This window comes from Salvia hispanica, chromosome 4 (assembly GCF_023119035.1).
Source record: "Salvia hispanica cultivar TCC Black 2014 chromosome 4, UniMelb_Shisp_WGS_1.0, whole genome shotgun sequence".
Taxonomy (NCBI): Eukaryota; Viridiplantae; Streptophyta; class Magnoliopsida; order Lamiales; family Lamiaceae; genus Salvia; species Salvia hispanica.
In genome coordinates, this window is record NC_062968.1 from 22,314,655 (window position 1) to 22,453,750 (window position 139,096).

At 34.0% G+C, this 139,096-nt stretch overlaps 21 protein-coding genes and 2 long non-coding RNA genes across 48 annotated transcripts; 9 read left to right on the forward strand and 14 right to left on the reverse strand.

Moving 5' to 3' along the window:
* Positions 1-7,784: 7,784 nt before the first annotated feature.
* LOC125220665 (MATH domain and coiled-coil domain-containing protein At3g58210-like) lies at positions 7,785-8,647 on the reverse strand. Its single transcript, XM_048122817.1, has 3 exons — positions 8,346-8,647; positions 8,098-8,258; positions 7,785-7,942 (listed from the first exon to the last, which is right to left on the reverse strand). Exons 1-3 carry the CDS (start codon positions 8,645-8,647, stop codon positions 7,785-7,787), a joined length of 621 nt encoding a protein of 206 aa, XP_047978774.1.
* A 4,815-nt stretch (positions 8,648-13,462) lies between these two features.
* LOC125220666 lies at positions 13,463-23,381 on the reverse strand. Its single transcript, XM_048122819.1, has 6 exons — positions 23,245-23,381; positions 14,487-14,575; positions 14,077-14,189; positions 13,947-14,020; positions 13,695-13,861; positions 13,463-13,611 (listed from the first exon to the last, which is right to left on the reverse strand). The coding sequence occupies exons 1-6, from the start codon at positions 23,379-23,381 to the stop codon at positions 13,463-13,465; spliced, it is 729 nt and encodes a 242-aa protein (XP_047978776.1).
* Positions 23,382-32,132: 8,751 nt separating this feature from the next.
* On the forward strand, positions 32,133-34,488 carry LOC125220667 (fatty acyl-CoA reductase 2, chloroplastic-like). Its single transcript, XM_048122820.1, has 7 exons — positions 32,133-32,347; positions 32,722-32,810; positions 32,889-33,088; positions 33,159-33,259; positions 33,370-33,520; positions 33,610-33,771; positions 34,395-34,488. Exons 1-7 carry the CDS (start codon positions 32,176-32,178, stop codon positions 34,486-34,488), a joined length of 969 nt encoding a protein of 322 aa, XP_047978777.1. The 5' UTR covers positions 32,133-32,175.
* Positions 34,489-38,562: 4,074 nt separating this feature from the next.
* On the reverse strand, positions 38,563-39,296 carry LOC125220668. Its single transcript, XM_048122821.1, has 2 exons — positions 39,059-39,296; positions 38,563-38,696 (listed from the first exon to the last, which is right to left on the reverse strand). The coding sequence occupies exons 1-2, from the start codon at positions 39,294-39,296 to the stop codon at positions 38,563-38,565; spliced, it is 372 nt and encodes a 123-aa protein (XP_047978778.1).
* Positions 39,297-42,324: 3,028 nt separating this feature from the next.
* On the forward strand, positions 42,325-44,660 carry LOC125185200 (peptidyl-prolyl cis-trans isomerase FKBP16-3, chloroplastic). The gene is made up of 7 exons (XM_048081697.1): positions 42,325-42,456; positions 42,831-43,075; positions 43,506-43,589; positions 43,782-43,831; positions 43,913-43,961; positions 44,078-44,152; positions 44,383-44,660. The coding sequence occupies exons 1-7, from the start codon at positions 42,339-42,341 to the stop codon at positions 44,497-44,499; spliced, it is 738 nt and encodes a 245-aa protein (XP_047937654.1). The 5' UTR covers positions 42,325-42,338; the 3' UTR covers positions 44,500-44,660.
* On the reverse strand, positions 44,177-45,873 carry LOC125185203 (F-box protein PP2-B11-like). Of its 2 annotated transcripts, XM_048081702.1 has the most exons (3): positions 45,856-45,873; positions 45,707-45,792; positions 44,177-45,310 (listed from the first exon to the last, which is right to left on the reverse strand). In XM_048081702.1, the coding sequence occupies exons 1-3, from the start codon at positions 45,856-45,858 to the stop codon at positions 44,902-44,904; spliced, it is 498 nt and encodes a 165-aa protein (XP_047937659.1). In that variant the 5' UTR covers positions 45,859-45,873; the 3' UTR covers positions 44,177-44,901. The 2 variants fall into 2 exon arrangements, with proteins under 2 accessions (XP_047937659.1, XP_047937658.1); XM_048081701.1 differs by lacking the exon at positions 45,856-45,873 and having other exon boundaries at positions 45,707-45,798.
* A 314-nt stretch (positions 45,874-46,187) lies between these two features.
* On the forward strand, positions 46,188-50,007 carry LOC125185197 (TBC1 domain family member 22B-like). Its single transcript, XM_048081693.1, has 10 exons — positions 46,188-46,428; positions 47,041-47,191; positions 47,285-47,468; positions 47,673-47,743; positions 48,376-48,513; positions 48,602-48,693; positions 48,861-49,132; positions 49,241-49,326; positions 49,414-49,515; positions 49,663-50,007. Exons 1-10 carry the CDS (start codon positions 46,319-46,321, stop codon positions 49,822-49,824), a joined length of 1,368 nt encoding a protein of 455 aa, XP_047937650.1. The 5' UTR covers positions 46,188-46,318; the 3' UTR covers positions 49,825-50,007.
* An 8-nt stretch (positions 50,008-50,015) lies between these two features.
* Positions 50,016-52,040, reverse strand: LOC125185199 (pentatricopeptide repeat-containing protein At1g62350-like). Of its 2 annotated transcripts, none has more exons than XM_048081696.1 (3): positions 51,685-52,039; positions 50,944-51,330; positions 50,016-50,264 (listed from the first exon to the last, which is right to left on the reverse strand). In XM_048081696.1, the coding sequence occupies exons 1-3, from the start codon at positions 51,988-51,990 to the stop codon at positions 50,235-50,237; spliced, it is 723 nt and encodes a 240-aa protein (XP_047937653.1). In that variant the 5' UTR covers positions 51,991-52,039; the 3' UTR covers positions 50,016-50,234. The 2 variants fall into 2 exon arrangements, with proteins under 2 accessions (XP_047937653.1, XP_047937652.1); XM_048081695.1 differs by lacking the exon at positions 50,016-50,264 and adding an exon at positions 50,308-50,729 and having other exon boundaries at positions 51,685-52,040.
* A 100-nt stretch (positions 52,041-52,140) lies between these two features.
* Positions 52,141-54,723, forward strand: LOC125185201 (mediator of RNA polymerase II transcription subunit 7a-like). 3 transcript variants are annotated; one of them, XM_048081699.1, is made up of 6 exons: positions 52,141-52,300; positions 52,395-52,461; positions 53,133-53,299; positions 53,397-53,470; positions 54,036-54,123; positions 54,309-54,723. In XM_048081699.1, the coding sequence occupies exons 1-5, from the start codon at positions 52,166-52,168 to the stop codon at positions 54,094-54,096; spliced, it is 504 nt and encodes a 167-aa protein (XP_047937656.1). In that variant the 5' UTR covers positions 52,141-52,165; the 3' UTR covers positions 54,097-54,123; positions 54,309-54,723. The 3 variants fall into 3 exon arrangements, with proteins under 3 accessions (XP_047937656.1, XP_047937657.1, XP_047937655.1); XM_048081700.1 differs by having other exon boundaries at positions 54,336-54,723; XM_048081698.1 differs by lacking the exon at positions 54,309-54,723 and having other exon boundaries at positions 54,036-54,213.
* Positions 54,125-55,467, reverse strand: LOC125185198 (probable peroxidase 26). Its single transcript, XM_048081694.1, has 2 exons — positions 55,150-55,467; positions 54,125-55,078 (listed from the first exon to the last, which is right to left on the reverse strand). Exons 1-2 carry the CDS (start codon positions 55,408-55,410, stop codon positions 54,284-54,286), a joined length of 1,056 nt encoding a protein of 351 aa, XP_047937651.1. The 5' UTR covers positions 55,411-55,467; the 3' UTR covers positions 54,125-54,283.
* A 7,497-nt stretch (positions 55,468-62,964) lies between these two features.
* Positions 62,965-66,347, forward strand: LOC125185585. Of its 2 annotated transcripts, XM_048082146.1 has the most exons (10): positions 62,965-63,102; positions 63,609-63,721; positions 63,807-63,907; positions 64,198-64,394; positions 64,474-64,755; positions 64,844-64,902; positions 64,990-65,026; positions 65,168-65,239; positions 65,319-65,469; positions 65,570-66,347. In XM_048082146.1, exons 2-10 carry the CDS (start codon positions 63,619-63,621, stop codon positions 66,107-66,109), a joined length of 1,542 nt encoding a protein of 513 aa, XP_047938103.1. In that variant the 5' UTR covers positions 62,965-63,102; positions 63,609-63,618; the 3' UTR covers positions 66,110-66,347. The 2 variants fall into 2 exon arrangements, with proteins under 2 accessions (XP_047938103.1, XP_047938102.1); XM_048082145.1 differs by lacking the exon at positions 62,965-63,102 and having other exon boundaries at positions 63,446-63,721.
* Positions 66,348-66,370: 23 nt separating this feature from the next.
* LOC125185586 (60S ribosomal protein L38-like) lies at positions 66,371-67,872 on the reverse strand. Its single transcript, XM_048082147.1, has 3 exons — positions 67,828-67,872; positions 66,876-67,059; positions 66,371-66,542 (listed from the first exon to the last, which is right to left on the reverse strand). The coding sequence occupies exons 1-3, from the start codon at positions 67,828-67,830 to the stop codon at positions 66,520-66,522; spliced, it is 210 nt and encodes a 69-aa protein (XP_047938104.1). The 5' UTR covers positions 67,831-67,872; the 3' UTR covers positions 66,371-66,519.
* A 6,197-nt stretch (positions 67,873-74,069) lies between these two features.
* LOC125218790 lies at positions 74,070-78,297 on the forward strand. The gene is made up of 4 exons (XM_048120557.1): positions 74,070-75,506; positions 75,779-76,078; positions 76,238-76,329; positions 77,138-78,297. Exons 1-4 carry the CDS (start codon positions 74,550-74,552, stop codon positions 78,006-78,008), a joined length of 2,220 nt encoding a protein of 739 aa, XP_047976514.1. The 5' UTR covers positions 74,070-74,549; the 3' UTR covers positions 78,009-78,297.
* Positions 78,298-78,364: 67 nt separating this feature from the next.
* On the reverse strand, positions 78,365-82,914 carry LOC125218791 (histone-lysine N-methyltransferase ASHH1). Of its 5 annotated transcripts, none has more exons than XM_048120562.1 (12): positions 82,737-82,863; positions 82,312-82,395; positions 82,097-82,191; positions 81,950-82,004; positions 81,523-81,679; positions 80,824-80,910; positions 80,546-80,630; positions 80,373-80,466; positions 80,063-80,261; positions 79,525-79,559; positions 78,942-79,380; positions 78,365-78,759 (listed from the first exon to the last, which is right to left on the reverse strand). In XM_048120562.1, coding segments are annotated over exons 4-12 (1,374 nt in total). In that variant the 5' UTR covers positions 81,952-82,004; positions 82,097-82,191; positions 82,312-82,395; positions 82,737-82,863; the 3' UTR covers positions 78,365-78,483. The 5 variants fall into 5 exon arrangements, with proteins under 5 accessions (XP_047976519.1, XP_047976518.1, XP_047976517.1 ...); XM_048120561.1 differs by having other exon boundaries at positions 82,312-82,376; positions 82,737-82,803; XM_048120560.1 differs by lacking the exons at positions 81,950-82,004; positions 82,097-82,191 and adding an exon at positions 82,895-82,914 and having other exon boundaries at positions 82,312-82,376; positions 82,737-82,802.
* A 366-nt stretch (positions 82,915-83,280) lies between these two features.
* LOC125219323 (SWI/SNF-related matrix-associated actin-dependent regulator of chromatin subfamily A-like protein 1) lies at positions 83,281-92,779 on the reverse strand. 2 transcript variants are annotated; one of them, XM_048121273.1, is made up of 24 exons: positions 92,364-92,779; positions 91,637-91,694; positions 91,492-91,526; positions 91,290-91,345; positions 91,039-91,114; positions 90,779-90,845; positions 90,576-90,642; positions 90,366-90,432; positions 89,310-89,393; positions 89,197-89,238; positions 88,285-88,440; positions 87,779-87,856; positions 87,363-87,431; positions 87,223-87,288; positions 87,005-87,133; positions 86,658-86,714; positions 86,282-86,371; positions 85,713-85,778; positions 84,992-85,060; positions 84,827-84,931; positions 84,628-84,753; positions 84,343-84,401; positions 84,158-84,194; positions 83,281-83,791 (listed from the first exon to the last, which is right to left on the reverse strand). In XM_048121273.1, exons 1-24 carry the CDS (start codon positions 92,577-92,579, stop codon positions 83,570-83,572), a joined length of 2,097 nt encoding a protein of 698 aa, XP_047977230.1. In that variant the 5' UTR covers positions 92,580-92,779; the 3' UTR covers positions 83,281-83,569. The 2 variants fall into 2 exon arrangements, with proteins under 2 accessions (XP_047977230.1, XP_047977229.1); XM_048121272.1 differs by having other exon boundaries at positions 91,429-91,526.
* Positions 92,780-93,652: 873 nt separating this feature from the next.
* LOC125223874 (probable transcription factor PosF21) lies at positions 93,653-96,421 on the forward strand. Its single transcript, XM_048127187.1, has 5 exons — positions 93,653-93,811; positions 94,313-94,947; positions 95,328-95,460; positions 95,626-95,710; positions 95,934-96,421. Exons 2-5 carry the CDS (start codon positions 94,322-94,324, stop codon positions 96,128-96,130), a joined length of 1,041 nt encoding a protein of 346 aa, XP_047983144.1. The 5' UTR covers positions 93,653-93,811; positions 94,313-94,321; the 3' UTR covers positions 96,131-96,421.
* Positions 96,422-96,689: 268 nt separating this feature from the next.
* LOC125185563 lies at positions 96,690-99,851 on the forward strand. Of its 13 annotated transcripts, none has more exons than XR_007170185.1 (11): positions 96,690-96,881; positions 96,990-97,035; positions 97,567-97,638; positions 97,762-97,865; positions 97,957-98,248; positions 98,334-98,432; positions 98,515-98,632; positions 98,716-98,901; positions 99,106-99,220; positions 99,308-99,382; positions 99,628-99,851. It is a non-coding gene; the product is annotated as an uncharacterized LOC125185563 (long non-coding RNA). The 13 variants fall into 13 exon arrangements; XR_007170184.1 differs by having other exon boundaries at positions 96,692-96,881; positions 98,716-98,809; XR_007170175.1 differs by having other exon boundaries at positions 96,693-96,881; positions 98,716-98,809; positions 99,096-99,220.
* A 2,450-nt stretch (positions 99,852-102,301) lies between these two features.
* LOC125223638 (protein ENHANCED DISEASE RESISTANCE 2-like) lies at positions 102,302-103,555 on the forward strand. 3 transcript variants are annotated; one of them, XM_048126875.1, is made up of 2 exons: positions 102,302-102,415; positions 102,490-103,555. In XM_048126875.1, the coding sequence occupies exon 2, from the start codon at positions 102,523-102,525 to the stop codon at positions 103,417-103,419; it is 897 nt and encodes a 298-aa protein (XP_047982832.1). In that variant the 5' UTR covers positions 102,302-102,415; positions 102,490-102,522; the 3' UTR covers positions 103,420-103,555. The 3 variants fall into 3 exon arrangements, with proteins under 3 accessions (XP_047982832.1, XP_047982833.1, XP_047982834.1); XM_048126876.1 differs by having other exon boundaries at positions 102,304-102,415; positions 102,522-103,555; XM_048126877.1 differs by having other exon boundaries at positions 102,332-102,415; positions 102,506-103,555.
* LOC125223640 lies at positions 103,507-105,737 on the reverse strand. The gene is made up of 2 exons (XR_007176753.1): positions 105,522-105,737; positions 103,507-103,875 (listed from the first exon to the last, which is right to left on the reverse strand). It is a non-coding gene; the product is annotated as an uncharacterized LOC125223640 (long non-coding RNA).
* LOC125223639 (RHOMBOID-like protein 13) lies at positions 104,252-105,525 on the reverse strand. Its single transcript, XM_048126878.1, has one exon. The coding sequence runs from the start codon at positions 105,337-105,339 to the stop codon at positions 104,527-104,529; it is 813 nt and encodes a 270-aa protein (XP_047982835.1). The 5' UTR covers positions 105,340-105,525; the 3' UTR covers positions 104,252-104,526.
* Positions 105,738-115,934: 10,197 nt separating the features above from the next.
* On the reverse strand, positions 115,935-117,223 carry LOC125220670 (galactolipase DONGLE, chloroplastic). Its single transcript, XM_048122822.1, has one exon. The coding sequence runs from the start codon at positions 117,221-117,223 to the stop codon at positions 115,961-115,963; it is 1,263 nt and encodes a 420-aa protein (XP_047978779.1). The 3' UTR covers positions 115,935-115,960.
* Positions 117,224-128,905: 11,682 nt separating this feature from the next.
* LOC125185113 lies at positions 128,906-130,407 on the reverse strand. Its single transcript, XM_048081597.1, has 2 exons — positions 130,145-130,407; positions 128,906-129,380 (listed from the first exon to the last, which is right to left on the reverse strand). Exons 1-2 carry the CDS (start codon positions 130,322-130,324, stop codon positions 129,087-129,089), a joined length of 474 nt encoding a protein of 157 aa, XP_047937554.1. The 5' UTR covers positions 130,325-130,407; the 3' UTR covers positions 128,906-129,086.
* Positions 130,408-131,660: 1,253 nt separating this feature from the next.
* Positions 131,661-136,560, reverse strand: LOC125218761 (vesicle transport protein GOT1). 2 transcript variants are annotated; one of them, XR_007176021.1, is made up of 8 exons: positions 136,329-136,560; positions 136,185-136,250; positions 134,692-134,783; positions 134,516-134,596; positions 134,027-134,124; positions 133,838-133,913; positions 132,905-132,987; positions 131,661-131,949 (listed from the first exon to the last, which is right to left on the reverse strand). XR_007176021.1 is itself a non-coding variant. In XM_048120511.1 (7 exons), exons 2-7 carry the CDS (start codon positions 136,210-136,212, stop codon positions 132,955-132,957), a joined length of 408 nt encoding a protein of 135 aa, XP_047976468.1. In that variant the 5' UTR covers positions 136,213-136,250; positions 136,329-136,559; the 3' UTR covers positions 132,737-132,954. The 2 variants fall into 2 exon arrangements, 1 of the variants encoding a protein (XP_047976468.1); XM_048120511.1 differs by lacking the exon at positions 131,661-131,949 and having other exon boundaries at positions 132,737-132,987; positions 136,329-136,559.
* Positions 136,561-139,096: the final 2,536 nt, after the last annotated feature.

Sequence of the window (139,096 nt, forward strand, 5' to 3'; positions counted from 1 at the left end):
GGAAGGAGATTGCAGAATCGTTTGATTTTGGAGAGAGAATCGTTTGATTTTGGAAAGGGAATCATTTGAATGAAAAACGAAATGTTTGAGAAGTTAAATTGATTGAAGGAGTGAATTGATTACAAAATGACATTACTACCCTTCCAGCATAAAAAAAATTAAAAATTAAATTTTACATAGTATTATTTGCCACCATTAGATGGCTGCATCTTAGGGTGTTTAATGAGTTGTAGTTAGCAATTAGATGTGGAGTTAGCAATTGATCACTCTCCTATAAACACTAATTTAATTATTCTCATTACCTGGTTGTTGCACTAAATATATTTCCCACAGTTTAATTCTACTAATATATAATCCGAAAAGGAAAATTGAGAAACCTTGACATAAGTTACTCCTATCAAGACAGAGTCTACATAAGAAAATGGTATTATTTATATGTTTTGTAAAAAGTAAATAGTAGTATTCGTTCATGGAGGCTTATTATCAAATGAAAAATAAGGTTATTTTAGGTTGAATCAAAGTGAGAGTAAATGTATTCAACAAGTCGAAGGAAAATACGTATATATATATTCGTATGTCAAACGAACCCAAATTCATGCAAGTATAAATGGACTTGTTCTATCTATTTCTTTAAAATTCGTCATAAATAGAGTGGCCTTGTAAAATATCCTGATTAGGAGTACTATATTTTAACAAGATAAAAATAGATATATTCACTAGTTTACTTGCACATAAAATTAACGGATTAATTAGTATTAAGTCTTATCGTGTTCGTATCCTTACCGGTTTGATCCGCTAAGACCGTGATAATTTTGGGTTGAGTTCGATTTAGGTTCAGGCCGATCAAGTTCAAACAGTCCGTTAAAATGTTAATATTATTTTTATTTCTTATTTTGTATTATTAGAGTTCAGATTATATTTTTATTTTAGCACTTTTCATATGTCGTCTTAATTTCGTTCCATGTCTTCAATTTTCATAAGTCGCGTAAATATAGCTTATTTTCATATGTCGTCTTGACCCACTATTTTAGTTTCTCATAATTTCAAATATTTATAAGCACTAATTTATTTAATCTTATTGCCTGGACGCTGTTGCACTATATACATCATATACATGTTTGTTATACTCGATGATCTCACGTTGTGTTTATTCAAAATAAAAAAAAGTTTCGGGTGGTATATTTAAATTTTCTAATAATATATATATTTAAGTATTATGTTGGTTTTATTTATAATTGGATATTATAGCCTATTTTCCAGGTCAATTAGAACTTAGAAGAATAAAAAATTGATCGATAGCGTCAAGCACTAAATTTATGTCTCTTTTGCGGTTGGGTTGGTGTGATTTTGTAGCTCTTTTTCGGTTGGGCTTGGGCTACGAACTTAAACAATTTATTTGGGCCCACCAACTACGACCACAGGAATTAATAAATTAAAAGCAAATCTAGTTATTTTATTTTCTTTTAATTTGCTATTCCCATTTTTATTGTTGATTAATACTCACAACACATAAGTTAATAAGTGAAATGCCAATCTGATTTTTTTTTTGTTCTTTTGAGCACAACAGCATTAAATTTATTTATAATTGCTCTTTTGATAAAATGATCAGCTCTAGATAGTGCATGCCTTTTTTGAGAATTATTCTAATGCATAAGATTTAAGGAAGAATGAAGATTCATGCCCAAAACAAAACCATCTTAACAAACATCACCCGTATCAACCTAAAAAAAACTAATCTTGTAATTCATCTTAAAATGGCTAATCACAACAAGGCTACCAAATAGGGGTTAAATAGCAAAGAGCATCGTTTCAAAATAAACCATCCAAATTTTGTTCTAAGAGAAAAACAACAACAATTAAAGTAGCTAGATTTCATGTGACTCACGCGCAAAAGCTTGCACCATGATTTCAATTTCCACAAAGCAACAATTGTTGGCAAGGAAGCCTTTAGCGTACATATCAGCAATAGATAAAAACTCACAAAATCTCCAATCCACACGTGAAGATGTAAACCAATCTGTAACTGCATGCAACGACAAAGGTAGAGTTGTAAAATCTCAATAGATGTAATTAATGAACCATATAACATGGGAACATTGGAATTTATTTGGAATAAAAGGCCATATATTAGGGATTTTAAACACTTGTTTAGTTTATCATCCTGTATTACGCAAAATTCAGAATCGAAACCACGAGGATAGGTGTGTTCAAATTGAAACGAACGATGAAAAAACTAACATTTTTTACAGATGTGGCGGCAACCATTGAGCCCGGTTTTGATGCTCATAAACACCTTGGCCTTCACCCTTTGATGAGGAGGTATGCCCTTTGGAACAAGTAACAATGACATGTAGCTGTTTTTCGACAATGAAGGAACTCCCCTTGGATAGAGCTCAACATTCCTAAGCAAACAAAATCAAAAAGTTTCAAATTAATCTCTTAAAAATTAGATAAACTCAAAACAAACAAGTGTAAATAGTTATAACCACCATTTGTAATTTCCAACATCGAACTCTTCAGAACGCCAAACATCCCCTAGCATAAAAAAGTCGGGAATCTTCCATGTGTGCTTAGTATGAGCCTCGTCTTCAACCAACCTCATACAACAATTAACACGTTCACTTTTGATAACAAAAACTTCAGCACCAAACACACAATTGTCGTCAACAACAAAACCATTACTAGGATCCATCAAAGTCTCCTTAGAGATTACATTCGAAAGTCCCCATCTTGGAATAACGGCATTGAAGCAACAAGTAGGTCCTGAGACATCATCATGTTACTAACAGCAAAAACTGTTTCTCCACTATTTATATACTTACTACTGTACATAAATGAGAACAAAACTTGTGAAAATTAACTACCTCGAAAGCAGACATAGTTGTCCTTTATTTGGTTGTGTATAAAAAAGGCAAAGATGGCATTAACCTCCCACCCGGCGGGGAGGGAATCAGTGTCAGCAACGGAGAAGGACACTGAAAAGGTGTCGTATTCATCTGTGTATCCATTAGGATGGATTACAAGTTTCCTGTCCGAATATAGAGTTCCTAGAAATCTCAGTAAAAACCAACTCAAAACAGAATGTCAAAATGAGAGATGTGACTACATGTCCTAAAATGGCAAAATGTTCCAACAAGTGTTAAGATAAGTAAACTAACCATTTATAGCCTCCGGATTCAAATGCCCTGGATTCATACTTGTGAATTTCATTCGTGGAGAATGAGGAAAAGTATTGGATCTTCATAAGCAAGTTCGAAGGCGAAGCATATCTAGTTTCATTCGTGGAGAATGAGGAAAAGTATTGGATCTTCATAAGCAAGTTCGAAGGCGAAGCATATCTAGTTTCCTTATGAAATCTGCCAAAATATCATTAACACATACTGATAAAATAATACTCTAAACTTAGAAAATAGGGTTTAGACACTAAAATTGAAAAGAAAACCAACTGTTGACATCTGGTTGAAGAATTGTCATCACTCATGGCTTGTTGGAAGAAAATGTTTTTAACTGAGAATTAATTGGAAAGATAATGGAGTCATTCAATTTACAACTCTAAACCCTAAATTTATACCCCCAATACAAAATACGTATATGAATCACTTTGACTTCTCGGCTTCCTAATTTTTTTTTAATATTATTTAAAACGATTGAACCACAAATTTTTCTTATGAGCACGAAGCGTCATTTGACTTCTCGGCTTTCTAAAAAGTACTTCCATTGCCCATAGATGATGACACCCTTGTTGAAGATCATGAGATTTTATTAGGAGATTTTATTTTATTTATTAAGTAACAGAGAAAATATAATTTTACAATAGGAGAGATAACATTTTTTTGAAATAGAAATACGATACCTTAATTTTATGGGACAAATTAAAAATAAAATGAAACATCTCTTATGTGACGGAAAGAGTACTAAAAAGTATGATAGTCACATTCAGAAATGCGACTGATAATTAGGGCGATTAAGAAAAAGTTGCCTTTATTTGGATTCATATTATCAGTATAAATCACAAAATTTATTCAAATTCTAATTACCCACTTTTTTTTTTAATTTATAATATTGCATCATGAAGGTTTAATTTTTTAAATTATCTCACCCATGTACAAAATATCATCTTTAGATGATTTCTAAAACTTGTTTCATTAAAATACATATTTTTATATTAATATTCTTTTATATTCTTATTTTATTCAAACTATGTCATTTATAACATCACCAAAAATAAAATAAAAATTAGAACTCCTTAATATAATATTTCAATTTTAAATATTACTAGACGGATTAGTATTTGACCAACTCTATATTAAAATGACCATTATCCCTTATCATTTGTAAATTTAATAGTCCAATAGATATTTTTAGAAATATAGTAGTATTATAAAAGCAGCATAAACAGAATGAATGTAGGAGTACTAATATTTTCCCAGTTTGAGAGATATAGATAGATCCATTCTACGAGTGAAGTATAAAAGAAGGAAATGAATCCCAATATTTCAAAATAAGCAATGCAAACAATACCACTAGCATCAAGAAACAAGAGCTTCAACGCAGACTTCTACTTGTAATGAACAACAATCTTCATTCAGATAGTTTTTCATCTCACTAATTGATATAAACTCATTATCTCCCCAATGATCCATTGATGACCTAAACCAATGACCAACTGCAACAAATAAAAAGGTAAATGTATACTACTATTATCTCAAAACAACACTGATCACATGGAAAAATTAAGACCAAAATTACTTACAGTTGATGTAGTGGAAAAGGTAATCATCTTGGTCGTAATCACGGATGCGAATCTCAACTTCTGCCTTAATCTTCTGGTGTTGAGCAAAGCTCTTTGCTGATACACATTCAAGATGCACGGACACGAATCGACCCTTGGCCTCCGAATCATTTCCTTTAGGATACACCTGCACCCTCCTAAAAACAAAGACATGGGAATATAGAGTATAACTTATAAGTATAAAAGAAGCTATCATACCATATGTTATCCGCAACCATAAACTCTTCCGAAACCCACATATCCACCAGTTTGGAGAAGCCATGGATCTTCCAATCCCGCGTGACCGTAGCTCTGTTTTGTACCCAGCTTAAGATTCAACGAGTGGCTGGGTTTTTACAACAAAAACTTCAGCCCCGAACACACATTTGTCGTCCACAATATACCCTTTTAAACGGTTGAGCGGCATCAGTTTTGAAAATCCCCATTTGTTGTTAACGGCATTGAAGCGCCGTGTCTTTCCTGATCACATATCAAGACATAAGTTCATTTTTGTTGGGAAATAAACAGTCAAGCCAGAAATTTCACTATATATATAATTTTCAGGATGATTTTACAATTAAGGGAACACCTCTATGTATAAACACAACACAAAACCCTAATTCTAATCAGGAAACATATTTCACAAAGAAATATACTACAATGAAACGGATATTTTAGGCTTCATAATTAACAATTCAACGAGCAGAGGTCAATATTTAACAAGGTTACCTCGAAAGGAGGAGTAATTGTCAGAGAAATGATTGTGGAGAAAGAAGGTGCAGATGGCATTAACCTCCCACCCCAATGCCAAGGAATCACAATCAGCAACAAAAAAGTATACAGATACATAATCTTTTCCATCTGTTTTCAACGTATCCTCAAAATTGATCATCAATTTCCTGCCCAAATATAAATTTATTGAGTATCTGGAATTTAAAATAATAGTAGTACTAATAATTATATCGGATAGGATCAACATACACACCATGTATAGCCTCCGGCCTCAAATGCCCTCGTTTCGTAACTCCCGACTACATGCTTTGATAATAACGAAAACCCGTCAATTTTCATTACAATATTGGATGGTGAAGCCTCTCTTGTCTCCTCATAAAATTCTGTATTTATACAAAAAATATTGAATATTACGTTAATTAATAGTAAAAAAACTATTCAAGACGATCGATGGGAAACCTTCAAGACTTACCTTTCATATTTGCAGGAAGCTGCGCCATTGTTGTCTGAAGATGCTATCAGAGATTAGTGTTACTGATTGATTATAAAGCTTTGGAAGTGTAAGAGTTGGAGAAAATTAAGAAGCATGCAAGGGATAATTGAGAAGTGCAAGAGTCGGAGCAAAAGTTGTACTACTATCAACATTCTTGCGATTAATTTAATTTGAATATAATGTGATTTTGGTGGTCTATAATGTATTGAATTGTGCATTGATATACGTATTTAATGTGATTTTTATCTTTGAAATTGCATTTGGTTTTTAGGATTTATTGTAGAATATACGTGCGCGATTTGTGGACACATATGCATAGACTAAATATAATATTTGAATACGAGTCAAATTGAGAATTCACCTAAATGCATAAGGTCATAGACATAGGTTATACAATTCACCTAAAGAATGGAATAGAGAAAAATAAAGAATAACCAAGTAAAATACTATACGCTAATTCTTAAACTCACAATGAATAATCTAGCTAGTGGCCTGGTCCTCTGGGGCTAGGTCCGGATGCTGGCCGTTGAAACTAAAACGACATTGTTTCCTTTATGTTCTCGTACATTAGTGGAAGGCTGAGTTGATTTGTTTGTGATGAATCTTCAGACAATATTCTTGCTGCATCCACCACTCGGACTTTACACATACACATAATAACAAAAATTAAGAATATGATTGAGAGAATGCTCATTTTCTGGGAATTCATTTTCACAACATTCTGAAAGAATATCGATTATATTTGGAGCCAAGTGGAGGACTATATGTTTTGTGTTGTGAGTTGAAGATGGAGAATTATGATTTGATTTTCTGAATTTATAAGTAACATATTTCTCAGTTTTGTGTTGACCAAGGGGTATATTAGAATATTAATATTATTTTAATTTCTTATTTTTAATACTTTATTATAAGAGTTAAGATTATGTTTTTATTTTTATCACTTTTCATATGTCGTCTTAATTTCATTCCATGTCTTCACTTTTTATAAGTCGCGTAAATATAAAAATTGAATATGCCAATGTCGATTCTGTGGTCTTGACCCACTATTTTAGCTTCTCATAATTTCAAATATTTATAAACACTAACTTAATTAATCTTATTGCCTAGACGTTGTCGCACACTATAGTCTATATATACATGTTTGTTCTACTCGATGATCACAAACGCGTTGTGTTTATTCAAAATAAAATAAGTTTCGCGGGGTATATTTAATTTTTCCCATAATATAAAAATTTAAGTATTATGTTAGTTTTAATTATATTGAATTTGATATTATAGCCTATTTTTCCAGGTCACTTAGAAGAAAAAAAAATTGGTCGATAGCTTCAAGCACTAAATTTATGTCTCTTTTGCGGTTGGGCTGGGGTAAATTTGTGGGTCTTTTTCGATTGGGCTTGGGCTTCGAATTTGAACAATTTATTTGGGTCTTCAACCACAGAAATTAATAAATGAAAAGCAAATCTAGTTATTTAATTCAGTTTCTTTTTCTATGCTATTTTGATTTTTATTGTCACAACACATTAAGTTAATAAATGATCGGCTCAAGATAGTGCATGTCTAGAGTAATATGCTTCAAAACATAAGTTCTAACAAGAAAGATCGAAGATTCTGCACAAAACAAAACCATCTTAATAAACATCACCCATATCAACTAAGACAAAAACTTATCTTGTAATTCATCTAAAAATGGCTAATCCCAACAAGGCTAGCAAATAGGGACTAAATAGCCTTTCAAAATACACCATCCAAATTATGTTCTCAGAGCAATACACCAACACTTAAAAGAAGCTAGATTTCAGGTGCTTCAAGCACAACACCTTGCACTGTGATTTCAATTTCCAGAAAACAACAGTCGTCAGCAAGGAAGCCCTTAGCGCTCATATCAGCAATCGATACAAACTCATGATATCCCCATTCAGGACAAGAAGATGTAAACCAATTTGTATCTGCAATGAAAAAGGTTGAGCTGTTATCAGCAAATCCCAATAGATAGAGAGGTAAAGAACCCTATAACATGGGAATATTGAGATTTATTTGGAAGAAACAGGCATATTTTAGAGATGTTAAACACGTGTTTAGTCTAAAAGATAAAACAACTAACATGTTTTAGATCGGTGGCAATCATCGAGCTTGGTTTTGAATCTCATTAAAACCTCAGCCTTCACCCTTTGATGAGGAGGTATGCCCTCTAGAGCAACAAACAAGGACATGTAGCTGTTTTTTGGCAGTGAAGAAACTCCGTTTGGATAGAGGTTAACTTTCCTAAGTATATAAAATAAAAAAAGTTTCAAATGAATAGAAAAAATGAAAACAAACAAGCGATAATAGTTATAGCATCACAAAAGATACCATTGGTAATTTCCAACATCGAACTCTTCAGAAACCCAAACTTCACCCTGCTTAGAAAAGTCAGAAATCTTCCATTCGCGCTTAACTGAAGCCCCGTTTTTTACCAACCTAAGACATTCGTTAACATGTTCACTTTTGATGACTAAAACTTCTGCACCAAACACACAATTGTCGTTGACAACATAACCATTACTAGGTTCCATGAGAGTCTCCTTGGAGATTAATTTGGAAAGTCCCCATCTTGGAATAACAGCATTGAAGCGACGAGTAGGTCCTGAGACATCACCATGTTTCAGTGACATAAACCTACTTACTAACTAACAGCAAAAACAGTTTCTCCAATATTTATATACTTCATAAATGAGAACAAAACTTGAGAAAAATAACTACCTCGAAAGCACACGTAGTTGTCCTTCATTTGGTTGTGTATAAAGAAGGCAAAGATAGCATTAACCTCCCAACCGGCGGGCAGGGAATCTGTGTCAGCAATGGAGAAGGACACTGAAAAGGTGCCTTCTTCATCGGTGTCTCCGTTAGGATAGATTGTAAGTTTCCTGTCCAAATATAGAGTTACCCTTTTCCGTCCATCATTAATTGTCTCACTTGAGATTAGCATGAGTTTGGTTTTAGAAAATGAGAAGGTTAAACATGAGTGGACCAAGTTAACAAAATGCGATACTACTCATAAAAAAATACGGTAACAAGTCAACAATGGACATCCCAAAATAGTAAAAAACCACAAAAAATTGCAAGATAAAGTAAACTAACCACTTATAGCCTCCAGATTCAAACACCCTAGATTCATACTCGTCAATTGCATAATTCGATAATAAGGAAAAGCATTGGATCTTCATCAGCAAGTTCGCAGGCGAAGCATATCTAGTTTCCTTAAGAAATCTGCCTAAATATCGTTAACACATAATACACCTTAAACATAAGTATACTAACGCTAAAGTTAGAAAATAGGGTTTAGATTAGACACTAGAGATTGAAAAGAAAACAAACTGTTGACATCCGGTTGAAGAATTGTCATTACTCATGGCTTGTTGGAAGAGAATGTTGAAACGAGTGTTTCTGTTTTTAACTGAGAATCAATTGAAAAGATAATGGAGTTACTTATAGTTATATGACAGGGTATTCTATTTTATTCCGGAAGGAAATTGATATTCTCTCTATATATTTATTTAGTTTATTTATACTTTAGTATTATTTATTTTTTATGATTTTATTTATTTTCTTTAGGATTTGATTTGCTGGATATCCTATAAACTCTAGTAAAACAAATCCAAAGCAAATTAAATCCTACATGTTGAATCTTTTATTATTATCAACTAGAATAAAAAATTAAATTATTAATCTATTTTCCTTCTTGTGTGCTCTCTTTTCATATAATATATTCAATAGGAATTGATATTAATTCCTATCATTATACTCCCAATACAAAATTCGTATATGAATAAAACTGACTTCTCGGCTTCCCAAAATTTGTTTGTGGAGTATATTTAACACTACACGAAATACTACTGTTATTTTAAACGATGGAACCACAAATTTGAATCGTCATTTTTCTTATGAATTAATACGAATCGTCATTTGACTTCTTGGCTCTCTAAAAAAGTATGATTGTCGCGCTCGGGCGTTTGATAATTACAGCCTAAGAGCATCCGCAATAGTCGGTAGGCCAGCCATAGGCCAGCCATTCTCTCCCCTGCCATGTCAGCAACACTAAAAAAACCACCTGCCACATCAGATTTAGGCCAGCCATAGGCTAGCCATAGGCCAGCCGCAATAAAAATAATTCAAAATATACTACATTTACGGAATTAAATTTACGACACATATACTGAAAAAATTCGTTAATTTTATTTAAATAAAAAAAGTACATTAACCAAAAATAAAAAAAATTACATAATAAAATAAAATCCGGGCTTCCACACACGAGCCACCGCCCCACTCTACTCCTCACTAATTTATTAAAAAATACATTAACAAATGTTAGTATGCTTTGAATCCATTATAGTTTGCCGCTAGCCGAACGGGGGTCAAGGGGGGCGACGCCCCCTTGCCATGGGGGTCCGGGGGCGCGGAGAGGCCCCCGGCCCGACGGTATGACATGTTTCTGTTTTAGGTCTTAAATTTGTATTGGGTCTAGCCCGTCGTCTGTGTGCCTATTTAAAAATTACATAATTAAAAAAAAATTCATAAAAAAACATTTAAAAAATACATTATATATTTTTTCAAAAAAAAAAATTAAAAAAATTAAAAAATAGCGCTGGCCGATCGGCACGCCACAATGGCGGCCAGCGCAACGCGATCGGCTAGCCCACGCCGAAATTTTGGCCGATTTCCCGCTAGCCTACTCCAATGGTTCGGCTAGCCGATCGGCTAGCCACGTCAATCGGCTAGCCGATGGCTAGCCTACCATTGCGGATGCTCTAAATTAAGGAGAACTTTATTATTTATTTGGATTAATATCAATATGCATAACTCATGAAATATATTCAAAATCCGACTAGTCACATTTTTGAATTGGTAATACTCATGAAGTTTCAATTTTTTAAATTGTCTCGTCCATGTAAAAAAGCCTTTTGATAATTTTTAAAACTTATTTCATTAAAAATAAGTATTTTTAATTTTAATATTTTTTTTTTATTTTATTGAAACTATGTTATTTTAATATCACCAAAAGCCATCAATTTATACACAGTATGAGACAGTAGGAAAAAGTTAAAAAGGTTCTTGATGTAATATTTCAATTTCAATTGTTACTAAACATAATATTAGTATTTGATCAACTTTATAATTGAAAGGACCCTTTTATTTGTGGATTTATTAGTCCAACAGATATTTTTTGAAATATATATAAAATCTATACATATATAAAAGGAGAGTTTTGGGGATATTATTGGAATTATCAAGGGGAGTTTTGGGGGTATTTATGGACTTGAAATTTTTGAGGCTAGAATGATTAGAATAAATTTAATTTTGATAATTAATTTGTATATATCTCAACCGGCAGTTACTAGGATATTCAAGTTTGTGGATTATTATCATCAAATAGGAGTAGATAAGGTGTACCATTTTGTTTCTCAATATATTTCATGCATGATTATATATTTATTATCAAAATTAAATTTATTCTAATCATTATTGTGAGTGTTAAATTCACACATCTTATCTAAATAAAATTAGAAAAATGAAAATATTTTATTTATTTATGTGATAATTAGAGAAATGAAAAGATTTAATTTATATAACTATCGCATATGACATCTAATAATATGCTAAGAAAAAATTGAATGGAAACTTTTATTGGAGTAATGACATGTGTAGTGGAGAATTTGTAACCTCTTTTGTCATCACTTTATGATTTATGGTACCTTAATTTCAAGACCTCTTAAGTTGTCTATTTTTCCTATAAAAGGCCTAGAATTGTAGATGAATTATATATCAACAAAAGCATTCTTCTTTCTATCTCAATTTTTCAATATTTTATTTTGCATTTCAGGAGCATTGTATTGCTACATTCTCATAGCTCCATCAAGTACGTCAATGACTAGCTGGTTTAAGATGCTTCTACACGTTAGGAGAATGTTGTTTTATTATATCAATCTGAGAGCACTAGCTGTGCCGTAATTTGTCTTGCTTTAAGAGGGATCTCCTCGACTTGACTTATAATTCGATTTATGTTATAATTTTCATCGTAATTTTCATTCCATTTATTATTATTCTTTATCTTAGATTGTAAAGAGTTAAAAGTAGGGAAAAATTGTAACACTTTACTTTTCTCCATCTTTACACAAATTATTATTTGTGTGTCTATACTATCACAGACATTATAATTATATTATATGGTAAATGATGATCACTTGTGATGAGTTAATACATTCAAGTATAGATAATATTTGTATGTATATTTGCGTGTACTAAAATGTCAAATGTATGTCTTTGTGACAGAAGACTTATCCAAATATAATGAAAAAATGTATGGGAGTTTTAGGAATATTTACAAAACTGCCATTTAAATTTAAAATTATAAACTATAATGATAAAATGTATGGGAGTATTTTTTAATTACATTTGTCTTAACTACGGCAGTTTCAAATGTGAGATTACGAATATTTATTTTCCTCTTTTAAATCATTAGAATCTTTATTTCCCTCTTTTATATCATTAGAATAATAAAATAAAATAAACTAGACAACAATAATAGAAAAAATATTATTTGATCGATCTATCGTCATTCTGCCGTTAATTTTATCTTTATATGAGCATAGAAACAGATTTACAACCAAGATTCGGGTAAAAAAAACATCTACTATCAGTAAGGATTATCAAGTAGGCCGACCCAGACTAAGATATCAAATACAGATCTAAAACCCCCAATATAGAATAAGTTATCAACAAAGTAAAATTGAGGGAGAAATTTGTTGATATTTGGCTCATTTTGTTGGTCATGATGAGTATATTTTTAAGATAAGGGTTTAGAATTTAGGTTTCAAGGTTTGGGTTTTTAGTGTATAGAGTCACTATATTGTAATCAAATGGAGTTCGACTAGGAAGTGTCTCACTAATGCAATCTTAAATTATAGCTTTTGATAAACAATATCTAAAATCTCATTAGGAGAAGTGGTAATTATACATTCTTTAGGTTTTTTTTTGTTTTGTATGATGTGAATTTGCTTTATTTTTTAGTCTCATGATATACAACATTTAATTTTTTATCATGAGTTTTTAGTTGTATTTTTTATTTATTGGTGATAGTGTTATATTATTGAATTATATATATATTTTTAATTATATGTTGTTGATGTGTGTTCGCAATTTTTATATTAGATGTGAAAATATTTTCATTAATATTTATGGATTAATTATGATAAATTATTTTTCATTTAATATTCATGCTACATAATTCTTTGGTATTATATAGATTCTGGAAGAAAATATAATGTGCCGTGCATACGGGAGAGATACTAGTGCAGAATAAAGTGGGAGTATGAAGGTAGAAGAGTAGTAGTAATATTTTTTTTTCCCAATTTGATTGTTAGAAATCCCTTCAATGAGTGAAGTACAAAACAGAGACTCAAAATAAACCACCGAAACAGAACCACTAGTTTTTAGGTGCAGCAAGAAACTCTAGCTTCAACATAGAGTCCTACTCGTAATGAAACAAAACCTTCATTCAGATTGTTTCTCATATCACGAATTGGTATAAACTCAGTATGTCCTCCCCAAAGATCCATATATGAGCTAAACCAACGATCAACTGCAACACAAAAAAAATTAGATTATACACTGATCTCTAAACAACACTAATTACATGGAAAAATTAAGACCAAAATTACTTACACTTGATGCGGTGGGAAAAGTGATCATCGCCGTGTTCACTGATGCTAATCTCAACTTCTGCCTTAATCTTCTGGTGTTGAGCAAAGCTCTGTGCTGATACACATTCAAGATAAAGGGACACGAATCGATCCTTGCCCTCCTTTCCTCTAGGATACACATGCACCCTCCTAAGTTTTACAAAAACAAAACAACTTAAACACAGATAGAAGGGAATGTATATTACTTATATAACTACAAAAGAAGATACAATACCATTTGTGATCTGCAACCACAAACTCTGTCGAAACCCACATATCCACCAGTTCGGAGAAGCCATATACGTAGCACTGTTTTGTACCAAACCCAAGCACTCAACGAATTGCTGGGTTTTTAGGACAAAAACTTCAGCCCCGAACACACATTTGTCGTCCACAACATAGCCTTTTAAACGGTTGAGCGGCATCAGTTTTGAAAATCCCCATTTGTTGTTAACAGCATTGAAGCGTCTTGTGATTCCTGATCACATATCAAGATATAAGTTCATTTTTGTTGGGAAATAAACACTGAATCCCCCACGCCAGAGATTTCACTATACAATTTTAAACTATATAATTTGAAGGATGGATTTAATTTACAATGAGGAAACATAAAATAGAATCCTAATTCTAATCAGGAAACATATTTAAGGATCAAAATATTGGGAAATAAACACTGAATCCCCAAGCTAGAGATTTTCACTTTATACTTTTAAGGATGGAGGAAACATAATATTAAATCCTAACTCTAATCAGGAAACATATTTAACAAGATTACCTCGAAAGGAGGAGTAGTTATCTGAGAAATGATTGTGGAGAAAGAAGGTGAAGTTGGCATTAACCTCCCACCCCAATGCCAAGGAATCACTGTCGAGTAATGATAAACAACCAAATTTTGTACAACCAAAATAAGGTAATATTAATATTTTATGTATTAATTATATATTTAAATCATAAATATAGTAAGTGGATAAGTTAAAAAGATTTTTAGCATTTCACCTCATTTTTATTTTTATATTTGAATTTTCTTTCTATTATTTTAAATTTTGAATTAAAGTATGCACTAAATAAAATTAATGGTTCTAAAAAATTAAAAAAAGTATACATAAATCATAAATATATAACCATAATATTATACACTTTCCATGTACTATATATGCATCCATATATTTTATCAAAATGCATAAATAAACTTATTTTTATACAAATAAACTAGTTTTTGGTTGTACAAAATTTGGTCACATAGATTTGTTGATCACTGTCAACTATGGAAAAGTATACAGATACATAATTGTTTTCATCAAATTTTTTCCACGTATCCTCAATATTGATCATCAATTTCCTGCCCAAATATAAATTGATTAAATATCTGGAATTTTGAAATAAATATGATAATGCGATTGAACAAGAGATATAATGTCACGTCTTTTATCTAACATAAAATAATACTACTAAAGCGTTTTTTTTCTTCAAACAATAGGTTACAGTTATTTCCTTTCAGGTGTGTAAATCTCAAACAAAAAATATCTGTCCAAACTTCTCAAATACGTAAGAGAATGAAAGAATGGAATAAAGAAAAATAAAGAATGCCTAAATGAAATACTAATGCTAATTCTTCATATCTAATTACACCACCACCACCACTAACGATGAATAATAAGCTAGTGGCCTTGTCATCTGGGGTTAGGTCCCGATGCTAGCTGTTGAAACCAAAACGACATCGTTTCCTTTGCGTTCTCGTACATTTTTGGAAGGTTGAGTTGATTTATTTGTGATGAATCTTCTGATAGTATTCTTGCTGCATCCACTACTCGTACTTGGACTCTTACACATAAACACAAAAACTAGGAATATGATTGAGAGAATGCTCATTTTCTGGGAATTCATCTTAATTATTGATTGTATTTAGAGCTAAGTGGAGAACTCCATGTTTGATGTTGTGAGTTGAGGATGGTGAATTATGTTTTGATTTTCTGAATTTTTAGAGTAACAAATCTCTCAATTTTCGTGTTGACCAAGGCATGGACGGAGATAGCATAGGCCAAGCCACCGCTCCAGCAGGGGCTTGGCCGTTGCTTTCCTCCCAGATTCGCCTATAGTGTATTTGGGGTTTTTTTTTACAGAGACAACGTATGGAGAAAGAAGATGCCGGAGAGAGAGAAGGGGTAGAGAGGAGTGAGGAATAGAAAATGACTTGTAATTACTCTCTGACATAGGGGACAGAGCCATCTTTATTTCCTTTCATTGATTTATTCGATTAGAAGCATTGGTAATTTTATTTCTAATTTAGTGTGATTATTAATTTAAGAATCAATTATTACTAATAAAAATAATTATCTGCCATTATTTGTCTATTTTTTTCGATAGTTATGCCAATAAGTGTTTATTAATGAGATGATGCATGTTTAAACGACACTATTTTAATTAGGCTTAAAAATTATAAAAATAAAAAACAAATTGTCTTTTTTACCTTTTTTATAAGAGTGAACTACACAAATGGTACCTGATTTTTCACTTTCGCACATAAATGTTTTGGTACCTATTAATCATACTTTTGGTACCTGATAAAATTTTCACCCCAAAATACCCTCTATACAAATACATTTTTCCATTTGTGTCATTAAGAGTATTTTAGGTATACACAAAATTAGTACCAAAAGTGATATTATAATATCTTCTTTCATTCTTCTCACTCTTTATACTAGTATTATTAATCAATATTAATATTATTATTTTGATGTTATACATTATTTTTTAATTTAATATCATTCAAATATACTTAATTATAATTATAATTATAATTTTATTTAATTATTGTAATAATATTATTGTTATAATACTAAAAAATAGTTGAAATTAATAAATAATTATAGTATAATTATTTAATTTATGGATCACACTATATTATATAATAATATTAATAATTTATTATTATTATCATTTTATATTAAATTAATAACTAATCAATATAGTTTTAATAAAATTTTAAAATTGTGAATTGTATTCATAATGATATTAAGAGTTGAATAATTTTAGTTAGGTGTTTTAACCCTAAAATGAGTATAAAATAATTAAATAAAAATATTTAATTGATTTAATTATTTTAAATAATTCATTTAATTAGGTGTTTTGTTCTTGATTTATATTATGAATGCAATTGGATGTATATATAAAACACTAAAAAGAAAGAGAAAAGAAAAAGAAGAGAAAAGAAAAAGAGGAAACATAAACTAAGGAGAAAAAGAAAGAAGAAAGAAAGATAAAATACTAAAGAGAAAGAAGAAAATGGAGAAAAAATTAAGAAAATGGAGAAAAAAGAACAGAAGAAAAAAATAATCACATGTTTGGTGCTATTTAATGAAAATTTTCAAAAATATCCTTTATAAAAAAAAAATTACATATTTGATACCTAAGATTATTTTTGTCATTGGATACCAAAAATAATATAAAATAAAAATCAGGTATCATTTGGCGTGAAAGTGAAAGATCAGTAGTTCACTCTTTTTATAATCACATTTCTCTAATCTACATGTAGTCTAGTCTATGTTGCTGATTGGCCACCACCTACGTACCCGCATGCTTTCCGTCTATGAACTTAGCTTTAATTAAATTTGGTCAAATGAGATATTTACGAATTTTAAAAAGTTCGCAAATTATTTGAAAAGAAATTATGATTAACCAAATAGCCTATTTTCTTTAATTAATAAACAATTAACATTTTACTCAATACTCAACAATTTTAACTACTCTCAATTAATCTATCTATCTATACATATATAAAATGCGAGTTTTGAACTATTTTTTGAAATATTTATAAATTTTGGATGCTATTATAATTAATATAAATTTGCATATTTATGTATGGGTTGCGTTAGTGTGCTAACTAATTTACGGTAATAACTAATAACTTTCAATATTGTGCATTAAAATTATCAACACAAAGACATAATTAAATCAATACAACATGTAAATTTAAAATGTCAACACAAAGACATAAGTTTATCAACACAAGAAAAATTGATAAATTTATGTCTTTGTGTTGATATTTTTAACATACAAAATTAATATTAATTATTAGTTATTACCATAACTTAGTTAGTATTTGATCACACACCTCATATGTATTATTAATACATGCGTTACTTCTTAGTAGTCCACAATGTAAAAAATTAATATTCCCAATCATGGTTTCACTCTTTATTAGTTCTTCTGTATGCGTTACTTCATACAATAGGCTAGACTATTCGAATTCCAATAAGTTATACTTAAAATATAATAAAAAATGATTAATGCACCCATGCATATTCAAAAGAACGGTAATTAATGTAATAATGTTAGCACATTTATACATATCTCTCTATAAATACTTATTCATCCAACAAAATTCTTCAATCTAAATTTCAGATATGTTTCAATGGGTGACAGTGGGGAGAGTGAGATATCCTCAGCCGAGTATAGCGACGTCAAAGATGGAAGATTTGACAAAAGTTGAGATAAAGAGTAAGGAGCGAAAGATTCAAGAAGAGTGGAGACTAGACTCTCAGGCATCCCTTGATTCCCTTTTATTGTTTGCAAATAATTCTAGAATTGGTGTAGATTCTTGAGCTATATTATGATTGTTAGTTATGATATACAACAATATTTGTTTTTTTGAGTTTCATTTTTCATCATTCCAATATGTATCATTTCTTCATAGTCCAGAATTAGTATGAATAAATATCTAATTATATATGTTTAACATTATTATAATGCAATAAATGTCTACCATTTTATGTTCCATTTTTAGCTGAGATGTGGAGTTCGATGAATAAGGAGTATGGGATTTCGGCTCAGACAATGACTTCACCTTCATACCTCCGTTTGGAGATCAAAGAACAGGCGAGCAGACGGGAGAGGAGCAACAAGAAAAAACAACTCCACCTGCATCTCCTTGTCAGAAGCTCGTCATCATCTTTCTTGAATGAAAGAGCAACACAACGCACACGAAGTTTGGGTGAATTGTATGGCGACACCGAAAGGTTAGAAGATCTCACCTTATTTTGCTTATGTGCTGATTGTGAACCAGTTAGCTTTGAAGAAGCTTCAAAAAATGAAAATTGCGAGTCGCGATGGATGAAGAGATCAAAGCCATAGAGAAGAATGACACGTTGGAGCTCGGGTGGCCACAAAAGGAGCGAACAACTATTTGTGTGGATAACAAGTCGGCGATTGCACTATCCAAGCCGAAGCAAACACATCGACACCCGCTACCACTAAATCAGAGAATACGTTGCAAACCAGGAGATTCAAGTCGAGTATGTCAAATCGCATGATCAAGTTGCCGATATTTTCACAAAGCCCCTCAAGTACGAAGACTTTATCAAGTTCAGGACGTTGCTCGGGATGACAAATCAAGTTTAAGGGGGGTGTTGGAATATTAAAATATAAACTTGATTTTGTAAAGGAAATATCTAGATATTGTCTAGAATTGTGACACCCCGGAAAAAATCGACCCTTTCTTTCAAGATAAATCAGATTTAGTATAATTAATTTCTTTTAGAGAACGTGTAATTGTAGAATTCTCATTGAAATTCCTACCTTAGATAATCTACATATTTTCGTTGGAAAGAAATTTAAGTGCAGGGAAATTACTATTTCGAGGATAAAAGTAAAGGAGATATTTTTATTAGAGAAATGTGGATGCACCATGAAGAAATAGAAATACAAGAATTATGGAAGTACAAGTCTTGGATTTACTTGAACATGCAATGCTACAAGTTGTGGAACTCATTTCCCTTGCATGAATTTAGAGAGTACAGTGAGCCTAAAAGGGAGGGACTCAAGGTCTAATACTTGACCATTAGCTAACTCTAGCAAACAAAGTAAGAAGATTTTAGTAGATTCTCTCTCTTCCTTCCTCCATCCCTCTCGTCCTTGCACCACAAGAGTCCAACTTTTGACAACTATGTACCTGCCATATTAAACACCAAAGAGGTTAGAAGAAATCCCCTCAAAATAAAGTGATGAAAATAGTGAGCAAAAAGGGAGAAGCAGCAGGCTAAAGGATCAGCCGAGATGCCCTCTAAAGAGCTGTAAAAATCAGCAAGATCATGCACCATTTCCAAACTTTCACCAATTAAGAAACCAATTCAAAAGCAACAACTATGTGAGCTCATAGTAAACCCCCAAAAGAGAAAGGCTCATGCAGGAGCATATACATACATATTAGAATGCCAAGAATTTCACCAAAGTAGGCATGGAAGCCTACTAGCAAACTGGAAAGAAATCCAACCTGCCAGCCAAATATAAGAGACTTTCTCCCCAATAGCACAAAATGCCAATATTTGAAGGCTATTTAAGCAGCCCAACCCCACCTCTTCTCCCCCACTCTTTGACACCACAAATTTCACAAAAGAATTCATAGAGGAGAGCAGCAAGGAGTGAGGGAGGGCAAGGATCAGTCCACAAAACAAGAGGAAATCACCAAAGCTGAGGTAATTCGCTCAACACCACCACACTACCCTTTGCATCATATAGAACAAATATGTAGCACAAGAACTTAGAATTTCCAATAGATCCTCACATCAAAATATAGAACAGTAGCGAACCCATCAAAGTCCTTCCACAGAAATCATGTATAAAACTCAGGCATCAAAACTAAACCCCAAATAACTATTGCCTTTGAAAAGAAATTCAAGGTCTAAACTTCTTAAAATATGGGGGAAGGAGTATATTGGGTCCTTATTCTTTTTATTTGGGCCAGAAGTATATTAAAAGGATGGCCCACTTTAAGGATTTGAGTTGGGCCTTAATAATGAAGTACTCCCTCTGTTTCTTCATAGCTGAGGCGAAATTTTTCGGCACGGAGTTTTAGAAATGAATGTGGGGTGTGTTAGATAAATAGATAAAAAAGTAAGAGAGGAAAAGGTAGAGAGAATAAAGTATAAAGTGAATAAAGTAGAGAATAGAGTAAGAGAGAGTAAAGTAAGAAAGAGAAAAAAAATCACCATATATGAAAATGACTCAACTAGGAAAAAACTTTCCGAAATAGAAAAATGACTCAACTATGAAGAAACGGAGGGAGTAATATGGAATAGGCTATGGAGATTAATTAGTAGATGGCCGATCTCTTTTAATAATTCAATGATATTTGATTTTGGGCCAAGGTATAAAATAATTGTTGGACTTGAGAAGTTATTTTGATTGGATGGATTAATTTAAGAATCGAGTTGCTTGATTAATTAATTCCCGGATAAAGTATTAAGTTTTCGAAGATGGAAAATATTGAAGAAGCGAGGGCCGACCGGCGTCACCATGGGCGGCCTTAAGAAAATTTCGAAGAAAAAGGATTTAAGAAGGGGATTTACCAAGAGTCCATATCTTATTAAATAAGTGCCCAAATATTAATTTTAGGGAAAATAGAATTTCTCCAAGTTAGTAAAGAGAATAAATAAATTCCGCAGAATTGTGAAGCCAAGGTAGGATTAGGAAAAATCCTATAAGCCGAGACTAAGATATAGGTGCTATCCAATAGGATGCATGCATTCTTCTCTCAAGAAAAATAGTTCAAGTATTAATTAGCGTGCTACGCTATTTATTTTCAAGGGATAAATTGCTCAAGGTCGAGTGAGGCCAAGACGAGTAATTGAGTCGAGAAATAAGCGTATCAGGTGGGCTTTCTTTTAATATCCAGCATTATAGTGTGGATATAAAGCAAATATTTGTGAAATTATGAAAAATCATCTTTACTCAAAATGGAGCAGTGATTATTTTAAAGTTGTTGTCATACCATAAAATGTTTGTTTTGAGGCCTATCTGTTGGGGTTGTAGCCCGTGGGTTTCGGCGATGCCAAACCTAGTTTAACGAATTCGGTTTCCAATAGGACCACAAATCCTATTCAAAATAATGTGCACGAGGGTCGTGAGCCATCAGATGTTGGCCGGCAATGTGTCCGCTGAAGGTGGCCACCTTCACGGTACACGATTCTCAGATAAGGCGAGAGTTTTGAAAGAACTTAGACCGCAGTCGGACTTTTAAGATCACAAAAGAATTTAGTATGCTCGGGTCTTTTAAGAAAAACCCCCGTGCGATACTGTGGATGGATGACAACTATATAATGTATGTTTTGATTTTCGACATGTGTCCACTCTAGATATTTAAGGAGAATAGTGTAAATATTATAGAATTATCTAGAATTAAGTAGGAGAATATCTAGATATTTTAGTAGAAATATCTAGATATTTTTAGTAGAATTCCCTAGAATATCTAGATTTTTATGGAGAAAAATCTAGATATAAAATATAAAATATCTAGTAGAGAATTCTAGAATATGGGATGAATGCCTATAAATATGGCATAGTTGTATCATTTTCTATAAGGGTAAGAAGTGGAGAATAAGTTGAGTAAGTTGAGAAAGTTAGAGATTAAAGTGTTCCTTTGTTTCCTCACATAACCAACCTCTCCTAAATCATTTCCCACATATTCCACCAATTCTCCTCTCAAATATTTCCTCCAAACTAAATTACTCCTCCAACATATATCCTATATATTCCAACAAAACGAATATACTTTGAAATCGAATCCGGTATGTAGTCCATGTTTCTTCCACTATACATATGAAACTTAAAAGTTTCGTATGGACAAGACGGTTTTTTAAAATCAATCCAGTACCATCTAATGTGACGTTTGTAAACTTTACACATCTGCAAAAATATAAACGTGACATTATTAATGTATTAAGATAATACTACAGTATAATTGTAAATATTTAGTGTACATATCACTTACATCAGCAGAGTTGTGATCAATGTCGAACCATTTTTAAAGATCGAACTAGAGACCAAATTAGGGCCCTTCATTTTTTTAATATTGTGGCTAGGATGAATTTACAATAAAATTAATATTTTATTCAATCAAAACTTGCTGAGGGGTATTTTAGGAAATCAATTATTAACATTCATAATGTTATTCTCTGTCTCAGTTCTCACATAATCTTCACACAATTCTTGCAATTCACAATCACGATCTTCTTCAATCTTCTTCAATCTGCCGTCAACGATCTGCGTCGATCTTCTTCAATTCACGTTCAATTCAATTTCAAAATATTCACGTTCAATTCACGATATGCCTTCATTTCACGATCGCGTTTTGTTGAACCTTGTTGATGAATATTTTTTTGATTTTTTCATGTCTGTACTATACACAGATCAATAATGAAGTAACAATTCATTTCAATGAAGTAATCAGCATGTCGAATGAAGTAACAAGAACTTAACTATGTTGTATGCATAAGTTTGCGTATAGCTGTATACCTAGTAGAATGAAGTAGCAACATGTTCGAATGAAGTAATAACATGTCGAATGAATTTAATACCGGTTAATAAGAAATGCTAATCTGAAGTGTATTGTATGCATAAGTGCGTGATGAATTGTACTTTTATGAACTAATCTTCTCAATCGCTGCCAAACACAGACACAACAAATATGTGCCCAAGCATAAATCCGTCGTGGTTGAATCTCCCAGAGGTCCTCTCCTTCACCAAGAAATTGATCACACCGTCGGAGCTGCCAAAGTTGAGGAAGCACGATGCGTTCTACAGCAACGCGCTCAGGAACAGCACGTTCGCCGACGACGATTGGAACTAAAGAGTCATCCTCATCGTGTGTGAGCTTTGGTCGTACATGCGCCGCCATAGCTTCATGGAGACGTCGGAGATATATTTCATCAAAGACGTCGGAGCCTAGTCGGAAATGTGGCAAATGTGGCGAGATTGGTCAGCATGATTCAAGGAATTGTGACAAGATACAAGAGTTAAAGAAGAAGAAAAAGAGGAAACAACAATGTTGAGGCTTGTTGTTCTGTTCTGTAACAGTAGTTCTGTTCCGTCGTTTATTACTTCAGTGGGATATGTTTTGTTCTTCATTTTTTTAAGTTCTGTACTTCAGACCGGTAGTTTCTTACTTCATTTACACTTTGAATTTGAATTAGTTTAAACTTTTTGCAATCTTAAAGAGTATAGACTGAATTGTTTTTATAATGGCTTATGTTATTCTTTATTATGATATATATATATATATATATATATATATATAGGGGTATGTTAGGGTCATAACAGCATCTCAGTGTAAAACACAGCACAAATCACAGCCCTTGGATCCTTAGATTGGATGGCTGTGATAAGCTACATTATTATACTAAAAATGTACATTATTCGCCGAGGTACATTATTAGAATGGAAATGTACATTATTAGACTAAAATGTTACATTATTATCATATGTACATTATTAGGCTAAAAATCTACATTATTAGATGACACGTGGCATTAATCTGACCGTTAGATCACACGATCCAATGGACTGCAAGTGTTTTAAGTTTTTACTCATACTTAGCGTTTTGATATGAATACATCCCTATATATATATATAGAGTCTCATTATCCACAAATCCACTCTTAAAGACCGAACCACCGAACCCTACCAAATTAGGGCTTTTAGATCTAGTTTTTTATGGATAAGATACAGAAATTTATAAATTATTTTCGCCTTCATCACGAGCCTATTTTAATTCATCTGAAGGTAAATAAGTCATACTAACATGTTACGAAGATTTAACTTCGTTCCAGAATATATTACTTCATTCTAGTAGGTTTTTACTTCATTCTAGTAGGTTTTTTGTAACAGCCCGGATTTCTAGGGTACAATAACTACGGGGGCTGCTACCAAAGCGGACTTAAAAGCACCAAGAATAAAGCCTAGGGTTTCAATTAAAGAGGTTTGACCAAGGTATTGAACGAACTACTAGGAATTTAGTCAACGATTAAATCGAGAGAAATAAATGAAGGATAAATATTATAACTGTGATAAAAAAAAACAAGGGTTCAATATGATTCCAATGAAAAACCACAACAAGTCTCAAACTCCGAATTCAAAAGGAATAAGCTCAAAGTAACCAAGTGATGCTAAAGTGTTCAAAGATTCAGCGGAAAAAGGTCAAGAGAAAGTGGAGCCATGTATGAAGACATAACTACACTCGATTGTTCAAAATAACCATCTTAATTAATTAATGTGCTCAACACCCGCCACCGCTCATCGCCATTCAACCTGCACATAAGGAAAACACATGCAGGGCTGAGTATTTTGAAATACTCAGTGAGCTCGTTGCCAAAACATTTTACAAGTTATGCCACCCTTACCATAGTGAACTCGAGGTTTTACACTTTTCAAAATAAATATTCAACGAGTATCACAAAAATATTTCCATAGATTGGCCAATCAAACAACCCCCCATTTTCTTATCAAATTCCACAATCACAATCATATCCATGGTGCGACGAAAGTGTGGCCACACTTTTCGCCCACGAGACCGGCCGACTAGCAAGGACGGCTCCCGATCCCCACGTGTACACAGCCTGGTAGGGTTTGCGGCCCGTACTCAGACCCGAATTCGTATAACATATCCGGAGCCCTAGCCCAATGGAGCGAACTCACAAACTAGGCATCGGGCGCACAATATCACAACAAAACAAACATAGGCATGACATAACAGTTAAACCACCCTTGTAACACCAATCAATATTTTTGCAAGAAGTAAAAGAGTTTAAGAATAAAGCCCACCTCGATTGCTTAGATTTCAAGTAGTTTTGCTTTTCCGTTATCCGGCTTCGCAACCAAAGTTTCACCTTTTAATCACATAGGCACATATCACGAATTAGGTTCAACACTACTCTTACTCATGCATGTCTCAATACTTTTCCCTTTTTCCAACGATTTATCTTATCATTACTAATCAATAAAAACCATGTTTATCACACAAGAATATTTAGCCATCAAACACACACTACACAAACACAACACACACACACATGACACAATACACACACACGCCACGCATACACACACACGCCACACACATACACGCCACACACATGTAACATATTCCCACATCCCTTTTATCCCACTTTCACTCAACCAAGATGCATGAGGGTTCAAGAAGACCGATTAATCGGTTAGAAAGAAGAGGAGTCGAGTAGAAACGAAGAAGATGAATATAAAATACCTTATGAGAAAAACGATCGGTAGGAATTAAGTATTAGCCTTGGTTCTTCAAGATTCTTGGATTGAACTTCAATTCTTCTTCAAAAGATGACAAAAATATTGGAGAATGGAAGAAAAATTGGAGAGAGTGGGAGAGAGGAGAGGGGCGAAATTTATTGGGGCTAGGGTTAGGGGTTCTCTTATTTATAGTGCTCAACAAGATCTTTAGGTAATAGAATATTTGGTAAGATTTTATTCTCGACAATTAAATAAATAAATATTGTGAAGTAGGGAAGAAGAATTAACAAAAATAGACTAGGGTATCAAGGCATGTAATTTTCGAATATATGGCTCCCAATTAGCCAAGATTTTGTTTTGGTATATTTTACGGAGTAGAATAAAATATCACGGAGCAAAATAAAATATTAAATCACCCACTTAGAGATTGGAAATAGGCGTGTAGTATGGTTAATATATAAGGAATGGATTTTTTTTTTTATATTAACTAAAATAAGATATGGCAAGATCTCTTGAGGTATGGAAAGATTTGGTAGAATATTTAAATTCTAGATATGGAAGGAAATCAATAAGGGATCAATTAAAAATGAAATAAATTCCTTCTTCTAGGTGATTTTCTAAAATCACCTTAATATTAATAGGGCTCGATTTTTCCCATTAAGAAATAGGGAAATAATTGGGTTTTGGATTTAATTCGGATAAATATCCCAAGAATTAAATTAAATCCGGAAAAAATAGAATTCCTTCTCCAAAAGTCCAAAGGTTCGTAAATCTCACTATTTAGGTGGCTAGTATGGAAAATTTTCCCAAATATTCTCACTCACCCTTAAACAAATAATTCACCTCATAATTTAATAAATCACATGCCATTTCACATAGTCAACAAGTTTGACTTTTCAAACTTCCCGGTCAAAGAAACTCATGCAATAAATTCATTTATCAAATAATTCACATCTCACATCTCCCACGTCATCAATAATAAATTTTAGGGCTCTAAAATTAGGGTTCGGAAATTCGGGATGTTACATTTTTACTTCATTCCAGTACGTAAATGTGGTTTCGCCGTCGCGTGCCGTTCTTTCTCTCTACAATATCTATCACCAACGCCATGGCGCTAATATGGTTTAATAAACACATGGAATAATGTACTAAATTATTGGAATGAAGTATGTGTAGAAGCATTTGAAGTCCTACGGGAATGAAGTAAAAATCTTATCCAATGAAGTAATGCAAGTGAGCAGTGTATTGCATTTGGCTCTTTAATTCATAGAGTAGTGGCGTGCATTTTTTTTTTACCTTATTCAAATCATCTACGGGCATGAATTGTACAGGCTCGAAGATCATTATATGCAATATAACATGAATTCATAAATTTGTGTGATAAGCTGAACATGAATCTATAACTACTTGTGACAACCTGATCTCTGCTTGTGATGTAGTAGTAGTAGTAAACTTTACAGATCAATGTAATTAAATTTTACAGATCAATGTATGTAATTTTACAGTAGTAGCCAACAATGTACCAACAAGTGTTTGTGTCATTGTATAGAAATTCTAAGCATTACCATCATCAGCCCTTAACCTCTATAGCAAGTTTCATACAAGAGCATTATAAAATCGAGTAAACTAAAGCAGATTAAGCATCTGACGAGATGAAGAAACCAAACAAACAAATAGTTTTTATATTAGGGCTTTAACTTCTTTTTATCAAATTACTACTTCATAACAAATATTTTTTATACCTTCTTCCTCAGGAATTTTTCTTCCCGTAGCTGTCTTCTTGCAGTGATATTTTAGTCCTAGATTTGTTTTGATTAAAATCGGAAACAAATTTAAGAACTAGATGAAGTAAATTAAGATTAAACATCTGGAAATCTTAAAAGTATATTACCTTCACCAGAAGTTCTGGTGGAACGCAATTGGCATCCACTATCGCCCGAGGACTTCCTTGTGTCAACCATTTCGATTTTTCCTGAGAAACAACTTTGAATTGTCTATTTGGAGCAGAAGATGAGCGTCGATTTAGAGAAATACATCAACGTCGATTTGGAGAGAGAAATCAGCGTCGATTTGGAGGAGAAATTCGTCGATTTGGAGAAGAAATAGAGAGAGAATTGAAAACGAACACTGCGTGAGTTGAATGAGAACCGCGTGAATTGAATCAGTTGATTCAAAAAATTTACCCTACATGTGTTTTGACCAAAATACCCCTAGATTGAAATAAATTAATTACTTAATGAAGGAGTGAAATTATTAAAGTATGGGCTAATCTCATCCATTAAAAACTAAATCTAAGGGTCCTAATTTGGTCTCTAATTCGGTCTTTAAGAGTGGATTTGTGGATAATAGGACTCTACATCAGCATACTCCTTCAAGCTCTTGTTTACCGCATCATTATAGTCTTGATCTTTACCAAACTAAACATAGTTTCTTATGTTCCAAATCCCGTAAGCATATAATCGGGGTTCAACTTTACTTACTTGAGCCCCTTTTCTGAATGGGGGAATAGAAATGAAAACTTCATTTTTACTACACGTTTTCCGACGCATTCCTTCTCGTATGGATCAGTGTCAATGCTGCCGGACACTTCAAGTGGATCACTATCGAAAGTGAAAGGTGTCCTCGAATGGATATCTATTAAATGGATCACTCGAGCTGCAACGTCGAACTTGACATATGAACTAAAACATATAAAAGTGAAAAAGTTAATATAAATAAATACGTATGCGTGCAAACTTTAAAATTATAGGAACTTAATGTATATATAAATATACTTGGCCACAAAACATCTCGAGGACTGTTCCTAGAGTTAGTTGTTCTACATATGCTATTGAAGCCATCGACGTAGGATCACATGCAACTCAATAAAGGCGCAATTATTAGTATAGAACGTAAAAAGAGGAGCATTAGTTTGATCACTATATTCTGCCATACTTCTTTGAGTTAATCATTCGACATATGCAACAGAAACTATCGGCTAATTAGCATACTCAACTCGATGAAAGGCACAATTACTTGTGTAGATCACTTAAAAGAGAGCATTTATTTGACCACTATAATCTGCTACGATTTTAGTATCGTACTACAACCTTGTCATTCAACATATGCCATTCAAGCCATCAACGGAAATGAGCATATGCAACTCAATAAAAAGTGCAATAGAATGCAAAAGAGGAGCATTCATTTGATCACTATAATCTACTACGAGTCTACGACTTCTCTATCAACTATCATACAGCATCTTTGAATGCAATGGAAGCCATCAAATAATGAGCATATATATGCGACTTAATAAAATTAAAGGCGTGATTAATATAATCGAACGTAAAAGAGCATATGCAACTGGATTTGGATTCGGTGGTGTGGGATGGATGAAAATCAAAAAGGAAATCATGAATTATTCATAAACACAAAATCAAAATGTCTCCAACTCCAGTGTCTCTCTTCTCTAAATTAACTTCTCTAAGACTACGTAATTGAATCATAACCGGAAAGATAGGAAATGATCATCAGAATTATGGATAACCAGAAAATCAAAATGTGTCCAACTCCAGTCTCTCTCTTCAATTTCTCTCTCCTCTAAATTAACTTCTCTAAGACTATGTAATTGAATCATAACCGAGGAAAATAGGGATAAGAAAATCATTACCGGAAATCGATTATGATTCAACCGGTGATCAGAAAACCAATGCCGGAATCCTCCGAGACGTGCCATCATCTGATCTATAAGCAAAAAAATGGAGAACTAGCATTATTTTTAGAGAAGAAAAAAGTAGGAGAAGTGAATCACCTTAGAACTGGAGCTCGGAATTTGGAAGCTGGTGGCAACAGTAAAATGTAATATGCTGTGTGTTTATAACGGTGATAGCAGGAAAAGTTTGTTATGATGCAACACAAGTTTGTTATGTAATCCATTTTTTTCCACTCTGCATTTGAAAACATATAAGCTGAACCGGAAAAAAACATTTCAACTCAAAAAATTTGTGGATTATGAATAGAGATGGTTCGCTCTATGGGCTAATTAATGGATTGATATTTTATTAGTTTAAATTCTTTTAATCTAAACTCTACACCTTTGGGGTAGTCCATCAAACTAACAGTCTAACGGTTAATATTAAGCTATCTAGTTCTTTTTTTTCACTGGCATAGATAAAAATTAAATTTATTAATAACTCAGCAAATATAGATTAAAACACGATTAAATACTAGTATCAGTATAAAATATGAAAAAATGCTAGTACATTGGATAAAAACTATGTTTGATAACTTTTAAATTGTTGAATGATGTAACAATAAAAATATATAGGCATGCTGAATATTGACAGGTTAAAATTCTAGTTTAGGAGTTGTAGAATTGAAATCAAATCTATACACAAAGTCGATCAAACTAAACATGTTTTAAAGTTAAGAAGATTTCTTGTGATAAACTTAATTTTATTTATTTTATCAAAGTCACCATTGAATTATCGAATAAGGTGGGCAAATAAACAATAGATGCACCAAGGGTCAACCCAGCAAGCCCATTGGGGCAGACTATTGAATCAGCCCACAAATTTTGGGATGCATTGACATCTCTTATCAAGTGGTGAGCAATAATTCATCCATCTTCTTCGTCCCAATTAAATTGGGTCTTATTTCTTTTTTAAAATATTCCAACTAATTCAAGTTTGTTTTCTTTTTAACAAAATACAGAACATCCAATCACTCTGATTTTATTCTATCACTATTTTACTCTCTTTATCTTTTTATTTTTTATTCATCTCTCGTACTTTTTAACTCAATTACTTAAGTTTTGTGTCCAAAAATTTTGATTTTAGCTTAGTCGGGAAGGAGGGAGACGTATATTTTAGATGATATGAAGGCTTTTTTTTAACCAAACCCATGCAACTGGCTTTTCCTCATTTTTGTGACATTGCCAACGTGTGTTAGGAACTTTTTTTGCTCGCCCACAAATATTACTCCCTTCGTCTCATAGTAAATTTCACCTTTAGGAATTGGCACGGGATTTTAGGATGTGTTGTTTTGTGTGTTAAGTGGAAAGAGAAATTGATATATTTATATTAATGTGTAAGAGAAATTTTTTCAGAAAAATGAAATATGACATTTTTTGTATGACAAACTAAAAAGAAAAGTGTGACATCTATTATGGAACATATATTAGTATAAAATAATATTTGTCTATCTATAATCGGTCCTTTTTATAATATTTTGCCATGAAACATAAATACATTAGCGTGCAAATACTTGATGCGGTTGAGAACAACACTAACATAGACTACAATATATAGCCGTGTTTATTTATCCTAAGTTATAAGATATCTGATTGGTGGGTCATATTCTAATGCTTATATCATCCTAATACAAAATCAAGATCAAATCTCCATTTTTAAATTTTAAAATAAGTGGATGAGATTAAATCTTACGAATCTCAATAAATAGTAGACAAAATATCAACAAAAGGGTAATATCGTCATTATGTTTCGTGAATTTTTTTATATCAACATAGTGTATTACAAATATCAACAATATGACATAAAAATATCAACACTAGTACAAGAAAATATCAACACATATTTATTGAGATTTTTACATAGTTTTATTGATATTTTTACATGTATTTGTTGATAAAAATCTGGTTATCAACATTTACGAAAACTAAAATAAAAAATATCAAATTTCATCATCCGAACGTCGTCGGAACATATGCAATTGAGATCTTGTTGGAATCCTTATAAAATTATCTTTAATTTGATATATTTTTTGCGAAAAAATAATTTAAATCGAGAGAGTTACGTAAATTTAAAGTTTTAAGATGATTTTAATGAGAGAGAATTGACATTAATACCATCTAATTTTAATTATTAATTTTTTTAATTAAAAATATAATCCATGTGGCATTATTTCAACCACTAAATCTTGTAATTTAATGGTTAAAATTTAATTTTAGTTTGAAATTGCTAATTAGTTAGCAATTGATTAATTTCTTGTGAGGTTACTCTACATTCCTTTCAATTAATGTGACCAAAATCAAGCAAATTGCAACGTGTGACTTTGAGACACCCCAAAGTTCCATTAATCCATCTTAGTTAGTAGTAGTAAATAAAATAGACCTATCATCAGTACTAGTATTTTTTATCTAGCTAATTAAGTTACAAACTGAGCATGCGGGATAAGAAAAGATAGCAATTTTATACCATAATTATTTAGTGGGTTTACCATTTTTTTGTCTTAAGTTCATTAGGGTGGAAAACATGATAATATTATCATGGATATTTATATTTAAATCGAGGAAAAAATTTCTATCAAAACATAGATTGACATAATGTTGGTGAATGGCAGCTACTACCTCATTATTCTACCCTCCAATTTCATTCAAAACTAATTATGTAGGAAAATCCTTTACCAAACCAAACATTCCCTTTAACGGTTTTAGTATGAAAAATTTAGGCAAAAGGAATTCCCACTTCTCCCATCGCTGCCATCCGCCACCATTCGATCAAGCTGCAGTTTCCGATCGAGAAGAGGTGGATGCCGGAATAGGAATCCTTGAATTTTTTGAAGGGAATAACATTTTTGTTACCGGTGCTACCGGCTTACTTGGAAAGGGTACTTGAAATAAAAATTTTATAAATCAAAATTTCTCATTATATATTTATCTTAACTATTTTTTGGTTTGCTATTGTTGTGGAAAAGATATTAAGAGCATCTCTAACCATTCCACTAAACTCAAACTCATTTTAGTATAAATGTCACACTAAATATTGATTTTACTCCAACCATTTACACTAAACTCAAACTTAAAAGAATATTCTCTAAATTATGTCTTTTTTACACACAAAATTTGAAAAAATTTTAGGTTTAGGTTTAGTGTAAACCTAAAGATAGGTATTTTTTTCTCAAAAATCAAAAATGGGATTGGTTTTTGAGTACTATTGGAGCCAAATACCTATCTCATTTTAGGTTTTGGAGTACCCTCGGAGATGGTCTAAGATTAACATCGGTGGGCAAAATGTACTTGCTAATAAAAGCAAAAGACAAGGAAGCTGCATTTAATAGATTAAACTGTGAGGTACAATTACATAATTAAATGCAAAAGATTTGTAATTTTTTCCCTATTTAATCTTAGATCAATTAATACTTTATGTAGATAATAAACTCAGAATTGTTCACGTGTTTGAAAGAAAAACATGGGAAATGTTTTGAAGCATTTGTGAAGGCAAAGGTAATAGCTGTGATGGGAGATATCGGTCACCCAAATCTTGGAATGGATTTTGAAAGTATTGAATCAATTAAAAAAGATGTAAATGTTATTATCCATTCTGCAGCTTCCACTACTTTTTATGAGAGGTTAGCTTCCAATTTCATCTCAATATATATACTCCATTACACTGCAAAAATTTATGTTTTACATGTATAGATATGACTTCCTATTTGATACGAATGTGAACGCGCCTCAACGAGTTATGAGGTTTGCCAAGACATGCGACAAACTCGACCTATTCACACACATATCTACGGGTAATTAATAACGGCATATTGCTAGTACGTTAGTCCAGTATTAATGTACTAGACGTATAAATTTACCGAATCCGTTGTGTAACTTAGTTTGACATAACTTCATTTTGTAGCTTATGTTACTGAGAGAGAAGAAGGTGTTGTGTTGGAAAAGCCATTGAATATGGGAGGCCTTGATGTAGCTGATGAGATTAGCTTGCTTCTCAAATCATCCCCAAACAACATTGATGCCACCAATTTTTTCGTAAAGTGTGGCCAACAGAGGTTATAATTGTGAAAATTTTATTATAGTAAGAACATTATATTTGTTTGCATATTAATTTGTTTTAATGATAGGATGTAAGTTGTAACAGAGCTAAATTGTTGGGATGGAGTACCACTTATCAATTATGCAAGGCTATAGGTGAGATGTGTTTGAATGAAATAAGAGGAGATGTTCCTTTGCTTATAATTAGGCCAGCTTGCATTGAGAGCTGCTATCGTGAACCTCTCCCTGGTTGGATACAAGGATTGAGGTATATTTATATATTTATACATACTCTTTTTTATTTATTTATTTATGATGTAAACGTGTTATGTGAACTCGAGAGATATCAGAGAAATCATAGTTTCTTGAAATTGAAATATATGGAGATTACAATGCATTCTTGAAATCGAAATATATGGAGATTACAATGCAAAACAACTAAATCCACTATTTAAAAATGGTTTTAAAATCCTAAGAACTCAATAAGTTTTGAAGTAAAATGAAATTACACAAATTGAAATGACGATTTTGTCTCTTAAATGATGACAGATGGTGAAATTCCATCATAGATCATGGCAAATGCAATGAGTTTGCCTCGTTGGCCAGTTTCGCAAGCCCATGACAAATTTCATGTCATTATGACACAATTGACGTTTTCGGCATTGTCGACGTAATTACCAACGGAAAATACATTAATTAAAAAGGAAATATTTCACTCGCGGAAAATTCCGTCGGTAATTCCGTCGGTAAACTGATATTTTTTTTAGTGGTTGTTTACATGAACGACATCAATTTATGAAATAAAACGGTTTATTGTTTAAATATGGTCAAAAGTTTCATAAAACGGTTTATTGTTCAAATATGGTCAAAAGTTTAATTATTTGATTTTAGGACGTTGGGACCCGTGATCATTTCATATGGAAAGGGGATACTCCCAGCTTATTATGCAAATCCGCTAGTGCCTTTGGATGTTTGGATGTTGTAAGTACACTACTTTCTCTACTTTCTTTCTATTTTAGTGCATCCTATGTAACTTTCTGTTAAGATCGTCGACTGCAAGTCTACAATATTAGTTTAATATTGTCCACTTTGGGCCAAGTCCTAAACCCTAAACCCTAAACCCAAAAAGACCTCAAACTAATTGGGATGGACAGAAATTATATACACCTTCCAACTTTCCTTCCTCATCCGATGCAACTTTCCTTCCTCGTCCGATGCGAGATGGGTTTGCACCCAACATTGAATTGTGTATTGATATACGTATTTTTTATTTTTATCTTTGAAATTGCATTTGGTTATGGGTTTTTAGGATTTATTGTAGAATAGACGCGATTAGTGGACACGTATATATGCATAGATTAAATATAATATTTGAATACGAGCCAAATTGAAAATTCACCTAAATACATAAGGTCATTGGTTATACATTTCCTTCAATAGTAAGTCCCAGGTTATATCATTTCCGATGTGTGTAAATCTAAAAAACAATATCTAACATCTTGAAATTTTACAAGAATGAAAGAATGGAATAGAGAAAAATAAAGAATAACCAAGTGAAATACTACGAGCTAATTCTTAAACTCTCATTCCACCACCAACAATGAATAATCTAGCTAGTGGCCTGGTCCTAGGTCCGGATGCTAGTTGTTGAAACCAAAACGACATCGTTTCTTTTGCGTTCTCGTACATTTTTGGAAGATTGAATTGATTCATCTGTGACGAATTTTCTAACAATATTTTTGCTGCATCCACAACTGTACTTTACTCATACACATAATAATAAAAACTAAAAATATGACCGAGAGAATACTCAATTTATGGGAATACATCTTAACTAACTTATAAAGAATATCGATTGTAATTGGAGCTAAGTGAGAGCTATATGTAATTTTCTGCTGTGAGTTGAGGATGAAGAATTATGATTTGATTTTCTTAATTTTTATAAGTAACAAATCTCTCAGTTTTCGTGTTGACCAAGGGGTGCTGGAAAAAGTGGTGGAAATATATAAAATCAAATATGTGAAATTCGTAGTGTGTATGTATATTGGAAGGTCCAAATGTGATGACCTCGTGGCTGAGGAAAATTTGACTTGACCCACTATTTTAGTACTTAGTATTCACTCCGTCCCAGAGAAGTTGGCACACTTTTCTTTTTAGTTTGTCCCACAAAAGATGTCACATTTCCCTTTTTGGAAAAAGTTCTCTCTCACATGAATATAAAAATTATATTTTCTCTTTCCATTTAACACACAAAATAAAACCTCCTCAAATCCCGTGCCATTTTCAAAGTATGCCAATTTCTCTGGGACGGAGGGAGTACTAGTTTTTATTAAGTACTTGTAAACACTAAAAATTCGCTCGATTTGGGATATAGTATACATACATACTTTTCCTAGTCGTAAAGGAAAACTGAGAAACAGTGACATAAGTAATATCAAGAGTCTATTTAAGAAAATAAAATTTTTTAGTAGTCTAAAATAACAAATGAAATATGAATTGTCCCTCAGGAAATAAATAAACAAAAATGTATAAGGGTGCAACCAATTTATTACATATTTAGTTTCATAAGCACACACAAAAAGTTACGCCTATTTTGATAATGAAAAACATAGCCGGCAGATTATCCCTAAATCTAGTCCACTCACTAGTAACTTGAACAATTGTAATTCGATCCGATGTTGAGCCTCTTCCGCATTATGATAATCCCCCGGCAAAGTTGGTTTTTTTCCCCCTATTATGATCATCAATTTTGGAGAACCCCATAACCCAGATCCACTTCCCTCAAGGGATCATTAGGGATTCTACTAAAAAGTTTGGGAAGAATAGCACAAGCATTGATAATCTTCACATGCTTTTGACATAAAAAAAAGATATTTTTTAAAAATTTTCCATCGTTTTTGAAAAACCCCAAAAGCTTTTTCATACTTTCCCAAAAGGGCCCATGTCTGATTATATAACTCCTTTGGATTTTGGGGGAGTTGCCTTAGTGGACCACTAATTGAGATGGTATCAATCCCCTTATAAGGAGCAAAAAGGGTCCATTGGTATACCAAAAGATCTACAGAAAATACTTATCTACGGAAAAAAAGAAAATTTTGATTATTACTTAAAGTTAAATCGATAACAAAAAAAAAAATTGAAACTTGTTTACTAGAACATACCTTTGGGTACTATGAAGGGAAATTTTCTAGTAAGTGCATCTCGAATACCCCCATTAAAGGATCCTTCCCATCCAAAATGTATGTAAACCCAAAACACGAAACACACAAAAAACTTTTGGGATCCACCTTTCTATTTCTGTATCTTCCTTGATCATTCAATGGAACACTTCTTCAAGGGTTTTCCATCAAGTCCCCCCGGACGTTTTACATCACAAAGTACTAATTAATTAGTATAATTTAGATAGATTTACAAAAATAAACAAATAGAAAAAACTTACTTCAAACCAATCCCATTTTTCATCTTCGCCATCCATGATCTTTCTTACAACATAATGATTTAATTTTAGTATAGTTTTTAAATACTATATGGAAGTATCTACTAAAAAATTTCTATCTAATGAAATCAAAGCCGATTTTAAAGTTTGTTAAATTGAGATAAATATGAAACATCTACTACTTCTTCAACCTGATATTTCGTGGTTTTCAACCCCCATTTTTTTAAACTTAAAACATAGCACAATAAAGAATGCCTAGTCAACTAAGTTTTTCCTTCAAGTTCTCATTCCTAATAGATCTTACATATAACTGTGCGGGGGAAAAGTCAAGCCCGGGTTTTTCACCATGTGTTGTCATGTCATTACGACTAATGCAAAAAATTTTACAACTTGAAGAATAGTGAACACCTTAGTCAAGAACTCTACGCCCCTTCCATCACCGGAGTCATACTAACAATATCCATGTACTAAAGTTAAAAGATAAAAGAAAATTTATAAGCATAAAATAATCACATTCTAACCATAATATAAACAACAACCATGACAAAAAATTTGAGGAAAATGAGAAATAGAGCCATTTTGGGGAAAAGTAACTTAACAACCATGTATACTTCAATTATTTGTCAACATATCATACTTAATCAATGCATAAAAACCATAGGATTGTGACACTGATCCCCTTTTCCACTTAGCTAATATCTATGTCCATGAAGTTTGTTGTTGCAAAGCTGTAATTAAGTTCGACATAATCCACAGTTTCATCAGCACCAAGACTTCTAAACTAATAAATGAATGAAGTCTAACTTCACTCACTCAATCATTAGCTAAATGTAGCAGCTTCTACTATATTACGCATTTTAGCACCTTCATGTAGGTTATTACAACAAACAACATCACACTATGAGAAGAAAAAAAATACAAGGATCACCAAATTTCTCTATAGAAACAACTTCAAAGGAGCAACAACTTATCATCTGCTAATTTGTTTATTCTAATGGCTACAATAAATGCAAATTGAAGTTGAGTCAGTGGCCTCTAGCAGAGCAATTTCAATTTAAGAAGACACAAATAGCATATGAAAGCATAAAACATCCAACATCCCCTTTCCCATCAAATATATGAAATAAAGTAAATCGGAAGCATAAAAGAGAAGGAAAGGTGAATTCGAAACGCAGATGTGGGGAAGAGTTTGAATCATTACCTAATTATCCATCAATTGTAGAGATGAATCACTCGGCACAGTAGCAAAGAGAGAAGCTAGGGCATAGAGCGGAGAGAGAGCGGCGTGGGAAAATTCGCAGAGAGAGAAAGAGGGGGAGAGAAAGGAAACGCGTACAGTGATTTTTTTGCAATTTATATGTGACCCGTTTACATTTTGACCCGGAACTAAGATCCGCGCTTTTTTCAATTTTGACCCGATTTTATGTGGAATTGATTTACAATTCTTTTCTTAACGGTGTGGAATTAGAATTGTAGAATTGAAATTGGTGGAATTGAATTTCAATTCTAATTCTACATATTTTTGTATTGCCAAACAGTGGAATTGGAATTGAAGGCTCCAATTCCAATTCCGCAGCCCCAATTCCGTGTTACCAAACGCAGCCTAAGAATATTTAAAGCTAGCTAGAATTCAAACTCTTCACGCACAGTAGCTTGAAACGTGATTTCAATCTCCACAAAACAGCAGTCATCGACAAGGAAGCCTTTGGCGCTCATATCAGCCGTCGACATAAACTTACTATATCCCCATTCCTCACCTGAATATGTAAACCAATGTGTATCTGCAATGGAAAATAAGTGTTAAATTTAATTTATATGGAAGAAAAGGGCATATTTAATTCTAGATCTATCATACCATGTTACACAAAAGTCAGAATCAAAACCACTAGGATATATAGATGTATGAAAAAACTTACATTTTCTAGAGAAGATGGAATCATTGGTTTTGATGCTAATCAAAACCTTTGCCTTCACCCTTTGATGAGGAGGGATGCTCTTTGGGGAAACAAACAAGGACATGTACTCTTCATTTGAACGTTGTGCCTTTTAGAGCTTAACTTTCCTAAGTATATAAAATCAAAAAAGTTTCAAATTAATCAAAAAAAAAAATGAAACAAACAAGTGATCATAATAGTTATAACATCCAAAAGATACCATTTGTAATTTCCAACATCGAAGTCTTCCGATTCCCAAACATCCCCTAGCTTCGAAAAGTTAGGAATCTTCCATTCGTGCTTAGTAGGAGCCGCGTCTTTTACCAGCCTCAGACATTCGTTAACACGTTCACTTTTGATGACTAAAACTTCAGCACCAAACACACAATTGTCGTCCACAACATAGCCATTAGTAGGATTCATCAAAGTCTCCTTAGAGATTAATTTGGAAAATCCCCATCTTTGAATTAAAGAATTGAAGCGACGAGTCACTCCTGATACATCATCATGCATATTTCAGTTACTAACAACAAAAACCTAAACCTGAAACATAAAAAGAAATTCATAAAAACAATAAAATTATATGACATGACCTCAAAGCAGACGTAGTTATCCTTTATTTGATTGTGTATAAAGAAGGCAAAGACAGCATTAACCTCCCACCCGACCGGGAGTGAATCAGAGTCAGCAATGCAGAAGTGTACGGAAACGCTGTTGCATTCACCATTGTATCCATTGGGGTAGATTATCATTTTCCTTTCCAAATATGGACTTCTTAGTAAACCAACTCAAAACAATTATAATACCCTTTTTTGTCCATCATTAATTGTTGGAATTAAAGATGACGTTGAAACGACTTTTTCTGGTTTTAACTAAGAACTAATAGGACATGAGATTATGAAGTAATTGAATGCGTATCGATCATATATAGCGTGAGTTTTATGATTAGGGTTTTTTATGGATCAGGGCTTACTATTTTTTTATTTGGGTTAAAAATTAAATTAGTGCTGATCTATAATTTTAAAATAAATATTCAATTTTATAATTATTTGAACTACACATATGACATATATCCAACTTTGACATCGAATAATTTCAGAGGAAAATCCAAGAAAAACCAGAAAAAAAAATCAAAATTTTGGGAAAGCCCTAGAAAATATCAATGGTTTGGGGGAAAATTAGAAAAAAAAATTAAGTTTGTGTATTTGCGGTTAAATACATTACTATAATAATAAAAAAAACTTCATAATTTGTCACGCTGACACTTCCGATGAATACATTGGCTTCTATAGTTCTATTAAGTGAAAAAATTATTCTACAAAAAAAAATTTAGAGAAGACAATATTTGTATTTTTTGAATTTTTAGATTATATTAAAAATACAAGTTCGGAATAAATCAGAACATATTGAAAGTTCGAACTAATTTTTGTAATCGTTTTGCCATTTCCTTGTAAACAAAAGCTAGCTGTCCATATTGTTTTGAGTTAGATGTATATCCTAAAATGAATGAGCAGGTAATTATGATTTAATTTAGCAAATCATATCGTTTTAAAATAGATGTAAACTAATATGCGTAAGATCAATTCAAGAGTTGGATATAAAAGACCATTCATGAGGTAAAGTCTGTCCACTATTTAGTCCAATTTTAACTAAGTGTGAGTATTAAGAAATGTGAAAAAAAATAGTTGAAAAAAGTTAATAAAATACGTATGTCGTTTTTATATACTCCGTTTTACAATTAAATGTCACTTTTATAGGATAATGGAAGATGAGATTCACTTACTAAAAATAAAAAAATAAACAAATTACGCGATTTGAACAAAAAATATAGCGTTTTTTTTTTCTTCAATCAATAGGTTACAGTTATTTCATTTCAGGTTGTAAATCTCAAACAAAAAGTATATGCCCAAATATCTCAAAAACAATTGAAAGAATGGAATAGAAAAAAAAATCTAAATTAAATTCTAATGCTAATTCTTCGTCTAATTACACCACCACCACCACTAACGATTAATAATCTAGCTAGTGGCCTGGTCCTCTGGGGCTAGGTCCCGATGCTAGTTGTTGAAACCAAAACGACATTGTTTCCCTTGCGTTCTCGTACATTTTTGGAAAGTTGAGTTGATTCATTTGTGACGAATCTTTTGATAGTATTCTTGCTGCATCCAATACTCGTACTTGACTCGTACACATAAACACAAAAACTAGGAATATGATTGAGAGAATGCTTATTTTCGGGGAATTCATCTTAATTATCGATTGTATTTGGAGCTAAGTGGAGAACTATATGTTTGATGTTGTGAGTTGAGGATGGAGAATTATGGTTTGATTTTCTGAATTTATAGAGTAACAAATCTCTCAGTTTTCGTGTTGACCAAGGGGTGTGCTGTAACAAGTCATGGTGGAAAAATATAAAAATTAAATATGTCAAATTAGCAGTGTATGTATATTGGGAAGTCCAAATATGACCTCATGGCTGAGATAGAAAATTTGACTTGACCCACTATTTTAGTTTTTATTAAATATTTGTAAACACTAAAAAATCGATAGATTTTGGCTAGTATAAATACAGATTTTTCATATAGTCTACCCATACTAATAAATTTTGCTATTTCGTAAAGGAAAAATAAGAAACAGTGACATAACATCATGAGTTTATATTTGAAAAGTAAATAGTCAACATTCCGTGCTTTTACCGAGAAAAAATCGTTAATGGAGGCTTATTATTGAATTTATAAAGAACCAATATATTCAACAAGTACAATAGTTTCCTGTGATATTAATTAACTAGTTCAATCGTTTCTTTAATTAAGGTTTGTCCATAAAATAGAGTGTCATTCTAAACTGAATAATCAAAAAAAATCAAAAATTCAGAATTATTCCATAAAATTTGTCCCAGACAAGTGCAATTAATTCTAAGTGGTATGCATGTACTATACTATTTGTTGTGACGTGATTAACCAAATCACCCATTCTTCGTTATTTAATAAACAATTAACATTTTACTTACTACTCAATCCTCAACAAATTTAACTACTCTCAATTACTCCATCCGTCCCGCTTTAGAAGTTCCGGTTGAGTCGGACACATGTTTTAAGAAAAAAATGTTTGAGTGTGTAATAAATAATTATTATTGTGGATGTTGGGACCCACTTTTAATTGAGTGTCCAATAAATAAATGTTGTAGTGGATGTTGGGACCCACTTTTAACACTTTTTTATTAGTTGTAGTGGATGTTAGGACCCACTACCACTTTTAATACTTTGTAGACATTTTTTATTAATTTATCTCAACCAGAACTTCTAAAGCGGGACACCCAAAATTGATCAACCGAGACTGCTAAAACGGGATGGATGGAGTGCAATAATATTTTCAGTAGTAATGTTTGGCGCAAATATATTTTAAGTTAAGAATAGAATACCGGTATTACCTAATCTATTCCCGCGTTAAAGGGTATTATCGTAAATGCAGCAGCATCTCTCAAAATCGTTATCTGTTATCCACAAATTCAAACGACTGATAATTCACCACCATTTGCAGAACGAAAAGGAAATGGCATCATTCTCTTCACTACTCCCACTCGGTACCTAATTAATTCTGCATTTCTTAATTATCTTCATTTTTTTGTTTCCGCTAACCCTTGATTGAACTGAGTTACAAAGAATGTGATTCGAAATACTGTATTAATCATTTTAAATGGGCAATTTGCTGAAGCAGGGTAAGATGATTAATTTACTGCATAATTTGAAATTTGAAATGTCAAGGATAAATATGATTAAGGAAATTTCCTCGTGATAGTTTCATAGGGTTTGGGTGCTTTATCAATTGAAACAGGCTTTAGATTATAATTCACATTATTTGGTGAGGTGAGGGGTTTAATTGGAGCTATTTGTGCCTTTGATTTGCTGTTGGTGTTATATCTAATTACTAAAATTTGAGGTATTTGTGTGAGATTAGGTTGTATATTTGGAAAGGGTAATGCCTTCAGTCACCAAAGAGCACATAAAATCAGAGTTAGTGCCTTAGCTTCAGAACCTAGGTTACAGGATGAGTGTGCTGTCATGAACCGGAGAAGCCTGATGAATGTCGGAGTTGGGCTTTTAGGACTCGTGGGCGGTGCTACTTTGGCTGAAGCAGCTGGATTGCCCCCGGAGGATAAGCCGAAGCTATGTGATGATGCGTGCGAGAAAGAGCTTGAAAATGTATGGTGAGACTACATAGCTCCCTATACTTTTATCAGTATTTTCCTTATCTTGGGGTCTCTAATGATGATTTGCATCAACCATGCCATCTCCTTTAGATAAAATCAAATTATTATTGTTTTTGTAATCATTGTATATATTCTGCATTTTGAGAGATAGGATCATGCTTCTCCTCTCACTGTTAGAGGTTACTCTGATGCCATATCTAGCACGTTGTCAACAAGAAAATGATCTGAAGCAAATTATCAGCCTTTTAGATTGGCAGCTTTCCTTCTCGGCTTTTATATTCGGTGTTTAAAATAAGCCTCCCAGATCGAGCAGGATAGTTTTTTTTGTGATCAGAAAGACAAGTCATTAGTCTCTTCCCCTCAATCTTTTCAAACATCGAAGTAAGATTATATCGCTAAGCATTCTGGATCTGATGCTGAAGGTTCCAATGGTAACGACTGAGTCGGGCTTGCAATACAAGGATATACAAATTGGTAGCGGACCTAGTCCTCCTATTGGATTTCAGGTATGTACTGAAATATCTTTGTTTTTGTGTTTTTAGGAAACCGGAATAAGAATGGTTGTTGATAAAGGAATCAATGAAGTGATATAACTTTATTTCCCTAACTGGTAAAATGAAAAACTTAGTTCAAGACAAAGGTAAAGAAGTAAAAATTCCTCACATTTCTCCATTTTTCTTGTATTTTCTTCTCAACAGGTAGCTGCAAATTATGTTGCCATGGTTCCTTCTGGCCAAATATTTGACAGGTACTGGTGGTTATGGCATGGAAAAACTTGTGTAAAGCATTGTCCTAATGCATTTTCTTTGTCTTTTTTCGATATTCCTAGTTCACTGGAGAAAGGTCAGGTTTACATTTTCCGGGTCGGCTCTGGTCAGGTGAGACTCTAAGAAGTTTAGCCATTCACCGAATTTAGTCTCAGAGAAACTCTGAGAATCAAATTTGAACTTTTACTTTCTTTATCTGATATTCTGAAGTGAAACATCATGAATAGGTGATCAAGGGGTTAGATGAGGGGATTCTCAGCATGAAAGTTGGAGGCAAAAGAAGACTCTACATCCCCGGACCGGTAAGAATCTATAAGCTCTCTCTCTGCCTCAGTATATGATCTTTTCATACCAGATTAAGATATCTTGCTAAAAAGAAAGCATAGCATCCCTTCATGCATAAGAATTGGTTAAACTCTTGAGATATTCAACTTGAAAAGAGATCAAGAAATAGAATTTTTGACGTCAAATTATGGAGAAAAAGTTGTGTGAGTTTATGCTGATAGCAGAAGGTGCATTGTGTTTTGATCAGCTAGCATTTCCCAAAGGGCTGACTTCAGCTCCGGGAAGGCCACGTGTCGCTGCCAACAGCCCGGTGATCTTCGATGTTAGTCTGCTGTTCATCCCGGGGCTGGACGATGAGGAGTAACTCTCATTCAACATTCTCTACTCCCATTGGTTTATTCTTTTGGATATATACCTCTGCTGTAAAAATATTGATTGCTACCTTGTAAAGATCCGGTTTTCCAAGCAACTTCGAGTCTACTACTACAGGTATGCTTGTATGTATATGTAGTTGTTGAACTCTCATTTCAATCTCGATTTAAAACCGAGCTGCCTTTACCCGAAAGACATGGACAGCCAGCCCATGTTTATCATCGGAGAATTCCAGTAATCGGCCTCTGACTCTATGACAACTTAGTTTCCATTCCAACATTTTATTGCTTACACATTTTGCACTAGATAAGAAAAAACACTTCTTCAGATGTTGGCAAGTCGGCGACGACCTTCTTTAGCCAACGAGTTCCAACTCCTCCGGTTAGGTCCAAAACTAGTTAGGTCGAATATCAATGCCCCGAACAACAAGACCGATTTTCCATTTAGGATTATTCTTCTCGATCAAGCGCATCTCCACCTCCCCATCATCTCCCAGATTGTTGAAGAACTCCCCGAGCTTGATCTCCATCCAGCCGTCGCTGCGGCAGTGAGGAAACCGGCCCCTTTCTCCAGCATCGCAGGCCGTGGTGTCGATGAAGACGCCATAGCCCTCGTCAGCGCTGCCCTCGCCTATCTCTTTCACGAACCTCACCGATGCAGTCGCCTTCTGCAGCTCCTTGCACCCTTCTTGCAGCTTGAACACGAGATATGCACTGTAACTCGTCTTCAAACGCAGGCTTCTCGTGTCGATTTTTCCGATGATTTCCAGCCAGCAGCTTCTTACAAGCTCAGCCACCTCCCCACTGTTTTCATGCATCCATTTTTTTATCAAGCTTTAAATATTTTGGCATAGAGAGTAAAAGAGCCTTAATATTTATGAATATCATGACTATATGAGCTAGTTAAGAGATTACAAAAGAAAATTCCTAATTAAAACCTAATGGTGTGTTAATATCAAAGCCCAATTGGGCTCTGAGAACTTCTGGGTCCCATATAAATAGCAAGGAAACCGTTATTTACGCCATTTTTTGGTTTCGATACTAAATTAGGATTGCTTTGAATTCTCTCTTGATTCGGTCATTCTTGCGTTGCATTGACATCAGACCCTTGTATGAATCACGAATTTTGTGGAAATTTATGAGACATGTACACGCGTGTATAGTGTGTGTTTGTTTATAGAAATGATGAAATGAGTGAACCTGCAAGAATCAAGATGAAGCCAATTCCAATACTGTGGATCCTCACTCCAAGTGATAGAAAGCTCCCTTGCTCCTATCCAAAAGCTCTGCATCAATTAATTTCATCAAATCAAATGATAATTAATCATAATTATATGAAAAATATTTACCATTTTGATTGTTCCTGTCTCAAGAGGTTTATTATCATTGTGTAAATCATCAAATATGTGTTGGTATATATAGGCATGTAGACATTAAGCGTGCCACGCCGCTATAATCGGTTATCGACATATAGAAAATAAAATAGTAAAGAACAATAAAATAAGACTCACGTGAACAAAGCATATCCTATTAAGCTAAGACATCGGAAAATTACAACAAACTTTTCGCAACGTAGATAAAAATGGACAAACATTAAATATTTTAAATTCGGTAGATTAATGCGTAAACAATTAAATTAAATCAAACTAAAAACAATTAAATTGGAATAAAAAAAAAAAAAAAAACGAACTCAGCAATAGTATCCACTAATCACTACGCCGATCAAGCAGTGCTAAATCGCAAGATTGGTTTTTTTCGGCAACAGCGGCAAATTTATGATGATTTTAGTGGAAATCTAGAAGACCCAAAATCATGAGGAACAACAGCAGCAACAGTAGAGATGAGAACAGAAGCAAACAAACTTCTTCTTCACCTCCAGCTACCGATTCCAGATTCAATCAAACTCTTAGAAATGTTCAAGGGTATGTGCGCTCACTGTTCTAGATCTACACTTGATTTTCAGAGCATCCCATTTCTTGCAGTACCCCTAATTTGAATGTTTGTGTAACTCCCATTTTGCGGTTTCTCTTCAACCCACAAAATTGTTCGATTTTGTGGCTAGTTAGTTGTTGTTTTAGTCAATTGATTCCATCTGGCTAGTTAATTGTGTGATTTTGTGTAGAAAAAGATCTTGAAACTGTGAACTTCTCAGTGTGTCCGTTTGTGCTGATAGTTTGATGCTGCAACTGAATTGGAAGCTCAAAGTTTATGAGATCTGATCTGATGGATTCAGTGTTTTTTGTGCTTCTTTTTTTAGGCCTTTTCGGTTATACGATGTAATACAAAGTGTGACTGAATTTGGTAAGCTTTAGTTGGTTTTTTTTTATGCTTTGTAATGCAACTTGTCTGCTAAATGTTAGTGGTGGTGTGACTTGGCTATCCGGTATTTTCGTAATCTCTCTAAGTAATGATTAGGTATCTGTTTCCGCATTATTAACTTGCAGTGTTCAATTGCATAAAATAGGCCGGCCCTTAGAGTTGATTTCTTTGTCAAAAGAGTGACAACGTAACGTAACACAGATTCTTATGTACAGTTTGCTCAAGGGCCGCAGCTTCCCGGGAAAGATATTGATAACTCAGAGATCAGACCCATTGGATCCATCAACTCTGCATTCGCCAAACATTGACCAGAGGTCTCCAGAGAGTGATAGAAATCATAGTGAGCACCTGGACAGATGGACTGAGGTATCCATTTTTGTTGCCAAAATATGCAATCAGATCCGTAGAAGCCCAAAAGCCAAACCTTTGCTTACTAAATGTTGTTCGTCATCTTTCTAGGATGAACTTCAAAACAGAAGTAGCGGAAATGCTAGTTCCTCAGTTAACATTACAAAATCTTCAAGCACGAGTAGTCTAAGCACATCAACAGAGATTCCTAAGTCCAGTGTGGGAGCTAGAGCTACGGATTCTGCTAGGCTAATGAAGTTCACAAAACTATTATCTGGGTCCTCTGTCATCTTAGGTATGTACTGTTCTTCGTTTTCCACAGTTAGGTGGAGATAATTATATTTCAAGTTTATTTATATATGTTGCGAAACTGGACACGCATGAACTAATAGCTTATCTGGCATGCATTGCAGTTTTTTTTCTCATCTCCCATTTCGTCTCTCATGGCTATCTTTCCTCACTCTTTTAGTGTTTTTCTTTATTTACTCATATAATGCAGAAAAACTACGTGAATTAGCATGGAGCGGTGTGCCTCCCCATTTGCGTCCAACTGTGTGGAGACTTCTCTTGGTATGGGCATTTATAGTTGAACTTTTTTTTGCATCAACAAATTACTGTGAAGTTTTAGTAAGTTAGATCATTTTCATTTGTAGGGTTTTCTACTTGGATTTCTTTGGAACATTGTTATGCTGCAGATTTTATTAACATGTACCTTTCTTATTACATGTCTATCTCTATGTGAAAGTATGTGCAACGGGAGGTAAAAAAAAGTATAAAGGATTTCATGATAAAAACAGCATATATAAAAATAATAGCTCATGGATATTGAGTAAGCCAATATTGCCAGATCCCAGATCCCAGATCCCAACCAGAAAATTGAGTAAAAGTTACATAACATGTATGAAAATGTCCACTTGCATAAGTCGCTGACCAGGAATGTTTATTTGCAGTATCCGTATGTATGCATCAAAGTGTTATTAGATTAAAGAGTCCGGTTGTCTAGCTTGCATATTGGTATTCTAACTTCTAAGAGTAGAATATGGGGTTATAATCCTATGGTAATGCTGCATGATTTTAGTACTATTATTTTCAAAGAAGCTTTTGCATTGTCCTTATTCTTGTCTAGTGATTGTTAAGGCTTATGATACCAATTATTAGTATATTTATTCGATTCTTGAACTTTAAAGATGTACTGACAACAGGGATATGCACCCTCTAATTCAGATAGAAGGGAGGGAGTTCTGAGAAGAAAGCGCACGGAGTATCTCGATCACGTTGCACAATATTATGAGATTCCTGATACGCAGCGCACGGATGAAGAGATTAGCATGCTTCGTCAGGTTTTATAATCCTAGATCACTTTTATGGTTCTTGCATCCTTCGCATTATCACATGCGTAATAATTATGATTTCTCATGTACTTTTTAGATCGGTGTTGATTGTCCCAGAACTGTACCCGATCTATCTTTCTTTCAACAAGCTGAAGTTCAGAAGTCATTGGAGCGAATACTTTATACATGGTTTGATGCTGTTTCTTGATCTAATTTTGCATCTTTTTGGATTTTATTGGTGATCCTGTTCTTTCATCTATGGGTGTCTCATTAATCACCGTGCTTTTTCTTTGATTCCTTTTATCATCCTTCATATCAAACTCTGTAGTAAGTGTGCTCTTCTTTTCCGATTCAAGGGCTATACGTCATCCTGCAAGTGGTTACGTGCAAGGAATAAACGATCTCGCAACACCTTTCATGGTTGTTTTCTTATCAGAATACCTGGAGGGTAGTATTGAAACTTGGTCAATGGCTGATCTGTCTCGTGAGAAAATATTAAACGTTGAAGCCGATAGTTATTGGTGTCTATCGAAGCTGCTTGACGGTATGCAAGACCATTACACATTTGCCCAGCCAGGAATTCAACGTCTTGTTTTTAAGCTGAAGGAATTGGTTAGAAGAATTGATGGTATGATCTTAAGTGTGATTATTAGATGAAAAATTTTAGTTTTATAAATCTGCCACATATCAAGATCATTGATTAACCGATTAACTCGTTTGTTTCCAAATGAATTAGAACCTGTATCAAAGCACATAGAGGAGCAGGGGCTCGAGTTTCTTCAATTTGCTTTCCGCTGGTTCAATTGCCTTCTTATACGAGAGGTTTAGAGACATAATCATGCTATTCAAGTTTTGCCATTGCCTGCATAACGTTTGTATCAACTGTGAATGGTTTAATGTTGTTTTCAGATTCCATTTGGTCTCGTTAGTCGCTTGTGGGACACATATCTTGCTGAAGGGGACGCACTACCTGAGTTTCTTGTCTACATATCCGCCAGTTTCCTTTTGACGGTAAGATCACTTTGTGTAGTCCGTCTATTGTTATTTTTGTCTTTTCCGTATATAGCATCAGAACCAGACATGTTATTTCTACATTCTTGTACGAACTCTCAGTATTCGAGTTTTTTACGTGTTTTGAGTGCATTTGTATGCGTGCAGTGGTCGGACAAGCTACGGAAGCTGGATTTTCAGGAGATGGTGATGTTTCTTCAGCACGTTCCTACGCACAACTGGACCGATGTCGAGCTAGAGATGGTGCTCTCTCAAGCGTATATGTGGCACACCATGTTCAACAACTCACCTAGTCATTTAGCTGGCTGAATCATCATCTGTTATACTTTTTGTGATTTTTTAACTGATTTTTACTTTACCATGATTGTTGCTGGTTGCTGTATTATCTTGTAATTTGGCTCTAATTTCGCTTTTTAATACAGTTGTTAAAAACATTTGCAAAAATGTCAACTTTTGAATCCATTAATGATGATTGTGTAGTTTTTAGTTGCATCTACAAATTTAGCAGACATACTGTGTTTGTTTATTCATCATATCACTAAAGTTCCTAACTAAAATCAATGTCACTAATTTTTACAAAAGATTAAAACTTTTAAGAATTTCTACTTTCCAATGAGCAAGAAGAATTTATATTTACATTATACTGTAAATCAACTGAATTTTTCCAAAGGGACACACATCAAAACTGGTATGATCACAATAAGCAATGACAGACATCTTCAGATGATGACAAGTTTCTTCCTCTTTGGCTGCCAAAGACAGACAAATCATATGAGAAAGAGAGTTGGATATAACTCAAATGGCAAAGTTCACTAAATCGAAAACTTAAAACGTCGTAAAATATGTATGGAAACTTATAACACACTCTGCAACAATTTCTGATAAACATCTGCCACAATAAGTGATATCCAAATTTCTGAGAACCCTCTTAAGTTCTACTATGGTTCAATTATAAATCAGGAAATTGAACAAAGTTTATTAATTCATGGATCATATAATCCTCTGGCATATTGAGGCTTAGGACTAATAAAAATTCGCATCCTGATATAGTATATATGAAAAGTCCAACTATATATCTAGATACAAAGCGGGTGCTACCAAACGCTTGGAGCTCTAGATGCATCTCAACAATAAGTCCGGAATATATCTCACTAGATGAAACCATCCTAGGTTGGTGGGGTAAAAGAAGATCTGGTTCGACCATCACTTGTAACCTAAACTAGAAACGGAGAAGGTTAATATGCTTAGTTCACAAACCCTAACTACACTAAGTGAAGATGCTTCTAAACATGAATATTAGTGGCAAAATTCAACTATTGCATGCTGAACCTCAATAATCAAGAACATGTATAGTGTTAAAGAAATCATATAGAAACAAATGACACCACCTACGAAAGGGGAGAGAGATTGAAGGTAATGGATACTCACATGCTTCCTTTCAACTTCTTCAAGAAACTTGTTCGGGTAATCAAAATACTCAGCACATTCTTTCCTTATAGCTTCCGAAAGGGCATTCTCACCAGCCTTTTCGAGGTTTCTTATCAAAATAGTCAGTGTTAACTTATCCGGGACATAGCCAGAAGCCTTCATCTGGTCATACGTTTCCATTGCTTTATTCACCATTTCAACTTTGAAATATGCTCCAATCAGTTCAGTATAGGTTCTCGCATCCGGCTGCAGGCCTTCATTCTGCAATTCTACAACGAACTGCTCAACCATCTCAATCATTCTGTGCTTACCCACCATCCGTATCATGTCGTTGTACAGAGATAGATTGGGCACGTACCACGTCTCTTTCTTCACAAAATCAAACACCTGAAACCTAGTGATTTTACATCGTAAGCTCATTCGAAAAGAGTAAATACAAATAACAGAACTGATTAAAACAGAAGCAAGAGAAAGGCCTATATCATAGTATCATATAGTCTAAAAACTCAATGCTTGATGTTTTTCACAAATCATAAGAGAGCATGTGAAAACAAACAAATTTACAAATCTTCAGATTCTAGCTCATCATAAGCAACTATCAGCAATCCCATGAAGCTCAACGTGAATCCACCCCAATTAGGGTTCACTAATCCCCAATTGAGATTTACTAATCTCTAACTATGATTTATTAATCAAAATTTAAACTTAAATTGGTGAACCAATCCAGCTGATTAAGCATACCTTGAGGGCTAAATCCAATTCATTTTGCCTCTGCAACTCGGCCAGTGCATCCTCTAAATCGGCCTTCAAAAGCCTCCCGAGCTTAGTGGTGAGGACTTGTTCCAGTTTAGAAGGCGATTTTTGCGCCAATTTCAAAGATTGAACTGCTTGAATGGTTTCAGAGGAGAGCACTCGCGTCCTCCACATAGGCTTTCTGGGGCCATTTCTAAGACCTCCGCATCTGATTCTCAGCGTGAGAGTAAAGGTCGAAATCCGAGGCTTCTGTTGAAGTCCCAGTTGAGAAAATTGGAGACTGAAGCTTCCCATTACAGCAAGCTCAGTCCTTCAATTGGAGAATTGAGTGAATTGAATTAGGGCACAAATCAATTTGGGTATAAATTTTCTACTGTGCTCCGAAACGACGTCGCTCAACGTTTATTTTAGGGAGTAACTTATTTTTTCGCATTATTTCTGTAGAAAACTTAACCTCTCAGTTTTATCGATGGCGACGGCGACTTATCCACCGCCACCGCCGTATTACCCGCTCTACAAAAATTACTCCGACGACCCCGATTCCTGCCCCGCGCCGCCGCCACCTATTCAAGGCCCTTACTTCCTCTACGGCGCCAGCTACACGGTATCCCTCAATTTCCAACAATAATCTTCCTAGACCTAGTTGAATTACCATTGATACAATGTTCCCCTAACTTTTTCTTTCAACGATTCTGTAGACGGATGATGTCCTTCCCGGTCTAGAAGAACAGGGTGTTCGTCAATTGTACCCTAAAGGGGATATTGGTATGTGCCTTCAATTTGTACTTTTCACACTGCAGAAAACACTAAAGTTGATTTCAAATTTTAATGGAGTTAATGTGTAAGCTTAAATTGTTAATTACTCTGTTGTTTTTATAGCTTAGGTTGCTTATGAGAATGAATGATAGTGTAGTTCCAATGCTTTGCATCTCTCTGGATGTGTATAAAATGGTCAGAATCCTATGTGTCTGGGTGTCAGTGAGTTATAGATATGTCTTAGGCTCCAAAAAGATTCAAATTTTGGATAATGAATACTATGGCTTTTAATAATCAGTATTTCTGTAACCTAGATTTGAATGTCCATTTTAAATAGGTGGAAATCCCATACATTAATCGAATATGGTATTCGCAAGAACCTTAGTCTATGACATCTATGCATCCAAGCCGGGCCTGAAAGCTGTGCTGTCCTTGGATCTTCTTAGTTAGTTCCCATAGGACTACTTTCTCAGGGGAAAATAATCACATCGACCATGGAATTCACTGTGAACATCACAGAGATTGAGGTTGGGCATGGAGAAAAGAAAATCCTGGAAATTAAGATTGATTGTATATACTTAGTACGTTTTTCAAATTACATGCAATCTAGATGTTATCTGGAAATGATACTGATTGTAGAATTTAGCTTTTTTAACCTAGTTTGTTTTGTTAAAAATTAGATTTCAAGAAAGAGCTCAGGTCTCTTAACAGAGAACTGCAGTTGAATATTTTGGAGCTTGCTGATGTTCTTGTAGAGCGCCCATCGCAGTACGCTAGGAGAGTAGAAGACATCTCTTTAATTTTCAAGAATGTATATCACCTTCTGAATTCTCTGCGTCCACACCAGGTAAAGTAGCTTAGGCTGCATTGATTTAGTTGTTGAATAAAAAACAAATTTAGGCTTTGGCTTCTGCTTTATTGACATTGTCCCGTTATTTTCTCAGGCTAGAGCAACATTGATACATATTCTAGAACTCCAGATACAGCGGCGTAAACAGGCTGTGGAAGACATTAAAAGGTATGTCACCTTTGCCAAGATCTGCAGTTGACTTGGAATGTATCTGTTGTATTGTGAATGAGACTTATACTTTAGATTTCAGTTTCCACTTTTCACTAACCATGTATAGTTAACAATCTGAAGATAAGATCATTGTAAAATGTTTCTAACCTTGCACAGATAAGGTTTTTGCTCGTTACAAATTACAATTTTCTCTGTTATTGACAGCGCTATAATTGATTCCGAGTCAAGGACATTATACTCTTCTTTTGTAGAAATTAGATTTTTATTGAAATATGATTCAAGATGACAAATAGTATAAATTATTCAAATATATTTCGTAATGGGAGTAGACAAGAGCTTTAAGTTTTTTGAGATTGATGCTGTAAATTTCAATGGGTGGTTGGCAGAATCTGCAAATGAGGCATGATGCTCGGTGCATGTGTAGTCAAATATCATAACATTAGAATCTGTAGCATGTCTAGTACCACGGATTCTTATCCACGTTTCGTTCTTGCATTGCATTCTCGTTAAGTTGTTATATGCTTTCACTATATATCATTCACGTTTGTATATCTGGTGACAGGAGAAGAGAAGAAGCACAAAGGCTTCTCACAGAGGCGCTTGGAACTCTCGATGGACAATGAAGATCAACTCATAGGCTTAATGATGAAGTATGCTGAAAGCTTATAAACTTTATTTAGTGCATCCGTGCACAAATAAACTAGTGTAACGATACACTAGTTAAAAAACACTTGAACGCATTCCATCTCCTTCCATCATAGTAAAAATGAAAAAAAAAACGAAAAAATTAGAAGAGATTTATTGAAGAACTTATTTGAAGTGATGATTGATATAGGGGTTGTTCTTGTTGGTGAAACGGCAGTTGAGTCGAATCTCCCCTTGCTTCCCGGTGAGCAGATTAAGGCCTCCCAACCTGCTGATTGACAGCGCAAACTGCTGCTTGAAGTGCCCCAACATGCCAGCGTATTCAAGCGCCAGCTGTGTGGTGTTGTAGCTCTGGAGCAGGTCTTGATCCACCTTCAAAACTGCCTTGTTCGACACCACGTTGCTGTAGTAGTTGTTGCTGAACTTGTACTGCTCTCCGTTTCTGTCTGTCAAGAACACCGTTGGGTCTCTCTGGCCTTTCTTGAGGGTTTTGGGGCATTGCTTTCGCAGCTTCTCCAGTTCGGACTTGGCCATGGAGGGGTCAGGTTTTCCCGTGTTTTTGAAGTTGTAGAGACGATCATTGAGGTTAGCACAGTGTGTCTTTCCCATGGTGTGCGCTCCTAGAAGAGTAGCGTAGTCCATATCGTCTAGCCCCTTCGATTTGAAGTAGGCGATTCCTTGTTCGATGGAGATGGCTGGGGAGGGGAGATCCACCCATGACGCTTTAGATTCCTTTCCGTCTCTTCTGCCTAAGTACACTGGATACGAAGGTCCTCCCGACAAGTAAACAGCGTCTCGAGCAGCAAGGTGGAGGATGTCCGAACAAGAAACAGCTCGGGGGCATCGTATTTCTAGAACCTTCTTGATCTTGTCAATCAGCACGAACCCATCCAGTCCTGAGTTCTTGTTAGATTTTTTCTCCGTCTTTGAACCATCCAATAGAATCGATGCATCGCACCCCTGTTTTTACAATAAAATATGAGGAAAATGAGTTAATGAAACATGAGACCTGCTAAAACACGAAAACTCACATTAACCATGCAGTCGGCATAGAGTAGTTTAAGCAGCTTGGCGGTAATGCTCTTCTCTCGATTCCACCACAACGTAACTTGATGCCTCACGAACGGCTCCACATTCGCGCACGTGTTGAGCTTCTTGTAGAAATGCCGCTTCAGCAGCTTCGACCCTGGTGTCAGAGTAATCGCTGCCTGCATCTGCCCTGCGTACAAGCTCAGCCCGAGCGCTACCACCAACGATATCGCTACCAAATCGAACCCGCCTTCTCTCCTCATTTTATGTTTCCGAAATGAAAACTATCAATCTCGAATTACAAAAATAGGAAGCTTAGTTATTGGTATTGTGTTGAAAACAATGAAATAATGAGTGTGAATATATAGTGAAGCATTGGGCGTGGGAACACATCGGAATGCCAAGCTGTAAATAATAGTATTAATATATGCTTCAAATGTTTGCTTCATTACTTAGCTTGTTCAATTAGATGATTTTTTATTAGTAGTTTTATTTTTTCAATGTACTGAGTTTACGTTGCCTGCATGCCAAGAATAATTTAATGCAACTTTCTTAGTAGTATTTTGGATGGTGACATGTTTACGTTACCATGCACAATTTAATACTCCTAGTGTAATTTCTTTGATATACTAATACTACTCGCTTTGTTGAACAATAGGAGTCTTACTTTATTCACGGCATGAGTTTTACGAAATGCGAGTTTCACTTTTATGAAATAATAAAATACGAGTGAAATGATTAATGGAATATGAGGAGTTTATTTATCATTTAGGGAAAACTACTTAGTGATGTGTCTAGGGCTTTGATTTTGTTTCTGATGTTATGCTTATCTTTATCTAGTTCTAAGACCGCCTTTATGTTTTGATAGACGACAACCACTACGTGTGTGACCCACTTTTTATAGTAGGCAACAACCAGTAATTGTTTTGAATTTATTATTGGATGAGGACTGATAGATAACATTCTGACCTGTGTTACTCGTATGCTTTTGTTTTATTGTTTCTCTAATGGGTTTAGATATATAACGCTTGCTTTACTATTTTTTTTGTTGCTATTTATATTCTTAATTGTTTACTATTTCTAATTTGCTATCTCTTTAGTCTGAGTGTTTTGTATCACATTAAAAGAAACTTTATCTCTACATACTCTTCATATGCTTTGTATTATTGAATAGTACTACTTATTCAGAATTAAATGAAGTATTGTTTAGCACATATATGTAAAAATTAAAATAGACGTTATTAAGTCATTACTTAGGTACCAATTATACAAAAATTTGTCACCCGTTTGCTAGAAGAAAGTGAGTAGATTTCATGTCAATTTGAGACATTTCCAACCATCTAATGTAGTGTGTTGCAAGACTTAAATTTAGTCTATGTCAACTCTTAAAAATCTTTGACAACCAAGTTGTTCTCATCTTTCTTATGGCTAAGCAACATGTGGTGTTTTTATCGAGTCTTGAAATTATGATTTTTGTCAACTACTGAAAACTTTATACCAGCTGCTTTTCAATAAATTAAAAGAATCGACACACATAAGATTTAAATTCTGTTTATCAACAAGATTAGTATCATTCTTATAATTTTTTGTATATAATTATTTTTTCTCCTTTTCTTAAAAGTTCTTTATTTTTTCTTTATGATGACTTATCAGATTGTAATTTCTTATCAAAATTGAATTGGGGTTTTTTGAAGTTTATAAAAAAATGTACTCCTAAAACCCAGCCACAAGCTTCGCAGCAAGTTGTAGTTTTTTTTATAGTCTCTATATATCATGCAAATTAATATTCAAATAAATGAAAATTGGAATTGCTTAGAAAAGGTGATTAATGTGTCTTCAAGTAAAATACAAAGTGCGTGGAATGGGTAAACGAGTATTGTACAGCTGTGATAGCCGACCATAGAAAAATAAATTTCTCATGTCATATTTATCATGTTTTTGCATATGCATGATGACTTTACAAACTATGCATTGGGTCTCTTTCCAAATTCCAAATAATTAATCTATAATTTACAAACTATATATTACAATTCAAGTAGTACTATTAAGCATGTATGTTTACCGATCAACAAGTCCATAAGAGCATCCCCATCCGTGCTCTTAGTTAAGAGCATGGAAGTGGGTCCGGATCCACTTTTACTCCTTGTCCTTAGCTAAAAGCACAACACCCACATCCGTGCTCTTAGCTAAGGACAAGCTCAAGGGTCTCACCATTCTATTATTCAATTTAAATAAAAATATTTCCACAATATTAAAATGCATTAAAAATACCCGAAATACTATTACAAATTACAAAATAATTAAAAATTACATAATTAAAATCCTAAAAATTAAAAATTACACAATTAAAATCCTAAAAATTAAAAATTACATAATCAAAATCAATAAAATTAAAAAGACGCACTACTCGTTGCCGAATTTCGCCCAAATGTGATTGATTAGATCTTTTTGTAACTCAGTGTGGGCTCTTGTATCGCGCATTGTGTGTCTTCTTTCGATCCTCTCGTTCACCGTCGTATGCACACCTCGGCGTGGGGGAGACCTCGCGGTTGAGCTTCCGGCTTCATCCTCGTCGTAAAAGTTAGCCGTCATCGGTCATTCGTCAGCTATAATCATGTTGTGCAAGATAATACACGTGTACATGATGTCGGCGATATTCTTAACGTACCAAAGCCGAGAAGGGGACTTCACAATGTTGAATCGACCTTGAAGGACACCAAAAGCTCTTTCGACGTCTTTCCTAGCAGATTCTTGACGCTGCGCAAAAAGAATCCGTCTTTGCTCTTGTGGATTGCTGAACGACTTCACGAAAGTCGACCACCTTGGGTAGATACCATCGGCGAGATAGTAACCCATGTGGTATGCATTTCCATTGACGGTGAAGTCGATCGCCGGTGCTACACCATTCAAAACATCATCGAAGAGTGGTGAAGAATATAACACGTTCAAGTCGTTGTTGGATCCGGCAACACCGAAATATGCATGCCAAATCCATAGGCGGTAGTCGGCAACCGCTTCAAGGATAAGCGTTGGGCCGCCACCTTTGTGGCCGCTTAAGTGTTGCCCCCTCCAAGCAGTCGGGCAATTCTTCCACTTCCAATGCATGCAGTCAATACGTGCCTAGCATACCGGGAAAACCGTGGACTGTTTCGTGAAGACGAAGCAACCGTTGACAATCGTCGGTGGTGGGTGCCCGAAGGAATTCCTCGCCGAAAGCAGAACGAACGCCATCGCAAAAATTCTTGAGGCATAGGATTCCAGTTGACTCACCGACATGCAAATACTCGTCGAAGAGGTCGGCCGTTTGCCCAGTAGCAAGTTGTCGGATGGCACAAGTACACTTTTGCAACGCCGTGAGACTTTGCCGACCGGTTGCGTCCCGCACCTTCTTGAAAGTATTCAACGCGGGTGGACAATGTGTTGACAATACGCATAAACAACCGTTTTGACATGCGAAAACGGCGCCGAAAGTAATCTTCTGGATACCGCGGTTGGTCGGAAAAATAGTCGGCAACGAGCCTTTCATGGGCTCCCTCTCGATCACGAGGGATGTAGCGACGTTTTGCTCTAGTTGGTTGAGGAGGAGGGGCGGGGGTATTGGCGGCGACATAGGCTTCATAGGCGGCACGATATTGTTCATAATATTCTTGTTCTTCGCGCTCCGCTTCCGCAATGAGATTGGTGAAATCTATTTTTGAATTTTTTAGAGAGAGTTTGGGTGAGAGAGGAAGATGTAGATGATTTAGTATGAAAAAGTATGAATGAGAGATAATTTGATGTGAAAAGTGGATGATGAATGTGTGTATTTATAGATGATTTTGGGATTAAAAAAAATCACAAAAATCCAAAAAAAAGTCCATAAACGGCTCTATTTTTTTGGAATCCAAAAAAAAAAAAAAATTGGTATAATTTTGAATTATTTATGAATTTTTTTTTAAAAAAAAAAAAGAAAATTCGAATTTGCCGACGGCTATGCCGTTGGCCAATAAGAAGACGCCACGTAGGCCGCTGCTCAGCGGCACGGACGGACAGCTTGCAGCGGCGGACGAGGTCGTCCTGTGCAGGCTGGCACGGACGCAGACAGACGGCAAAAAAATGCACCGCCATTGCGGATGCTCTAATGTTTACTCCCTCCGTCCCAGATAATTTGTCCCAGTTTTCCATTTCGGTCCGTCCCAAATAATTTGTCCCATTTCACTTTTACCATTTTTGGTAGTGGACCCCATATTCCACTAACTCATTAATACTCACATTTTATTATAAAACTAATATATAAAGGTAGGACCCACATTCAACTAACTTTTTCAACCCACTTTTCATTACAATTCTTAAAATCCGTGTCCGGTCAAAGTGACCCGAATTATCCGGGATGGAGGGAGTAATTTTTACCATTTTAAAAGAGGATCCACTTAATATAACAACCATAAAACACAAGGAAACCTCGAAAATTGGGAAAACAATAAATAAAGAAATGTGGTCCTTTGACTTCCTATTTTTAAATGGGCTATTTAGAATATAAATGGGAATTGGGCTTCCATATCAAAAATAATTAAAGGCCTAATCTAATTAGCCCAATTCTAGTTCAGGCCCAATGCTTCTTTCTTATTCCTATACGTCAATATCTCTTTCACGCACCCACATAATGATAATTGTATTTAAAATTGTTGGTTAATAAACGATTCACGATAGATGGTTTAATTATTGGTTTTTAGAAACAATTTTTCCCACACAAATTTGTGATTGGCTAGTAAGCGTGTGATATTATTCGATATTGAATAATCCAACAGTTTGATAATTTACAATTTACTTTTCAAATTTGATTCAGACCACTAGTTAAATGTCTTTTATTACGGCTTCAAGTTAGTTACTTTTCTATGAAAAAGAAAATCGATTGCTCAAATTCTTTAATTATGACCCCACCTAAAAAGCCTAATTTGGCTGCAAAGATAATCTCCTACAAAATTAAATGTAGTTTCCAGAAATTAATAGAGTTTCTGTAACTTATAATACTAATCAAATGTGTAATTTATGTATATTTGTCCAAATTAAAGGAAAAATAATCATGCACATCACAAAGTTTTCAATTTTCGTAGCTATTTCACCTGTCATATTTTTAGCGGAGTACGTGATGATGTAATAATTGTTTTTAAGCATATCACTCATCACATAAAACATGCATAATCATACGAATAAGAAAGAGATTTAATATTCCTAGCATAGTCATAATATTTCCTAGTGTTTAAAAATGTTTGTCACATTATCCGCATATTTTGCCAGAAATGAGACGGATATGATAATTGCAAAAATTGCAAACTTAGTATATTATTCAGTTTTTGAAAAAATCGGAATCAACCTGAATTTACAATTTAGTCCAAAGCAAAATAGGAGTAATGCTTAGTTTTGGACTGATAAAACATCTAAAAATAATTAATAAAATTGAAACCTCAAACAAGAACAAAAAATTAATAATAAAACTGAAACCGGGAGAAAAAGAATAATCACCATTCTGCAAAATACAAATTTACTCGACACAATAATTCGTTAGTTTTCACATATTTTCAATACTTTGAAAAATAGTGGTCGACAAAAATGAATCAGCTCTCGCGTTTTCGCGTAGGTGAAAACGTCAATATTTTAATAGACGCAATCAATTTCGTAATCTTTTTAGGAAAGCGCTTTTCACACGTATTTTTTGGACCTATACTACTACTCATGATTAAATAATATTTGGGGGTTTTATCTTTTTGAGGCTATAAAATTGACCCGAATCTGTTTTCAATTTTCATCCATCTCTGACTTGACTAATTTTGGGAATTCGGTTGGAAAGTGGAATCTCATTCATTGCACTTCTACCTCATCCTAAATTAAATTAAAGTAAATGACTTCTTTTTGTGTCTATAATCTATATTGTAGGAGTTGGTTTGAAATAAATTTTCCCTCAATTCCTCTAATTTCTATCAATTTATCTCGTAATAATCCAAAAGTTGCTACTAATATTTTGGTAGACATGTGGGGTGTTGTTTTGTAGATCCATGGAGAGATCCATACATATGTACTTTCTCTATTTTTTCAACTCCTTTATGTCATGTGGCTGGGTTCAAAATGATAGAGCACGGGGCTTTAATTTTATAGTTTATCCCGTGTGCATGTGTACAATGAGCTTGAAAGAGGAGGTGGCTGGGAGGCGAATCGATGGGATGTTGGGGCAAGCAATCGGTTGCAGAGGTTGAGGATGGTGCGGCACACATATTGTCTTTGTCTGAAACAAAATATTGAAAAAAAATAAATTTACTTTAATTAGCATGCTTGTAGTAGTAATTATAAATTCATAATCATATATTTCATCAGATCTACAAAAATTAGTCATAATCTATGTTTTTATTATAGTACAGTACAACCTATGACTGGGTTATTTTGTGGAGATAATGAATATACGTGGACTAATAATCAAATGTTTGTTCTATCTAAAATATGACATACATAATTATAGGCTTACTGGTTATTTAAATTATGAAATAATCTTTTTTTTTATTTTAAAGAAATAACATCGTTTTAAAAAAATTACTTTAATATTTAATTTTTAAATATAAAATTTAATCAAATTTCAAAATTTAAATGATCCGTACTATCTTATAATTATATACGCATATACAGATTTTTGTCGGAAATTTGTGAGAAACAGACTTCTACACAGCAAAAATGGACCGTCAAACACTACACGTAAAATCGTTAATTTATCTCTCTTTTTTTCTGCCCTACAAATATGCGTGAATTTTGGGGTCAAAGACTTAATATAGTCCTTTACTTTATTTTATTTCTACAACATAATTAATTTTGTAAGAAATTTAGTGGTATGGCATCTCTCTCATTCCTCAGTAAGGAAAGCGCATAATAAATAGCGACTACAAATTTATATTCACTCATGCATAAAGAAAAGAACTTTATAATTGAGGAATTTTCCACAATAACAAAAGATAAGGCCCCATAACCATTTGTAATAATAAAATTAAGATGGAAGTATATAGTTTTGTTTAAATAAGGTTACTACTCCACATATTGCATTATCTATTAATTACGAGTAATTTAATTAGTTTCATATTTCCATTAATAAATACTTTCTTTATTTATCATTAAATATTTTATTTTGTCGTTTTAAAATATTCATCATTACATATATACTATAGCTCATGTATAACTTTTATTATATTTACTAAATGAGTCTCATATATATTCACTTCTTCCAAATGTGTCTCACTATTCTTTAAACTTTGGCTATCCCAAATGAAACAATTAATGATATGCCTAAAATTAGTAGGTAACAATTAATATGACACCCCTATACTACATAACACAATTAAGACAAGTCAAACTAAAATTTCCCACCTTTTAATTTCATGCTTATTAATTAAATAGTTTTCAACTCTCCACATCTTTTCCTAGCGCGAAAAATTTAATTTAGCCGCCAAATATCTACCTAAATTATAAAGTTATTTATATGTAAATACACAATTTTGAAATGATTTCTATTTTAAAAATCTAAAAGATGCAATTTAACTATCTTATTTTTTCTCGCAAATTAATTTTCTTTGATTTTTCACAATTTTTTGTCTGAAATCATTTAACACCCAGCATTTGCTTGTGGAAAAAAAGTCCAATTCGCATGGGATTGGTCGTTTGACTTGAAATAATAGCATTTGACAAAACTAAACCCTCTAGATAAAAAGTAGCATCCCATCACCCCATCTTTGATTTCAACATATATATATATATATATACATAGTGCAATTAAACTAAGAGAACCAAAATTGATTCAATTCATTTCACAAAAAAACACTACAAATTATACCATTTACATTATTTCACATTTTTTTGTTCGTTACTCCAAGGCAATCCAAACCTTGATGCATCACAACATCTAAAAGAGAAAAAGAAGGAAAAGGGTTTTGCTTTACACAGTAAGTATTTTCTTGTGCATGAACCGTAAACGACGACGTTTAAGATCGACCTAAACCCGACGTCTAAGCATCAAGAACTAGAAGCATAAAGTTGGGATTTTTAGCTTTTCTTGAAGTTGTTTTTCCATGAATCTTCATCTTGTTTCTGTGCTTTATGTTGGTGGATGCATGACCAAAATAAATATACTTTACTTGCCCACCTATTTTTGAAAAGCTATAAGCCTCTCTCCCCCACTATCTTTTTCAAGATAAAGATTGAATCTTTTTTGCCAAATTGCATTCTTTTCCCACCATTTCTTTCACACTTCAAACCACATATATTTCCCCCACTCCCATTTTTCCCTTAGCTACTCCTCTAGATGATTAGAAAAATATCACAATCCCTTATAGCTTGTTATAGATTGTGCTTAATTAATTAAACAAGGTGCATGTTGGTGGAGGAAGTGATCTAATCTCAAGTTTTAGATTAGGTACTAATTATTTCTCATAATCCCAACTTCATTAAGGTTCAAGAAAATGGCCTCTTTCGGCGGCGGCGGCGGCCAATCCACAGCCAAAATCCTATTCATCATCACTATTAACATGGCTTTCCTAATCTTGTCAAGCACCTCACAATCAGGTAATTCATCAAAAAAAAAATTGATGTTATGTTTATAAATCTGTAGTTAAATTTGATCATTAAACATAGTGTTAAATTTGATCAGATTCGAGTAGTTACTTGGATGATACGGGGAGAGTAGACCCTTTGGATGGTTTCAAGAAATACAGAGGAGGCTACGATATAACGGACAAAAACTACTGGAGCGTAAGCATCTAATTCAATTTCAAATCTTTTGTTTCGTACGTCAAAGAATTTGACATTGACTTGAATATATGTTTGTATTTTTTATAATGTGTTGATTGCATTGTGTGCAGTGTGTGTGAGAGTTCGAGAGATGTCTAATTTTACAACTATTCCGAATTTCAAATATTTACCGTAGTTATGGTATTCAGATTGTAGAATAGTGAATTTGGAATTGAAGACTCCGGTCTAATTTCAAATCCACGTCTTTAATTCTATGCTACCAAACAGACCCTTGGTTTTTTTGCGTGCAGTCGACCGCATTCACAGGCATATATGGATACAGCATTGCAGTTGTGTGGCTTCTATGCGGTGTTGCATATGGAGGATTTCTTCTTGTAAGAAGCTGTTGTTTCAAAGGGAGAAAACTCAAGAAAAAGAGAGCACTTTGTCACAAAAATTGCTATGTCCTACCTATCCTCTTATCAATTGTTTTTACCCTTCTTGCCATGTAAGTAAACTCTTGCTATTCTCGGGTTCGAGTCCATCATGATTCAGCCTTTAAAAAATTTTATGTTTATTTATTTCAGACTGGGGATTGGACTAGTTCTTGGAGGGAATGCCAAGTTCCATTCGAGGGCGAAGACTGTGATAGACATCATAATCGACACAGCGGACGACGCCTCGGACACAATCTACAACACGACCGGGGCCATGAGGGAGATGAGCGTAACCTTAGAATCCGTCAATGCGGATCCTGAGACGACGCGCTTCCTCACCTCAACGTCCCAGAGGCTCGATGTCCAGGCCGATGATATCGCTAGACAAGCCTCCAAGAACCGGCGCCTCATCGAAAAGGGCCTCAAGATTGTGTATGTCTTCTTCTCTCCATATCCATATCCATATCTTATGTCTATAATAAAATGCAGAGGAATGACTAATTTTTGCTGATATTTGCAGTTATATAATAACAACGGTAACAATTTCATTGACTTTGGTTGCTGTGATTTCTCTTCTAGGTAACACTAATAGTCTAATACACTATAGATCTACGTTAATTTCATTCACAATAAATATAAACTAATTGAGTTTTCTTTGTTATGCAGCATTAGGCATCCTGAAATTTCAGAAGATTGTTCAAATGTAATTACTTTTTTCACTCATCTTTTTCCTTTGGGTAACTCAACTGTAAAAACTTAAAAACTTTTCGTCAAACTTTCGTCCAATTTCTTTATGAAACATAGTATTACTGTTTTTTCTCATACACTAACTTGGCATTTGCAGGATTATTGCAATATGCTGGATATTGACTGTCCTAAGCTGGTTGTTCTTTGGAATCTATTTCTTCCTAGAAAAGTAGGTTCCTGGATTCCTTAACTGAACTAAACTAGGAAAACAAACGCTTGATTCTGATCCAACATGTCTTGTTTTCCAGCTTCTCCGAAGACACGTGTACCGCGCTCGAAAGCTTCCAGAAGGATCCATACAACAACAGCCTGAGCTCCATCCTACCCTGTGACGAGCTGCTCTCTGCAAAATCGGTCTTGGACGATGTGAGCGCAGGAATCTACGACTTGGTGAACGAGGTATGGTACAAGGGATCTATCAACATTGGCATGCCTTTCAACAAAAAGATTATAACCTTTCGACATACAAGATTATAACTGAAAGCAACGAAAAATGCAGGTGAACAACAACATATCGACATCATTTGGAAACATCGTGCAGATCTGCAACCCTTTTTCTCCGCCACCTCTGCACGAATACCAGCCGTGGAGCTGTCCCTCTGGATCCATCCAAATAGGCGAAATCCCTCGGGTGCTGCGGATGCTGGTGTGTCCCGACTCGGAGGGGCAGGTGTGCAACGGAGGGATCCTGGTCCCTGCAGCCGAGTACAACACCATTCAAGCCTACACCTCCTCGATACAGAAGCTTCTAGACGTCTACCCCAGCATGGAAGCACTAGTCGAGTGCCAAACTGTGGAGGATGCCTTCGCTGAGATACTCGGAAAAGAGTGTGGGCCTCTCAAGAGGCATGCTAAAATGGTGTGGGCTTCGCTGCTCTTCCTCTCGTTAACCATGGTTGCGTTAGTCCTCATTTCGGTTGTCGGAGCACAACATCGACGGACACAACATTCTTTCAGTGCTTCTGTGAAACCAGACTCGGTTTTTATCACACCTGATGTGCTGGAATCTGGAGCAGCTCAGACCAGAGACAGAATATAGTAGACGGTATCGGTTTTTGTACAGGTAGACACATATTATACAGAGAATCGGCCTAGTTTAGGTGATCCAATACAACACACGCCGTAGAATTATACCAATACGATATAGAGCCAACGGGGGTAAACCCCTGGCTCCCTTTTGTATTACAAATGCTTAGGCCAAAAAAATATTTTTGCCAAGCAACATAGCAGCACTACAGAAACACTTCAGAATATAAAAATCAACTCTTTATGTAAAATACTGAATGCAGCAAGACAGAGCTTCAACAAAAGAGGCAAGGGAGAATAAATATCACCAAAATTCCAAAATCTGATTTACTACAGAAGATGTCCAAAATTCCATTTAAATAAATCTTTCATTCAATTTCTCTAGAGAAAAATAAACAACGAAAATTCTTCAGGGTGGCATGCTCACAGATCTTGAACACTCAAACCTGGAAACACAATGAAGAAAGTTCATTTTTTTAGTATGTGAATAATTAAATGAAAAAATAGGATGATCAACATAAAAGGTTGAAGTTTTTATCACTTCCAAGTATATATATCACGAAATTTCTATATTTCACTAACTGTTCCTGTGAATGAAAAAGACGGTACACAGCCAATGTGCATTGATAATGAATCAAGTTTCTTAAAGAAGCATAGAATGTAGTCGTATATTGTACTGATAATAGTCACATACTTCCACTAGAAAATCAAATTCTCTACTAGAGAGTATAGATGCAACGAATATAAATCATTCATATAAACGAAGTTTAAAAACATACCAGGTGGAAGGGACTGCTTCAGTTTGTCAGCCTTCTGAAGATCAAACACGCAGAGGGTGTACAGGTACTTCGAGCACCTGACCTTGAACTTAACCACATCTTTGCTCTTCTTGATCCTCACAGACGTTGCGTCAGGCCTTCTAGCTGTCAGAAGGAAGTCCTTTATCTCATGAATCTGCTTCGGCTGCAAATTACATAACAGAACACGGCGAGAGTTAGAACAAAAGTTTGCTGCAGAAACCTAATCAGCAATCAAACATAACACTTCACTCCTAACAGTAGCAATAACACAGTGCTATTGTAGCTTACAGTATACAATTTTACCGAAATAATCGCTAAAAGTGCATTGTATTGTAGCCTACAGTATACAATTTTATCGAAATAATCGCTAAAAGTGCGTTGAGATACAATGCAATAGAAATAAAAAGCTTCAAAGCATCCGAGGAAAACTATAAAGTATTGTAGCCAGGATTAGAAAGCCTAAAAAACAGAAATTGATGTAATAGAAACTGATGAAACAGAAAATCATCTTATCTTCGATCAATAAGAAACAAATATGAGTGGAAAATACAAATGCTGAATGAAGCCTAAAACACTGAAACTGATGAAATTTGATTTGTTTCATAACACAGCATATTTTGAAAAAATAGTGATTAACAAATGTGTAATTGAGTAAAAAATCATACCAGAATCAGATCGATAATTACAAGGAAATTATAAAAATAAGCGTAAAACGCATACAGCCAACGCAATTCATACAATAAACACAAAGGAAATTATCAGGATTTATTTTCTCATGAACTAGAACAAAGGAACAAAGCAAAAACTAAACCATTAATCTACATACATGATACAGCTCTAGCTTGATTAGTAGCAATAGCAACAAATATATCTATGAACAAATTAGCTAATTAACGATTCAAAATGATTAAAAAGTTCAGAAACAGCTCACCATTTTAGCAAATTGAATTGTGCAATTCCGTCGATAAACTCCGATTGAAATGGCTCTCTTCTTGCATTTATATGTAGGCCAATTCAGATCTCAAGCCCTAATGGGCCTAAACTCTCGGTCTCGGCCCATAATAATTTTTTTAAAGGCCCATAGCAATTAGTAATGTTGGATCGAATAAATTAGTAATCCACCATCTTTTATTGTTTAAAGAGGACATTAATTTTAATGTAAAAAAATTAAGAGAAAAAAATAGTTAAAATATTATTAATTGAGATTGGAATGATAAAATTTGTAATGGGTACTGTCACCCGAAGAAATATAAGTATACTATCATAACTTTTTTTTTTCCTTACATGTTAAAAATCATAATCTGTCAATTTTGTGTAAAAATGTCTATTTTCATAATAAAACTCTACTAGTCCTTAACTAAACTATACCCCAATAAATCAATTGAAATTGTCTTCATGCATATTGAGAGACAATATCCTGTTAACAATGTGTTCAAGCAATAAATTATGTGTAATTAATTCATAAACTTATTGTTACATTGATTTTTTCCTTTTCAGTACATGTCCAATAAAAAGTTGTGATAAATGACACTAATTTATTCCTTAATTAATATTTAAAGCTAGCTAGAAGTTCTTTAACAGATTGAGGTTGACATTCTCCGCTAGAGTAACATATTCAATGGTCCTTAACCTATGCCCAATAAATTAATTAAAACTAGCTTAATGTATAGTGATTGTCTCTGTCCAATTAACAATGTGCTTAAGCAACAAATTAGGTGATGGGTAAAGATAAATTAACAAAAATTGTACATATAAAATACCCTCAAATTAATTTTAACCGGTCTTTATTTAAACCGGTTTTCTTGTTAATTATTATTTCTTTACTTAATTGCCCTTTTGCTATATTTGTAAAGGTCAATCTATATCAAATTACATTAATATATATGGAAATAGAGTATGTAAATATTAAATATGGATGATCACTTTAAAATAAAAGTGCCACTTATTTGGAGAGATCGCATAAATTGAGGTTACACTAACAAATTGGTTGATAACATTTTTCCTAAAGCATTAAACATTATATAATAATAAAAAAAAAAAACTGAATGCAAAAGTATTGTTATTTTATTGGATGGCAAAGCATTACGAAATATTTAATAAGAAAATATTTGAATGCAAAATATTAGTCATATTACTTTCTCTGATAGATATTTGGCAACTAAACATGACCTAAAAAGTTAAGCATATGTCCATATTGTTATTTTTATAGCTTAGAATTTTAAGAATGATTTAATAATAAAATAGTCACTAATTATGAGTGACTATGATTATTTTGTTTGATGATAACACTTATAGTAATTAAGTATACATGCATATAGTCATTATTTTAGATATATATTGATATAGTCATTTTTATAATAAGAAATTTAAAAATCATGTAAGAATAATTAGATGCAAATGGCTATAAGTATTTCTTTTGATGATAGCACTAATTAAGAAATTATAAGTTAGAATTTTAAGAAATAGTAAAAAAGTAATTGGATGCAAAAACTATTGTTATTTCTTTTGATAGTAACACTTGTTAATTAAGAATATATTCATATAGTCATTTTTTAGGAGTATAATTTATAAATTTTAAAAATTATTTAATTATAAAATATTGAATATGAATGACTATGATTATATCGTTTGATGATAGCACTAATTAAGAAATTAAGTATATATGCATGTAGTATTTTTATGTTTAGAATTTTAATTAAGAATTACTTAGTAGTACTAAAAAATTAATTGGATGCGAAATACTATTGTTATTTGTAACACTTATTAATTAAGAATATATTCATATAGGAGATAATTTACAAATTTTAAAAACTATTTAATTGGAGTATAATTTAATTGGATGTGAATGACTATGATTATTTCGTTTGATGATAATACTAAGAATTAAGTATATTTGCATGTAGCCATTTTATAACTACAAATTATAAAAAATGTTTATTAATAAAATAATTATTTCATTTGATGGTAAAACTAAAAAATTAAGTTGAAGGAAGAAATATCCTCATTATTGTTAATGGAAGAATAAATTGTACAACTAAAGTATATTATGTACGTAATTGATTGCAATTTGCAAAGATGTAGTAGTAAATTATTTCCTAAATGTGAAAACGCCGATTATGGAAAACTTAATTTTTCCTAAATGCTCATAGAAGGGTAATCACGTACTACATTGTTGTAATTAATTATGATTCATTTACTGTAAATGTAAAATTCCTAAAATGTCCAACTTTGTATATACAATTTTTGTTAATTTATCACTTAGGTGATATGTAGCTTATTTATTTTCATTAAGTCAGCTCTATTATACCTACCAATGATGCTGGATGATCCAAAACTTGACTTAATCAAATTTTTAATCAACTTATTGCATGTCCCCTCTATTACATTGTAAATTTGTAATCATATCAATCATTGAATCAATTTTCTCATTATTGATGCTAAAAGTTTTATAATTTTGAAGCATATTGATGCAAATTAAATTAATTGGGCCCTAGTTAAAATACACTAAAAAAAATAATACTCCTCTGTCCCTAAAAATTTGTCACTTATTTCCATTTCTGTCCGTTTCTAAAAATTTGTCACCTTTCACTTTTACCATTTTTAGTAGTAGACCTCATATTCCACTAACTCATTCCTATTAATATTTTATTAGAAAATTAATATATAAATGTAGGACCCATATGCCACTAACTTTTTCAATCCACTTTCTACTATATTTCTTAAAATTCGTGTCAAGTAAAATGGTGACAAATTATGGAGGACGGAGGAAATAGTAGTAGATATAAGCATAAGCATGTTTCTAGAGTTAGCTTAGTGTACAAGGAAGCATCAATATTTCAATTATAAAAAACGTTAAATTAATTGGGCCCTGACTTTGTATAATGACATAGTGATATAATTAAAAACTATAATTAATTAGGTGAATGCTTTATTTAAAAAGAAGGCGCATATAACCTAATCTAACTAACCTCTAATTAAAGCCAATCAAACGACTTCTTAGCTAGGGATATTGTTTAAAATTGTTTAAATGCTTTTTTTTATTAATTGTCTTAAATCACTTTTGATATTGGGAAATAAAAAATTCACCTATGGTATATGTCAGTAATTTTTAAGATCTTTCATAATCCATTTCATACCTTAGCTTATAGTTAAATTTTCATGTCACGTCATCATTTTTTCTAAATATTGCACCCGAGCATAGTTTTTACTTTTTACATCCTTATACCTCCACTTATATCACAACTTAATTTTCCGTTTTAATTATCATCCAATTTGTAAAATTAAAATAAATAACACTATATATAATAATAACTCCGTTAAAATTCATAAAAAATACAGTTATTAAAATCATCGAATTGTTGTTGCTCATTTGGACCGAGAGGAAATCACCATCGTTGTGATCATTTTTTTAAAAAAAATTAGTTAAAAATGTGGTTATATTTATGGAATTGAAAATTTGATTGAAAATTAGATTAAATTTTTACTCTCGCCGACGTGCATTCCTCTCGGTGTTGGACCTGTCTTCGATCTAATTGGTCTCACGCCCCTCTCCTGGCACTAGATTCGGTCCCACCCCAGACCTCTCCCCTACAACGGGAGGTACCACAGACCGCATCCCTTCGAGCGGTTTGGCACTCCCAAAATCTATCTGTTGTGTTGTGGATACAATAATCTTACTTTTTTTTTTTTTTTTTAATCTGTCATTTAATTTAACAAAACGAATGCCACATCTGTAGTCAGATTTGGAACTGGTTGTATTCTAATTCAACTCTGTATACTAATTTTGATTATTATTGTTATTATTATTGCATTTAATAACGACAAAGTTAAACTAATCTTATTTGGTTTGGTGTAAGCATTTATTAATAGGGGCCTGCAGGATGTCCAATTGTCCATATCAATATACCATCAACTTTTTTACCATAAATTATTAACAATAATTGAGTTACAATAACCTCATAAATTGTTGCTTGTAAGTAATGATGTGGAGTACAAATTAAATACTCATCCTAATTGAATGAGAATTTGACATTACAAATTTTGTAATTGAATTGGATTACTCCTTGGCCCTTGCCCTCTCATTTTATTTGGCTTATAAATTTTCCTTAAACACTAACAAGAATTGAATCAAAATAGTAATTTCAATTATATTAACCAATAATGAATCTTATTCGGTTCAATTATCAATAAATTAATGATAACCAATTAATTGAATATAAATCCTATAGAATGAGAGTTTGATTGCAAATCTATAAGTGACAACATTCGATTTCTCCTCGTCCTCTCATTTTGTTTGGCTCACTTAAATCAAGAATACTTTTTTGGTGTGAAAATTGTAGATATACTATAAATTAGTGGTACTTGATTGATGTGGTCACGAAACCCACAAGCCACATGTTTTTCACAATACAAATATGTAACGTGTATTTTTGTAAAAATTAACATAGTTATTGAAGTATATTTTATTAATAGTAGAATATTACTACTATCGATTTAATTAATGTAAATGATAATAGTAAAAGTCCACTAGCTACTTGAGGAATGTAAGTACATAATTCTCTCACAGAAATATAAAAATAAATAATTACACACTGGCAACATAAAAATAAAGTCCAGTTAGGAGATGTCGAGATATATATTTTTTATCAAATAAAATAAATTGTAAAGATATCTATATGCACATTATAAATTATATGCAACCGACAATGGCATCTCCATGCACATGCACCATTTTATGCAACTGTCACGCCACAAATGGACAAACCAGTCTTATAGTAGTAATTAATTAATGTAGTATCGTTTCAATTTTTTTATTTTATTTTTATTTTTCCTAAGTGAGGTGTCCTAACCTTGATCTCGAATTCTCCAACAAATGTAATGAAACAAGTCTACACATTTTATTCTCCATTTAAATAACTATTTAGAGATTGTATTTTGACATAGTAATATTCTCATATCCCTAATTCAATTTTCTCTAGTACTACTATACTACTATAACAAATTATATTTTTGAATAATGAGTTCTCATATTATTACGTTGAATTACTTGGCTATGGGCCTATGGCCTATGAATGAAGCAACGTCAAATCACAGATGTATTGTAGGTCCAAAGAAAATTCAAACTCCAAATTGCCATTTCATTAACAACAACAAAAGTGAGATTCCTTAAAAAGGAATAACCGCTAACTATTACCGAATTTTGATGTATTGAATGAATATAAAATAATTTATAAATAAACTCTCAATAACTTAAAATCGAAACTGATTTGCTAAAATAGAAAGTATAATATCAAAACCATATTATTTTAATTTCCATCTCAAATAAAAAATATTAATAACATCAAATCGTCACCACTAGTGATAACTAAAGATTATTTTACTCCTTTGTTATCCATTTATAGATAAAGTCATAAAACTCTTGTGTGTGTACGAAAGTTACGTTTTTATCCAAATCTAGTATTTTATTAAAATTAACTTTAAACTTTTGTAATACTATAAGATTGAAAAATGATTGGAAACCTCTGATAAATGCCATGTTTTATCCAAGGTAGGATTTATTAGATGGGATAATAACTAGGAAAATAAATGCGGGATAAGAGTGGTTAGAAAATTTTTATCTCTCTTTATCCAAGTTTGGTAAGTATTTTATTGAAAATTATCACCAAGTAGGATAAGAGCCGTTCACACATAATACATATAGATAAATGGCACAATCCACTCAATTTTAAAATAATAATAATAATTCAAAGTCCTTTTTAATAAATTGTGAGTAACAATTTTTGTTGTATGATAAACAATTGCCTAAAATCATGCCTCGCCTCACATATATAAAAACCAGAATCAGTCAATTCACACAATCACACACCTAGTCAAATACTATTATGTACACACATACTAATATAATAACAATATGTGTGTATTATATAGGAGTATATCAAATTTGATATGGGTGACAACGACACACGAACCAAACTCAATTTCACGTCACAAAATCACTAATTAATTACATGAAAAACATAACCCCAAGAATTGATCCAAAGCTCAAGTCAGATGTGTCCCTATCAAAATCATACTCTATAATTTCATTTCATTTCATTTGTACATGTAAACAAATTAAATTATATTCATACACACACAACACGCAGTGAGTTGTGTGTCAGATACCCTAATTGAAACAAAAAAAAAAGGTGTCTTCTTCAATCATAGATTGCACTTTCACTCTTCCCTTACTCTGTCATCAATATTATACACACATTATACATACAATTAGATTAACACTCTGTTTTCCCCCTTTTTTCTATTTCTCTCTCTGCAATTCATCTTCCCTACTGCTGAAGCAATATTCCTGTAAAAAAAAGCCACCTTTTTTTACCTATCTGGATTTTGCTGAGCATTAAATACACACACAAACTCGTGTACTTTTTCTTTCGTCTCTTGTTCAGCTGTACCCATCACATTTTCTCAATTAATCAATTTCTCAAATCCGGGCTCTCCTCAAAATCACACCTTCTCAGTAGAAATCACCAATTTGTTTTTTTTTAATAAAATTAGGATACCTAATTTTGAGGATCACCGCAGATTTTGGCTGATCCGTGTGAAATTTGGAAGCGCCATAAATGCAATTGGGGATTGAAGAAGCAGTGGTGAGAAGAAATGGCAGCTTTAGTCCCGGGGGTTTTGCTGAAGCTGCTGCAGCACATGAACACGGACGTGAAGGTCGCCGGAGAGCACCGCTCGTCGCTGCTGCAGGTGGTGAGCATCGTGCCGGCGCTGGCCGCCGGCGAGCTCTTCCCGAATCAAGGGTTTTACCTCAAGGTATCCGACTCCTCCCACGCTACCTACGTGTCTTTGCCTGATGAGCATGATGATCTGATTCTCAGTGATAAGATTCAATTGGGGCAGTTTGTCCACGTCGAGAGGCTCGAGGCCGCCTCCCCCGTGCCCATCTTGAGGGGCGTGAGGCCGGTCCCGGGCCGCCACCCGTGTGTGGGAACCCCTGAGGATATAGTTGCCACTCACTCTTTAGGGTTCTTGAACAATAATGGGAATCCATCATCCCCTGCTAGTAAAAGTAGATCAGGGTCTAAGTTGGGGGGCAATGTGGGGGTGAGGGATGGGAAATCGAATCATTCGGGTGGTTTGAAGGAGGATAGGAAGGCTCCGGGATTGACTCGATCCAAGTCCCAGCTGTCGAAGCTGTCTTTGTCTGTGGATGTGAAGAAGGACTACTCTGCTGCTGGTGGGAGGATGAAGTCGTCGGGGTCTAGGTCGATACCCTCGTCTCCGACTAGCTGTTACTCGCTGCCTACTTCTTTTGAGAAGTTCTCGACTGGCGTTAGGAATCAGGCGAAGATCAAGGGGTTGGAGAGGTTGGAGAAGGCAAGTGGTGTGTCGGGGTCAAAGGAGAAGCCTAGCCCTGTTCGTGGGGGGAGTTCGGCTGGGAAGAAGATCTCGAGTGGGAACTTGATGAAGAATATTGTTCAAGGGCTTGAATTGGGGCCGAAAGCGTTGAGGAAGAGCTGGGAAGGGAATATGGATGCCAAGAACCGGGAAAGCCCCAGATTGAAAGTTCACAGACAGGAGATTAAGCCAGATGGAAGAAGTAACTCTGTGAGTCTTTCTTTCTTCTTCGTATCCTTAAAGCAGCTTTTCTTTATTATGTGCAGGCGTCGACATCCATAGATCAGTTGTAGTGTCAAAGTAAGAATAAAAGAGAATTATTGACAGTAAATGATGGATTGCTACTGTGCTATATTGTTAGGTTTCATTTGGTTGATGCAATCTTTGTCATTAATGGATAGTTATTGTCTCTCCTAATTATTCAGATAAGTATATTCATTCATTCATATGCATTGACCTGCAATTTATTCTTCACTGTGTAGGCACCGAGAAAATCAGTGAGCGAGAGATTGCCATCTAAAGAAGAAGATAGGAAGCCTTCAAAATCTACCAGAGATGAAAGCAAAGTTAATGCATCTGTCAAGAAGGCTCCCGCCAATGGGGATGCACCCGATATTGTCAAGGCATCTACACGAACTTCTGTGGGAAAGAAGTCATCTGGAGAAGTTTCTAGTAATGGATTTCCAGGAAATTTGGTGAAGGTTTCTGTTAGTAATAGGCGACTGACAGACGCAAATGTCTCGTGGGCCTCACTGCCATCTTCTCTTGCAAAGCTCGGGAAGGTGTCGTATTTTTTCGCTTCAATATTTTTTAACACATGAGAGAATGCATGAGATGTAATATTGTCCTTATCGGCTAATTCACTTGCAATTTGATGAACTTCTTTTTGAGTTTATACTTGTTTGATTTCTGATTGTAAAACTCTCTGACCATTATAACAGGAAGTATTGAAGCACAGGGATTCAGCACAGACGGCTGCTGTAGAAGCAATGCAAGAGGCTTCAATTGCTGAGACTTTGCTTCGATGCTTAAGGTATTTCTTCTATAAAAGAAAAGCCAACTTCTCCATCAAACTATGGATTTTGAGACAACATATATTGCGTGTCAAGTATGGAATTCGACTTTGTTATGGTCTTGTGCATTTAGGAAATTTTATACCTTGCCTTTTCAGTCTTAAGTATCGAAGGCTATTATTTAGATTTAGGAAGTGGCGTTATGAACTTTGATCCTAAATCTGGCAACATTGTCGGTTTTAAATGCAAATAACTTTCTATTACTACACGTCTACACGCCCCTTAAGCTGGGATCTATAACTGAGTACAAGTTTATAGCTGTATTTTTTTCTCCCCGGACAAACGGAACGTTCTTGAGAAATCTGGAGATTTCCTGTGACTGCTCGACAGATATTTTTAGAAACTTGAGTGTTAAATTATGTGGTTTTATTTACTAGGTAGAGTTTTAGGAAAGTTTAAGGACTTAGAAGCATGAAAAGGTAAGCAGAGACTAATTGTGCATCATTATGCTGCTCAATTGTTTCGTTAAGCAGATTATAGACTAATAGTAAATTATTTAGTTCCTCCGGGATTAGGTCTTGTTGAACCCACATATGCGACTTTTATGTTTCAGTAATCGATCTCCAGGTGCCTAAAGCACGCTTCATATTTTACAGTGTGATCTATGAGACTTAACTTGAACCCTGCAATTTGTTTTTTCTACAATAGACCGAAAAAGACTCATCGAGATATACAGATTATTATATGCAGCCACCGTTTTTCGCAATCATGGAGAGTGTTGAGATAGTGTAATAAAAGCTTACTCATCGTTTGTATTTTGATTCGCAGCACATATTCTGAGTTGAGTTTAACTGCAAAAGAAGATAACCCACAGCCTGCGGTTGAGCAGTTCTTACATCTCCATGCACGGTTGAGCAAAGCGCACCTTCTTGCAGATTCTTTATCGAAAACTCTCTCTCGTGATTCAGATAACGAAGAAAGTCCGTCAGAAGAGGCATTGAAGGTGACCTCAGAAGGGTGTAAACAAGCTGCTTCTTGGGTTAATGCTGCATTAGCCACCAATTTGGCTTCCTTCGCATTGTACAGCAAATCAGGCACCCTCAGCCCAGCTGCATCATCAACTCCCTCTCCAGTTTCAAAGACGAGCACGGGCAACCAACCCATAATAGTCCTTGAAAACTCTCCCAAGAACACAGCAGCAGCAGCTCCTAAGGCACTTTCAAAACCCCGGCAGACGGCAAATTCCAAGAATGTTTCAGTCGGGACACTGCGCAAGCCGAACGACGGGGCGGCTGTCGGCCATAGCACGAGAAGCTCCCCTCCGATAGAGTGGGCTAAAGGAGATGGCCTTGATGAGGCTGCAGAGCTCTCTGAAAAGTTGCGGCTGGAGTCGCAGGATTGGTTCTTGGGATTCGTGGAGAGATTCTTGGATGCTGATGTGGACACGTCGTCTCTGTCAGATAACGGTCAGATAGCTGGAATGCTGAGTCAGCTCAAGAGTGTGAATGACTGGCTGGATGAAATAGGAGCAAGTAAGGAGGAAGAACAACCGCCTCCCATACCCACAGAGACGATCGATCGGATACGAAAAAAGATATATGAGTATCTCCTCACTCATGTAGAGTCTGCAGCTGCGGCACTGGGTGGTGGTGGTAGCACACAGGGCTCTCCAACAAAAGAAGCAAAGGGAAGAAGGTGATCTCAAATGTGTAATTCCTCTCTCCTCATATACTGCCAAGGTGTTAAAGAAGATGACACATATCATATATTTGATGTATATAATTTTTAGCAATGGATTACAGATTGAGAAAGGCAAGTGGAAGTGAAGCAGCCATTGATGAATATTCAAGGCTTTACCATTCTCTTTTTTTTGTTCTCTCTTTTTACTTTAGGGGTGAGAGGGGCTTTCCTTTTATTTTTTCTTCTAAGGAATTGTTTCTGAACAGTCTTCTTTTACAGTGAATTGCAATTTGGAATTTGGGTGTGTATACATACATATTTCATAAAAATCAGCACGAACACACACACACACACACACTCTGAGTAGCAATGAAGTTATCAAGAATCCAGAAAGATGCACTAATGGAGAAACCAAGCTTAAAATTTGAAGTGTGTATGCCCCCTGCTAAACAGCCCAACTAACAACATGAAATCAAAATCCACTGTAAAAGAGTTTAATTCATCAAATACTTGATCTCGTTGTGAGCATCGTCTACAGAAGAAGGGTTGAGTCGCTCTTGAGCAGCAGCATTCGAGGGGCACATCACATTCTTGATGATGGAAAAACTAAAGTCAAACTCTGCTTTCCACTTAGAGCAGGTGGCTTGTATCCACTTCTCTGCTACACTCGTAGACACACTGTCTTGGCTGTCCCTCTCGTGTTCTTCTATTGCCGGACGAATCTCATCATACAATAAGTTGAGCTCCGAGACAGCTTTGTTTTTAAGTTTCTGCACATATTCAAGCAAACCATATAATTCTACACAAACAAACTCTTTCAAATGGAATCGACAAAATGAACATACTTATCGCCTGATATGATTTTTAAGTATCCTTCCCAGAATTATTAAAGGGTCATATGGAGTTACGCACACGAATATAAATGAGTCAGTAACATAATAAGTGTATTCACCTCATATCTCCTTATTTCCTCTTGTGCTTGCTTTGACGCAAATAGTTCAGCAACAGGTTTCGAGCTGACATATTTCTTGCCAGAAGTTTTTGATTTTTGGTTTACAGTATGCTGTGGTCTTTTCTTCGAGGAAGGACTTGGACCAATGTTATAATTCCGGCATGTACTGTTGCTTCTAATACGAGATATCATAGCATTTGTTTGCGGAAACACTTGTCCACTTTCTTCTAAACTAAATTCCATCTCCTTGTTATTGTCAGTTGCCACTGATTTTCCTGTTGCATCTTGCTCCAATTTAACGTCAGATGCCAAACTTTTTTGCCCTGCTGCTGGATCATTTACTAATGATTCGTCTTTGACAGGGAATTCTGTAGAAGCAGGTTTTGGAAAAGGCTCATCCTCCGCAGAGTCGTAGAGAGGGATGTTTTCAACTGTGTATCTGCGTACAAGAGCAAACACAATAAGATTCTTTTCAAGCACAAAATATACAAAATAAAAGGAAAAATGAAATAGAAAACATTTTTTTAGCATTTAACAAATCTCAATCCTTCTGAGAACCAATAATGAGCCCAGGAACATTTACCTTTCATCTCCATCTTCCCAGACATGGTAATAATCCTGCAGGCATCATAGAAAAAAAAACATAATCATGGAATGGAAAAAATCTAACCACATGGCAATTTGTAGTAGTAGCAACAACAGTAGCTGTTTGCGAAGTAATGTTTTATGAGAAAGAGGTAGAGTGAGTTAAAAAAAACTGTGTTGCAGGAAAACATAAGGGATGTGGCCATTGTTGTAAGAACTATGTTTCAAAGTCTTTGGGCATAAATCCTGTTTCTATAAAGATTTCCCTCAATTACTAAAGGTCCTTGTAGAGGTGGCAAACAAATTGATATTTTTGGTGGCCGCTAGGGTGAGCGTGTTAGAAGTGCATTATAAATGGCAATTAAACTTGTTTTGGGCCCGAATCAACATGCAAGACCAGTACAGGAAGTAACTCAAGTGTAACTCAAGATTTGGCCAACTAACATATTGGCTCTCTGAAAATCTAATCTCATCAAAAGGCCCTACAGAAGTCAACATTAAGTTTAAATATAGCATTTTAAAAAAAAATTGATTACCTGGAAACCCTGAGACTTGGCACCAAGGAATAAAGAACAGTTAGCTGCACCGCAAAGACACCGGACAGTGACCCCACCATACCATTCAAAGTTATAGTCATATGCCAGTTCAGTTCCAACAGCAATATCAATCTTTGCAAATATTCCAACTCTCGTCTCTCCCAGCACTGTCCACTTTCTCGTTTCACAATTTGGTTCGCTACAAATTCAGAAAAATGTGAGTGCTTTTTGACATTTTTTTATGTTTTAGTAGGTCATCTAGAGCTGAGCCAAACCGAATTTCAACAATCTTGTTGTCTGCTGGACTTACCACGAATGGTTAATAAATCTCGCAATGCTTCCTTTTTTTGTGGCATCGATAAAATAGTTCGAATTCAGTGAAATAATATATGCATCCTTAAGACCTGCAACACCTCAAGGATGGAGACATCAGCAATATCAGTCGAAGAGAAGATGTCATGTTTATTTCAAATAATACTTGACCTTGAGCTTCATAAGCATGAGATCTTCGCTTTGCTACGTCTGATGATATTACCTCCCCGCAATACTCAATAATGAATTCTCCAGCCTGATCATAGGCAGAAGCACAAGTTGCTAGTGACAAGAAAGCAAGAGCTATACTGTTTTGCTAACCTACATCTACGAGTAACCGTGGCTCCCGAACCAAATGCAATTGTGGATAAAAAGGATAACTTCATCGACAAAATAATTATATCTGATATTTACAAATCACCGTATGAAGGCATGTTCAGATGGATTACCTTAATGTTTTGATCAGCTTGAAGACCCCAACCACGCCCTTCAGTTTTGAATAACTTTGTCTTTGCATATTCACATTTCTGAAATTTCTGAAGAATGGCAGGGTAAAAATGAAATGACATCTTCAAAATTATCCCACTAATGCAAGTTCATCAGGAGCAACTACTTCCCCCGAGGAATTATTTATTCTTCTACGAGGCACACCAAAATATAAAACAGCAACAAGCACAAACTATGCATGCGATTTTCACCAGATTCATTGGGATGAACTATCTTAATAACCTCCTATGTTGACCTAGGTTAAGCATATGAAATTTGTTGATTAATGAAACATGTGACCAACTATTTATTCATCTATTTTTTAAAATAAAGGTTTAAAGGTTTAGCAGATAATCCTTAAATATTAGTTAAATAGAACTGTTTGAGCTACAAAGAGGAAATGAATCACTCTCTAATCAAGAAGAAAAATGAAATCCTTTCATTCGCATTAATCATCCTTTACCGACTTTTCTATTCTCAGCGTATTTGCAAATATCACAATCCAAAAAAGATAAACATGGTAAAAGTATTGATACAACTTAAGGAGGATGAATAAGAATATATCCAGAATCCCTGTAGGCGACAAGGAGCAGCTCAATTAAATTACTGCTTACTTCTTATATTTATTGTAAAAGATGTATGCATCCTATGCTTTCTCTCACCTGATTCATGCAGTGCTGATCACAACGACAGTATCCTGGTGTGCACTCTGTGTTGGTTAACGCATTCAGACAGCTTTCCCCACATGCACTTTCAGGATTACAAGGATCATACTTGCACTCACAAATAGCAATATCCTCTTCTTTCAATTTTTTGTGCCTGTGATAAAATATAATAAATTTAATTCCATAAACTAAGACATGATAGATTAAAATAACATTGCAGCACTAAACGTGACACAACTAACATGCAATTTATATTTCAAAACCAAGAGGTGGAAGTGGAACAAATGGTTGTAATAAAATGGTGATTGCAAGGTATATGACGGGCTGTTTGTCAATAGAAGCTGCTACTAAGTGTTCCAAAATGTAATAAAATTATGATGCAGACAATTGAATTAAAGTTTTTGCATATTCATTTGTAACATACATAAGATGATCCCTCTCCTTCAGTCACTAGCACCAAGTATATCCAGAAATTTTCCCTGTTGAATAAAAAATAGATTAGCTTTATACTAGAACAAGTAGCCAGTAATGTATGGAAGTACAAGGATGTGCTTGGTTGCTAGGTCCTCACATGAGTGAAGGAGAGGAATTTCTCTGCGTATGTCATATCAATACAAATTATCAGTTCTTTACTCGATACATTCTGATTAGTCATCAATATTTCACCTAATAGCAAGTAATGCCATGAAAATGAGTCGCACACTTAATCTCAAGACTCATGGCCTGAAAAATAACAGAATGCAAATCTTGGCTAGAGTGAAATGGGAAGAAAAATGAAGACAGTACTTTCTTCCCCAAAAATCATTCTGTCTAATAAGCACAAACGGCGGAAGCCCCTCACTCTCTAGGTCCTTCAAAACAATAAACAGCCTGTCAGTTGAGTATCAAATACAGCAGATTAGCAGAAATTGTTTAATAATCTAGCTTCTGTAACACATGAAATGCAGGAAATGAAAGGAATTCATATTGCATGAGCTACAAGACCAACAGAAAATTGAATGAATACAAAAAAATCCCCCAATTCTCAACGCAGTGAAATCAACATCTACACTAAGAATATGCGACAGATTGGAAGTTCTCAAACTAAACTGAAGTGAATTCGCCCAAACCAAAACAAACGCCCCAAAATTGACAACAAACAACGAAGTAAAGCGGAAATTACGAAAACCTAGATTGGATAAGTATGAAATATGTTGGATAAAACAACTTACAAGATTCGGGCTCATCGATTTTGACGAATTCGCTTCTTCAAAGCCTTCCATCCCCACTCGCCCTTTCTGAATTGAAATATGGATATGAAAGAATCGTATAATGCAAACAATTCGGTGAAACGAGTTCAATTGGAGGGAGAGTGAATGAAATGTGCTACCTTCAAATTTCTTTAGCTTCTTCTGTTTTCCAGTTTCTTACAAAATGAATTGTTTATTAAAAAAAATGTTTCGATTAGATTTACAAAATAAAATACTAGTAAATTGTTTAATTAAACAAAAAAGCAAATTATTTACTTGCGTAATTAATAAAATGATTATCCGGGCGGGTTTTGGATAGACATTTTGGTGATTTTCAGGTTTGGATACCCGATTTTTTCGGGTCGGGTATCCACAGATACCCGTATTCCCACCCCTACGATTCAGATTTTAGTCCTTTTTATGTGCACATCATTACTAATGCCCTTATTATACATCGGATGTACTATATCATATCATAACTTGACACAATTTTATATATTCACATTTTTTCACTGTCAAGGAATTCTCAATTCAACCCTCCCAATTCTAACAACAAAACAAGAAAGACAAAGTTTATGTACAATGAATAGACAAAAACTACCTTCATTCAAAACACATTACATAATAGTCACCTCCAATCCCAATTGTGAAGGAGAGAAGATGGAAAGAATCTCAGACACGTACTAATGTAGACTGGAAAATTATGAATGACTAGACATTATGAACAGGTTTTACGCGCTGAAAATTTTCTCTAGTAGTTTAAGCATCCGTAATTATCTCTGCAGAACTAGAGACTCACATACGTTACTAGGATTTCAGTTCCTTGGCTGTTTCTGCTTGCGTTCATCATCAGGCTCAGAGTTATTACAGCGCTTCAGGAAGAAGTCTAGTTTAGTCTGCTTCATTGGGCTGGTTCTTGGTTGACTGCCTGTAGCTTTCAAGGGGCTGCTTCCAGGTTGACTGCCGGAAGCTTTCAAAGGGCTGGCTCCATGTCGATTAACAGAAACTTCTAGCGAATTTTCATGACCATCGAGCATCTATCCAGAAAAGTACAAACCATCAGGTCATACACGCACAGGCGCACAGCATAAGTAAAATGTGGATCCAGTAGACCACCATAGAGACGATCATTGGAAGAAATTTATTTCACAAGTAAAGGAATCAAAATATGTTCCTGTTAGGAACAAACATAACATTTGTCGCAACTTGCAAATATAGGTAGGACACTGACTGAATATTTTTATAAGAGATCATGTTTTCCTTCGAGATACTATGGCATTCTGAAGTCCAAACCCCTAGCCGTGGACAGGCTTAGGACATATTGTCACCTTTGAATTCATGAAAAACATTTCTAGAGCCACTGGCAAAGAATAAGAAAAGAGCAAAAAATATAGGACAAATACCTGCCCGAGATTTTCCAGTTTGTGCTGAATAACATCCCTATAACAAGTGAGCCAAGTTAGATACCACCGAGTCCCATTCAAAGACAGTTTTTGTGATAAGTAGTAACGAGCACACGTTAAAATTCTAATGAACAAGTGTTCATTGGTGATTTGGTAAGAGTGGGAAGAGCATTAAGAAATAGTACCAGATTATATCGTCTACTGTGTCATTTGCAAGCAAGTATTGCACATTGACCGACGAAACCTAATAAGAAAATACTTCTCATCAGATAAACAAAATATAAAAAAGAGGAACAGCACAAATTGTTCAACGGAGGACCTATGATCACACAAAATCTTCAGTTGATCAAGAATATTTAACCGACATGATTACTAAAGCAAAGCTTACAAATCTCTCAGTACCCATCATAAAAGAGCAGACTTCAAACTCCAAATCAACATACATCATCACTATGACCCTAAAAATCTACCTGACCAATCCTATGAGCACGATCTTCTGCTTGAATGATATCACCAGGAGTCCAAGATAATTCTGCAAATATTACTGTGCTTGCAGCAGTTAATGTTAAACCAACACCTCCAGCTTTGATGGACAACTGACAACAATAAACACATAATAAGTAAAATAGCAAACAATATTAGCAAAAACCAAATAAATAGAAGAAATACCACTGCAGCCTTCACAGAATCTTTTTCCTGAAAGTCTGTCACTAAAGCTTGTCTTGATGATGCTGGTGTGCCGCCATCAATTCTTATGCATTTCACCTTTTTCATCTGAAAATATGATATCGATTAAGCATGTGCATAACATTCTAAAATGAGCCGGGATCTTACCAGAAGAAATTTGTGTATAGCATCAATCATTGGTTGATGATGCGCAAATATTAGAAACTTACAACCTTCCTGCACAAATAAACCATACTAATAAGAATATATGTGAAGAGAGTGGAAATGTTAGAAATGTGGAATGCTTGCTTATTAATTATTGCAAAAACCAAAAGAGGCTACTCACAATAAATCAGGAGATCGAAGAGAAAAATTCTAAGTACACCCTAATATTACAGTGCATAAGAACATTCAGTGCAAATGTTACTCACGATTACAAATGGATATTACAATTGAGCCTTGATATTTGATAAGCAATGCAGATCTTAATAATAAACTGGGTACAAAATGGACTAACACTTCACACTCAACAATTTCTAACATATTCCTCTAGATAGCACTAGGCCCCTGTTATAGGCTTTAAGCCAGCTTCTAGTAAACTTACAAACTTTTAGTATAAAAAGCATGTCAACTAACATGTAATATTTTCACAAGTCTGAAGTAAAGCTTCCTAAGTTACTCCTATAAATTTATTTATTTTTATAAAAGAAAACATGCCGCTCGATAATCAATATCATACATTAAAAGGAAAAGTTGATGCCAATATTATGAATTTACGATGGTCACCAAATGAATGCATCAGCTTTTTCTTCATTCAGTTTGACATCAGTGCATTTTCAGCAAGAGAGGGGAAGTAAGATATGTGAAACTAAAGTTGATAACATGATACCTGAATTATGGTTTCCAGGTAGTCCAGAACAGCTGGAATCTTGACTGCAGCAGAATCAGTGTAAATCTGGAAGCATTTAATGAATTAAATCAAAAGGTCATGCAATCATTTAGTGTGCTTGATGTAACAAAATGGTGAAACAGAACTGGTCAAGTAAAGCTGAACTGAAGGATCACCCCAGACTTGGATAATTGGATATAGGAGATCAATAAGTTATGCAGAAGAATTGTTCTGCTTGAACTTGCAAGCAAGAGACTATAGCTTATATCTGTAACCATTCCATTAAAATTACAACTGCTAATACTGTGTCATATCCTCCAAGAACAAGCCCCAAAGGCATTGATCCAGGTTATAGGCAGTAGGTCAACACTTATTTGCATCCAATTTTCCGTTAATGCTCACTCTGGACACCTCAACATGTCTAGTCAGCAATAAAACATAAAGATCACCATATGTGAACACCACTACAGTAGGGGGTTCTAGGGGTCTCCCTTATACGATTATACCAAACTGGAAGTCTGGAACATGCCTGTTAATATACAAAGATGTTCCCAGTTTGACCGGCCTACCTTATTGATAAGATTTTTCTCTGTGAACTTCAATGATTCAGCCTCTTCCTTGGACTTGCATGATTTGATCTTCCCTTTCACAATCTCCAGCTGAAAACAAAAGCTCATTAATAGGATTCTCCATTCATCTAAAGCATTTTATGAAGGGACAAATAGTTATTTGAGCATCCAGAATAAGCACTTACAAAATGCCTTTTGTTATTAAAAGAAAAATAACTAGTACTCCGAGTATTTACAAAGAAAGCCTTCCTTTTTTTAGAAGGAGAAAGAGCAGGTTGAATTAAGAAGGTCACTGATGTTTCAATAAAATAATGATAAATCACAATAAGAAGCCATGAATTTTGGTAAACAGAAATGGCACAAGAAATTACATTACCTCACGAAACAGTGCATTAATTTGTTTCATTTCCGTGTCACCCAACTCTAAGAACACCTTTAAGAAATAAAACAGAGTCAAGTAACAGTTTTGCTTAATTATCAGAATTCAATCTATCCAATCCCCAAGAATTGTCATAGATTTTCAAGAAAGAGGGAAAAGAAGAGTGTGTAATATGATTAAAACAAAACAGAATGGAGAAGGAACCTTAAGCAAGCTTAATGCCCACAATAACTTGTATTAGAGATCGAACACCATATATAAACGCTTCTAAAAAATTTATGCTTGCTTTCAAGTATAACAACTAAAAAATATTTAGAATTATGATTGATGGAAAAGTAACGCACTTGTTGCCTGCGTTTCTTTGGAAGCTCAGAGAGAACATCTTTCTTAAGTCTGCGAATCATCAATGTAGCCTTCATCAAATTATGAAGCTCTTCGTGATTACTTGCACCTTGATAGATTCCAAATACGCCCTATAAAAGGTACAGAAAATGATGTCTGTCAAAATATGTATAGGTTAAAACATTAACATAGAAGATTACTCATAGGAATTTTCACTTACGCCCTGGCAGTAGCGGCTACCATATTCATGGACATTCTTATACACATCAGGATACAATGCTTCCAACTGTAATTCAGGTGCTAAGTGTCAATTTGAAGCATAAACTATGTAACTCCTAAAGGGTATGCTTAACAATATACCTGTTTGAAAAGTTCTATTGGCCTAGATAAAGCTGGTGTTCCACTGAGCAAGATTGTGTACTGGGCTTTCTGAAGATCCTCAGAAAAGTGACATGAGAATGAGAAAGAGGGGATAGAGAGATAGAGATAGATATAGATAAGAATGGAGAGAGAGAGAGAGAGAGATCAATAAGAATGAGCTACAACGAACATATATTACTGAACATGGATTGTCACGAAAAAAGATTACAGGAGATTTGAGTACTTAATAACAAATAAAACAACTCTTTCTTTCTACCATTGTACTTTACAAAGAGATTAAGCAGAATTCTTTTATGCAACAAGACCATTATAGTGATAAGAAAGTGTTTATGTTTTTAACTGCTGTCAAACCGTTCAAGGGGGAAAAGTTTCACATAAAACAGAAAATTAGTAACCTGCAATATGGGAAGGGAGGAGGTTGTTCTTTTTGCTCGGGCATTCTTCAGGAAGTGTGATTCATCTGCAATTACAACCTGAGGAATGTATCGTGAGTTATCAAACTCCTTAGTACAGCATAACCAATAGTAATAATCCTTAAAATAGTCCATACAAATTTATCGAGTAAAAGTGACAATCTTAATAATGGATGTTGGATGAATGAATGCTATACTGTTTCCTCAAACTATGCATTTTCAAGAAAAATGAACAGTACTTAGCTTTCATGCATCTAAGAGGACCCATCAGATGGCATTCTGGGTTGTTCAAGAATAAAACAAGTTACGGCAAAAGACAAACTTAAAGATACATTGCCGCCAGTTATACATTTCCCTGCTGCAGAAATGTTAACTAGTGTAACAAGGAAATCAAAACATAAGGTGCAGGAACCTCTTACATTCAAATTACGTGACAAGACGAATGTGTGCCTGTGTAGCACAAACAGTACAGAGTACCAAACTATTACCTTGAAAGCTGAAGCCAAAAGTGTGTTCTGTAACTTAGGCACAATGTCGTAGGATATAATATTGAAGATGCCATCGAGAATAATAGGCATCTTGGAATTTGAGGGCACTATGTTAAATCCAGCTTTGTTTGAACCATTCGACTGAGACAAAACCACCTGTTCATGACTCTTTGTCAGGCTACATTAAATTGCATCACATGTTTAAGATACTATTTCATAATTGAATGAACATACTGTGACGATCTATGCTTACAGCATTTAGTCCTAATGTTTGAGGACATACTTCAAACATCCAAAATAATCAAGTCAGGACCACAATCTGAAGGTATTCCCATATAGTATAGATGAAGCAACTATTGATATGAGAACTTGGTTACATAGTAAGAACTAGAATTAACGCATGCAGCTGTATTTTCATTTTTCAAATTTGGGAGAGGAAATTGAAATGCTCCCATGAAAATTACCCAAACATACAATTTGCATTATCTCACAGGAGAGCAGAACAACTTGACTTCTGATTTTGCTAATACCCATTCAGGCAACAAACCATGCTACTAGATAAATATACTGAGATGCTACACTTGCATGGATGGGAAATCATGCTTTGCTAATAAATAGGATGTGAATAAAAAATAAACAAAAATAAAGTTTTCAAGCAAGCTTATAATACCGCACATGTTCAAAAGGTATCATTCTGATATATAAATGGCTTTTCAATTGTAACTCGCATCTTAAACCTTACAGAGTTACAAGGCATACTTGCATTTCCATGAAATATAGCTTCCATTGTGAACGACACAGAAAGGATACTATGATTTAGAACTTTACAAAATTAGAAGTACAAGTCGTCTAGATCGTATCATCATAACCAAAACAAGTTAATGGCAATCAGAACGTGTAGGAAAGACATACCAATATATCTGAAGGTGCAATATTAAGCCACTGTTGTATCATCTGCAATACATCTAAAAGATTAGTGCAAATACACAATACTTTTATGCAAAGGCATATACCATATCACTTACAGAAGCCCAATGGAGACGTAAAGAAGACGGAGCCAGAATAAGAACAGGCCATGCTTCTTGGAGGCAAGAGGTTACTGCAATGGCCTGTGAATATAATCAAATTGCCTCAATTTCCTCAGTTAACTGAGTTGATTCCAGAATGAAGTGTTACTACTAATTTGCCATCATATGGTGTGGTACTATATATAGGTCATGTTTAAGTCAGTCCAATACCTGAAGTCATTTTAATCTTCAAACTAATGGTTTAATCTTTAAAACAGCAGTTGCTGACAAGTCTCAATTTAGTCCTTATTGATAATTGAGTATGGAGCACATAAGTGTCACAGCAAACAAATACTCCCTCCGTCCCCAAAGAATATGCACTTTGGGTTCGGCACGGGTTTTAATGTAAAATTGGTAAAGTAGGAGAGTGGTAGAGAGAAAAAGTAATTAAAGTATTGTTAGTGGAGAATGGGTCCCACCTCATTAGAGAGAAAAGACTTTCGAAAATTAGAAAGTGCATATTCTTGTGGGACGAACTAAAAAGGAAAGAGCGCATATTCTTGTGGGACGGAGGGAGTATATTTTTTCCAGAAATATTTTGTAACCAAAAGACATAACATGTCGAGAGCAGAGCACTATACTGTTAATACTGCATGGAAAACCAAAGTGAGAATAAATAGTTCCACAGCTCTACAAAAGCTTTTACAGGAAAATTATGCAGCAAAAATATGATAGGTCTTTCCTATGTCAAACTGATCAAGTCCAAAAGGCAAATTCACAAGTTATATAGTACATTGCTACTCAAGCACACGTAACCCGTCAGTCAAGAACTAATGGTGAAATATGGCATGGGTCTCTGACAGAAATTTCACTAAGGCAGAATACTGGAGTGCAGTTTGTTAGAGACTCAGATGTGTGTAAGTCTTATTTACTAAGCTGCACCTTAAAAATATACCCTCATCTTTTTACTTTAGTATAATACACTACTGCAAGTTTGTCCTTGACAACATGACCATGAGCCAGATTAAGAGAATTATACAAGGAACAAAGCACACTTATGAAATTGCCCACTACCTGAAGAGTCTTTCCTAGCCCCATTTCATCAGCCAAAAGGACCCGCACTCCATGCCGCAAGATGAACCTGAAATGTGAGGATTACCTATACTTAAATGAGATTCAGATGGACCTCATTAATGAATGTCGATGTAACTACAGATTAACACAACCTGCAGTCTTGAACTGAATGCATGGATAAACAAATTTAGGAGAGGTAATCTTACTTACCTGATACCGTCACGTTGAAAAGATAGGAGCTTTGATTCAATATAACTGGGCATTTTATCATATTTGTCTGTTAAAAACATGAAATGAGTACACTTGTATGTGACATGATAACACACTAGAACAGTGGTATAGCACCAACTAAATAAGTAAATATAACACGTATAAGATGAATGGATTAAGAATATCTGAAGAATAAAATCTACCTTGAAGATCTGGAACAGCAGTTGCAGCAGCAATAGCATGCCTTACCAAAGGATCCAAGTTCTCTATCTGGAAAGTAAATAAAAAAATAATCTCATCAAGATCAAGCTAACCATCCATCTTCAGTTACATGCACTATAGTTTTGAATATGGCTTTGATATTTCTATCACGACACCATAATTTTCAATCTTCATTAGAGAAGACCTATTTGAAGCTTAGGTGAACATGAAAAATGAACATTTAAAAATCCCTCATTCTCACCTCAACATTAGAGCCAGGGAGATTTTGAAGAACACTTTCTGCAAAGGGTAATGATGACAAAGGGAACATCCATAATCTGCAAAAAAAATTCCAAACTGAATAATTTTAATATTTGGCAACAAATTCCAAGGGTAAAACAAACAAAAAGATAGTGAGAGAAATCAAAGAAATAAAACTCCAATAAGATTGACTAGAAGATATTCAATATCTCATGTGACTGGGTTGGGGAAGTTCGCGAAAAGAGACTGTACCTTTCTTTTGCATTCCAATTAGCTCTAGGGATATTGTGGAAAGCTCCTACAAGTAACTATATAAGAGAACGGTGGTAAGTGAAAACGGACATTTATGTCCAATTAAAACTCAATTCTTAATTAATAAGGGACGCCATACCTTGTCGTAGGGACACTTTGAAGCTATATTACCAGTGGCATGTAGGAAAAATTTAACTGTTACCTTCGCTTGCTGTGGCATTGGAGGATTATCATTAACTGAAACGAAGGACACAACAAACACCAGGAGAAGGGACGAATATAAGGGCACATCAATCATAAACATAAGACACACGCAAAAAACGTTGTAACAGAATAAAAGAACCCACCAGTCATCTTTGGCACCGCTGGTGAAGGCATTATTCTGGCTTGCTGTGAGATATTAATCTGCTTAATTGATTTAAATCAGAAGGTGCAAGCTAAAGGCATGAGTCACAGTTTAAAAGGTTTATCCGACTTGATGAAAATTTTGCTACGTAGAACGTGCAGTTAGAAGGACTCACTGATCTCATGATTTTAGCAAATGCAGAGTGATTGAAGTAACTACGTACTTAGTGCTAGTATAAGAAGTCATGTGCACACCCATTAACTTTCAAAAGCCGCATTAGAAGCAAAACGAGACAAGTAACATGAAATTTACTCCCTGTGTTAAGCGTTAATAGAGTCGTACTCCTTTTCGAGACGTTCTAACATAATAGTCATTTCTTATTTTTGGCAAAAAGTACATTTTCTCTCTCATACTTTATTCTCTATTCATCTCATACTTTATTCTCTATTCATCTCATACTTTATTCTCTCTCCTAATTAACACACTAAACATCAATGTCTTAATCTCCGTAACTAAAAGAGACGCCTGGAACGGAGGGAGTATTTGATAAGAAAATACCAACACGTGACCAGACCAGAAGAGGGTTCACAAACACAGTAACTGAATAGTAATTGATACAAAATCTCAAATCCAACCGCTAACAAAGTTTGACTACCTCACACAACAACAACAACAACAACAAAAAGTGTAGTAATCAGATTGGGCATAATATAAGGAAACAAAGCAACCTTATCATTGTTGAGATGAGGACGTGAGAGGAAGGGAGGCTTGGCTGGGGAACGAGAAGAAGGCACATGTCCTTGCAGAGGAGACACAGCGGGCATAGTCCTACTACTATGACTGGTTGTAGCAGCAGCACATGACTGATTGCGCTCGGCCAGTTGCTTATAGGCGTCTCTTTCTAGGGAATCCATTTCCTCCTGGCTCAGTTCCCAGTCATCCATTTTCCTCGCTCACCTCATCACAATTCAAAAAGATTCAAATAAATCACCGTCGCAATTCTGGAAATAAACGGCCGTCCGGTCTCAAAATCAGCGCCGGTGAGTGCTGGACTAGTTCAGTATGAACGTCGTCAAGTGATGATTTACAGTAATTATCACAAAATCGCCGCAAGAAATGGAGGTTTTGAGAGGGTGATGCTCTGGGTTTTCCGCGGGCAGAAGAAATCACTTTTAAAAGTTAGTGAAAAAGATTTTGAAAAGTTTGAATGTATTGTGGGCCAATCGGGCTCTTTGTTGGTGGGCCAACAGACTAATAAATTTAATAAACTACGCCCGACTTGTTTTTCCCATTTCAATAAAATCTCCTATTCCATTAATTCATTCTATTCATATTTTACATAATTATATGAAACTGTAACTATTTATTATTTATTATAAAAATAAATTGAAACTTTTAATCAAAAACATAAAGAACATAATAAATTATACGCAATCATATATAAGAATTTAGTGAGCCTATCTGATTATATCAAGCGAAATAGTATAACTTTGTAAAAATTATGATGTTTTAAAAGAAATGCGTGAAATGCACAGATTAATAGTATATTTTTAAACTTTAATTTTAAATTAATTAAACAAAATTAGAATCAATATTAACAATGAACAAAGTAACAATTTTAATTATATGAAAATAAAAAAATCTATGCAAATCAACATTAAAACATAATAAATTTGAAATAAATCACATAATATAATATTTAAATATTAAATTATGGAGTGGGAAGATAAAAATATAGGATTAACTATAAAGTAACGTGGACTAAAAATCTAATCATTACTATTAAAAATCTAAACAAGTCACAGTGTATTTAATTCTCGAAGTTTAGAAATTAGAATAATCTAATTAGTTGAATTTTAAAAAAGTTTATAACAAAAAATTAAGCAGTTAAGAAAGTTGGTAATCCACAGAAATAGTCTCGGTCTCGGATCCACAATGAGCTGACGACACACGTCACCTTCTTCACACCTATATAAGCCTCTCCTTCATTCCATTTCACACACACCACACACACTCATCTCTCTCTCATGCGTGTGTGCATGTGTGAATATATGTGTACGTATTTACATGTGCATGCACATCATCATCTCTCTCGAACTCCGAATATCGCTCCGATCGTCGCCTATGTACGCTTGATCAGCTCTTCGATTGAGAAATAAACTTCAATTTTTTCTCCGTAAGCAATTTCGTGTTGTTAATTTCTCATTTTCCATCTCGATTTTCGTATTCTTACTGATCTCTTGTTGTTTCCTTGTCTAGAATGATTGAATTTTAAATTCGGAAACTGTTTGCGTTGAATTTTCATTTCTAGGGCTGTATATTGTGAGGTTCTGATATTGGATCCGTGCAGAGAAAATTGAACTCCAGAATCTTAATTTGCTTAATTTTTTGGGGCTTTTATATAAGCTTGGTGTGTAGAAGTAGTAAGACATGGTGTTTATTAGCTTTTACCTTTTATAGAATGAGTGAATTTTGATTTCGGATTCTGTTTGTGTGAGTCTTCATTTCTAGGGCTCTCTCTATATTGGAAAATTGAACTCGAGAATCTTAATTGCTTGCGTTAAATGAGATGCCAGTTCAATCTCGTTTCAAGGAATTTGCGTATTTTTGGGGATTTTATATTGGCTTGGTGTGGAGAAGTTAGGTATTGTGTTGATTAGTTTTCACCTTTTTGTAGGATTGATTGATGAATATGAACAGTAGGAGTTCGCTACCTCCGTCGGGAAGAAGCTCGGTTCTTCCCTTCCAACCCAATCGTAGCTATAGCACAAAGCCCGAGCAAGCAGCATCCCCAAATTTCCGTCCAATAGGGCCGGAGTGTTCATCCAAACAGGATCATAAGATGTCAGCTCATGCTAGTCCGTTTAGTTCAGAGATAAGTCGGATGTCTGACAATCCCCCGAAGAATTTGGCCCATCGACGTACCCATTCTGATGTCCTCACCCTCCTGAATGATGTTAGCTTTGATGGTACTGATCTAGGCATTGTAGGTGGATTAGATGGATATTCTTGTTTTGATGAGACTGAGGAGGATCTGCTGCCAGAATATCTTGATTTGGATGGTTCCAATTCGATATCTGATAATTGTGCTTTGCAAATGGAAAAACTGTCTACTTCTGCAGCAGAGGCAGCTTCTTCATATGTACAACAACATAGGCTTCAGCACAGCCGATCCATGGATTTAAATACTTATATCGAAACAGAGATGCTAAAGCCAGGTTTAGAAAAACCATCTTCAGCCGAGTCTGATAAATCCATTTCTGCTGCCAATCTCGCTGAGCTTGCTCTTACTGACCCAAAGCGCGCTAAAAGGTTGTTGACAAACGCTAATTACGTAAATTCCTTCATTTCTGTCGCTCCTGTCGGGGTCTTTTGGTGAATGTACAAATATTTTAAATAGCTGTTAACTTCTCATGTTTCTACAATGCAATTAGTCTATTTTATCAAGGTAAATTATGATTCACACCTCATGTTCTTGCTACTTGCATCTCTCAACAGCTCACAACTTTCTACCAATAAAATTTATGCAGTATGTTGTTTATTTTTTTTTAGTATCTATATGCATATAACTTTGTTTTGTTGCCTTGGTTGGGTGCATAGTGGCATCCTGTTTGTCCTTAGAAGAATAAAAGGCTTTAGGGAAAAGCGGAATGCTAAGTCATTTATTTCTCCAAATCCATGTCTTGCTACAGGATCTGGGCGAATAGGCAGTCAGCTGCAAGGTCGAAGGAACGGAAGATGAGGTATATCTCTGAGCTTCAAAGCAAAGTCCAGTCATTGCAAACAGATAAAGCATCCTTGTCCATGCAGTTTGCCTTAATGCAGGTTATCTCAAACCTAGTCTACTTATTCTAACTAGCCTAAATTTCATAAAATAAAACCCCATAAATTAAACAAAAGAATGAAATAAGTTGGAAAACTGATTTGATTGTGATTCTTCCTATGCAACATTAGTTATTGTTTCATTTTTTTTCTTGCCTTTCCTTACAGGAGAATACCAATTGTGTTGCATCTGAAAATATTGAACTCAAACTACAGTTGCAATCCTTTGAACGGCAAGGACAACTGCAAGATGGTAATAATTCACCCTTCACTACTTATGCAAGAAAAGTATCGATCCATTTCTTCGGTCGCAAGATATCTAAACAAAACGTTTCGAACTTGAGCTGTGAAGAAAAGTTAACTTGCAAACGCGTACACACAATAGTTGAAGAATGATAGTCGCAATCACATTATCATTTTACGGCTGAAAAAGATGCTTAATGTTATACATTCTCTCATTTTTCCTTGGAACACAGCTCTAAATGAGGCAATGAGGGACGAGATCCGGCATCTAAAGGTGCTGACTGGCCAGGCAATGCCGAATGGCCATAATCCTACACCCTATGGAGCTAACCAAAACTACCACCACAACAGCCATGCTCAACCGTTGCAGCATCAGTTCCGACAGCATCAGCTGGACCAGTTTCAGCCGCGTCAACTGCTGCTCCATTAGTTTCGGTATAAACACTAATCGACTGCAGGCATTGCTTTTGGTGTGTCGGAAATGGAATGTTCGTATATATTCGTTGCTGGATAGCTGGGTTTTGTAGGCTTGTTTTTGCTACATTTAGCCTTAGAATTTGTTGCATTTGTTCAGCTCTTAGATTGTTTATTGAAGTCCCTTGTAGTTGTGGACGGCTCTTATCTAAGTAGCTTTAAGTCTTTTGACAAACCAATTTTGTTTCATTGTTTTTGCAAATATATATTATTGCATATAAGAAACATAAAAAGTTATGTTGTTTGAGGTAATTATTGCTTATTTATTGCATTTCCTTGACTAGGAATTTTTGGCAATATAATACGGCGTATTTTTTTCCAATTGTTTTTAGTAGAGAATAAATATATAATGAAGTCACTACAACAAATCCATCATCTACAGACGCAACATTAGACGCGCAATTCTTTGCGTTGCCAAATTTTAAAACTCCCCAAAATCTAAGACGCAAAAATAAAATGTCCTTAAATCAGGGACGCAATAATAAATAGCGCCCCTATATCCTTGAATTGGGGACGCAATGATAAAATGCCCTTAAATTGAGGACACGTTGATGTCTCAGTGCCGAAATCGAACCACCATTTGTTTATTCTTATTTTTCTTTTGAACCCAACTCTGATCTCCATCTCCATAGATAAAACCAGCTCTTTGAATTTATGAACTGCGATTTCAATATACCGCCAACGGAGTTATGGATGAAATGGATTAGGTCAATTCATGTCTCGCAGTCTTCTTTCTCTGTTTTTTTTCCATCAATTCTCAGTGATTCGAAGAGTCTTAATTCGTAATTCTTTCTCTTGATTTGGGAATTGTGTAGGGTAACTATTGACAATGCATTTAATGAGAAGACGACGCTGATAAAGGTATGCTAATTATGTTGTTTTGTTTTGAATTTGTCGATGATGATTTCGGACCATTCCGTGTCGGAATATTGGTGCTTGTTTGCAATGAATTAGGTTCATTGGGATGTAATTTTAGCGATGAACTGTATACCAGATCCAAAAAGGGACAGATTAATGATTGTAAATCAGATTTGGAGTTTTAAATCCGATCAAACGATTAATTAAATACTCAACTACTATAATTTAAGCTACAATATCCATTTCTTTATTGGCATTTCGTATTGATTGGGAATACTGAAGGCTACTTGTTTTTTGATTTGAAACACGGTTATAAGACTTCATGTCACGGATGAATCTGAGAATAAAGTATATCTATGATGATCCTCTATCTTACGATTTTTTTTTGTTTATAAGACTTCACATGTTCCAATTTTCAGTGTAACCTAATTTTGAGTTTAGTTTTGCACTTGCTTTTAATTTCTTCGTTCGTGTGATGGATCAACATTTTGAGGTCCCACTGTTGAATAGCCTTTTCTTTCTCTTTTTTGGCAGATAATCAACATGCATGTATTCACAAATATTGGAGCTCCAAAGCCACGCCTACACCACTCAAATCCAATTCCAGTATGAGCTTATTTCTATATTTCTTTTAATTGTTACATTGTATAAACTGGTGATGTATTTTAATCATTTGTATATGGCCATTGAATTATTTACTAGTAAATAAATTATGTAATATTTGAGCAGGTTAGCTCTTTACACACATTCTATCGCGAATGCCTTTTTTCCTCGATCTATATAACCCAAGAAGAATGCATTAACTGGAGGAACATTATTGGCCGTTATTGGAGGTATGCATATATTGTTCATTCTCAGTCGTCTTGTAGTGTTCTCATGGTTAATGTAAAACTCGATTGGATTTACTTGTGAATAAATGAACAGATTTAGTTGCTCCAGCTAGTGTTGTTGGACTTGTTGCCTTGGCACCTGCGTTAGAGGCTATAGTACCCTTTGTTGGTTATGTTCAATACGAACCATGATCCAATTTACTTATTCTGATGACTTGGCAGTTACATGAATTAATATGTAAAAGTGTATTGATAATGTGGCTTGGATGGAAAAGTTGAACTTGCAGGATTGGATGGAGCTTATGTGAAGATCAGGCTTAGAGGCTGCCGATTTTGACACAAACATTTCATGATCTTTGGGGAATTAGATGAAGCAGAGAATACTTGTAAGTGTTAATCCTCTTTGTGTGCTAATTTTCACCTTAGTTTGAATATTGTACTAAGATCATTGTCGGGCTTCCCTCGTCTCAGAAAATCTTGGAGGTGGCTATAGAAGATGAGAAACAACTCGATGATAGCCTTGCAAACTTCTAATTCGATATTCTATAAGTGCACTAAATTGAACTAATGGTGATTCTCCTATGTCAAATAACACCATTGATTCAACTAGGCCTCTGGATGAAAATTAAATTATTAATTCTTCTTTTGTAAGATCTCGAAATAGGAAATCCGAACTGAATCTGTTAATCTGAAAAAATTACTCCAGCTAAAGAGGAGGGAGATCAGGGATCAAAGAGAAGACGAGTGGTAACGCATAATCTTTCGGGAGGGTATGTTTAAGTAATCCAGTTATGAACATACATTAGTTGCTCTTTTGCTTTTTTTTCTGTTGATAATGGTAGTTCCATGACAGAGGCGAAGAGATAGGATCAATCAGAAAATGCTTGCTTTACAAGAACTTATACCTAACTTTAAAGGCATAATCGAGCAAGCAGGAATGCAAAGAGGTACACTACATATGCCTTGCCACTTTGATAATGTCTCATCCACTCTGCACTATGCTGTGTGTGGAGGTGTGGGGGAAATGTAAAGCTTCCAGGTGATGATAGTTCATCCCCATTAATTTTTGAAATTATGTTATTAATTCCATGTCTGATAATTGATTCCTCTATGTAGAACTTCCAGAAATATCATATGGTGCTAACTGCATAATTTCTGCCACACACAGACTTTCCCCCTCCCCTTCATGAGATGATTTAATAGTTTTATTGATAATATCTAATCTAATTTCAGATTTATGTAGATCATTGTGGAGCTTCTCATTAGGGAAGTGAAGCTTGTGACACACTTTGAAACCGGTGGCACCTCGTTCTTAGAAGAGAAGTAGAGCTGCTGAATTCCACAATTTATCAGAAAAGGTGTGTGATAATCATAGTTTATTGCATGTAGTTTGTGAAGTTTTTGGTTTCGATTTGCAAATCTGTCTCAAACCATTAGCTATTTAGCCTATTTTTGACAAAGGAGGTGAAGCCGGACCAACGAGAAACTCAAAGCACTTAAGAATTCCACATTCTTACAAGGTCTTTTAGCACAACTTGATTCTTTTTTTATATATATTGTTATGCATTGAATTTTAGTTAAATGAATGATATTCAAGATTTGAACTTTAGCTTCACAATCTTGCATCATAATGTATGTTGAAGTTCTAGTAGCTGAAACATGCCTTGTGTCTGCAGAAATTATATTTATTATTTTTATGTTAGTATAAGGTATACTAATATGTTAATAAAATTATATTTATTATTTTTTTGTTATTGTTGAACAGGGGCATTAGTAAAGAAAATGAAAGCGAAGGCCTTAAGGAAGGACTGGAGCATGTTTAGATATGTTTTAGTAAACTTCATTTGCAAATGTGGACCAAGTCAATTAGCCTCCTATGTTAGTTTAAATATTTATCTTTGTCAGTTCCCACAAATATGAAGTCACTCCATTTTGTATTAATGACTCATTTTACAGAGTATTATTGCATTGCTTTTAAGACACCTACAATTGTTGCTTTCTACTTTGTTTGGATTCTCAATTATATAGTATATATTATATTTAATGAATAATATCTTTGATGCATAATTGGAGACACTTTTAAGTCCATTTAGGGACACTTTTTAATAGTGTCTTAATGTTAAGAAGGATGTGAAAACTGGGACGCTTTTATAAATTGCGTTGGAAAATATGTTGGAGACGCAACTTAAAAGCGTCTCCAATTAATTCTCCGACGCTTGCTATTTGCGTCCTTGTTCTTATTTGGCACGCCACCAATAAGGACACTTTTTAAAGCGTCGGTGAAATATTTGGAAACACAAAATAGCGTCCCAAATTAACTAAATAAGCGTCCTTAGATGTGTTTTTTTGTTGTAGTGAGTGCAGTTCAGTTGATAACATAACACGCATCAGTTGATAACATAACACCAATGTTTTAAAAATCGGATCGGCCGGTGAACCGGTGAGGCTACTGGTTCACGGTTCAACCGGTCCGACCGGTTCAATCACTGGTCGAACCGTTTTACCTTGCAAATATATATAATTAAATATATCCATACAAAGTATATTAAATTTAATGAGTGATAAATTATAATTAGTAATATATAACAAAAACATATACTATTAAACTTTGTATATAAATTAAATATGAAGAGCATTTAAAATAAGTGAATGATAAAATTTAAATAATAACTAAATACATAAATTATTAATTAGAATAACTAAAAAAGTACAATATTTTTCATATATAAATAAATAAAATTTATATTAATTTAAAAATATTTATGTGGTGAAATAATATTATAGACAATATATAAAAATAAACATGAATTTTTAGTTAATTTGGATAAATATATACTATATTAGTATTATTAGTTAATACATAAATTAAACATGAATTATTAATAAGTTTGGAGTATTATTTAGTAAATATGGAGTAATAAACTATGTTAATAATATATATACTACAATGTTAAATCTTAGATAAAATCTATTATTTATATACATTATACAAATAAAAGTAAGATTTAGTGATGGATAGTTAATATTAATCATATCACAACTAATAGTAATTATTTAAAAGTATAAAATTAAACACAAATTATTAATTTGTGTGGACAAAAAAATTATAGGTTTAATGTATAACAATAATTAATGTTCATAATATTTCATTCAAGTACATGTGGTGGAGTGGTAGAGATGTTGGTCTCTTGACTCATAGGTCATGAGTTCAACTCCTAACACGCATCTCGTCTAACCAATAGGTTGGAGTTCGAGGGTGAGTACAAAAATATTTGTGTATAAAATCAAGTTTTTTTTGATATTTTGGGGCTCAAGTTAATGGATAACAAGGCAGTGAAGGAGGTGTTTCTATTCCACTCAATAGATTGGGATTCGAGTTAATGGAAAAATGGAGAACTATATTGCATCATTTTAAAAGGACACCTCAACTACTCATATTATTGCTATCAATTTCTTGTTTTGTAATATCAAAATCTCCACTAGAGAACCTAACACATGTCTTTACATATAGCATGTTAATAATTAATTACAAATTGATGTACAACTTCCACAAAATTGATAGATAATGGCTGTGCATCAATGTAACCTCGGAAATAAAGACAGGTCATTGTGGGCCAATATGATATTTAATCCAAATATAGGAGTAGTAAGTGTAGAAAATAATTTTGTATTTATGTCTATAGTTTTTTTTTTCTTTCAGGAAAATCCAAGTCCCAGAGGCAATAATGCAATATCATTTTCCTAGATTGAATTTTATGTTATTAATTCAGATTCTATAATTACAAACAAACAAAGTAGTATGGGAAGTTTAATTCAAAACTCATAATTATATAAGAACAATAACAACAAAAATGGGTAGTCTATTAAAATTTAATGAGTCGAATAAATATATAATTTCCTTAGTCAAAGTCCTTAAAAATAATTATAGTGGTACTAAAAAATACTTAAACTTAATTTCAATTTTATTACATATATTAATAAGTTATTTCATTTGTCTTTATTACATATATTAATAAGTTACGTGCAGTTGAGGCAACAATTTCACATGAATTTTGTGTTGATATTTTATAGACTATAGACAGGATTTAATATTGCACATATCTTATTTATTAGTATTATTATTGGTATCAAATATACTGACCCTTTTTGGAAAAACGTTCACATTTTCTCTTCGTTATCTTCTAAAGTTTAGAAATATTAATTTTACAACGAATAAATATGTGGTGATATTAATGCATTTCTAATATTGCCTTTAAATTTCAAAATAAGAATCATAATAGTGAAAAATTTAATTAAAAATTTACTAATAATGCCCAAAGAGTAAAGAGACGGACAATCGGTTATCCATACGAAACAATTATGACTTGGATTATTGTAGATTGCATATTTAATTATTTATATATGATATTTGAATAAAATATATAAATAATTCCCAGTGAGTTTTCTTCACCACCTATCTCAAGAATCTTCCAACATAAATATTTTTCCTTCTTTTTTTCTGTTCATAAAACAACCACATCTTATTCAGACCATTCAGCACTCTTCTTTCTAAGGTGATCACTCATTTTCTACATTTTGTTATTTTTCTCTCTTTTTAGAGATTTAATTTATTTCTGATTGTCTTCAGCTGTTTTTAACTGAAGACATTTCCATTTGCAGAATGGCAATGCTTGAGCAAAAACAAGATCAAGAATGGATTGAGAGAGTGAGATCCGGAGGCAGTGTTCCACACAATTGCCCGAACGGCTGGGCTTCTCCTCCCGGAGACGAATTCAAGGTACGAGGAGCAGGCTATCCAACGACAAAGGAGAAGATCCCCGGAGGGGACTATCTCCTACACCCTCTCGGCCTCGACTGGATCAAATCTCCATCCAAGATCTCCGATGTTTTAAACAACCCTAACGGCCGTGTTAGGCAAACTCTCGATGATGAAAACGCCAAGGGCCGATCGCATTTCGTCTGGGCTTTCAATTTCCAGCTCCCAACCAAAGACAACCATAGCATAGTCGTGTATTTCGAGGGTACGGAGGCCAGCCACCGAGATCCTCTGATCCGCCGCTTCCTAAAGGGAGACGATGGGTTTAGAAACTCGAGGCTGAAGTTGATAACAAACGTAGTGGAAGGGCCGTGGATGGTGAAGAAAGCGATCGGGGAGCAGGCAATCTGCATAATAGGGCGGGGGCTTAGCTGTAGATACTCGATGGGGGAGAACCTCGTGCAAGTTGACATCGACGTTGGATCTTCTATGGTTGCGAGTGCGATCGTGCACCTCGCGTTCGGATACTTGACTGCGCTCACAGTAGACCTAGCTTTCGTTATTGAGGGCCAGACCGAGTCGGAGCTACCAGAGCGGATCTTGGGAGCTGTTCGATTCTCTGGGCTCGATGATGCTCGGGCGCTGCAGATTGACTCGGGATGCTGTGGGAATTCGCAGTCGCCGTTACCTACGAGACTTTGGAAATCATTGGGGCAAGGGTTTACCAACCTAGTTCATGCCAATGTGCCAACACATCAACACACTTCTACTACTACTACCAAAGATGAAGAAAACACATAGTTCTTACAATTGACATCCCAATCTTATTCTTCTCTCTCTTTTGTTTTTCAAAATCTTAGTTATAAATCCTGTGCGTTGCGAGGGAAAGACTACAATCAATAGATTGATAAAAAATGTATATCAATATTTTTATCTACTTGCTATTCTTGCTTCCTAAGGCATACAAAACACAGACACCATCACAACAACAGCAGCAAAACTACACAACTACAAAACCTGAAGAAACTATCCAAAGTTGTCTAATTAAAGTTTAGATAGATTAACTGCTATCCGGGCACCGGCTATCGTAGTCACGAACATCAACGTAAAAGGGTTGCAGACAGCAATTCATCACGCCCATCCCACACGACAAGAATACGTAAAGAAATTGATGAGGACATTATTACTTCACTTACACTGTTACACATCGATTCGCCTGCTGCACTCTGTCTCGGTGTGACCTTCAATCGACACCCCCTTCAATAAATAATGCTCAAATCAAATGGCGTGTGACATTTCTTAAGATAGCCCATTTAGTTTAGACAGATAAAATCAAACTATAGCATCATCTCAGAAATAACTAGTGAAAGTACTAAACTTTCTTCACTGAAAACAACCAAAACTGAAACAGAAAATACGCATTCATGTCGAATGATGTATCACAAACAATAGAAGCTCATTGCTGAAAGAAAACCAGCCAAATACTAACAAAATTTATTGTGAATATAGTAGATTTAAAGAGATCAAATGCACCAAATATGAACAGAGACAAATCATTAAAAACGAGTATTAATGGCGATACATGAAAAGCTCATTTTTGTAAGTGTTTTACTCAACAAGAATGAAACTCTGATTAAGAATGAAAGTCAATCGATCTCATTCATCCATTCCCAATTGTCACAACTGATATGATACAAAGTAAGTCAGTTTAAAATCTTATCACAAACTAGCAAGAGAAGCAAAAAACCATGATACAAGAATACGATGGCTACTGCAAGCGAGGACTAAGATCCAAGAAATAAGTGTTGCTTTTCAATAAAAGCTTATTCTCAATCCAATATTCTGTGACATCCTCATAGTTGCGCATTCAGACTAAATGAACAAGCAGAGCCAAATCCGATTAAGAAGCTACACAAGATTCAGACCAACATCAGACGCACTCATCTGCAGGGTTCTCCCATTTCCAGGAGAAAGAAACCGCACAGATGGCAAGGAAGACTCTTCCACAGATTCAATCTCGAGAAAGCTGAAATCGTATGTACCAGACTTCTTCAAACTAAGAATGAAAACAAGAACCATCCATCCCAGCATCGACACAGCCCAGTAATTGTTCATTCCGTGTATCACACCCCAGGCTATGGCATAGCCAACGATTATCCCGGACAAATGACCAATGAAACTAGCTTGGGGCACGATTATGGACGTGAAGATGAGAGACTCAAAAGGTGCAAAACTGATAGGAAGGGAGAGGAGCCCGAAAAGCTCCAGCTTCGAAGAGGGCTGCTTTGTTGACAGTATAGTCATCCACCCGAAAACAACACAAGAGTATCCAACAGCAGTCACTCTCCGGAAGTAATCAAGATTGAACCTTTTGATCAAAATGTGGTAGATACCGAGAACCAGCAGCCCCGACAGCACGACCAACAGCATCGTATAATGAAGATAGTATTCGACACCGAGCCCTACATGCCCTAACTGCTCAATCACCCCAAGACTCCAAAGAGCACTCATGTTAAAAACAAGATGAAGGATGCTAATGTGTGAAAATGCAGATGTAATGATCCGCCAATGATGGCCCTCTAATGCAGTGTCGTAGCTCAACCCCACATGTGAATACCCAATCCCCTTTTTCTGAATGTAGAACCAAATTAAACTACATATCGCAATTATACAGCTCGTGGCTGGTTTTTCCCAAATCTCGTAGATTAGGGGTTTCCCCATCTACACAAATTGAAGTTATTGACGCGACTCTGAGACTCTACAGCATCTGATTCATATGCTCGGAAAAACCTAGAGTCGAGGACCAAGTGTTTGATGAATTGACTGTGAGAACAAACAGAATTCGATTCCAAGATTTCGAAAATTCCGCACAATGAAACCAAATAATGGAAGGCCGATCTCACCGACAAGGGACAGAGTCGAATCTGAACCCTCAAATGTAGAGAATAAACGCGACTCCTCAGAAATCAAAGAATCAATAATCGAATGGTGTGAATGAGTAGGGAAAGACTATCTCCCCTAATTTGAAGGTGAAATCAATTAGAGATTAGGGGCATCTGGGAAGTACTAGACTTACTAGAGGTTTCTTCTTATTTGAGACATATCTCTCGAGCATTACTTTTTCGACATGAAATTTTATACTGTATTTTTAGTGTCTTAAATTGATAAAATAAATAATGATTTTTTATGGATAAACAAAACTTAAACAATGTTAGAAGTAGATGTGATTATTATCTATAAAAGAGTCTGTTGAGGTCATCCCCTAAAATGCTTTTAACTTTTGTAAAAACATGTCAAGAGGTACAATATGGTAACTGGTAACGTCAAGTGAGAATGGAGGGATTAGTGATGAGTTCGGTTATTGCCTTTGTTTCCTCAAGACTCCATTGAATACTTGATTCGAACTTTGGTTAGATTGAATCATTCTATCTCGATGTTGTTCTTGTCTTCAATGACATTGATTCCCTAGAGTGGTTGAACTAGGCGCCTCACGTGCGCGCTTGTCGTGCACAAGACCACCTGATTCATCATGAGGAGGGCAGTGTCCCGTACGTGTGCGGGATGGATGAACCACACACGTATAAAATGACAAATCAAGTTATCAAAACCTCACCAAAACATATTAATACAACTTAGTTTGATTTTGTTTGATTTGATTTTGATATTAATACAATTTCATTTGATTTGATAAAAATATCAATTTGTATTTTAGTACAATTGAACCAAATCAAACCAATATACGTTGATAATCATGGATCCCAACATAATACTACAAATTACTAAGGCCCAATATATTACTACAAATTACTGAGGCCCAATGTCTTTTTTTTATAAAGCTTTAAAATTTCAAGGTAATTTTATACGTAGTCCACCATTTTCCCACGCAATAGTACTTAATTTAATTTAAAATAGCATTCACGATATAATGAAATTTATAATAATAGGGCAGTGATCAATTGCTAACTAATCATTTAATTACTAACTACAATTAATTTAAGGTCATAGGATTTTAGAAAAATGTGTGGTCTACAATTTGCCACGTGTAATTTTCGTTTTTATTAATAAAATAAAAAAAGATAAATAAAAAACGTCAAATTAGGGTTTTAGATGAAAATGTCAATATAGTGTTTCGGAAATATCGACACAATGCTTTGAGGATGTCAACACGATGCTTTAAGAATGTTAACCCATTGCTTATATTGACATTCTACATGTATTATATTGACATATTTTATATAGTATGTTGACATTTCTGCTTTACGAAAAAATTGAAAAATTTTTGAATTTTTTTCAAATTTTGACGTCGGAACATATGCATATATGATATCGTTGGAATCCTTATAAAATTATCTTTAATTTGATATATGTTATATGAATTTAAAGTTTTGGGATTTCTTTTAAAAGTTAGTTATAACTAAACATGTAGTTAATTGACATTAATACCCCTATTGATATTTTATGAAATTAATCTTATGGCTTTATTGACGTTTTTTGTTGATCGTATTGATATTTCTTGGTTGATGATCTAGGCCCTTAATTTGAATATCTAATAGCTATTATTTAATTATAGTTAGCAATTAGATATTGAGTTAGCAATATAATACTCCCCTATAATAATAATAATATTTTATTCACTAGGACATTAAAATTTAAATGAGGCTAAGAAGAATCACCCAAAGTTTTATGCTACTTTTTAAAGCCCAAATGGCTCTTAGAAGCCCAAAACTTTATGCACCTAAGTCCATCTTATTGTGAAAACGATATCAATTTATAAATTGTGAAGGTCTTCACAATTTTTCGTTAACATGCAGGAATATAATCAATTATCCATTACACACCAAAAATTGAGAACACAAGCATTACTAAAACAATATTTTGAAAATAAAATTTTCATTTACTCAATATATACGATTGAAAGTAATTAAAGATGTACCTATTACATAGAGATATCATGTGATTCGATTATTTTTCTAGTATAAAAGATAGTACATACAATTGAAAAAGGACAAAAGATTATTTCAAAATTCAAACACAAGCATTATATGTGGTCAACCATATCAATGAGGTCACTTGGCTCTATGGGGAACAAAATCAATAATTGAATAAAAAAGGTTACATCAAAGAGATTTTGCGGCTGCTTGGTGACTACATATGTTTGTATGATTTTATGAATATTAAAATTTAAATATTGATTTCATCTTTGACCCATAATCTTTGAACCTAATTTTAGCCAGCAAACGTAATAACATTGTAAACTGCAGTATTTGTATTCTCATTATATTTAATTTATTGGTTTTTTATTTGATACCTTAGGTGATGATGATACCTTTTATTTAAATTAAAATGTAAATTTGGTCGCGTGGCAATTTATACTCCCTCTCATTATATTTAATTTATTGGTTTTTTATTTGATACCTTAGGTGATGATGATACCTTTTATTTAAATTAAAATGTAAATTTGGTCGCGTGGCAATTTATACTCCCTCCATGACCAAGTTGAGACATAATTTTTGGACACAAAGATTAAAAAGTTATTCTAAAAAGTAGGAGATGGGAATAAAGTAAGAAAGATAAAGATACAGTAAAGTAGATAGTGGAATAAAATATGAGTAATTAGATGTTTTATTTTTTATTAAAAAAAGAAATGACTCAATTTAGGTGTGGCATTCCAAAGATAAATACGACTCAACTTAGTTGGGACAGAGGGAGTACTAATCTTTAATTCCATTAACATCCTAAATAACATTAATCTCTTAATTAATTAAATTGTTGAACATATAATGTGCAAGCTATTTTTAAAAAAGTCTTTAGTACTGCTTTAATTGATATCTCTAAAACTAGGGGTGACAAATCGTGCGTGTTGTGTCGTTATCGTGTCGACACGATAATGACACAATACGATAACAACAAACACAAACACGACCCGTTAAAAAAACTCCAAACACAAACACGAACACGACTCGCTACCCTCAGACACGAACACGACACGAACCACTTCGGTCAACACGACCCGATAACAACACATATATGACATGACACAATAACGACACTATAAGAGCATCCACAATAGCGGCTAGCCGACCGGCAAGCCGATCCGCGTCGCTAGCCGGTCGGCTAGCCGAACTATTAATAATCGGCCAGCGCCGAATCGGCAAAAAAATCGGCGTGGGCTAGCCGATTTGAGCACTGGCCGCCATTGTGGCGTGCCGATCGGTCAGCGATCGGCCAAGCGCCAATTTTCGTTTTTTTTTAAAATTTTTGAAAACCTATATATACGCGATTTTAGTTTCATTTTCATTTGCACCACTTGTTTTAACGAGTTTTTCTCTCTCTCTAAATTACCCCCCAAGATTGTCAGAATCTGATGCAGAAGCACGGGGAGCAGCATGGGTTCCCTTGGATGTTAGGCAGCATAGATTGTATGCATTGGGAGTGGAAGAACTGTCCAACTGTCTGGAAAGGAGCCTACACGACCGGCTACAAGGGAAAGAATCCCACGATGATCCTCGAGGCCGTAGCTGATTACCGGCTGTGGATCTGGCATGCATATTTTGGGGTAGCCGGGTCGAACAACGACCTCAACGTCCTCAACTCGTCGCCCTTCTTCAACGAGAAGTGTCAGGGCATCGGTCCAGCCGTCTCATTTGTGGCCAACGACAACCGACATGATATGAGCTACTACTTGGCGGATGGGATATACCCTAGGTGGTCTGTCGTTGTGAAGACGATCAGGCACGCGGCGGATGACAAGAAGGCCTACTTTGCGGAATGGCAGGAGTCGGCGAGCAAGGACGTGGAGCGCGCATTTGGTGTGCTCCAGTCTCGATGGGCGACAATTAAGGGTCCAACGCGTTTGTGGGATGTCAAATGCGTTGCTGATATAATGTACGCCTGCATTATCATGCACAACATGATCGTCGAAGACGAAGGCGTACAACCGACTAGTTGGGCCAATGATGATGAAGCCGGTCCAAGCCACGAACGGTCACCCCTAGCGTACGACGTGGGGTACCTCACGATGAAGTCGGCCGCCTCCAGGAATATGCCGACATGCACCAAGTGGATGCTCATATTCAACTTCAAAAGGATATAATTGAAGAGTTGTGGGCACGGAAGACTGCACGGCGATAGTTTTTTTTCTTTATTATGTAATTTATTTTTTTAAATGCATGTACTTTTTCTTAAATGCAATTATTGAATTTTCCCGTATATGTCTCGTAAATTTAATTACGTAATTTAATCGTAAATTTAATTCCGTAAATGTAGTTGTTTTGAATTATTTTTATTGCGGCTGGCCTATGGCTGACCTATTTGAGTAAATGCTGACGTGGCAGGTGGATTTTTAGTGCTGCTGACGTGACAGGGAGAGAGAGTGGCTGGCCTATGGCTGGCTCTAATAACAATATTATAATATATTAATATTATTTCTAATATTAAATTTTAATTTTAAAATTTTAGAATAAATAAAATAATAATAATAATATAATATATTAATATTACTCCCTCCGTCCCACTTTAGGAATCCCGGCTTACCATTTTTGGTGTCCCACTTTAGGAGTCCCGGTTGGAATATTCCATAAATGGTATTAGGCCCTACATTCCACTAACCTTTTACCACTCACATTTTATTATAAAACTAATATAAAATAATAGGACCCATATTCCATTATCTTTTTTCACAAACTTTCCTTTACATTTCTTAATACTCATGCTGAACTCAACCGGGACTCCTAAAGTGGGACGGAGGGGGTATTTCTTAATGTGTAACACGGACACGACACGAATACACACAAAGTTTTCGTGTCGTTATTGTGTCGACATGATAACGACACGAACCCAATAAACTTTAACACATATCCATTAATTTCGTGCGGGTTTTGTGTCATATTATCGTGTCGTGCCAAAAAGTGTCTGTCGTATCTAAAACTAATAATGGACTTTGTCTTACATTCCCAGTATTCTATCTTCTTCTTTTTTTACCAGACAAGTATCATAACTTTTTCGATTCTTTCAACTTTTTCACACTTGTAATTCCTATTACATTATTGAAGGACGTTCATTTCTAACTACAATCTAGGTTTAATTTCACACTTCTTTAATCAGTACTTTCCTAAAAAAATTGTCTATGCTTCAATGACGCATGCAATGATCACAAATCAATAATTGTACATTTGAAAATATAGATTATAGGAATTAATATGATAATATGTGAACATGACCCATATTAATTGATTCTGATATCGCGAAATATAAAATACAATAAATTGAGGAGTAGTAAAAGATTATTGTAAAATTGTCAATAATAATAATCAATAATTGTACTTGTACATTTGAAAATTGTACTTGTACATTTGAAAATATTGGAGTACTAATAATAATAATATTTACTCTATAGAGGTATCTAGAGGATTACTCCTTAATAGCCATAGAATGAACAGTGCTAAATATTCATACACTCACTAATTAGTCTTTCTAATTTAGTCTATCCAATTTATTCTTTTACTAATTAATTTGACTCGTTTTGTTTTCACATCACTATATTATAGTACTACATTTATATATACTCCATATACTACGTGGACATACACATAATTCCAAGGAGAATAAGACAAGTATATTCGTAAATAATTCACCCCAAAATTAACTAGCATTTACAATTTTACTTTAATTATTTCTAATTCGAGTTTATTAATTACTAGCATCAACTAAAATATATTGATCATAATAATGATTTAATTTTACTTCATTTGGACAAACTTTTACTGGCTACTTTTTAAATTTTACACAATAATTGCGACTTTTTTTAAGCAGCTATGACTACTAGTACATGTTTCTACCAGCTTTACAAATAAAGAAATAGTAGTAGTATACTTATTTACTAGATATCCCAATATTCTTGATAATCCCTATAATCTGAACTATTTTTTTCTTAATACATATAATTTTTTTACAATTTTTAAAATCATATATTCATAAATAAACCCAAATGAAGTACTTGACAAATAGTAATAATTTACAGCTTTTTGCAAAAAGTCCAATAATATAAATAGTTGAGTGATACTATTATGATAAAAGTCGTTTGCTATGATGAGATTTTGGCCTTTTTGGGGGTCGGTGAGCAAACTTTTGCTCCCTTATATTCAAACATCAAATAATAAAGAATAGAAATAAGTTAGATTTACATTTGTAATAGTTTGACTCTTAAATAATTCTATACATGTGGGAGACAGACAGTTTTTCGTTAACATTTTTTTTTTCCAATTTGAATGATTTTATTTTATTTTTTTTCTACATATGCCTAATAACGACAGCCTAACTAGAACATATATAGGGAGACAGTCATAAAATTAGTTATATTACTAATGCTCACCATGGTGATTTTGTGACGCTTGTTGATCTTTTATTCAATAAATCCTATGAAAGAATATAGAAATTGAAAAATATGAGGATAGTGAGAATAGGGTTCATCAAGAGTGATAACACTAGTAAAACAAACAATTCGATATACTAAATGAATAATAAAAAAGTCTAACAAAAAACCATGTAACAAACAACATCAAAATATCCTTGAAAGATTGAATCGGTTGGTACAATGTTGTTCTAACCTTCCGATGACAGCCTAAAATTTGATTCTATTGTAGTACTTTTTAGCTCGACGTCGGTGCATCATTGGGAGCTGATTTAAAAAATTACTCCTAGGGTCTCCTATAAGTGAGTCATTTTTCTTTTTGAAATGCCCCATCTAAAATGAGTTATTTCTCTTTTTAATAAAAAATATTCCCTCCGTCCCATAAAAGATGTCAAATTTGTGGGACGACACGAGATTTTAAGAGATTTTATTTTGTGTGTTAAATGGAGAGAGAAAATATAATTTTTATATTTACTTGAGAGAGAATTTTTTCCAAAAAAGTAAATGTGACATCTTTTATGGAACAAACTAAAAAAGAAAATGTGACATCTTTTATGGAACAGAGTAAATACTACATTTTCTATCTGTTATTTATATTCCCACCTATTTTATTTTCTCTTTACCCGTCAGACATTTTGATTTCTTTCGCCCTTTAATTTACTGTCTCGTTTATGAAGGGACAAAGTGAGTACCATTCTTTTCCACAGATAAGCTTCATGATCACATTTAGGTCTTCCTATGTCTAATCAACTTTCGACAGTACGTCTAATCAATTGAACGAATTTTTTTTGTAAAACTATTAAACGAACCAAGACAAAGCATAAGCTTTATTTATAATCAGATTTTGACATTAGACATCAGCTTCAATTGGTCGAAAATTTGGAGTAATTTTAAGTTGTTTTCCTTCCTTTTTTACCCTTTCTTATTTTAATAAAATAATTTCATTTTTAATATCATTAGAAGGCGATATTTTGTACGAGACAATTAAAAAAAAAGTTAAAACTTCGTGATTGATATTCTTCTTTCAAATTTTATGTATTGACCAAAATTTGACCAATCTTAATAATTTAATTAGCTACGAACCCAAACAATAATCTCTAATGTAAATTGGCCTTGGCAAAATAAATATAGGCTTTGTTCAAGTTTTCCGATTTTATTTTATTTAATCGAGTTTATTCAAGAGGTCACATACATGATGAATTAATTAGTGACATGGAGTACTATATATCTACAAAATTTACGCCATTTGTCAATTTATTTAAGATGAAAATGCCACGTTTGAATTCAGTTGGCAATTACTCAATAAAGTTTTCTCAATTATACTCCCTCCGTTCCAGATAATTCATCCCATTTTTCTATTTTGGTCCGTCCCACATAATTTATCTCACTTCACTTTTACCATTTTTGGTAGTGAACCCCATATTCCACTAACTCATTCCTACTCACATTTTATTATAAAACTAATATATAAAGGTAGGACCCACATTCTACTAACTTTTTCAACCCACTTTTTATTACAATTCTTAAAACCCGTGCCCGGTCAAAGTGACCTGAATTATCCGGGACGGAGGGAGTACTACTTATACTTTTAAAACAAATGTAACTATTAAGTTAATACACTATATTTCGTTATTCATTTACCAAAGTGCTTAATTAGAAACCACGTGCTAATCCTATAATATTGATGTTCAAGATACGTCCACCTACTTGTTAATTTAATACTCCCCAGTACAATTTCATGATTTAAGTAATTAGATTTTACCTTTTTCCTTTTAGAAGAGAATCTTCACCATATATTATAGCGAAATTATATAAAGTATTAAAATTACATAGTTTAACAAAGATCAATACCTATGTTAAAGAAGACGATTGAGCTCGACATTGTGCTATATAGTTGATTTCGTTTTTTATTAGCTTTTGTGTTATTCTTTTTAATAGGCATATATCAATCCCCATCCTTTCACTGTTTTGAATGCTTTTGAACTCATTAATTTAACTTTTAAACATTGATATCGTAAATATGAGTACAATTTTGTATATATACAACAGTAATCGAAATTAGACAAAATTAAATTTGACGTGACTAGTGTACTTTACCTATTTGGCAGCCACAACAACAACTTTAACCTGATCATATATTAGATGTTATTCACATATATCTTCAATATTAGTAGTAGTTGTTTATTGCTAAAGTTTCAAACAAGTGTAAATAAATTTGCGAGTAAAAATAGTAGTAGTAGTAGTAGTAATAATAATAATAATAATAATAATAATAATAATAATAATAATAATAATAATAATAATAATAATAATAATAATAATAATAATAATAATAATAATAATAACTATTATTATCATTATTATTCTTTTTGATTCCTTTTTGTTGTAATTATTTTGGTTCATCATCCCATCAATTATTATTTTATTTGGTCGTATTCCTAACCACCGGCACTCCTCCACCACCGGCCATCTTAACCAGACAAGAGCCAAACCCTATTCAGTAGGGTTTTCCAGTTTTTGTTCACTTTCTTATACTATTATACTTAGTATTTACTATACATTTAAAAATTTATTGATTTTTTAACTTTTAACTCATACCTTAATGCATTTAATGTGTATTTTGTGTACTTGACACCAATTTGAACCGCCTAATATCGGTTAATTTATTTTCCTTTTATCAGTATAAAAAAGAAAAGAATTACTAGGATTTATTTTGGAACATGCTTAATTTTTACTAGGTTTTTTGACAACCGAAACAAAGCAAATTGGAATCCTTTTATATTAGCAAATTAACGCAGAGATATGCTGTCCAGCTTAAATTGGTTTAAGCTTTTCAACATCACAGAAAACACGACGTTGAAGAAGCTGAACACAAAATCTTATATATATGCCCACATCATTTCTTGTCTGTATCGAACATATCTACGTACCTACGTAGTACTACTACGGTTCCAATACTTGGTAAACATGTGTAATAGAATTTTATCAAAAAAAAAAAAAACATGTGTAATAGAACCACTCGCCATAGCTTCAACTTGAGTATGAAGCCTGAAAGGAAGTGAATCAATCGCCAAGTTTATATTTGTTCTCTCATTATAAATAGTATCCGAAAATTATAGTGAAATATCTAGGTTAACATTGCTTCCAGACTTAGATACACATCGTATCGAAGTTGAAAAAAAAATTCATCTATTTATCTTGATTATTATATTCGTGATTACTTGTGTGTTTATTTCCTAAAACCACCACCAAACATTTTTGACTTCCGCAACACGAAATCCTATGGTTACTGGAATCAGCTTTCACTATATTGTCTATGTATAATTATTGGTCTGGCGTTGTAGGTAGTACTACCTCCTTCCACCAAAAATATACATAGTTGTGTATGACACGGGTTTTAATGTGAAATTATTAAAGTAAGAGATGAGTAGTGTTAGTGGATTGTTGGGTTTACATCATAAATACTCCATATTTACAATTTTCCATATTTAGAAAGTGGTCTAATTTTGGTGGACGGTCCAAAATGGTAAAACTGGTTTATTTTTTGTGGACGAAGGTAATATTTGAAATTTATAGCTATATTGACTATATATAGTTATTCTATCTCATTGTAAGCATTATTCGAAAATTACAGTGAAATATCTGGCTTAACACCGCCAACAGACATAGATACACATAGTATCAAACGATTACTCGTTCGTTTATCTCCTAACCCAACGAGCCATCCATGATCCAAGTGATCAAGATCATGATCGACCAACACTAATGATCATATATATACTTCTATCCCGTTTCTAATTTTTCTCAACTCTCTACTATAGATACAAAAAATCATACATCCCCGCCAAAAAATTTAACCCCTAAGAAAATCCCAAAAAAACCCTAATTCCTCTTTAATCATTCTATGTATATATATATATATATATATATATATCACGTCCATTGCGACCGCACCAAATTGAACATATTAACGGCGGCTTCCCTCCACTCGCCGCCCCCGGCGAAGAAACCCTTGGCCCGATCCACCAAATTCGGGCTCTCCGGGCTCTTCATCTGGCCCCGGAGCAACCCTATGTAGCTCCCCAAATCGTGCACGCACGAAGGGTTATGCATCTTGAAGAAATCCACCAACAACTCAACCCCTACATGAGCGTAACACGAGCAACTCCACGGAAACTCGAATCCGCCTCGAAATCTCTTGAAATTCTCGTTGAAAACGACCCCGGGCATCTTTGTTATCGGATCGTTCACGTTCACAACCCTCAAAACCCTCACCCCGAGCTCCTCGCACCTCTCCTTGAAGCCCGTGTTCCCCACCCTCGGACCCCCGAAGGAAAACACCGTCACCGGGATCTTCCCGGCCCCGTTGAGCCCGAGCTCAGCGATGTCGTACGCCAGCAGAAGCCCTAGCGAGCTCCCCATGCTGTGCCCGGCGATCGTGATGCTGACTTCCTCGTCCCGGTGTTTATTGATTAACCTAGAAATCTCCGAAAGGAGCTGACAGCGACAGCTCCCAAGGCCGAATTTATCTGACCGCTCGTCAGACGTGTACAGGCTCAAAAACCCTTCCTCGACCTTGACCTCGGGCCGCGGATCGTGAGGGTCGAGGCGGGCCGGGGTGAGGGAGCTCATTAAATTAGCCATCCACTCGGGGTTCGTGACGGTACCCCGGAATGTGATGACTATGTCCCTCCTCCCCAGAGTGGCCACCTCACTGTCTGATGAGGTGGCCACGTACCCTATCCATCTGGCCTCTGTATTACTGCAGGGGCCAGGCTGGATAGTGGGGAGGCTGATGTCAGGGGCGGTCGCGTAGATATACTTCGTCACCTCGTACCCGGACTCGGCCAGGCCGACGCTCTCGAGCATGCTCGACTTCCTGTACTTGCAGTTGAGGTAGCGGCGCGAGCCGGGGTCAAGGTCGAAGGCCTCATAGCAGGCCGCGACGAACTCGCCGTAGCGGACGATCTCGTCGCGGAGGAGGGGGTGCAGGGGCTCGACGAGATTCTCCCAGTTGTTGAGCCCCTGGATTTCCCTCCACCCGGCCGCGAGCTGCGATGGTGGCGATGCAGCTCGCGACCGGGATGAGACGGGGAAGGATAAATTTGATGATTTGAGGTGAGGAGGGGAGTGAGATAGTAGAGTGGGGGAGTTTGGGATTGGATTAGGGATGCAGTGAAGGAGTGAGGAAGCCATGAATTAATGGGGAATTAATGGATGGATTCCTCAAGAGTTAGAGAGAGAGAGAGAGGAAAATGGGAGTTAGATCAGTTGGTGGAAATGGAAATGAGGGCATATATATATATGGGTAAGTATGTATACGACGCGTAGGCAATATAGAGGGAGTGTTTTGACATGGAAGAAGAATAGGAAGGACTTCAAAGTGAACGCGCTTACACATCAAACATGCATATGACCTACATTTTTTATTTCTTTTTATTATGTGTGTGCACTTAGGGACACTTTTTTATACTATAGTATTTTATTATCTAATTAATCGATTCGATGCCTGATATTTTACTTTTGTTTTAATTACGTTAAATGGAGGTTGATTTTCAGTTCCCTCTTATATGTAATTATTGCATGAGATCGAGGCACCGAAATCGGCTACTATTTCTGCTACTAAAATTACCAGTGGACATTCTCCCGCCAATAAATGCTATGAATAGCGATAGAAAACACTTGCTACTAATTTTCGTTGATAAACTGTGCGGATTTTTTGGATAGTGTCATTTTATCATTTTGATAGGTGGGATATGTATCATTTTTATCGGAGGTTAATCGAGGCACCGAAATCCGCTACTATTCTGTTGATAAAATTACCGGTGTATATTCTTCCGCCAATAAATGCTACAAATAGCAACATAATATAATTGCTAGTACTAATTTTCGTTGATAAATTGTACTGTAAATTTTTTGGTATTGTCATTTTATCATTTGGTAAGTGGGATCTGTATTGACCAACCTATTGCCTCTACATTATTTCTCCAAAATTGAAATCAGTATATAATTTAGTATTCTTGTAAAATACTCAATCGATTCATTAAAATCCATGACGAATTGAGGAATAGAGGACTAAGGAAGTAAATTTAAAGTAAGCATTAGTGGTTTCTCAATAATTAAGCTTATATGGTTTATCACTATCCTAATTTTTATGTAAGGCTGCTCACTTATAAGCCAATTTCCAATGTTTTAGAATTACGGTCAAAAAATAAACTTATTTGGAAAAATTAAAGTTGTCGTGGCAGGTCAATATATTAGAAGGACGTCATTTCGAATATAACAATTATTATATAAGCAAAAATAAAAATTCCAACTTCTCAAAGGAATGAAACGGCGTCGCTTCCTTCTTTTTCTCTAAACCCTATCCTCAAATCAATTTTGGTTTCATTCTAGTATTTCTCAATTTTTTTTTATTTTTTATTTTTTATATTTTTTTTTAATTTCAACGTCAACGAGTTTAATGGAATAAGAAATAAAGGATATATAGAATGATAAGAATGTAGGAAAAGGAGTCACATTGTATGAATTGATGAGGTTGATAAATGAAATTTTATAACTTGATCATTTTCTTTCATATATTTCATGGCTATAATGACCACGTTTTGTGTCTCGTAGACATTCCGACTTTATCAAAACAATTTTGAGCCACGTAAATATTCTTACATACTACCATGTAATGATTTGGGTGAAAACTGTCCGAAATTCTTTACTAGTATTAAATTTGTACTATATGATTTTTTGTCTACTTTCTAAATTAAACCTGAAAAATGAACTTAAATTCGTGATTTTCTTTATCCTTTTAGTTTATTTTTTCTGTTATACTACCTCCGTCTTTTAAAAATAGAAACTATTTTCATTTTGGTCCGTTTCTTAAAAATAGTCACTTTCTATTTTAGGAAGTGGACCACACAATCCACTAAGACTACTTCAATTACTTTTTCTCTTCTTCTTTTTTACTTTATCCATTTTTCTCTTTATCTTTTTTATTTTACCAATTTTTTATTCTTACTTTACCAATTGTGCGTTAAAAACTTGTGCAGTTTCAAATGTTTCTATTTTTCAGATACGTAGGTTGTATGCATTAGCGATCGTCATAGACTGACAGTTGTCAAAATCTACTGTAAAATACAAATTGAAATTTGCTAACTCGTATTTGAGGGGTCCCCTATTTGGAAATAAATCAATATGGGACAAAATTGAAGACTCGGAAGAGTCGCATATCACTAACACGACTTTGCACTAAGTCCCTTTCCGTACTCAATTTCTTCGGAAACAAATCACAATACATTCTTGATTTAAATCATAGTCTCAAAGAACATAATCCAGTTTTGTAAATTTCCTTTTTCAAAGTTTTCCGCATATTCCCATTTATTGTTTTCAGATCTAATTAATAGTTAGAAAATACACCTATTAACGTCTTTATCGTTAATTTTGAATATTTTGAAAAAATATAGTGGCAATTTTTAAATGACGCAGAAAATGACATGACAAAATTTGTGTAGAAATGGCATATCAACAAATGAAACGATGCCATTTTGATTAATTACATGCTTTTTTTTTGTACTACCTTCTTCCCTTAAATATAAAAAATAGTATTTCCGTTTTAGTATGTCTCGTGTAAACAAAAACTTTTGAAATCTTTTATTTTAGGAAGTGGGTCTCACAATCAACTAACAATATTTCTTACTTTATCCATTTTTCTCTTATCCTTTCATAAATTTATTAATTTTTTTCTCTTACTTTACTAATTGTTCATTAAAATCCACGTTGTTTTAAAAGTTTCTATTTTTTTTTAAGGATGAGGTAGTATGTAATTTGATTTTTTATGTTTAGTAAACAAAACATAAACGTTTTTATCTAGTTAAACAATATGTAAAGTCACCTCACATCGAGATGGTAGACTCGTTTGATAAAAAAGATGAGATATATGAAGATATGTAAAATAAGATAACAAATACGGGTTTCATGTCAAGATATGCAAAGTTATGATTTTTTTTTGTTATTGTTGTTTGATAGAACATAAATTATCTAAATTTGTATACTATATTAAATAACATGGCTTACTTTGACAAATTGATGGATTACATAAACATGATTAAAGTTATAATTTTGGTAAGCTTGGATAGGGACCATAGGGCCCTTGTCTTATATTGAGCTTTGAGTTAAGCTTAACTATTATATCAAACAATTATGTCACATGAGATTCAATTAGGGCGAGATTTGATTTTTACCATTTTTAACCTTTATGACTTTTTAGTACTACTATTATTCATTTTGTTTTGTACTAATAATCAAATTTTCCAAATTATTTTATTTAAATACATAAATCAGCTAATTCCTAACCAATATCTCAAAGCAATTATAGGAGTAGTATTTTTTATGATGACGCACGGTCGGTGTTTTGTGAATAATTTGGATGTGGTCAGTAGTCATAGGTTTTCCATATTTGACATGAATAACGATACTATATACTATTCGCCATGTGGATTATTAATCAAATATATATTCCTCCAAATTATTGGGCGACTCTATTAAAATATATCAGTACGTACTCACATCAAGAAAAAATATTATTGGTTTATTTCAAGCTACTTTATGACCACTATTTCATCGATCTATTGTTTTAGGCAGCATATTCGATTACTTTGCAAATTTATGCTTTGGAGATTGATTTTTGAGTTGGTCTCTTGTGAGCTTTACCTTACCATACGCAACACAACCAAATGAGATCACGTAATTTATTATTCTAATTAGAATTTAATTATTTTAATTAAATCTTTATTATTCTAATTAATACTTAGTCATTTTAATTATATCTTAATTATTTTCTAATTAATATTCTAATCAATCTAATTAACTACGAGGGCGTATACAAGTTTCCTACTTGATTTTTTAAGTAATACTACTACATAAGAAAGTGTGTCTCATATGTTACGTGGTAAATTGTCAAAAAAATCATAAAATTTGATCAAACTTGGTCAATCTCACCACTTTTAAAAATAATTATATTGGAGTATTTAAATTACTAGAATAGTTAAACGGTTTAGTCTAGCTCGGCCCCACCGAACAAAGTGTGACCAACATCCCACCAACGTTTTCAATTCACTTTCTATTACATTTCTTAAAATTTGTGTCGTGTCAAAGTGTGTCAATATTTGGGGGACGGAGGTAGTATTTAACACACTATAAACAAAAATACAGATATTTTAATAAATATTTCGATATTTTAAAACTCAAATAAATAATAACAAGTTGAAAGTTTGAATTGTTATTTAAAATTAAATAATATAAATTCTAGAGTAAAAATAAAAGATGTTCATTGTTAAAATCAGCAAAGTACGAGGCTGTTCATTGCCTTGGCCACGTGGCAACAATTAACGTTTCAAGTTTCAACGCCGGAATATTTTTGGTTGGTTTGACAGGTCATCCTATTGGGACCCACGCTCAGCCAATCCTCTTAGAGCAGCTATCTTAATTTCCCCAAATTCATAGGAAGAAATTATAAGTGGGCAGTTCAAATTTTACGACACCACTATCTTACAAATCAAGTCAATTTGATTTTCACTAATCTTGTAAACGAAAAAATGTTTTAAAAACACCACTCCTGTTTCATACTATGATATGAATTATATATACAAATATTTCCTTATTCATTTACTACATTAACTCAAATTTACCTTTTGTACAGTCTAAACTTTGATAAATTGTTTAATGCAACCAACAACAACTATATCAAGATTACAATTATTCTTTGGTCGTTTTACAACATGATTAGCTTGTTTTATGTCTGGACTTTGTCAGAAAATGTTGCAACATTTGGTTAAGTAACGAGGACAAGTTTTGCCAAAAAAGAAGCAAAGAACAACTAGTTAATGTCTTAACTAACTTCGATGAAACTCTAACTCGTTGCTCAACCAAAATCCTTGTGCATTAACTGAACAAATCTTGTTATAAAATGATCATAAATCAGCCGCAAAGCTTGATATTGTTTTTGTTGCTAGACTTGTACTGAAAAACTTTGTCTTCGAATAATAATTATTTTCTTATTCGGCCAACACACGCACATATATTTCAGAATCACTTATATATGTACATTAGTAAAAATCCATATGTTAGGCAAGGAGTTTGACCTACCCAAATTCAAAACATTAAAAATGAAAGATATATAAAGAATTACAACATATTGGTCGGTTAGGGGAAGTAGTATTTATCTGTATTAATTAAGTTAATTGCGGCTTTTGGATTAAAATAAAAAAGAGTGGAAAAAAAGCATGAATTTGTAGAATACCGTCCATTACATGGTTTTCCCTCGTTGACTTCAAAAGATCTATGTTGAATCTCAGCTTTGAATTATTAGTGCATGGTTTTCATTAACTATTCTTTTTTCAGAATCCCAATTGATATATTAATTAATTGAGTGACTATATAACTATATTCTTGTACCGTAGTTTCTGTGTAATTGCACTTATAAAGGAGACTGACTTGATAATATATGTGAGTGATACCGCCGTGAAGATTTTTAATTTATTAAGGAAATTAGAGTACTATTATTTTATTTAGGGAATTAGTACTATTATTTTATTTGTCAATGTGGGGTATTTATTATATATGGAGCTATTATTCGTTCTAAGACCATCTCCAACCGTACACCAAAACTCATTTTTGGTGTAGATAATTTCTCCAACCATACACCAAACTCAAATCCATTTTTGGATATTTCAATGGAATAACACCAAATATGGTATTTATTCCAAAATTTTGTTAGACAAATACTCAAAAATGGTGTAAACTTAAAGATGGTGTAAATGGTTGGAGTAAAACTACTTTTTGGTGTGACGTGTATTCAAAAATGGGTTTGAGTTTGGCATAAATGGTTGGGGATATTAATATGAAACATTTACATTTTGGAATATATTTTGTGTGTTTGAATGAAGAGGGACTAAGAGAGAGGAAAAAATAGGAATAATTTTTTTTCTATTTTGGAAACGTTTTATTTTATAGAATCATCCAATTTTTTTTAAAAAAAATATTTTAATGGAACAGGGGAGTATGAGAATGAAACTTAGTACTCAATGAAATAGTGTTCCAAATAAGTTGGACGGTACTTACATTAATTAATCTTCCCATAATTATGTTAGGATTGAAAACAACAAATCGAGAGTTCAGAGTTTGATCAACGAGACATTATCTTAATGAAATGATTAGATATTTGATTCGTCTGGCTCAGATCCCATCAAGAATTTGACTAAATAGGAACAATACTATTAATAAATGGACTTAATGCTTGCATAGCATATGTTAATCTAAAATTCGTATCCAATCAAGTAAAATTTTAAATTATGAATGGAATGAATAAAGTTCTACTCTTTTAGTAAATAAAAAAAAATAGATTAGTTTTATCATATTGGATCCATCCACTAAAATTAAACCAATTTTTAAATATGCAAAATATTAAACAATTAAATGCTAGTAAAAATGTGGACCACACAATTTACTAACACTACTTTCACCACATTTTCTCAATTTCTCTTACTTTACCAATTGTACGTTAAAACTCATATTACTATTTATAACTTACTCTATTTTTTTGTGTGGAGGTACTACAATTCTTAGTTACTTATAAATAAAATGAATTGAAATTATAAATCATGAACGAAAGGACCAAACAATGTGGCAGTAGAAAAATGAAATATTGAATGATTAAGGGTAGAAAAAAAGATCTTTATACCCTAATTAAAAATAAATAGTACTCCCTCCATCCAAGGTAGTTGGATCGTTGTTTTTTTTGCACCAATTTTGCAAGAATGACAATAAATAGTTAAGGTCGAGAGAAAATAATGTAGAGAAGACTTTTATTTATATTATTTTCTTTGTCAGATTACTTTCTCTCGACTTATTATCAATTTCTCTAAACGAGTGCAAAAAAATTGATCAAACTACCTTGGGACAAAGAGAATACTAAATTAAATTCACTCCAAAAGACCATAAAAATTACTGAGAGTACTTAAATTAAATTCACTCCAAAAAGACCATAAAAATTACTACAAATGGTCATTTATTTCGTCTCAATCTCAATTAATTCTCCCCATTCAGATCTCACTAATAATGTATGTCTGGTTTTGTAAGTACATATCATATCACACAAATCATGATCTATTGTATTATTGACTTGCTGTGGCAAAGCTTCTAGTACATTTATGGACAGATACAATTAATCATCCCAATCAAGTGTAATATTTTGCAATAGATTAATTTTTTAGTTTGATTTCAACTCATCATAAAGTAACACTATTGCATAAGATAAAAGTAAAAAAGGATAGAAAAGAAAGATTATTCATTTAGTAATAATATTAAGTGTATGAAACATGTGTGAGCTACAATTAAACTATACATTATGCGATGAAAAGCTTCATAAGTGACTAGGTCTTTTTATTACACCACTACTAGCTAGCAAGGTCTACGTACTATGCAATTAATTAGTTAATTCTAAATAATTATTACTAGTACTTTATAAAGTTTGTCCTATCCGTTTAAGAAGCTTTTCGGAGACTGCCTTTTTTTGCTTAATTTGGTCGGATGCCATGAGTTTTGGTAAAAAAAAATACATTCTACTAGTGTGTGCTAATTGGGATAAGATAGTCATTGAATTTGAGTTTGGATAAAGTTATTGATCCATTTTAGAATTTTTTTAAAGAAAAATATAGGTATTTTAATATTTATTCTTAAACCGAAATTTCTAGTATTTCATTACACATTTTGTGTCGAATTCTCTATTAATTTTTATCTAATTTATTAGTATTTCTTTTATATTCTTAAATTCTCAATATTTTCTGAACTAGTACTCTTTTTATTTTAGTCTGTGAATTAAATAAAATTATTGTTAATATAGCTTTATTGATATCTCTAATTTATGTTGAATTTTAGAATTCGAATAATAAACATGGAAGAGATCAAATGTTATATTAACTGCAAACTGATTATATGCTTATATAAAATGAATATTCAATTTTTTTTTTGTGTTTAGATACAACAATCAAGTCAAACAATTACCAGACAACAAAATAACAATGCAGAAGCATCTCGGCATATAAATACCAACAATTAGAAAACAACGAAATCAACGTATACACAAAAATAAACCTACTATCCAAAACCACCACGGAAAAAAGTACCATGAAACAGAGACACGAAAAACAAAAGACTAACGCACATTCTAACGTCATCCGCTAGTTCAAATGTGCACTCTCACTAAATCATGTATGCATGATCATGAAATTTACAATCATTTTCCTTTGAATATTTCTATTTATTGGTCCAACATACTAGGAATTTCACAATCACAATCACAAAATATCGTTTTAATGTATTTGTTCTTTTATTATCGTAGTCCACTTATGAGCAAAATGCCAGGTTGAGAAACATCAATTTTCTTCCTCAACTATTTGGAAAACGCTGAATTTGCGCGTAAAATACAGAAAATATTTTCCTGGCGAATATGTCTGAACTCAGATAATTTGTGGTCAAAATCTTACTGTATTTAACATTCAAGCCTTCTTATTTTGAAGCAAATATTTGTGAAACATGTTTTTTCATTTACATAATTGACATTTCCACCCTTTTGAAAGTGACCTCTATATTTCAGACATTCTGTCTTTTTGGGCTAGCTGTATCATCTAATTTGTTGAATAATCTAATCAAACAAACTAACATATACATCAACTGTCATGTATGCTGTCATCATATACATGTAAAAAGAATGTTTTTTTTTTTTTGTTTTTTGTCTAGCCTTTTGAAAGTATTCTTTGCATATCTCAATTTTGGATGATATTAATTTTTTTTAGCATAGTAGTGGTATGCTGATAATTTTTGAGATGATATGAAAATTTTATATGAATACAGACAAAATGAATTTAGGTTGAGCTTGACCTTACTAGATTGAACGTAGACAATTTTGGACCTAGTTTTGGCAATCCATTAGGAAATAATACTACATGTCGTTAACGTGTCCGTGACTTGTGCGGGTCGTCTTCGAGTTGAATGTAGCAGAGAGATGAGGAAGATGATAGTTTTAGTAGTGTTAGTGATAGTAGGACCCACATTATTATTAGTGTTAAATACTCATTCCGTCCCACAATAAGAGTCACATTTGGTATGAGCACGAGTTTTAAGAGATGTCAAGAATAGTGGGTTAGAAAAGTTATTGTAATATGTGGTCCACTTTTTTATATTAATTTTATAATAGAATGTGAGTGAAGTGAGTTAGTGGAATGCAAGACCTATTTATCATTTATGGTAAAAAATGTGAAATGTGACTCTTATTATGGGACGAACCGAAATAGGAAAATATGACTCTTAGTGTAGGACGGAGAGAGTAAGTTGTAATGATTGATCACAATAGTATAAGTTATAAATAAATCGATGTAGATGAGTATTGAGTTGGAAACTTTTCATAAAAAGAATGTTCATATTTTTATGAGACGGACGAAAATAAAAAATGCATATAATTTTATAGAATTATCAAAGTACATTTGCATAGGTCAACCTCAAACAAGAGATTTGAGTGGGCAGTCAAAGCCCTTCTATTAAGGGGCCCAAGAAAATAGTAACTAAGCAATTTTTTATGTCATATCAATTTGAATCGTCCCCATTATAATAAGTGGAAATCAATTTGATCTTCTGATCATTGTATAGTCCAAAAATATAAGTTCATGTAGTGCAATTATTTTATATATAAAGCAGCATTATTGCATGTATACATAAGATTTGCATGTGTACATAAGAATTTTGATTTTATTATGCCGAGGAAAAGAAAAAGAAAAGAAAAGAAAAGAAAATTGAAATTACAATTATAACTCAAACGTGTATTAAATAAAATTCATCTCATAATTTCATTTTCGAGTTAGTTAGCTTAAAATTATTCAATTCGGACCGTCCAATTGATGAAAGTAGTTCAACCATAATTTATCCACTAATCATATTAAATGAAATTATTGATATAAAGTTATTTACATGAAATTGAATTTGTGGATCAACTGCTTCTTTTATTACCTTTTCTTATGGAAAAATATTAATCATGACTAAATTAACTGACAATTTAATTATCAATTTTGTAATCTATATGATAAATTTTAATTTAATTTATAAATACATATATTAATTCAATATTATTACAAATATGACATATCAACAACAATCCAATTTTCTACTACTTCACATTTTTATTCCTTACACAGTTACACCTTTTACTACTATACATCCCGCCATCATAACTCTACTTTCCAACATAATGTGTATATCTTTAACTTTTTTTGTTTTTAAAAGGAAAACTAAAATGAAAATGTTTTTATCAAAAGAAAAGGAAAATCAAGTAAAAGTGAAAAGGAAAATCGAAAATGTAGATGTGCATGCACTTGCGCGTAATGCTGGGCATGCCAAGTGAATGCGACAATGGAGGAGCCATAACAAGATATTGTCCACTTTGGATTACGTTTGCACGGATTTACTTTTGAGTCACTTTCAAAAGGTCCCAAATAGATTGAGTTGAACATGAATTATATACACCTTCTAATTTCTCTTAGACTCCCGATGTGGGATGGATTTGTACTCAACAAACCTTCCCCTCAAACCAAATCACATTTTGATCACATTGGTCCCGATGTGGGATAAATTTGTACTAAACAAACCTTCGCCTCAAACCAGATCACATTGGGAACAGATAGACGCAGTCGACACATCGAGACATTATAGGTCCGACTCGAACTTAAGTCATCCTGGGCCCCACTCGATCTGGCTTTGATACCACTTGTTCGGATTGTCGACTGCAACAGACGTTTGATATTGTCTGTTTTGGGTCAAGCCTGACCGAATTTGTTTTTGAGTCACTCTCAAAAGGCTTCAAACAGATTAAGGTTGGACAGAAGTTATATATACCTTCCAACTTTCTTCAGTCTCCCAATACGGGATGGGTTTGTACTCAACGATAATTTAGTCATATTTCTCCTCCGAATTTCTCCTCCTATTCGGTTATTTATTTTCAGTTTTTACCTATATTCCTAAATGATGTGATGATATCACATCAATAGCTTATCCAACGTCACAAATGAAGAAAGAAAAAAGTTAGTACTTAGTACTAACTTATGGAGTAGAATGCAGTATTTAAAATTAATTAGAAATATAGTTTGTGTACTATTGTCAGACTTCAGTTAATATAATTAGGCGGCCTTCAATATTTCTTCATTTCACATTTAACTCATCTGAATTTTCTATTATACCATCCAGAAATGGCATCATATTTGAAATAGATGATGTAGCATTTTTGGCCTATTATGGTGATATTTCATTTTATTTTTCCAATCTCGTATTTGCGAATAAAATTTAAGTTGGTACCTTTTGTTCTTTGATTCTTTCTACTTTGTAGAGTTCGATTACTTGTAAAATCGAACATTGCACTAATCAAATTCAGCAATATATATATCTACATATATGGTCTTTTGTAGTGTAAATTAATTAAGTAATGTAAAATCGACCATTCCGCACTTTAAAAAAATGGCCGTATAAATAATAAATTTTGATATTTATTCTAAAATTTTCATCGAATGTAATTTGGATGAAATTGTATCTGGTGTGACATCCAAAAATTTTACGAAGATGAGCTCGCCCACAAATTTGACTGCATTTTTAATAGTGAACTCAACCACTTCATTCATTTGAAACATGCGTGCATCAATCAACAACAAATTACAAATATGATATCATGGCATTTCATTACGGGAAAATTGAGAAAAATATTTAAAAATAAAAAATATCAGTAGTAAATAAAAAATTGAAAACATTCCAAAATGCAAGATAATTAGAACCATCTACTCGAAAACCACCTAATAAAACCATTGGAAATTAATACCATCTATTACCAATAGTTGTGACATAGTACATGTTCCACAAGGGCATGGGCGGAATTTTAAATTAGTAGCCAACACAAAACACCAAAAGCCTAAGAAGGATAGGTGGATACAATTTACATAAATTCCGAAATCACCCCTAGGGTGCCCATCAAAGTTTAAAGTCCCCAACTAGAAGGGGCTTTGGCTTTAGGTGAAGATGATGCAAGAGAATGGACATACTTACAATTAGGGCAAGTGGGTGAAGTCTTGCATAATATCACAAGAAGATGACAGCTGGAACAAGCCAATGCTACCATATTGTTACTTGATGACGACGACGATGATGAATTTTCCTTATGCCCGATGACATGGCCCGTCGATATGTTGAGTTCAAGGTCAAGCTTTTGCTCCTCTGGCCTCATCCAAGTCTTTCTTGATGTCTTCCGGTTCACATAGAACATTCTGCCCGACTATAAAAAAATGCTTATTATCAGTACATGTATGGCACGTGTATTAGGAACGATTCTAAATATAAAAAATTATAGTAATAAATGTAAGAAATGTGATAAAAATTACTCCTAAATATACACCTAAGGTATGCATGGTGGGGGTGATAGGCTGGGTGATTATTAATTTTGGTCCAACGATGCAAAAGCAATGTTTGATAGTTGCCTCTATTAGGAAACCGAGCCGGGTTAGAAACCGGTACGCGTCTGTTTTTTGGCTTAATGCATTGTTCACTTTCCGCTTATTAATCTCTCCCTTTCGACAGTTTAATTTTAGCACGGCTGACCAATAAAGTGAAAATATGAGAGAAACCGTGGTGCCCTGACAACTTATGAGGTGAGACGGTCTCTCTACCATTTTTCGATTATCGTTCAATTTTGTCACTCTGGTTGTCCATCATAGCCTGAGTGATAACCCGGTCCACTAGTTATCTACCAAACAACGTATCGAACCAATAGTAATATAATCCCGGTTTTTATCCGGATTTAATCTAGCACCCCTAATACCACTGAGAAACTAACACCATGGTGGTGGGGGCTCGAGCCCCCTCAAACCATTTACCTATTTTAGAAAATTTATAAATGTTAAAATTTTCCAAATATTGAGTGACAATCTCACGACAAAGAATCAAATTATCTACTCAAAGAAAAAATTCTAACAAAATATAACCATCCCAAACAAGAATATTATCAAAATTGAAAAAAACAAATGAGAATGAAAAATGTACTTGAAGATCAAGGCACTGCTCCCAGTCAGAAGGCAAAGGGTGTTTAAGCTGAAGATCAACTGTGTTTGGGAATGCTTCTGTGTTCCATTTCCTCTTCATTCCACCGTCGCCGCTGCCGTCGCTGCCGCTTTTTCCATCTTCATACAGCCCTCCGGCTAGAGACAGTTGAGTGAATTCCATCTTTCACTTACTTAAATAATGGTATATTTTGAACAACAGAAATATTGTAGGGCAGCATGCAAACATATGTGTTGATGATGATGTATATATATTGAGATTGGAATTTTGATGGGAAGATTAATTAAAACAAAAAAGAGGGGCAGGCCAAAGCATTCAATGGTGACAAGTAGATGTCAATTCAATGCCTAAATCCAACAACTGAGTCTCATAAAAACTGCATTTATAACACTTCTTCTCATTATATTGAGCAACAGAAACCTCTGAATTTAATGTGGCTGTCATCAAGTTGTTTTGTTAGATATACTTACTACACAATTACTCAACTTTCAATTTTATCTGGTTTTGCTAATGAATTCTAGGAAAAATTCGGCTTTCGTATTGAAATCAATTTCAGTGGCAAACGACGATTTTTAGTTGATAGTATTAGCCGATTTGGCCACCTCGGATTTTCTAGCGGCCATGTCAACATTAAATTGGGGTAAATTCCAACTTAGTATTTGCGAAATATTCGTTTTTTGTCATTTCCTCATGTCCCACAAATAACATGGATCTCACCATCCATTATTAACATATTTTCGATCACATTTTCTCTCTCGTTCATATTTTTTCGACTTTGAAAAATTCATGTCATCTCAAATATCATTATTCATGGGGACGGAAGGAGTAAGATAAAATTGAATGTTCAGTACTCCAACTCATTCGCGGAAGACTTTATAATCCCTCTGCCCGCGATAAGATGCTCACTTTGCCATTTCATCGCTTCAGGAATTAAAAGTTCTTTTTCTTTTCTGCATATGTGAACCACACAATCTACTGAATAACTGCACTCAAGTTCCATTATAAAACTATCTAAATTCATTCATTTAAATCGCAAACGGCGTGAATAAGAAATAAATACAACATGATATACTATTATAATCGGAGTAAGAAAAAAGATCCAAATACGCTTCATAACATTTATTTATGAGTGTTTGGATATTATATTTATACTAAGAGATGGTAAATTAATGCTCAAATTTTCAGCGAAGCATCGAGAAAATCCAAGTGACATTTAATTTCCCCTCTACAGAGGGAAGAAATAAAAGAGAGTTATTTTTGGGTACTTATGCATTTACTCCTTGCAAAATTTATAGGTGTGCCTACTAAAGAATTCCTTCATTTAATGAATCATAAATTTAGAGTTAACTAACTATACGTGAAAATGAATTACTAGTTTATAGGAAACAAAAGAAAAAAGTCTGAAAGGAAATCATCCTTTACTAATAGTTGAAATAATGTGTCGACTAATAATAATGTAATAATATCACACAAATTACAAAATTTGGTCGAATTCTAGTTTGTTTCGCACCTTTAAAATTTAAATAACACATCACCAAGTTTCAAAAATTACAATTGTCCCATGATAATTTTTTCAAGGCCAATATGATGCCGAGTTAGTACAATGTAGATAAATAATAGCGCTAGCTGGATTAATGTGACAATGTAGACGACTGAACGTCGCTTCTAAAAAAGTCAAATGAATTCCTCTTTTCACTCTCTTCTCGTTCTTCTCTCTAACTTACACTCCTCTCTCCATGTTGTTGCTTGACCAACACAATCATGTGTAGATCTTTTTGTCCATCAACCTAGTTTCAATTTTTACAAATCTAATTAGAAGGAACAAATAAGAAATTTTAAAACTTTGTTACTCCCTCCATCCCACTAAAAGATATCCACATTGTGTAGTACGAGATTTTAGCAAGAGTGGTTAGATAGAGCAAGTCTAGAGAAAAATGCAATTGAATATTTTTAATAAGAGAGAAAAGGGGAATTTATTTCCAAATATAGAACGTGGACATCTTAAGTAGGACAAACTAAAAAAGAAAGATGAACATCTTTAGTGGGATGGAAGGAGTATTTGTCATTAAATTTTAAAAGGTGTTGGATAAACCATAAGTGACTTATTTTGATGGCGGTACATGTTTTAATCAACACATGTAAACTATGACAGATAGAAATATATTGAAATATTATTAGTAAAAAATTAGGTCCTATAAAAAAAGGTGACTACTAATTTTTGCGGTCGACCCAAAATGACAAAATAAGACTATTAGTTTGCGGACGAAGATATCAAGAATAAAAATAATCAACCTAAACCATAATGACAGAAACTGCATGGGGAATGAAGCTACCACCTTCATTACTTTGCTTCAGCATTGTGGCGTGATTGCATTTATTATCCGTTTTGAATGGCATCCCATTTTATAAATGTTAGTAGTAAATTTTATGCTATATACCATCATATAAACGTTGTAATATATAGATGTATATGGGGTATTTTATTTCAGTAGATATTAATTTTTATATGTAGATCATTTAATGTAACATCACACACCTCATTCACTCCCTCATTATTTCTTGCAGGCAGTACAGTTTGTAACTACCAAATTTAATTTCATTAATCTACACCACCAGATAACCACTACAAATGTTTGAATATTATGTTTTCTTCAAGTCACCTAAAAAAGCTCATATTTTTGACAGTGTGACAAAGCAACATTTAACCGAAGATTGGTCGAAAGAAGAGATTTAAGTACCTACCCGTGCACAATGTTCCTACTGCTCGAAATCTTTAGAACTGATCAAAACCGTCAAGCAGACCTCTTTGTGAACTGATTAATAAGCTGAAATCAAGTTGAACGAGGCATTAGTAATCAGGATATCGTAATATAATGTGACCACGTACAGCATAGCCCTTTACAGAGATGAAATGCATCACATAAGGAAAGAAAAGAAAGAACAAACTTGAAATTTTGATGAAACACGAAGAGAGCCATTTCCAGATTCAGGACATAACAATAATTTGGCCTTGTAATGATTCACGTGATACTGAGGTGATTGAATTGTCGAAATCTTATGCATACTGTGCAGAAAGTTTAGATGTTCAAATACTTGCATCAGCTAGGACGATGAAATTCAGATTCTAACAAATAGACTTCAACGTATAGAAAGGCCAAAAGTGTTCAAACATTGCACAACATATAGAAAGGCCAAAAGTTTTTTACGTTATACTACCTCCGTCCCTTAAAATAGAAACTATTTCCATTTTTTGTCGTCCCTTAAAAATAGAAACTTTTGAATCTTTCTATTTTAGGACGTGGACCATATAATCCACTAACACTACTTCTACTACTTTTTCTCTTCCTCTCTCTTACTTTAACCATTTTTCTTTTCTTCTCTTTTACTTTACCCATTTTTCTTTTCTTCTCTCTTACTTTACCAAGTGTGCATTAAAACTCGTGCCTATTTAAAAGTTTCTATTTTTTTGAGGACGGAGGTAGTATGTATGAGCAGAACACATAAATACAAGACCCGAACAAGACCGGCTACCAGATTCTAAATTGCATTCCAATCACGAAAGAAAAGCGTTTACCATTTTCTAACAAGACGTTTCACACATTCACTATATTCATCCCACGAAAATCCAAAATCCATTTCTCAAAAGCAAATAATTAGAAGTAGGTATCAACTCACCAGTGCGGGATACTGTAAAATCCAGCCAATTACTGGAATCTGGTAAAGAAATGCCTTTATTGAGGGCCAGAAACCACTGGACAGCGAACCATAAAATTTGAGTCAAGACTAGGTCAAACAAATATTACGGATGACACCATTCCAAAAACAAACAAAGAGAACAGGAACAAAATCAGGACAATTGCATACCTGAAAAGAACAATGCAGCCATAGATCTCCACAAGTATACCAACTACTGGCCATCGGACAAATATAAAGAATATCCCGAGAAGAAAGGAAACTGAACCCTGTTAGATATTTAATAATCATTTACTCGAAACAATAGTATTAGTATATATAAATTATAAAATGTACTAACATTTTTTCACCACCAAGGATGATTATTTTTTGTATATTTTGTACCTTCTGAGAATACCAAAATCTTATGGGGACTTACACTGTTTTATAGAATCCACGTAAATAACTAAATATCAATCTGTCTAAGAATATATTGATAAACATAAGGGAATACTGAGAAATACTGGCAATATATGGATTATTGAAACCAAATACGACAATTTATCTTCTGCAAACAATTACTAACTCTATCAGTAGCCACTAGTATTTCTACAGGATTGGGGTACCAAAATATCCAAAAACACTAATATGTTTCATTCTTCATTCTCCAGAAGCATGTACCTTATAATTCTTCCGGTCTGTGAAGAGTTGCAATGTTGATCGCCAGCCTAGTAAAATGGCTACACCAGTCAGCCAAAAGATCTGATGGCAAAGACAGAGAAAATAATAAACAAATAGATGCCTTCGGAAGAGGGGGGATTTGAGGAAGCTTAATGAACAAAACAAAAGTGTCTTACATTTCCAAGAGCTAGCAAACCTCTGTCAAAAAACAGAATTACGGCAAGAAAGGTGAAGAATATACCAAACCCAATCAGACCAAGACCAATCTCTGCAGAATATTTTATCAGAATGTAGCATAACAATTAACAAGATGTCAGATCTCAGTTAGAATCAACTAGGAATTAAAAGAAAAGGCTTATCACTCAGTATTGCATTGGACTTAACGGATGCATAATAAATTACAGAGTGTCATATACAGTTAATGTATTGGAATTATATAAGCATTTTTTTAACAAAACGGCTGGTAAAATACTCAGGCATGCATAAATTTGCTAATGGATCTCTCTTATATCTGTTTGACTATCACACCCAACCTCTGAATTATGCAAAAGGTTATATACTACTAATAATTTCACTCCAAAAGATACCTTTGCATACTGTGTCGACTGACATTCGCAGATTATTCCTGAACCATGTCCTAGATAGCTTATCCAATTGTTATTTCCATTTTGTTTTAAAATTAATAGCCTGCCTACCTATGAAAACACACATAATACCTAAGTGAACTCATCAATATACTCAAACCTTAAATATATCATCATCATCACATAACCATGTCATAAGTCATTGTTATCCTACTTATACTCACTGCCTTTTCTTACACATTCTTTTTCCCATTTTTTCTTCTCTTTATCTTTATATCATTCAAAAATCCATCGAATAATGATATAATCCATTCTTTACTTTTCTTTACTTATTTCCTTTTTCCATATATTCTCTAATCTCCTCTCTGATATGCTATTGGATCTTTCGAGAAGACTGATTCCACAGAAGGCAGAGGCAGTGACTACGCCTTTACACCCCTTTATTTTCTAACTCAGAACAAATAATACGCTCAAGTTGATTATTTCTAGGTATTGACCCCTTGGACACTGAAAAATGTGACTTGCTTTCTACATAAAACAATTAAACATACTTGTGGAACATTAACATCACCAAACACGAAGAGAACTAACTCCCACTATGATAGCTTAGCAAACTGGTCTAAGTATCATTACGATGATGACACAGAGAAAACAGGAAAACAAATAGCATTGGACCCTGCTTAAATCAAAGAAAAAACAGGGTAAAATAGTATTTGAAAGGAGCAGAAAAACCCACTACGTGCATCGATCATAGATTATTCATTAATACCTCACGTTTCTCGCATTGGATCTATTAGACCTAGAAAAGAAAACTACAATCCTATTAACTCTAAAATATTAGCAAATTGCCTTTCTTGCCTATGTCCTCTAGTTTATGTAAGTATCAGAACATATCTATCCTAAACACTACGGTTGAGAAATATCCATTTCTTAGATGAGAATGGGAAAAAAATAACAGGATAATCAGACTTCATCAAAATTCAAATCCCAACCCCAATTACTAGAGAGATTAACCATACAAATATAACACCAAGCCAAATGAATAAACCTAGAGAGATTAACCACAAAACAAATTAATCACTCACTTTTCTGTTCGCTCAATTCATACGCCATCCTGCCAATCCAACCTAGCTAATCCGAGATTTATTGTTCTGTGACAAGATACGCAAAAATTACCATTAAAACAGCAAGAATTACACAAATCAATTCACACCAAGTAGAGTGAATACCTGAAAGAGTGAGGGCTGGGAATGGACGCGTATTTCGCCTTTTGTAATCAAATTAAAATTCAAATTACGATTACAGTTAATCGACTTGCAGAGGACTATATCAAATTCAGAATTTATGAATGCGATTGAAATTCAGAAAACGGATTGACGAATGATCAGCGGTCGAATCTCAATTTGTCATTTCAAAATGATAGAAAATGTGTAAAACCTTTGGAATTCGCGTATATAGTTTTTACTTTTAACTTTTAAGAGCATATTGCCAGGAAAAATAAAGTTTTATCAATTTTTCAACTCAGCTCAGCTCCCCCAATTTTTAAAATAAATTGAAAAATAAAGTTTTATCAATTTTTCAACTCAGCTCAGCTCCCCCAATTTTTAAAATAAATTGAAAAATATAGTCAGATCTGGATTTGTTTTCAATGAGCAGTGATATAGGGCAAGTTCTGCTTAAGTGTATAATTAGAGACCAAATTTCAACCACAAGATAAAGAAATCAAGGGCTTAAATTTAGCATAGGATTTTGAAATTAGTCCATAAAATTACTTCACTATAAGCAAGAATTGGTTCACTATAAAAAGGCGGGAGTAAAATAGTCATTTAACAAATAAAGTTGGGGTTAAAACTTGAATTCCTCTCATTTAGAAAATTTTTCTTCTTCCCGTCATCTATTCCACTCAAATTCTCCATCGATTCTCCACCGATCCTTCTCTTCCGCTCGAATTCGCCATCAATACTCCTCTTCCGCTCGAATTCTCCATCGATTCTCCACCGATTTCCCTTCTTTGCTCAAATTCTCCACCAATTCTCACTCAAAACGACAACTCTAAGTCGTCGCTGCCGCCTTTTTCAGCTGCGCCTAATGCTCATTTGATTCACTTTGTTGTCGCCTCCTTTTGGTTGCTCATTACGTCGTTGCCTTCGATTCAACATACCTAATGCATTCAATTAAGTTCGTCGACCTATTTATTAGAGGAACGATTCATTTAATCGATTTTATTTGCATTTCAGTTTAATGATGGAGTCATATTATGTTTATAGTGATGGAGTCAGTTTAACGATGGAGTCATATTATGCTTATTCATTTCAGTTTACAATGAACTAGAATGTAGAAACATGAGTATACTGTTTTCACATATGCTTAGAGTGAAGTGTTTGTGATGCATACTTCTAGTGCTCTATTTTTTCATTTTAGTGAAGTAAAACGTGCTTAGAGTGAAGTATTCCATGGTTAGAGTGAAGTGTTTGTGATGCATGCTTAAAGTGCTATATTTTATTATTTCAGTGATGTAAAACGTACTTAGAGTGAAGTATTCAATTGTTAGAGTGAAGTGTTTGTGATCCATGCTTAAAGTGTTTTGTTTTATCATTTCAGTGAAGTAAAATATGTTTAGAGTGAAGAATTCAATGCTTAAAGTGAAGTATTCTATGCTTACAGTGACGTGTTTGTCATTCATGCTTATGTGCACTATTTTATCATTTCAGTAAAGTAAAACGTGCTTAGAGTGAAGTATTTTATTGTTAGAGTGAAGTGTTTGTGATACATGCTTAAAGTGCACTATTTTATCATTTCAGTGAAGTAAAATGTGCTTAGAGTGAAGTATTCCAGTGTTAGAGTGACGTATTTGTGATGTATGCTTATAGTGCTCTGTTTTTTCATTTTAGTGAAGTAAAACGTGCTTAGAGTGAAGTATTCCATGCTTAGAGTGAAGTGTTTGTCATCCATGCTTATGTGCTCTATTTTATCATTTCAGTGAAGTAAAACGTGCTTGGAGTGAAGTATTCTAGTGTTAGAGTGAAGTGTTTGTGATCCATGCTTAAAGTGCTCTGTTTTATCATTTCAGTGAAGTAAAACGTGCTTACAGTGAAGTACTGCAGTGTTAGAGTGAATTGTTTGTAATCTATGCTTATAGTGCTCTGTTTTTTCATTTTAGTGAAGTAAAACGTGCTTAGAGTGAAGTGTTTGTCATCCATGCTTATGTGCTATGTTTTATCATTTCAGTGAAGTAAAACGTGCTTGGAGTGAAGTATTCTAGTGTTAGAGTGAAGTGTTTGTGATCCATGCTTAAAGTGCTCTGTTTTATCATTTCAGTGAAGTAAAACGTGCTTACAGTGAAGTACTGCAGTGTTAGAGTGAATTGTTTGTAATCTATGCTTATAGTGCTCTGTTTTATCATTTCAGTGAAGTAAAACATGCTTTGAGTGAAGTATTCCATGGTTAGAAGAAGTGTTTGTGATCCATGCTTATAGTGCAATATTTTATCATTTTAGTGAAGTAAAATGTTTTTACAGTGAAGTATTTCGTGCTTAGAGTGAAGTGTTTGTGATCCATGCTTATAGTGCACTATTTTATCATTTCAGTGAAGTAAAATGTGCTTAGAGTGAAGTATTCTATTGTGCGTACAGTGAATTATTTTACCATAATAGTGAATCAAATTATGGTTATAGTGAAGTATATGATGCATGTTTTACAGTGTTATGTTTTTTTCGTTACAGTGAAGTACATTGAGCATATTGTAAAGTATACGATGCTTTTATTGACGTTTAATATTTCAATAGATGAAACATTGGCAGCAATGAAAGACAAGTTTATGTTGGTTTTATGGAGTTACAAGAGATAACCGGGCGTAATACAACCCAAGAAGGAATACAGAAAAGAACTGAAACGAAAAATACAAACGGAAATCGAAACTATAAACCGTAGGAAAAGGAAATAGCCGAGTCGAGGAGGCCTCTTTCCGCAAGACGAAATATGCCCCGGTAGTGCTCTT

Excerpts from the sequence above, each read along its gene's own strand:
- LOC125223638 (XM_048126875.1), top strand. The coding sequence starts at position 102,523 with ATGGCAATGCTTGAGCAAAAACAAGATCAAGAATGGATTGAGAGAGTG.
- LOC125185201 (XM_048081699.1), top strand. The coding sequence starts at position 52,166 with ATGGCGACGGCGACTTATCCACCGCCACCGCCGTATTACCCGCTCTAC. Across the intron at positions 52,301-52,394 it reads TCTACGGCGCCAGCTACACG|ACGGATGATGTCCTTCCCGG; the intron begins GTATCCCTCAAT and ends ACGATTCTGTAG. Across the intron at positions 53,471-54,035 it reads GCTGTGGAAGACATTAAAAG|GAGAAGAGAAGAAGCACAAA; the intron begins GTATGTCACCTT and ends ATCTGGTGACAG.
- LOC125220665 (XM_048122817.1), bottom strand. The coding sequence starts at position 8,647 with ATGTCACTGAAACATGGTGATGTCTCAGGACCTACTCGTCGCTTCAAT. Across the intron at positions 8,259-8,345 it reads GATGTTGGAAATTACCAATG|GAAAGTTAACCTCTATCCAA; the intron begins GTATCTTTTGTG and ends TTATATACTTAG. Across the intron at positions 7,943-8,097 it reads TTGCCACCGATCTAAAACAT|ATACAAATTGGTTTACATCT; the intron begins GTTAGTTGTTTT and ends TTTTCATTGCAG.
- LOC125185586 (XM_048082147.1), bottom strand. Across the intron at positions 66,543-66,875 it reads GAAGCAGTCCCTTCCACCTG|GTTTGAGTGTTCAAGATCTG; the intron begins GTATGTTTTTAA and ends TTGTGTTTCCAG.
- LOC125220668 (XM_048122821.1), bottom strand. The coding sequence starts at position 39,296 with ATGAATCCTACTAATGGCTATGTTGTGGACGACAATTGTGTGTTTGGT. Across the intron at positions 38,697-39,058 it reads TATAACTATTATGATCACTT|GTGAGGAATGGGGATATAGT; the intron begins GTTTGTTTCATT and ends TTACATATTCAG.
- LOC125185585 (XM_048082146.1), top strand. The coding sequence starts at position 63,619 with ATGGCCTCTTTCGGCGGCGGCGGCGGCCAATCCACAGCCAAAATCCTA. Across the intron at positions 64,395-64,473 it reads GTTTTTACCCTTCTTGCCAT|ACTGGGGATTGGACTAGTTC; the intron begins GTAAGTAAACTC and ends TATTTATTTCAG. Across the intron at positions 65,470-65,569 it reads TCTACGACTTGGTGAACGAG|GTGAACAACAACATATCGAC; the intron begins GTATGGTACAAG and ends CGAAAAATGCAG.
- LOC125185198 (XM_048081694.1), bottom strand. The coding sequence starts at position 55,410 with ATGAGGAGAGAAGGCGGGTTCGATTTGGTAGCGATATCGTTGGTGGTA. Across the intron at positions 55,079-55,149 it reads ATGCCGACTGCATGGTTAAT|GGGTGCGATGCATCGATTCT; the intron begins GTGAGTTTTCGT and ends TTGTAAAAACAG.
- LOC125220667 (XM_048122820.1), top strand. The coding sequence starts at position 32,176 with ATGAAAAATTTAGGCAAAAGGAATTCCCACTTCTCCCATCGCTGCCAT. Across the intron at positions 33,089-33,158 it reads TCCACTACTTTTTATGAGAG|ATATGACTTCCTATTTGATA; the intron begins GTTAGCTTCCAA and ends TTACATGTATAG. Across the intron at positions 33,260-33,369 it reads ATTCACACACATATCTACGG|CTTATGTTACTGAGAGAGAA; the intron begins GTAATTAATAAC and ends TTCATTTTGTAG.
- LOC125218761 (XM_048120511.1), bottom strand. The coding sequence starts at position 136,212 with ATGGCGTATGAATTGAGCGAACAGAAAA. Across the intron at positions 134,597-134,691 it reads GTTTGCTAGCTCTTGGAAAT|ATCTTTTGGCTGACTGGTGT; the intron begins GTAAGACACTTT and ends CTTTGCCATCAG. Across the intron at positions 133,914-134,026 it reads GGCTGCATTGTTCTTTTCAG|TGGTTTCTGGCCCTCAATAA; the intron begins GTATGCAATTGT and ends TTCGCTGTCCAG.
- LOC125185203 (XM_048081701.1), bottom strand. The coding sequence starts at position 45,798 with ATGCAGAGCTTTTGGATAGGAGCAAGGGAGCTTTCTATCACTTGGAGT. Across the intron at positions 45,311-45,706 it reads CTTCATCTTGATTCTTGCAG|TGGGGAGGTGGCTGAGCTTG; the intron begins GTTCACTCATTT and ends GCATGAAAACAG.
- LOC125218790 (XM_048120557.1), top strand. The coding sequence starts at position 74,550 with ATGGCAGCTTTAGTCCCGGGGGTTTTGCTGAAGCTGCTGCAGCACATG. Across the intron at positions 76,079-76,237 it reads CTCTTGCAAAGCTCGGGAAG|GAAGTATTGAAGCACAGGGA; the intron begins GTGTCGTATTTT and ends CCATTATAACAG. Across the intron at positions 76,330-77,137 it reads ACTTTGCTTCGATGCTTAAG|CACATATTCTGAGTTGAGTT; the intron begins GTATTTCTTCTA and ends TTTGATTCGCAG.
- LOC125218791 (XM_048120560.1), bottom strand. The coding sequence starts at position 82,787 with ATGGAAGGCTTTGAAGAAGCGAATTCGTCAAAATCGATGAGCCCGAAT. Across the intron at positions 82,377-82,736 it reads AATCGATGAGCCCGAATCTT|GACCTAGAGAGTGAGGGGCT; the intron begins GTAAGTTGTTTT and ends ATTGTTTTGAAG. Across the intron at positions 79,560-80,062 it reads CCAAGTCTCAGGGTTTCCAG|GATTATTACCATGTCTGGGA; the intron begins GTAATCAATTTT and ends TGATGCCTGCAG.
- LOC125223639 (XM_048126878.1), bottom strand. The coding sequence starts at position 105,339 with ATGGGGAAACCCCTAATCTACGAGATTTGGGAAAAACCAGCCACGAGC.
- LOC125219323 (XM_048121272.1), bottom strand. The coding sequence starts at position 92,579 with ATGGATGACTGGGAACTGAGCCAGGAGGAAATGGATTCCCTAGAAAGA. Across the intron at positions 90,643-90,778 it reads TGCTGTTCCAGATCTTCAAG|ACAAATATGATAAAATGCCC; the intron begins GTAGATTTTATT and ends TGTTTTTAACAG. Across the intron at positions 84,932-84,991 it reads CTATACACAAATTTCTTCTG|ATGAAAAAGGTGAAATGCAT; the intron begins GTAAGATCCCGG and ends TCATATTTTCAG.
- LOC125185197 (XM_048081693.1), top strand. The coding sequence starts at position 46,319 with ATGAGGAACAACAGCAGCAACAGTAGAGATGAGAACAGAAGCAAACAA. Across the intron at positions 49,327-49,413 it reads ATTGCCTTCTTATACGAGAG|ATTCCATTTGGTCTCGTTAG; the intron begins GTTTAGAGACAT and ends TGTTGTTTTCAG. Across the intron at positions 49,516-49,662 it reads CCGCCAGTTTCCTTTTGACG|TGGTCGGACAAGCTACGGAA; the intron begins GTAAGATCACTT and ends GTATGCGTGCAG.
- LOC125223874 (XM_048127187.1), top strand. The coding sequence starts at position 94,322 with ATGAATATGAACAGTAGGAGTTCGCTACCTCCGTCGGGAAGAAGCTCG. Across the intron at positions 94,948-95,327 it reads GACCCAAAGCGCGCTAAAAG|GATCTGGGCGAATAGGCAGT; the intron begins GTTGTTGACAAA and ends GTCTTGCTACAG. Across the intron at positions 95,461-95,625 it reads TGCAGTTTGCCTTAATGCAG|GAGAATACCAATTGTGTTGC; the intron begins GTTATCTCAAAC and ends CTTTCCTTACAG.
- LOC125220666 (XM_048122819.1), bottom strand. The coding sequence starts at position 23,381 with ATGGCGGCGCATGTACGACCAAAGCTCACACACGATGAGGATGACTCT. Across the intron at positions 13,862-13,946 it reads GTGGTTGCAGATCACAAATG|GAGGGTGCATGTGTATCCTA; the intron begins GTATTGTATCTT and ends TGTAAAACTTAG. Across the intron at positions 13,612-13,694 it reads CTTTTCCCACCGCATCAAGT|TTGATCGTTGGTTTAGCTCA; the intron begins GTAAGTAATTTT and ends TTTGTGTTGCAG.
- LOC125220670 (XM_048122822.1), bottom strand. The coding sequence starts at position 117,223 with ATGGCTTCCTCACTCCTTCACTGCATCCCTAATCCAATCCCAAACTCC.
- LOC125185200 (XM_048081697.1), top strand. The coding sequence starts at position 42,339 with ATGCAGCAGCATCTCTCAAAATCGTTATCTGTTATCCACAAATTCAAA. Across the intron at positions 43,590-43,781 it reads GTCCTCCTATTGGATTTCAG|GTAGCTGCAAATTATGTTGC; the intron begins GTATGTACTGAA and ends TCTTCTCAACAG. Across the intron at positions 43,832-43,912 it reads TCTGGCCAAATATTTGACAG|TTCACTGGAGAAAGGTCAGG; the intron begins GTACTGGTGGTT and ends CGATATTCCTAG.
- LOC125185199 (XM_048081695.1), bottom strand. The coding sequence starts at position 51,990 with ATGGGAAGCTTCAGTCTCCAATTTTCTCAACTGGGACTTCAACAGAAG. Across the intron at positions 51,331-51,684 it reads AATTGGATTTAGCCCTCAAG|GTGTTTGATTTTGTGAAGAA; the intron begins GTATGCTTAATC and ends ACTAGGTTTCAG. Across the intron at positions 50,730-50,943 it reads AAGAAGTTGAAAGGAAGCAT|GTTACAAGTGATGGTCGAAC; the intron begins GTGAGTATCCAT and ends TTTCTAGTTTAG.
- LOC125185113 (XM_048081597.1), bottom strand. The coding sequence starts at position 130,324 with ATGGAATTCACTCAACTGTCTCTAGCCGGAGGGCTGTATGAAGATGGA. Across the intron at positions 129,381-130,144 it reads AGCAGTGCCTTGATCTTCAA|TCGGGCAGAATGTTCTATGT; the intron begins GTACATTTTTCA and ends ATTTTTTTATAG.